The sequence below is a fragment of the Podarcis melisellensis genome (assembly GCF_964234715.1).
Source record: "Podarcis melisellensis genome assembly, chromosome: 5".
NCBI classification, from domain to species: Eukaryota; Metazoa; Chordata; class Lepidosauria; order Squamata; family Lacertidae; genus Podarcis; species Podarcis melisellensis.
The window spans coordinates 48560789-48704967 of NC_138537.1; the positions used below are offsets into that span (position 1 = coordinate 48560789).

Genomic DNA, 144179 nt, shown 5'->3' on the forward strand with positions numbered 1-144179 from the left:
TTTCATATGAGGTAGGAAAACCATGAAGCTTTCATGCTTGCTTTTATAAAGCCCTGAACTGTGCCTTTCTATTGCATTTTTCTGGGGAGAGGTGGTCAAGCTGCTCAGGCTACCTGAGGGTATCCCTCCCCTCCCATTCTACTAGACCACTGAGCTTCTTGGGCTTGCCGATCAGAAGGTTAGCAGTTTGAATCCATGCGACAGGGTGGGCTCCCGTTGCTGTCCCAGCTCCTGCCAACCTAGCAGTTCGAAAGCACACCAGTGAGAGTAGACAAATAGGTACTGGTGCGGCGGAAGGTAAACAGCATTTCGGTGCATTCTGGTTTCCGTCAAGGTGTTCTGTTGCACCAGAAGTGGTTTAGTCATGCTGGCCACATGACCCAGAAAACTGTCTGTGGACACACGCCAGCTTCCTTGGCCTGAAAGCAAAATAAGTGCCACAACCCCATAGTCCAGGGGTCCTTTACCTTTACCTACCTACTTGTCAAATGACCAAACAATTTAAATTCAGACCACATAAGCACTCTGGTACTTTATTTTCAAAAGGTCACCTGAAATGTTTTCAAAAGTGAGCACCATTTCATTTGTGCTGAAATTGGCACTTTCAAATTGATAGCATTTTTAAAGACATTTGAATCCTTTGCACGAGAGAGTCAGCAGCCGGGGTATCTTCACATTGCTGGTTACTCTGCATCCATTGTGGACACACTGCTAGTTTTTGAAACCCCGTTCCCAAGAGGTTAGCTGCAATCCATATTTATCTGTAGTCAGGCACATTCTTCCCACTAGAAAACTGGGTGTGAAGTTAACACCTCCATGAATAGGAGTTCTGGATGGTGAGACATTTCAGGGATGGGGAAACCCAAAAGGTCATGTGCCTCAGGTGAAGTCATCTCTATCCCCTTTCTGATGTGAACACCAGCTTGAAACACAGCGGAGGGAGATGGCCTCACTGCGGTTTAAGCTGCTCACATGAACATGCGCCTTATTTTGCTTTTTCCCATGGCTTCGCCCCTCAAATTGCCCCTGGGATGGTTCTGTATCAAAAGCAAGGATTGAACTGTCATTCTCTGTAGGGATGGAGGGGGAATTAAGAGGCAGTTTTGTTCAGAGATAAGGATATGTTCTTTTACACTGTTTCTGCACTTTAGATATTCTTATTCTCATTCTCCCCTCCCATATTTTTCAGGAGGTTGCTGTTATTAAATATGTATTATGTTTTATTGTTGCACTCAGGACAAGTAGGTAATAACTTATCTTACATTATGAGGGGTTGTGGAGTTTATTGCTGGGGTGATGGTGTGTACAATTTGACGCTGCTGCTTAAAATATGTTCATTATGTTTTCCTTGTGTATTATGTACTCTTATGTATTATTTATTACTATGCATCGCTTATTATTATGTATTGTATTTATATAACTGTTATTAACTTTTTGTATTGTATGGGCATTGCATTATGTATGGGCATATATTGTTTATTATGTTCTATGCTGTAAACTCCCCTGTGGTCTTTTGGTGAAGGGTGACATATAAATCGTAAAAGCAAACAAACAACAGCTCTGCTTACCCTCCAATTCCCCCCCCCCCGCTGCCACCCATGCAAATCACTCCTGCCTGTCCCAAATTAGAAAACAAGGGACTGTTTATATTTTACAGCTGTTTATTATTACGTATTAAATTTATTAGTCGCTCTTTTTTGCCACAAAGCAATTCAAAGCATGTTAAACAAACAAACAAACAAAACGACATTAAAACCAACTTTTTTAAAAATCAAAAAAGACAATTTTATTTTTAAAAGCTAAAATAAAACATCCCACCCATTCACAAATGCCACAGATAAGTAAAAACCAAAGGCAAAGTCAGAAAAGGTTATGGAACAATATCTTTACAGTTTTGAAACAAATCAGTTCTCAAATATTCTATGTATTTGAAAGGTCAGTTCAGGATTTATTCAACTGGCACTTTCTGCTTAAAATACCAAAGTCTTGTGCTGCCTATTACCCAAATAATAATAATGCAATGAAGCACAATTAAATAGCCAACTAAATTAACACGTGTTAATGGGGAATCAGTTGCTCTTCAGATGTTGTCAAATTCCAACTCTCATCAGCCTCAGCAGGCATGGCTAGTGGGCAATTGTGATGGAAGCTGTACCCCAACATCATCTAGGGAGACACAGGTTCCCCATCCATGCTATACAAATTTTCCTGGAAGTCAACTCCATTGAATGGAATGTGGTTTGCTTCTCAGTAGGCAAGCTTAAGATTGCCCTTTCAGTTTCACATGCTCAGTCTTGCACCAAGGGCAGCTCTCCAATCCACCCACTTTCCCCCTCATTGCTTATTTTATAGAACCCACAACTGGCCTACTCCCTCCAATATCATATCTCATGTCTAACAACTTGCACATGTCTACAACGTTTCTCGTCTTTCCCACTGCCTGCTACCCACTCCCTTGTCTTGTTTCCTTCTATCCCTTCTATCAAAGGTCCCTTAGGGAAAAGATAATTGTGCAGATCCTTTAAACAGACACAGTTGCCATTAAGCTTAATGAGAAGCGCAGAATTAAATCCTTTCCAAATGGCTTTGAAAAATCTCAGCCATTGCCCTTCCATATGTTCCACAACATTCTGTGTTCATTTGGTGGCCTCATTCATACAGCAAGGCACCAAATACCATTGGCCTGTTTCAGCAAAACTACCCTGCCTTCTACATAGATAAACCTTTAAAAGCATTTACTGATGTCAGTTGCTGGGCGTATTCTTTTACATGCTTATGTGTAACTTTATTTTTCAATGTACTAGACTTGAAAAGGTGGGCTGAGCTGGTGGATGTTGCAAATTCCTCTCTCTGCTGCTTCTGCTGCTGGAGGCTAGAGGTTTCCCTGTTGTAGTGAAAAGCTTCTCCACCATCATTCCCACCCCAGTGGTAGGGGATAAAACAGGCATCCCCAACCTCGGCCCTCCAGATGTTTTGGGACTACAACTCCCATCATCCCTAGCTAACAGGACCAGTGGTCAGGGATGATGGGAATTGTAGTCCCAAAACATCTGGAGGGCTGAGTTTGGGGATGCCTGGGATAAAACCAGACATTCTTGGGTGGGAAAGAGCACCATCAGCACATAGAAACTGTGGAGACACAGCATCTAAAGCCTTCAATAAAATGCAGAGGAAGAGAAGATGAAAGACCAAGTACAAAAAGAGAGGGAAAGGGTAAAGGCAGCCTACTCTGCTCAGGCCACTGTGAGCCCAGCAGAGCACTGATTTCTCTGCCATGGACTCTCCACCTCCTCCCAAACCCCACAGGATTGCTCTGCCTGGAAAAGCTTCTGTGTCTTTCATCTCACCTGTCTTGTTTGCTCTAAGACAGGGCTAGATAATCGCCTTCTCAATCCGGCCCACGGACGGTCTGGGAATCAGTGTGTTTTTACATGAGTAGAATGTGTCCTTTTATTTAAAATGCACCTCTGGGTTATTGTGGGGCATTGGAATTCATTCATCCCCCCCAAAAAAAAATATATAGTCCAGCCCACCACATGGTCTGAGGGATGGTGGACCAGCCCACAGCTGAAAAAAGTTGCTGACCCCTGCTCTAAGAAGAGCCCAGATGCTATTAGCACACCAAGAATCAGCACCAACATTTATTGTTCCCTGCTGCAATGGCTATAGTTTCCTTAGGAAGACCCATCTCACACTTTGAGAACCAGGACTCTACAACACAGGTGAATAAATGGCTCTAGCACATTTCAGTAGGCAGTGATACAAGTATCATTATTTATTTATTTTAAAGCTAAAAACAGTCTCTCAATCAGTGATTTCAGGGTTGCCAGGGAGGATGTCTTCTAGCCCTGAATTGCTTCGTAAACAGGAATGTTTTTAAATTCTGCCTGATAATAATGCTTTTAATAAGTGCTTTAAATCTATGCAAATTCCAACAGCATTCTACATGACGGCCACTATATTCACATCACTGCGGTCTTTGATAGAAGGCTCAGTATCATACCATTCGTCACACTTCCCAGAATAAGCATCATACCAACAACGGTACCCAAGAACGGCACCTTCTTCTGACTGATCTCAAACCCGTTTAATAAAATATCACTGAGAACAAAACTGAATTACACAAAGATTGAAAGATTAGAAGTTGCTTCATCTGACATCTTGCAGGCAAGCAGATTTAGAAAGTGCAAGCTGTTGACATAGAAGAGAATGTGTGCTCACTGTCAATTAAAAGAGGGAGGGGTTACGTAAGCCATTGGCAATAATAGAATCTTCATTCTGTACCCAAGCTTTCATTCCAGAATTATTGTGATGGATAGTGGATGGGCGCAGGCGTAGCCAAAGACTTCCAAAGCAAAACCAGTTGATAAAGAATAAGAAAATCACGAGTCATTCATGACCAATTTCTCTCTAGCCCATGGGCCTAATTATTCCCACCAAGTGTCCCCATTTGACCCGCAAGGCCGTTCTGGCCAAGCCACACCCACCTTCCCTCCTCCTGACATCAGGTAAAGGCATGGCAAGGCCAAAAGGGATTTGCAGACATCAATTATCAGCTGTTGTGCAGCATTTGCAAAGCCCTGTGCACAGGTGACAGATTTCCCCCTTTTAAGAACTTTTTCTCATGCGATGAGCTGAAACCAGCACCTCATTGTGAAGCATCGGGTTTCTTACAAAAGCCCTGTTATGAGCTGCAACCTTAAGCTACCCTCAAGTATGTAGGATTTTAGTTCCTACACGACAAATCAGATCAAGCTTTCATTGTTGGAAAAATACAACTGTCCTATGTTGAAGTAAAGAAAATAGTGTGTTTAGATGAGTATGGATTAAGTTAATTCTTCCTTGCAGCAGAGTAGCAATGAGTGGGGTCTACAAGCCACTGAACAGGGACTGATTTCCCCCCCCTAATAGACACAACTGGTGTGAGAATATGCAAACCTATGCTTTAGAGAGAACCTTCAGAGATTGAACAAGGAGTGCTCTTTATAATTTCTTAAGTGATATCACAACAACACAATTTCAAACTGTTTATTAAAATAAAATTACTTTGCAGCTCTGTGCTTCTTACAAGAGGTACAGAAGGAAATGTTAAAGAGAAAAAGAAATGTGTTAACATTCTTCAAGACAGTGCCTGGCTTCACAAAGCAAAATTATAGAGCAGCTACAGTATTTTACTCTTCTCCTCAAGACTTCTATGGCTGATAATGTCATGCAAATACTTTTTTTAAAAAAAAAATCTGTACAGGCAAGGCAATAGATTAAAAAAAATGAAAGTGTTGCACTTCAGAATGTAAAGCATTAGAATGCAATAGTTACTGTGGCAGGAAAGCTGTATATCCTTAAGAAATCATTCATATGGGATTATAAAAGGTTACCCTTTCCCTAGGGAGAACAAATTCTACATATTAGCCAACAAGCAAGAGTCCAGTGATGTAAGTTGGAATGTTGGTCTTTATACTAACTTGTCCAGCTACACTCCCCTAAGTACAAGTTGCAATTGTACTTGCGATGAAATGTAACTAGCTTTATTATAGATCCAGAATCAGATTATCTTACTTTTAAAAACATAAGTAATAACCTTGCCTTATACCTATCAGCAAGAAAGATTGTAGGATTAAACCCCAGAAAGGCAGAATTTTATTTAGTAGCATTATTGTAAAAGAGCTTTGTGCTTTACCTTTGCGGAAAAGCAAAACCAGCCCACATGCAAGTAGGTGCATAGCCACGTCCCCCTCCCAGCATAATATTCACAGCTTGACATTTCTGCACATGCAAAGTCTCTCTGCTGATGAAGCCTACGCTGAAAAACACCCTCTCACATCCAGCAATTACAATGTACTGCACATACCAACACAACTCAAATGCACACTGCTGTACCCCAGAAACATTTTAATAATGTAGTAAGTTATTATCATTAGTGACAACAAGCTATTTTACTTTCTAGTGTTCAAACTAATTCCCAGCCCCTCATTGCTTTAAAATTAGGCAGAACATTCTCGTTAAAATTAGCCAAGCATCATCTGCAATATATTGCTTGGTTGTATTTATTTAAATACATAATCTTCATTCTAGCATACACCAAAATGTTCACTGAAGCATGGTAAAACAAAGGAAAGTTATTTATTTACAAGCACCTACTTATCTGACCTTAAAATGGAAGCCATCAACAATCTGTAAAAATTGCTACTCGGAGAATACATTCAGTTTTAAACAAATAGTGCACATTAGCAAGGATGAGATGTAATTGCTCTAAGTAGCTAGTTGGCTTTATTAGAACAAATGGATTTCATTTCAGCTGCTATTCTACTGGAAATGGTAAAAGAACAAACTACTTTATTCACACTTGCTGCCTGCTGCTGTCACTGATATGATGCAACTTTGGTTCAGAAATTCATCTTTAAAAAAATTCAAAGCACCTATTTAGTGTTGGGAAACATGCATAGCAGTTCCTCTCACAGGAAATTGCATGGGAATACTGACAAAAACATTGTGATCCATTGATTGTTTTAATCCATAAACAGAGTTATAGAAAATATTACTTTTAACAAACATGGAGTAAACACGCAGTCTAAAACAGCACAGAAGTTCTGTGCTGGAGTTAATGTGCAGTGCTGTTATCACTTCGGCATGCTTTAATTTTTTTTAAAAAAAAGCTGGCAGCTAAAAGGTATTTTCATGATCAAGCTCCCAACTTTAAACAGAAAAGGAGAAAAGGAAAGGATTGTTGTGTTGTTAGTAATACAAGGAGAAATGGGGGAGATACTCAATTTCTCTTAATAAAAATGCCATGCTTATTGCTTATCAAAGGAGTAAATTTGGTGATAATCCACTCTGTGAAACATCATTGCTTTCTGTACTATTACCCAAGAGGATTGCAATATTAATCTATCATAACTTAGACCTCCATGCCCATGTTATGCATCTGCTTGAATAGCCTATGCTTGCAAGATTCTTATGTTCTAGATTCATTCTCCCACTCAAAATTAGTCAAGACTGGAATGAGCTAGTTAACTTATGAAACAACTTTAGTGCTATTTTTGAAATTTAGAGAGCTTAGGCTATAATGATTTTAGAGATCAATATGCTAGCAAGTAGCGAAATGACGCAAACCTTCTGGTTCAAAGTTAAAGTCAAGTGTTTTTGCAATTTGGGTGCAAAATGCTAGTGATTCAGATATTTAATATTCTAACGTGTAACTTCTCTATTAATATATCTTAATAATACTTGTTCATTCTGCCACTGTGTCATTGGTAGTTATTCAACTGATCCTTAATAAGATACTGGCAGTTAGTCTTATTTTATTTAGTGTGTTGCCATAGTAATCAACAACACACATCAAACACCTCCCCCCCCCCCACCAACAGGAAAAGACAACCTGCATTCAATTCTCCTAAAATTCTCACAGTTTGAAATAATGAGACCAATGGGTAGGTCTTGTTGACAAGGCTTTTGCAAAGTTCCCACATTACATGGAGTTTAAATGACATTCAGAACTGATGTATTAAAATGACAGATTGCTGGTATATATGTTTGTGCATTTGTCACAGTCATTAGTCTTGAAACAAATGTAACACTGGACACATGTAAAAACTAGTGTGTGTCTGTGTGTGTGTTTGCGTGTTTTTCCCATTAATGGCTCTTCTCTTGCATCCAAGATGTTGTGTTTGACTTGGTTACCAAATCTTGTATTTCAAGACATGCATATGTATGAAGGCACTTGTCTTCCAGTGGTTTGGGTCAGAGAAAGCCTTACCCACAAATGGCACTATACACATTATGGAAGCAGCAAAAGCCCCGAAGCTTTGTGTCACATTCTCCAAGTCTACCAGCTTCTTGCTGGCAGACAAAGTCAACCCGAAACGTTCTACAGTACAACAAATCCCAGAATGAATTCTAGTAGTTTTTGCCGATTACAATGAGGTAGAAAAGTGCTGCTCAACTCCAAAATAGAATCTCTCTTCTGCTTTGTCTCCTTAAATACCTAAAAGGGAAATGTAAAAGTGTGTTTCATCACTAACACCTTCCAGCAGCGCCACATATTTGCAAAGTTCACACCAAAGCTGTTCAGCAAAATTGTTCCTCCTACAGCCGTGTTATCTTGGGCTGCTTTTCCCATTCAGAAAAGTAATCCACTGCTGCAATAACAGTGTAACAACTGGCAGATATCAGCTGCAACAACTTTCCTGATCTGCAAGGCTATAAACATACCTCACCATTTGTAACAGCCCTTGCAACTGATTCTTGCAAATGAAAAAGCACCCACAATGAAAATGTGTGAATGAGCTTCGTCTGAATCTAGCCCATCTTCAACACATCTTTAAAACTAGTACTGTATGCAAGCTCTGTTAGTCATGCTCTTAGACATGAGTAATTCAACATCAAAAGTTGTGGAGTATTGGATATTTATGGCAGGGTGGAAAACTGTTCACCTTCCAACTGTTAACTGACTGCAGAGCCCATCAACACTGACCACCGGTAATGCTGGCTGCACCCCTGCCATAAATACCAATACTACAAACTTGAATTTATAGAATGGGTAGATAGGTTAACATCATTGAAAGAAGGAATATGCTGAGTGTCCATATGGGGAGAGAAAAAGGACAAGGACAAGGCCTATGACTGTGATTTATGTGATTTGTCTGGAACAAAATGTGGCACCAAAACTGCTTTTTGTTGGAGCGTTCTAAGTATTAGAGACTCCAGAACAGCACACTAGTCTACTCAACCACGTTGAAAACCAACAGCGTCCAAAGGAACTCAGAACATGTCTGCGTGTTTTCTTAAGTCCAGAGTGGCCCAGTCATTAAGATTTTCAGGACTGATTCACATCCTTCTCAGAACCCCTTCGCAGGTGGGTAGCAGGCTGGCACATGCCTCTAACAATGCATGTCACACTGACCTGGGACACATATGGACACCAACCTATAACATGACACATTCTCGCCATCTCCCCACCACAACCCACACATCCTTTTTGTGGGTTGGAGAGAGGATTGCAGGGGATGTATTTATGCAGGACTGCAATAATTGTATCCTCAAATGAGATACTTTACTCTTGTGCTGATGATATTAGAAAGTAGCTGCTCAGTTTTTATATTAATGTAGCAAGGTGTGTAGCAGGCAAGGGTACTCTTCCTGAGGCAGAGACAGTGGCTATCAACCGTCATCTAGACAGAATATCACTGGAGGATGTTATGGTATTTGGGTACTAGCAACAAGTGGGAAATGCAGGAAGAGGCTGTGAAGGTCAAACTTTCATTTTCAAATAGGTCCATAGCAGCATTTTTCTAAATGAGTAAAAGGGTAGCACTTCAAAAGTATGATTGATGTGGTAAAGGAAGAAGAAATTCAATGTTTGAAAGGTGTACAATGGGGGTGTGCACATCTGTAGAGATGTGTAGTTTGATTGTTGTAGGACTCAGTTGTAGATATTTAAAAAATAAAATATTTAATGAAAAAATAAAATATTATAGGGGTTCTCTTTTTACACATACCCTTTTGCATAGGGCACAGACTTTCCTCAAGCAAGGAAGTTAGTAGAACTCTTCATGTTCAGTTATGTTTAACATCATGCACCTTGCTTATACCACAGGGAACATTGGGATAATACAATTTGGATATAATGAGCTAATCTCTTGAGCCTTCGTGCAGCCCTTTAGCCTAAATAAATGTTAAATTACAATATCACATCACATTATCCATTTTTAAGGACTAAGAATATAACCCTCAATACACATATTGAAGGAAGTCTCATTAACAGGAATACGTAAGTTTAGTTGCGCTGTAAGGCGCCTGAAGCTAACGTAACACTTACCCCCATGTCCTTAAAGACTTTCACTGCGTTTTTTGCAAGGCAATAGGTGGCACTCTCAGCTGTAAACATGGAAAGGCAGGCAGATAAACACATATCAGGCTGAATACAGGAAACTTTGATAAGAATATATTGAAAGACAGGGAAGGCTGCTCCACAGAAAGCAGCTGTTTGACATACCATATACTGCGACATTCTTTTCTGTTCGTGTTATTAAGTATCTGTGTAATTTTTGAAGATATTCCGATTCCCTGACAGGACCGCTGAAGTTATGTATGAAGATGGCAGCAGAACTGTACGCCTCCAGTAACGGCCCCAGTAGCTTCTGAAGGAAGGTAATATACTGCTGGTGCTCCTGAGACTGGCTCACCTGTGCAAGGTAAGAAAGGAAAGGAAAAATAAATGTCACTCAAGCTACCAACATCCAGTCCCGTCTCTCGCACCAGCCCAGGCAGGAGGTGGCAAGAGAAGCAACGGCTTTTTGCTGCAGCCAAGAGGCCTGGATGAGGCCTGCGATAACAGCAGAGCCTGCTCAAGAGCCAGCAGGTCTTTGCCAGCCCTGCTCTGTTTCAGGGTTTTCCAGTGGTAGCTTCTGCCTGACTGGGGCATCTCTTGTAGGTGGGGCTTCCTTGCCAATAGAGCTGGGAGGAGGGACACCTTCAGTTCATCCAAACCCCCTCCACAGCAGGGCAGGTCATAGGTTTGGACTGCTCTGCCCATTTCTGAAAACATTAGAACTGAAGCATTATGCAATATTGCAGCAAAGCTGTAATGGATCTATTTCCCATTCCATAACCAATATAGCAAGGGTTGCACATTATCTATATCAGGCATCCCCAAACTCGGCCCTCCAGATGTTTTGGGACTACAACTCCCATCATCCCTAGCTAATAGGACCAGTAGTCAGGGATGATGGGAGAATTGTAGTCCCAAAACATCTGGAGGGCTGAGTTTGGGGATGCCTGATCTATATACATATTAGTGAACTGAGGTGCTTAATTATGATGGCTATGTAACAACAATAAAGCACTGAGAAACAAGACGGAGGGATGGTTAGAGGAACCCAAAGTAGGAAAAATTCCAAGAGGCCCAAAAGCTCAATGCGGCTCCAGAACAACCCAATGACGGGCTGTAGACCACAGAAACAGATGGCATAATAAATCCGCTAGGTCCTTTTCAAAGCCTGAGTTTCAAACTCCCTCATTCATTCTGTGCAGCGCAGCTATGCATATGAAGCACTTCAGAACAGTATGTGCTCTTACGGCCTATGCAGTACCTTCAAGTAGCAATCTCGTTGTTCTTCGCCAAAGTCACTGTCTTCATCCTCCCCGTCACTCCTCCAAGATAATGGCTCTGGGAGTTTCTTTTCCCAGTGCTGCTCTGCAAGGCTAGGACTAATATCCTCCTGCTCATCCTGCTTAATAGAGGAACGCAAAGCAGTAAGCATCAGGCACCCACTAAAACTACTGCATTTTTTCGCTTTGGTGGCCCTGGAGCAGCTACTCTGTGGATTTTTAGAGCCCATACAGTGGCAAAGGAGCAAAGGGAAGACAAGCCTTTATTTCCCCTATAAAGCGATCTCAATTTCCAAAAAAGATGCCCAAGGCGACAGTCTTCAGATTAATTCCCTTAACAATAGTTTTCACAAAAACAAGTCCACACAACTTTGAATATTGCAGCTCCCAGAGACCTCTGTATCAGACCCAGAGGAACTCTGGAGAATTTAACCACTGAGTAAGGACTAAAATACTATGAGCAATGATGTTCATAATATTGCCTGGGGGAGGAAGCATTCTCGTTTCCTTGCAACAAGCAAAGGGAGTGCTGTTTCAATGGCATTTAGGAGCCCTCAGAGTGTAGAAGAGATATCTCTCCTCTTGCTGCTTCTACTGGTTTTAGCTAAACCGCTTATTTGGTTTTTCTAGTTTGCTAAATTTAGCTGCCTTTGATGGACCTTTATTGCAGAATATTAATCATTTAGTAAAGAGGAACAGTACCACAAATATATAGAATGCATGAGCCCCAAAACCTGATATAAATTGTCATTTTCATGAATGTATGTTCAGACTTGTAGCACATACACAAAAAACAACACCTAAATGAATCTACCAGTAAGTTGATCTCTGAGCTCATTTTCTATTGTTTACATTGGGCAAAATAAATAAAAGTCTATCACAATGAAATGGCCATTCCCACATAACAGAAACACATGCAAGCATGAGTTGTATTCAATACAGTGGTACCTCAGTTGTCGAACGTAATCTATTCCAGAAGACTGTTCGACATTCGAAAAGTGTTTGAAAACTGAAACAATTACTTCTGCGTTTTCGGTGTTCGAAAACAGAAACGTTTGGCTTCTGAGACACTCGAAAACCGAGGCACCACTGTACTTTCTGTATGCCAGTGGAACAGAGCTCAGCTTGCACCATAGGATTTAATCTTCCCCTCTCTTGCACACTCTCAGAATTCACTGCAGAGGATTGGAGGTACTCTCTGGAGCAGATTTTAGGAGTGTACATGAGGCAAAGGAAAGTATAACCCCCTTTTCCCCCTTCATCTGTCTGATTTATTAAAGAAAAGGAAAAACAATTGAACACATTTATAAAATGAACAAGTTGCCCTCATATTTGAGAAGTCAAGACACCGGGAAGGTATAATTCTGTTGTGCAATTGTAAGTCTGTTCCATTCATACAATACTGGATTATTATGATTAAAATCAGACTCTTTTTTAATGGAGCAAAATGCAATAATCACCTCTTCCAAATCTAGTCAGCCAAATATGCTATATTTGGTAAGTTTTAAGATATACTGTATCACATTAAGGTACATTGTTTGGTGTTAGAAACAGCAGACATAGAAGACCTCAATGATCTTATAGCACTTTTAAAAGTCCAAAAGTAAATATATCATAACAAGTTCACTAATCACAACAAAAGAGAATATTATTTTCCCCACTAATCATAACAAATAACAGAACAAAATTTATTATAACACTTCCCCCATTTTTCTCAAGATTTCACACACACACACAGATACAGACATACAAACGTAGATAGTAAAACAGAAAGGGGAAAACTATGAACCAATACCAAAGGGAACAGTGCCTTCTAGAGGGCCAAATGTTAGATTACAAGACATTGATGACAACATTTGCAATGAAAATTAACAAAGCTACCATAATGAAAAAATAAGAATATTCTATAATAAGGCAATGCCACACAATAAGAGGAAAAGAATCAGTGTGAAACTTAAATGAAGCAAATCAGGCAAATGATTTGATAGGATTCTGACCCAAACCGAAAGGTAACAAGACACATTTAACAATTTTCTCGGGGGGGGGGGGACGACGACGACACACTAACAATGTGATCCTATGCATATCTGCTCAGAAAGAGGTCCCATTACATACAATGAGGCTTACTCTCAGGGAGCTGCAGCCTAATTTCATTGCTGACATATGTCAAGGTTGAGAAGAACATATTCTAATATTAGGATTAATGATTCTGACATTTGCTTTTAAAAAATAGTGAGAACCATTACTAGTACTTTTATAGAACTACTTCCCCAAAAGAGTTCTACATTGAGATGGAGGGAGGTGGGATATAAATTGTAATAAATGATGATCATGATGATGATGATGTTACAGTTTGTACTGTATTATATTGGTTAAAAAGCTTATTTCCCGTCCCCCTCTGATTAAGATCTGAAACTGAAGATTCACCCATCCCACTGAAGGATTGGAAAATTCACTTGACTTCCACCATTAGATTCCATTAATGGCTGCCTGGGACCTGAACTAAAAATAAATTTAAGTTAAAAAGCACTCTGTGCATACATGGGTGTGCAAAACCTTCCCCCTTTTTGTATTCCAAGTTGAAAAATCAATAAATACTCAGGAAGATGCGAAATTAGGATCTGTTTAACTGTGGCCTTGGTCCAGCAAGCTGCTTAGGATGCTAAAATTAGGTGTCCAGGAACACTAGGCGGACTCCTTCTGTGTTATCAGTCCTCAGAGACAAGAGGCAAGTTATTAACTATTAGAATAAAGTGAACCATCAGCAACTTACCTCCGCTACCAAAAGAATGCCATACTGTATGAACTGTTCAATTGCTTCATGACACACTTGGCATAACAGCTGGCAGGGCTAAGGAGAACAAGTCAGGTTAATCATTCACAGAAGCTCACCCATCCTATCTTCCCCCTCCCTGCCCCTGGCATTAACTGGCCTGTTCCAAATCGTCACTTGCTTGCCTGTGGAAAACAGGACTTGCTCCTGGGTGACCCTTCTATTTCTAGAAGAGTTCTCTCTTCCTCTTTTACCCCAAGCTCTCCCAGTACCCCAAATAATTAAGAGGTGAGGGGGCCGGGGGGGAAGGAGTTGTGGATATTTTTACAAGGACTGTCTTGCTTTTCTATTTTCTCTGGTATTTTCCTGTTTCATGGAATCAAAGCCACGACAACAATAAAATGCTGCTATGATATGATATCCATTCTAACCCAAACACAGTCTTTATTCTCAAGTCCTCATTCCTTGCCACTTTTTACCCTCAAACAAGTATATCGTTCATCAAATACCTATTTTTTTCCATACTGCACTTCTCAGTTTCTTCCATCCTATGCATTCAGCTTAACATTTCACATGCTGTATATACTCAGGGCTTTTTTTCAGAGGGTAGGGGGTACTCAAGGGCACACAGTACCAGCACCTCTTTTAGTTGTTGTTAAAAAGTGTGGCACTTTATGGTGAGTACCAGCCCCCAGCTTTCTAGAAAAAAAAGCAATGCATATATATTCCACCATATGCAGCTGTTTTCATAATTCTGCTTGCCTCCTTGTGCAACACCTGTCAAACTATCTTCATTTACTACCAGGAGCCTTAGATTTTTCCTGCTTTCATTTTTCCTTTCAGGTTTTCAAAGAGTTTTAAGAATTCAGATATACAGTGGTACCTTGGGTTACATACGCTTCAGGTTACATATGCTTCAGGTTACACACTCCGCTAACCCAGAAATAGTGCTTCAGGTTAAAAACTTTGCTTCAGGGTGAGAACAGAAATTGTGCCTCGGTGGTGCGGCAGCAGCAGGAGGCCCTATTAGCTAAAGTGGTGCTTCAGGTTAAGAACAGTTTCAGGTTAAGAACGGACCTCCGGAACGAATTAAGTACTTAACCCAAGGTACCACTGTACCTCTAATTGCCGTTAAACACCTTAACACAGTATAAACAATATGTGGCAGTAGCAGCAAAGCACTTGGTTTCTCTCTCTCTCTCTCTCACACACACACACACTCCTACACCCCAAACCTACCAGTGCAATAGTGCCTTCATTGGAAAGCAAGTAACACAAGCTGGCAGCTTTTCGGACCAGTTGTTCCTGACTGATCATGTTTGGTGGGATTCCATTGATGCCATTTCTGTGCCTTTTATTCTGTATAGCATGGAGACTACAAGCTGAAGTGAAAAGAAAAAACACATAAAAAGTTACCTTTAAAAACAAATCAACTCAAAATCGGCTTCAAACAATTAGTAAAATGGTAATTTTTCAATAAAAAAACCACACAATTCTTGCAAAGTAAGATCAAAATACAATAGATTTTCAAATCAGGACAATGTGCAGAAGAAGGAAGGAAACTAGGAAGAAAATATGCTGTTCACACCTTTAAAATTATTCACTGCCTTGAGAAGACAGTACACTGCCTTTCAAATGACAGACAGATCAATAATCCTTGCAGCAGCAATCACTACAGTATATGAAATGTTGGCATTGCTCTATCAAGTGCAGAACTCATAATTTCTTAGTTTGGCTTTGGAACATACCAACAATGGCCTCTTTGAAGAAGACATGCAGTACCCCGTTGCTGTAGAAGTTGAGTTCAAAGACAGTAGGAATGGATGTGCTGGGTGTGATGAAGAACTCATTGTTTCGGCTGGTGTTTGTGATAGTTATACAGTTCCCCAACAAATGGATGGCATGCATGACAACATCTTCAGAATTCCCGGAAAATCCCAAGTCATAATCCCGAGCCAGAACCTCCTCCTTCATGGAAAAAAAATCTTCTACCAGCTTGGAAAGATCAATTCCCTGCAGAAAATCAACCAAAAGATCCAAGACAGTACATCTTTTTATATAATACATTTTAAGAATATGGAAAACTTTATTATCTATACATCATGTTTTCAAAATCCGTGTGTTTTAATTACTAATTGGCTCCAACCTTCCAGGACTGAGTGTCCCCAACCTTTATGGACTTGGGAGCACATTTCAAATTTTGAGAGTGTGCTGGGGGATCCAGTCACAAAATAGTTGCTAGTGGGAGGTTGTGGCACCACACAAAATGCTTCCCATAGAAGGGCAGGTGTAACACATAGTTAGAAACACAATCTTCCCCAGAGAATCCTATGCTTACAATCAGAAGTCAGCTGTGTACTCCTGCTTCCGATTGTGGAGATCACACAATAATGATTTTGTGCATGCACACTCACTTACACACACACACACACACACACTTTTGCTGTGTAATAGCAGTAGAGAGCATTCCTCAGTGCCAGGAAAAATGTACACAAATTGGCAACACCACACTCACTCTCATTTTACAGAAATCTCTAAGGAGACACCTACTCTACAACTTTCTTTCAGGGAGGGCTAGAGTCTGGCACATCTGCCCAAAGGCCCAAGTGACAGCCTTTATGAGTGACAAGGTATCAGTGAGCCCTGGTCTAGGCCCTTTGAGATGTTTCCAAACCCTTTTCAGCTAATTTAGGCTAGTCTAGTCTATTCTACTATCAAATCCATATCATAAATATAAATAAAAGGTCAAAATAGTTCTCAGCTCAACATTATGTATGAACTGGACTCAATTCTAGCATATACTTCATGTCAGCATTTTTTATTTTTGGTCACATCTTTACTACAAGAAACTGAGTCTTACAGTCACACCCAGTCTGTGTCACCATGTTAAAGAAACATTTAAGGCTGCATAGAGCAGGAGTGGGGAACATTTGGCCTAGTGGTGACTGGAGCTGTAGCGCAGCAACATCTGGCAGGCCAAAGGTTCTTCACACCTGGCTTAAAGTAATTTCCAAGAAACACTGCAGCAACAATGCTTAATGAAGAAGTTACAGATAGATTCCACAGCACCAATGAATACACCTGCCCTGAACCAATATGGTGTGTTCCACCAAGGTCATGAGCAACTCATCATTTTTGTAACGGCCTCCACACAAGTAACATTCACTCCACAGAAGTAACATTCACTTGTTAGCCTTTGTGTGGAGCCATTGTTATAAATGCCAGCAAGCTGACTTTCTGCATAATCTTAAACTATTCAAATAGCATTTTCTCTTACGAGAATTGCTCCTTTCCACTGGATCACCTAAACACACAGTAATTGCCCTTGAATATGCATTGCATTCTCCCTCACAATGCCTTAAGGGAAAGGTAGGATGAGCAGATTACGTTATACTATGCAAGACAGGATAAGAAGTGAAAGAAATCAGAGTAGTACAAAATTTAACAGTAGGGTGGCGCTGTGGTCTAAACCACTGAGCTTAGGGCTTGCTGATTGGAAGGTTGGAGGTTTGAATCCCTGTGATGGGGTGAGCTCCCATTGCTCAGTCCCAGCTCCTGTCAACCTATAGGTTTGAAAGCACGTCAAAGTGCAAGTAGATAAATAGGTACCGCTCCGTTGGGAAGGTAAATGGCATTTCCGTGCGCTGCTCTGGTTTCGCCAGAAGTGGCTTAGACATACTGGCCACATGACCTGGAAAAACTGTCTGCGGACAAACATCGGCTCCCTCAGCCAGTAAAGCGAGATGAGCGCTGCAACCCCAGAGTTATTCGCAACTGGACTTAACTGTCAGGGGTCCTTTACCTTTACCTTTTTACAGGATACTTAAGCTCTGAGGGCTAAAGTTGTGGATTGGGGCAGGATGCACTTGAAAGCCTCTCCGTCATTGCATGTTTCTTGAAAAGGTTTACAGGGGAGTTCTAAACAAATTCTGTGGAAGACTTAGAAACTTCAGGTTCAGAAACCCCTGCAGACCTTTGCACTAAATGCACGAGGATCTAGAAAGGAACCTGTGCACATAGTGCTGCTGACATAATGCTGGCCTCCAGTAACTACTAACAAGTTTGATCTTCATGAGATGACTATGACCAATTCAGAACATTCAAACAACAACAACAGAATGGGATCCACAGCCTAACTAGCTGGCCAGTTTGCATGGGACTCGGGCGAATGTTTTGACACCTCCAACCCTAGAGGTGACCAGGATACAACGTGGATTACAAGGATACAGGATATGCTAAGCATCCCTGACATTTAAAAGCTGTCGTCAAGAGAGATGTTCAGAGATGCAGAAGCACAGCAGCCTTACCTGCCTGTGTCGGTAGAGCAGCAAACAGGCAACAATGTGTGTTGACATCACAGCACATGACTTGTTAGCAGCTAAAAGCAAACAAAACAAAATAAAGCTATGCAGGCACTTTTGTCATGCAACTGAAGTGCGTAGAAGGCAACTTGGAACAAAAATGATAGCCATCAATGAACCACGAACAGCAATCTTTTGTGATTTTATATTGAAAAACTTCACATATTCGACAGCACAGTGCACAAGACTGGTCAGAAAGAAAGCCAACTGAACTTCGACTGTGACTTAAATGTTTCAAAGCTAGGAACAGGCAGCATTTTCTTTGGGCTGCATTCCCTCAAAGCTAATCTGCTGGAGGTGGGCAGGGCCAGAAGAGATGGGACCACTCCCCCCCCTCGCTCTCTCTCATACTCTATGCCCCCCACCCTTCTGGTGGGGTGCCAGAAAAGAGACTTATTGCTCTTGCCAGGCCTGAACCAATCACTTGCAGAGGGCTTTTCTCAATTCCTCTTCCTCCAGTTCTCCCACCCCACACTCCATTTTTTCCCTTCTTACCAAATGAAACTAGGCAAAGGGCTATGTTACAGACTCCCCAACACTGCTATATACAATTGGCCCTCCTGACAGCTCCTTTCCACACTGGTATAAACTTCACTATGGACATTTGTAGAATTTTCTTTTTCCAACACTGATAGACATCAGGCAGAACTAAGGTGTTTGTTTTTTTAACAACTCTGGTTACCTAGGTTACAATCCTATACCCACTTACCTGGCAGTGAGCCCCACTTAACTGAATGGATCTGAGTATACCTGTACAGGGTTGCAATGCATGCATGCACTCAATTTCTTTTCTTTTTTAAGGTATCTGAAGTAGATAATTATCTTCAGGGTTACTCTATTTACACATTACCCATTCACAAGAAATTCAGGTGTGGTGTTCCCACAACATCTGGGTTGCTTCCTATATTAAAGTATTGCAGGTGCAAAAGACAAAAATAAACCACCATAGCAAAAGGAAGTCACTACTTGCCTCAGGACTAGCAGATGAAATAAAAACCTTACTAAGAGGCCCATTCAAAATAACCCTTCAAAACGAAGAAAAAGATAAAATGTAAAAAAAAAATTGATAACAAGGGCACAGGGTTCTGAAAGAGGAATGCCCTGCCATATTTAAAAGCATAATGGAAGCAGAGAGTCATATCTGAACTTTAACAGCTACTTACTGAACATTACGTGCTCTGCCAAGTTAGCGATTAACTGTCTTCTCAATGGTTCACAGGATAAATCCCTGGAATCAGGAAGTGAAGCTCCTGTACCTTCTTCTACCACATAATTAGGTCTAAAGAAAGTAAACATACAAAGATGATTTAGGATTACAGTTCTAAGATAAATTATTACATCTCATAGGCTCAAAGCACAAAAAAGTTTCAGTAATGATGTCTTGTGTATTTGAGTGTAGGCTACAATTCCTCATACCATTTGACCGCTTAAGATCATGTTTGTAAGATGCTTAGAAGGGAGGTAGCTGTAAGACTACCTGAAAGCTGCTTTAGGCTCCAAGAAGCATCAGTGTGTAAAAACAAACCACAGGATATGTCCACTACTGTCTGACACTAGTGATCTCCCAGTTCTTACACATACACAAAGGTGAATCTTTCTACAACTACTCGCATCTTCAAGCCGTTGCATGTTAGCCTAGAGACATTCTAGACTCCTACAGCAGCTCCAAGATTGTATCACAATTCAAAGGCACCATGATGCAACATTAAGGGTGGGATGACAGCTACGCACCAAAATTTATTTATACACATCTTTTCTCTCATATCAGCAAGTCTGCACAAGCTTGTCGTCTTTTAATACACGAGTGTATTTTTGCAACAGGTGCTGCAAAAAACCAAGAAAGAAGCTTTCAGTCCATCAACTTTGCCTATTATAATCCAGTACCTAACAGGCATGAATTACGGAAGATTAATAACTTGGAATTGCTTCCAACAAAATCATCTCATTAGTGCAAAGGCTTCCTCTTGTGCAACGGTACTTCTCCCTTTCCTCTCACGCTTCTCAAACTGCTCCAGGGGACTGGAGGAATCCCGGTACAGATTTTGGGCAGCATGCGGGACAGGAACTCAAGTTGCACAAGCTGAAGTCTAGTCACTAACGGGCCAACTTTGCTGGCTAAACCCCAAGCCTGCAATCCTATGCCCACTTATCTGGGGAAAAGCCCAACTGAACTCCACAGGACTTTCTTCTAAGTAGACATTCTAGGATTAACACTGCAAGGAGCATTCCAGTGATAGTGGGAGATTCCACATCCCAAACCCTGCTGACTAGCTAAGGCCAAAGCAGGCGATGATGGAGGCTTTCTATGCCTTTTTTCCTTGAAAAACATCCCTTCCATTGACTCTTAAGGGAGGGAATTTACTACACCAGCTCCAGTGTTGAGTATAGGAGGAGAAGAAACCTCTCTCAGCAGAACCGTGCACAGAAATGATTAAGGAGCTTTTCAACATCAACAGTTGGTGTTCCTTTAAGTAGGGGAAAGGAAGGGAAGCTGGTATGGCTCAGCTGCTGCTGAGATTTACCAAAGAGCTCTGAGATCTCCTGCTCTGTTTGTGCAGGCAGGCAATGGCAAAGGGATGCACTGATGACAGTACTAGTTCACAGAGGCACTCAAGAAAATGGGTAGGCTGGAAAGAAACTTCTTTAATGAAACAAGCCATTGTTTGATTGCCTGTGGGACAACTTGTGGTTTGCTTGCAGTAAGCCTTAGCATTTGCTAGGCCAGGCTTAGCAGGACATGTGAACCTGGCCACTATGATCTTGTGATAATATCTGTTTAAATTCAACCTGCTACAGTTCAACAAAGCCTACAAGAGAACATTTCAAAGACTCAGAATCATGGGCTGATATAAACTTGTCCAGTGCTGCTCAAACTCCGCAGCTCAGTCCTACCTTGAAGGGAGTACAGCTGGTAAGAGAGTTTGCTCCAGAGAAAGAGGGATAGGCACAGGCATAGGCTTCTGGCTTTGGCCATCCAAATATTCCTGCAAATACACAAGGTTATTCATGTATTTCTCCCGGGAAAATGTAGCACTCCAACAGCCATCTTACTACTGAAAGTAGCTTTGAAAAGTAGGATAAAGAAAACGTATTTAAGATTTCAAGTAAACAGATGCTGAAGCTGCAACATTTCTGCAATATACTTTGGTCCTCTGTGATGTCCTTAGCATTAACTAATCAATGCTATTCAGCTGTAAGCAGTAAGCAGAATTGAAATTGAGGGATGTAACAATTTTTGTGTGTACATGCTTACCTATGTTCTATCTATATTAATAAGCACAAGTAACTGACGGGACAGTTCACCTGAGTACACAATTTTTTGGAGGGGAAATAAATCTTTAAAAAATCAATGTCATTAGCACTAAACATTTAAGTACAATTATGAAATAAAGACTCCTTAAAGTAAAGTTTAAATATGATAGGAAGTGTTTGGGAGTAAATCTGTAGGTGGCTAAAAGGAGGAGGAGGAAGGTGCTAAAATGACAGCCATAAGAAAGGCAACCTATTTTTTAAAAAATATATTTAAAATTAGTGGTCTTTAAGTAATATTGCATGAATATTCTAAACAGTATGAGTAGCCCTGAGGCATTATTGTGCTGATTAAAATGTTGATGAGAAACAACATGGTGATATGATGAAGAACAACAACATGGTAATAAAAGGGCACCCACTGGAACGATAGTAATGAAGATACCCCAAATGATCATTATGTTTGTATTAAGTCACTGCACACATCAAAACCACACTTCTTTGAAAAGATGGAAGAGAAATGCTAGGGTGATCCACATATGTGGTAACAGAACTGTAGTTCTGTTCTCTATTAGTGGTTCTGTCACTATGTATGTAAACACAGTTTCTAACAACCAAAATGCCTCTCTTATTGCTGCCTTTACTAAATAGCTTATTTAGATTTGTTCTCACAACACTGCATGCACTGCACCATGAAGATACACATTCAAGACAATATAATCTTACTCCAGATAAGGCTCCATAGCTTCATCTAAGTCTTGGGCATTAGAGGTATTGGTGAAAACACTGTCAAATATTTCTAAAGCATTAACCTTTATTGCAAGTTTGCACACTTTAAACATCAACAGCTTTGATAGACATCCTAGTTTAATTTCACAATGATGATTAACTTTTAAAGATGTTAAGCAGTTTCAGAAGTTAAATAGTTTCCAGATCCGAGTCCAATCTGCCACAGGATCTTTGCAGAGCTGACGGGGCAAAGGGGCATTTCCTGGTTCCTGCAGCAAGCGAGACTGAGTTGTGAGCTGTCCAAGGCAAAGAGGTTTGCCACTAATGACTGCTAAAGTTCCCATTTCTGATCAGAGAAGCCTGTAGTTACAGCTGGTGGCTAGCTGGGAAAGCTTTGTCCCCAATCACTGCAATACAAGGGGGAACACTGCCCTCAGTCATGTCCCTCCTAACAAATGACAGTACAATTAAAAGTAGCGAAGCCACCCAGACTGTGGCATCTTTGGCTTCATGGAGAATCTGACCACAGTCAAATAACAGGCAGAAAGCTAACTGGTTAATTGACATTATTTAACAAGTCAGTCAATTGACTGCCATGCTAGCCAGAACCCTTCTGCAAAATATATTAAACCCACCCAGGATGAAAACAGAGATACAGAATTGGGAGTGGAACATATCTGGAAGTGATCAAAGGGAGAGTCTTAAGATTTGGGGTCTGGGACTGCTATAAGAAGAGGCTACCGTTTAAAATTTTACAGGTTACACTGAAAGGCAAGCAAACTGCAAAAAGACAAGAAAATCCGAGAAAAGTGGACACGGATGTGAAGCAATAGTTACAAAGCCTATCACCTGTACAACTAAGTATTTTCAAATGTAATATGTTACTGGGCAGTATCTTCATAAGTTTTGCTAGTGCAAGGACTTTTGGGCTTTGCAACAGAACTTCCCTTCCCTGTCCTTCCCCTGTGTCCCTCTGAATCTGTTCTGGGGTTTCAGCCAGTCCTCCAGAACAGATTTGGGGAGAGCACAAGGATGCACAGGTAGAGGGAAGGGAAGTTCTGTTGCATAAGAAGAAACCCTTGTGCTAGTGGAAGGACTTCATTGGATAACACCCATTATATCTAACTACACACAGGTTGAAACATATGTATAGCTTGCTGGGTGTGCTGATAAAGCCAATTTTAGGCTTGTAGGAGTTGTGATAGAATTAAGGCTTTCTAAAGTGAAGAAGTTATGAGGACACCTGTATATGAATAAAGAATAGAGAAGAATAAATATATGCCACTGGTAATTAATATTATAGGATATGAGACCTTGCTATCTCAGTGAAATTGACTTATTTATGAACTCATTAAGGAAATAAATCCTGAAGCTATCCCTGTGTAAATGATAGGAGGTACTGGAATTAAAGCAATATGCACTTATTTCGAATTTCTGAACACAGAAGGGGATTATGTTCTACTGGCTTGCTAAATTATGCATACAAAGCTACCTGTCAGGAACACCGCTGCAATAAAACTTAGAAGTTTCCATCAGCTGAAAAAGTGACAAGAAGGAGCTTTTTCCTTAGCTCATACCACATTCCTTGGTGAGCCAACATTTCTCAGGCAGCAAAAGTACATGATGGCCTGACTGGCATCCCACTGATTTCCTTTTACTTAAGAATTCTAATTTGTTTATTATTAGCCCCCTGGAAATCCAATCCGCCATTATATTTGTACAATTCAACAACGCACAAAAAATTGGTTTATGGCTGGAAGCGGATAAGTAAGACCAAGGCTTCTGTGGAATCTCTCTTTTGGAAACTAGTGTAAAGACTACAACACGAGATGAGCAGAACTGGTAATATTAGCACCCGTTTTTCACATCTTCTTCTGTACTATTAGAGTTGGTACATCTTAAGTGCTGTTATTCTTCAGCTGTAAGTGAATTATATTTTAACTGTAGAATCAAAGATTTATCTCTGCATTCTTCAGCAGCTGGTTTACTGCTATTAAAAACTTCTAAAAGTTACACGTATGGTGGAATTTGTGGTAGGGGTGTGACAAACACAACCAATCCAATCAGTTCAACATTTTTAGATCCTATGCATGCATTATTTTTTTCTGTGAAATTACAAACCTCTTTTTTAACTGCCTGCTATATATCCTGACCTCCTGCCAACCTAGCAGTTCGAAAGCACATCAAAGTGCAAGTAGATAAATAGGTACCGCTCTGGCGGGAAGGTAAACGGCGTTTCCGTGCGTTGCTCTGGTTCGCCAGAAGCAGCTTAGTCATGCTGGCCACATGACCTGGAAGCTGTACGCCGGCTCCCTTGGCCAGTAAAGCGAGATGAGCGCCGCAACCCCAGAGTCAGCCACGACTGGACCTATTGGTCAGGGGTCCCTTTACCTTTATATATCCTGACAAAATTTCAAGTATAAAATTGGACTGGTCACGAGTTTCCATTCTGTCCTAGTGATGGAGAGAAATGAGTTCTCCTGTGCTCATAGGTAAGAAGACTTAAGCTCTTCTGAAATCAGGAGGCAAGCAATCATTTCTCTTCCCCACATTGAGAGATAGCTTCAATCTGTGGGTCAGTAAAACTGCTCCATTGAAGCAACTTTATGGTCAGATACCAAAGCACAATGAAACAGTATGAGTAAGAAAGGGGTGATGTGGGAAAATACATCCACAGGTAGCTCTGGAAGAAGGAACCAACAAGGCATGCAAGAAAACGGGGCAGGTATCGCTGAATGGACTAGGATCCACAGCTGAACAGACTGCTGGGCCAGGCTGACTAAGACAGAACAGAAGTTCACATGAAGTCCAATTTTTCTTTCTTGCCTAGCGACATATAGTCTTAAGACTATTTTATCACCATAGGTGTAACCCTGCAATAAGAAATTATGTTCATATTATATGAACTTACTTTCAGAGAAAACGGTTGAGCAAAATCTACCCTAACACAGCCGTAATTCTTCCGCAGCATTCGGAAGACTCCTCTGGCCACGCTCCAAAGGCTTTCGTTCTTCTTGGGCTTCCCCTGTGAAACATCGGGAGAGCAAGGGAGTTCAACAATTGCATCTAAAAGCTACTTAATGTTAAACAAGTTCATAAATCCAAGCCACCTAAGTATGCTCAGAAATAAATCTGGGCAACAGCTCAAGCATCGTAAAAAGCATTGTGGTCACTTGGGCCATTTCCTCTAAGCCAGACATCTATTTGGATATTTCAAATGCTGTTTATGAAAATCATTATTCAGATGTCATTTTTCCTTGTATCTCAACTTGATACAAATAAGTATTTGCGAAGATCAGCATGCAATTTATGTTTCCAAGGCCCTGTTTTCTGACCAAAGGGGACACATTTTTATCACCAAGATGGTTACAACTGACAGTGATCTCAATATCTGCTGAGCGGACAACAGCATTCCAAACACTTTTACCAGCTGTTCACTGTTGTAGTGGCCTTCAATGATTCTATCATAGGATATTCCCACGGGTATGATTAGGATGTCTGGAGTAGCATTTGAATACAGAGCGTCCACCACTACTGATAAAAGCCCTGCCCTTCCACAGGATGTCTTTCCACTCCGGGACCGGGTGCCCTCCAGGAATATCTCTAAGAACTGCTGCTGGCGAAGCAACTCTTGGATATGCTAAATGAAGAATGAACAAAAAAAATCAGACACAAGTTATTTGCGTTCCTCTTTTATATCTGTACTGTAATAATATCCTCCCTTGCTGAATTTTTAAATTATTTCTTCCTGCTGACACCCTCGTTGTACTGTGGCTCAGTAGCCACTAGAATTCCACTAATCCTCCAATCCAATAAGTATTTGTAAAACAACTATATTGTTGTTTTGTACGTAATTGCAAACTATTATATTGCTGCATACCTAAAGAATCTCCCAAATATTCAGAAATCACTTCTTTTCTTAAAGGAAGGGGTGTGAGTGCTTTTTCACAGGAGCATCCAAACTCACTAGCAGTTCAACCCTCATTTTCTTTGAAAGTCACTTTTTCCAGGTAACAGAAGAATATACCCCCCCCCTTTTAAACCAGTTTCTGAGACTTGAGACACTGAAGAACCAACACAGGACTTCTAGCAAAGTAGATGGCACCAAGCCCAGCATTGCACAATATAATTCTAGTCCATGCGCAGTGATCCCATTAGTTTATTAGGATTACACAGTAACGTAGAAGAACAGTGAGTGCTGCAAGTTCATAGGTGTCCTTGACATCCGCTGAAAGGACTACCGATTAATAGTATTCAAATGTGCGACACTGCTTCGGTATCTGAGGTACAGGCATTTCTGCAGATGCTCCATACAGTACACAACACCACTAACAAGAGCATCACAAACTTGTGTAAAACAGGTTTGCTTTGTATTGTACAGTGGTACCTCAGGTTAAGAACTTAATTCATTCTGGAGGTCCGTTCTTAACCTGAGGTACCACTTTACCTAATGGGGCCTCCCACTGCTGCTGCGTGATTTCTGTTCTCATCCTGAAGCAAAGTTCTTAACTCAAGGTACTATTTCCGGGTTAGCGGAATCTGTAACCTGAAGCATCTGTAATCCGAGGTAGCACTGTATTGTTTTTAAAAAGGTTATTTGCTGTTATTTTCTGCTCTATTTTTAACTGGTTTTATTATATTTTGTACATTGCCTTAAGACATATATGTGGAAGGCAATTAATAAGCAATATGCAGAGTAATTCCCCATTCTTTTTCTTCAAAGGGGCATATCCCACCACCTACCTTCGATATAAAGAACACCCTCCAGATTATATTGGAACCTGCAGTCTTACAGATGCCCCTGGACCACAACTTCCATCCATCCTTGATGGGTGTTGGACTCCAATAACATATGGAAGTCCAGAGACTCCCCAACCCTGTTCAACTGTATCTTACACCACACACGTTTAGATGCAACTAATTCCTAATTATTAAGACGTTTAAAATGCTACCTCTTCTTCTTTTTTGCTATTTAACTGTTGAACCTTGCCGCAAACCAGCACACCCCACAATCAAGCCTGAGATGGTGGTCTGGCTCTTCAAATACTTTGCAGAGATAAGCCTTGAATTAAGAAAAAGATACATACCACATACAGCAAGGTTCTGTACAAAATATCTTTACGGCCATCGGGCCTCTCATCCAATTTTCTCCGTATAAAAAACCCTCCAAGCTTGTGGATCAAAGTGCTATGGGTAAAGAAATACCCCTTTTTATTAAAAGGCTAAGAATGTTAACATTAGCACAGGCTGTTGTGTCCACAGTGTGATATAACCATACAACTCAATGATTGATCTCTCTGCATGAGAAAGCTACACATTAAGTTCTGTAGTAAAAAGGTAAAGGTAAAGGGACCCCTGACCATTAGGTCCAGTCGTGACCAACTCTGGGGTTGCGGCACTCATCTCGCGTTATTGGCCGAGGGAGCCGGCGTACAGCTTCCGGGTCATGTGGCCAGCATGACTAAGCCACTTCTGGCGAACCAGAGCAGTGCGCGGAAACGCCGTTTACCTTCCTGCCAGAGCGGTACCTATTTATCTACTTGCACTTTGATGTGCTTTCAAACTGCTAGGTTGGCAGGAGCAGGGACCGATCAACGGGAGCTCACCTCATGGCGGGGATTCAAACTGCCGACCTTCTGATCGGCAAGTCCTAGGCTCTGTGGTTTAACCCACAGTGCCATCCACGTCCCTGAGTTCTGTGGTACCGCAGACAAATGTTGGTAGTCCATATATGAGCACAAGCTCTCCAGTACACAGAAATTAGGGACAACAGGCTTCGTAGAAATCCTTTTATGGTGACTACCAATATATACGTTTTTCAAAGCGGTATAATTTTGGCTCCAGCTGTTTTAAACAACTTTACTTTCAGAACACAATTTACTAATTATTTCCTATGTCACTTGTTCTTAAAGGCTAAATTAAGAAAAGTTTTGACACCACAATTTTGTTATTAAAATTGCCTTGTACTAGAGATCTTTACAGGTTCAACCAGACAAGATTTATTTGACCTGGCGAAGATTGCAATATTACATATATAGAAATAAAACAAGCCTGAAGTCCCTCCTATGCCTTAGAATATAAACAGGTGAAAATTTAAGGAAGTAACAAACAAAAATGTCAGTATGGTATACATTGGGATAACAGAAAATTAGCAAAGCGGCTCACAATTTTCACATAAAATTCTTACAGCGTTCGCAACTCTAACCAATTATTCTGGTCAGATCAATGAAAAATGGGGAAGAAAAAGATCAAGTCACACAACTATTTGTATAAAGGCCCTCCCATCTAGCCAAAAATTTGTGGCCTAACATTATGTGACTTAAAATTGTGGCTCTCTATTATTTATACCTAATAACAGCATATAACGCTGAATAAAAGGCTACTATAGAATTTAATAAAACTACAGTATAGAAGATTGTTCTGACTATATCGTCTACCATTTCAGAGATTAAAATCCTATTTACACTTACTTGGGTCCCTCAACTCACTGAAACTTATTTCCAAATAAGCATGCATAATATTAGACATAATATCACCGCCAGGACTCGCAATCATATTTAGAAGGTGCCACATACCTCATCTTGTGTTATATGAACATGAAGCAGACTGCAGCATATCTAAACATGACGTGTGCCTATCTGCTGATACACCTTTTATCAAGGAAGTTACATTTGCCTCACTTTCTATGGCTGAAAACATTCTGCTCCATTAACTGTGTTTTGTGATAAACATTCTTCCCATTAATAATGCTCGACACAGGGGTCTTCACATGCATCGCAGCATAGGAGCAGCTTGATCGTGATGCATTTGAACAATGCTAACCTCCCTCTTGAGGTGCCAATTTTACACAACTGGACTTAGGTTGCTGCAGCATGGACTCAGTGCCCCTGCAGCATGTGATCACACCATGCTGAAGCGTATGAACTGACACATACATACTGATCCCACAAGGACAAGTGGAGAAGTAATGCTTCCATAAGCACGGTCAAGAATTACACACCTTTGAAGCTCACTAATTCAACTGAATGCTTCTTTTGATGACCTTGGGACAATGTACCAGGCGCCACCAAGTGTTACATGCAACTACGGATTGGGGCCAAAGCCTTCACTGGTGTGAGTGCACTGTTTTTTGATATGCTAATAATGACATTAGAATGCAAGATTATGACTACAACTGGCATATTAATATTAATAAAATTATTTCACAATTGCAGGCCAAGTGTTAAAACAATCAAGACAGTTACTGGGGCACTGCAAGGTAAGCACAAAATTTATTTGCCAGCATATGAAGGTTCATTTAGCTAGGATTTTGATACAGTAATTCACATGGCTGAAATCAACACATGAAAGTATACATGAATAGAACATTACCTGAAAATGGGGATATTCAGATTATTCCCTGCAGCAATGTACGGTGCTTTGATGTTATGACAGAAAAGAATGAATGTGAGAAGCAAGTAGTCAATATGAGATTTGTGAACAGGTAGAAATATAAGCGGCAAATTCAGCTGTAAGAAGAAGAAAAGAAGCAATTATATAAATACCCAAACAATGTGGTTTTAAAACTGTATTTTTAAAAGTTAAAATGTGTTTTTGACAAGTAAAGCAGGCCAGGTAGGTACTCTTTCTACTCTTTATGCAAAACAACTGAATTGCCAGCATGGGGTGAGTAGAGGTGAGGAGCGGGGGGGCACTTGTATTATAAAAAGTTATTAAGTATCCCCCAAATAATTCTGATTATGTGCAAGCTTTTATTTTCACTGAATACAGTTGTATGCAAACACTACGTAACATTGCATAGTTGAGAAAACTGCTTTTAAGGATATTATCTATGGCTACAGAGTGGTTGGTTTTAGTAAATAATAAATGCACATATGTATTTCACAACTCCTGACAAATGGATTTCATTCCAAAATAAGCACAGTTAACTCCAGTAATTAGATCTAGGTGAATTTGGCCCATATTGACTCTTTTCAGATTGAATTCCAGTGTGCTAAGATTGATTTATTTTGCCAAATTGTTGTCATATTTTTCCTCTGAAGGGATTTTTTTTTTTTGCCTCAGGGATTTTATTACCTCTGCTGCTGCTTTCACCATCTCCAATTGGCCTTTGTGAATCTGGATATTCCAAAAAAAGCTGTTAAATAATTTCAGCAACACCCATCCCGTTAACCTAAAAGGGGCAATAAAAGTTGAGCCAACATTTAATAGTATTCGTGTTTTATATGCAATTTTAGTTTCAAGCAGAATGAAACAATATAAGAGAAGCATACACACAGAAACATGCTGCCTTTAAAACCGACACTACTGTAGAAACACAGAACAGAACCAACTAAATCAGCAGTCATGAAAAAAGTGTAACAGTTGCAAAAATTCTATATGAAACAAACAGGTTGTTTCTTAAAAAAAAACCCAAAACAGACAACAGTTGTTGCAGCATTAGTAAATGTAGCAAGAAGTTTACATCCAGTTTGAAAATAGAGAGTAACTTCGTGATGATAACATGAAATTCATTTATGACAAAATGTTATTTTGTTTCATGGAAAAGTCTGTATTAGACTATTGACGCAAGACACACACACTATATATTCTTCAGGAACAAATACCAGGGCTTTGAGTTCAGCTTACACCACAGATAAGAGAAGCAGAAATCTGAGGCAGCTAGAAACAGTTATCTCCATGTGAACACAGGTTGTATTTCAGCACCTCCTGACACCAGCAACCATGATCTAGTTTCATTACCTGATCAAAGCAGGCGAGACATTTGCTACCATTTCCTGCAGAATTTTTCTAGCTTGCTTCTTGACCTTGTTGACGTTTCTGGGGTCTGGCTGACCAGAGCCACTCACAGCAGACATTTCTGAAGCTTCCTGTGCAATAGCATTCTGCACTCTAGGTGTTACAAATAAAGTAAGATGATTCTTAAAATAAGCTCGATATTTCACCTGTTTTTGAGATGCATAGACAGACAGACAGAACGTATAGCTACAGAATGTAGGGGAACTTGTAGTGCAATTATATTTAGTCATAAGTACTTTTTAAATTAAGGTTCCAGTACAGTGACACTTTCCAAGTAGAAAAGCACACACATATACACATACCTCAAATGCACAAGGCAAAATATCTCAGTGTAAAGCCAGTATAAAGCCTATAAAGATTTTATAAGTCTTCAACATCTGGGGGGCAGTAACTAGTCACTGAAAAACAGCCTTCCTCAACCTGATACCTGTAGATGTTGTTGAACTATAACTCCTATTATCCTTGGAAATTTTTTTTTGACATCTTTAGAATCAGAAAGGTTTCAGAAAGAGACAGAGCTAAACGTGGTTAAAAAAGTAAAATACCTAGGGGTAAACATAACAGCGAAGAATATGAGTTTATTTAAGGATAACTATGAAAAATGTTGGTCTGAAATTAAAAGGGATTTAGAAGTTTGGTCAAGATTGAAACTTTCCTTGTCAGGACGTATTGCTGCTATAAAGATGAATGTATTGCCAAAAATGCTGTTTTTGTTTCAGACTTTACAGATTGTGGATAAAATGGAGTGCTTTGGGAGGTGGCAGAGAGATATCTCTAAATTTGTCTGGCAGGGCAAAAAGCCCAGAATTAAGTTCAAGATATTAACTGATGCTAAAGAAAGAGGGGGCTTTGCCCTGCCAGACTTAAAGTTGTACTATGAATCAGCAGCTTTCTGCTGGTTGAAGGACTGGCTGCTTCTTGAAAACACTGATGTTTTAGATTTGGAAGGATTTAACAATGCTTTTGGATGGCATGCATATTTGTGGTATGACAAGGTTAAAATTCATAAGGCTTTCAAGAACCATATTGTCAGGAAAGCAGTGTTCAATGTCTGGATAAAATATAAAGACTTACTGGAAAATAAGACCCCAAGGTGGTTATCACCAATGGAAGCTAAGGCCCCGAAAAGACTCAATATGGAGGCCAAATAGCCGAAATATTGGGAAATAATAGAAAAAGATGGAGATAACTGGAGGTTGCAGAGTTTGGAGAAACTAAAAGATAAACTGCGAGATTGGTTACATTACGCTCAGATTAAAGAAGTTTTTAAGTTGGACAAAAAGATAGGATTCCAGGTGGAAAAATCAAAGTTAGAAACAGAACTGTTAGAACCCAGTTCTAAGATACTTTCAAGAATGTATAACTAGCTGCTAAAATGGAACACACAAGATGAAACGGTCAAATCAGCTATGATAAAATGGGCACAGGACATAGGGTATAATATTATGTTTGCTGACTGGGAAAGGTTATGGACCACCGGCCTGAGATTCACGGCATGTAATGCCTTGAAAGAAAATATTATGAAAATGATATATAGGTGGTACATGACCCCAGTCAAGCTTGTAAAGATATACCATTTGTCAGATAATAAATGTTGGAAATGTAAAGAAACTGAAGGAACATTCTTTCACCTCTGGTGGACCTGCCCTAGAGTCAAGGCTTTCTGGGAAATGATATATAATGAGCTGAAAAAGGTATTTAAGTATACCTTTCCTAAGAAACCAGAGGCCTTTCTTTTAGGCATTGTCGGCCAGAGGGTGTTAAAGAAAGACCGAACTTTTTTTATGTATGCAACAACAGCAGCAAGGATACTCATCGCTAAATACTGGAAAACCTAAGATTTGCCCACACTGGAAGAATGGCAGATGCAACTGATGGACTATATGGAACTGGCGGAAATGACTGGCAGAATCCGAGACCTGGGAGAAGAAGTTGTGGAGGAGGATTGGAAGAAATTTAAGGACTATTTACAAAAACACTGTAAATTGTATGAATGTTAAGAAAGATGTAAGATTAGCAACAATACGGCACCAATAAGTTAGTTAAAAGGAATATGAAGATAAATGTAATCAAAAGAAAAGATAAATTTTGGATAAATACTACGTTAAAATTAAGTTTTTAAAGTCGGGATCTAAATTATCTAAAATTAGGGATATAATATTGGAAAATTATATTATAAGAATTGAAACAAGGTAATAAATTGCTGGGTAAAGTTTGAGAATTTGGAATGCAGGAACGAGAGTTGTGAGGAAGTCCAATGAGGTGAATGAAATGTGGATATTGAAAAATTATATGTTATTTCGTATGTTTTCTTACTGTTTAAACAAAATTTTTAATAAATATTATTATAAAAAAAACAAAATTGTGGAAACAAGTATCTAAGATATCAGGCACTGGGCATAAATAGTAGCAAACTCGGCTTCATTGATTTAAAAATGGGATTTCTCAAAAAGGACAGTTCTTTTTCAAAGAAACCCAATACATTGTATTGACAATGGAACTTTACAAAAAAAATGGTATTTTAATTTCTTACCTGTTGCTTTTCAGCACATTTTCTGTCACATTATTTGCAAACATACCCTTATGAACATCCCGTTCTTGCACGAAAAGAACATAACAGAGTCGCCTCGCAAGCCAACCTCTGTGCCTACAACAATAGAAAGCAACTTAGCAAAACACAACAATGAGAAATATTGCATTCAATATTGTCAATCGTGTCCCTATCAGAACTAACTTTAATTGGTAAATTCATTAAATAAGTAGGGGGTCAATCAGAAAGGGTAAATCTTAAATTGGTGAGGCTAAGGGTTAAGGCAAACACTTTTTTTGTTTTAAGGCTAGTTTGGTCAAAGTGTGTAAGTATTACACAGTATGAAAAAGAAAATATTAAAGCAATCTTCCTTCCAAGCTTTTGTTTATTAAGCTGTTATCCACAGATACTTATCACTGTGCCCTTTAGTTATTGACCCCAAAGCCACACATTCTATTAACCAATCCAAGCAAACACAAATTCTCACATCATTGCACTTCAATAAAAAATCATGTACACATATAAATGACGGCAGCATATCCCACTAACTGCTTGAGGATAAGGAAATCTTACAGAATTGTGGGCAATGATGAAGAGGGAGGGACTGCAGTGGTTGTGGGGGTGGAATGTAGGGAAGCTGCACTGCATGACCGGAAGTGCCTTTCCATTCATCCATAGGTACCACTAGAGCCAATCTTCTATCCTTTAATTCAGGAATGGGGCACTTGTGGCCCCTGACATGTCGCTCCTTTCATTCCTGACCCTTGGCTGTGTTGAAAGTTGGAGCCCACTAACATTTGGAGAGTCTCATGTCTGCCACCCTTGCTTTAATGCATGGTTAAGGTTCCTTTAAGAATGAAATGAAGACACTGTCTTCGAATCTAAATGGCCTTCAAAGCCGTTACAATGTGAAAATCATATTGATGGCTGCCTAGTACCAGAAAATATTGGTAAGTAGATGCTTGCAAACCTTAAAACATGATGGAATTCTGAGGATCAAATCCATTGCATTTGCAACCAACAAATGTTTTACAGCCCATTAATGTATTGATTTTGAATGTACTATTTTTAAACGTACTATTTAACAGACTCTCTCTGTGAATAGAGTCCCAAATACATAAATCCTTTTTTGATATGACTGTCTACTAAAGAGAACAAAAGAAAAATCTAAGTTGTGCTAACACTGAATTTTGCTGCTGCTGCTTAATAAAAGTCTGGAACTTTCAAAGCTATTTTAAATTAGGTATTCAGCAATTTATTCATTCAAAAGTATGTCTATATTCTTACCATAAGATTTGATTAGAAAGAAACTCACAAGTAGCTTTACTATGTCCTTTGGGGGATCAAGTTCCAGTAATTTAGCTTGAAAGAAAAATGCTATAGGCCATCCTTTGCTAACCTGGTGCTTGCTAAAACTTATAATTCTTTCCTCACTTCTGTTACATGTTTTCTTGGTCAGAGAATGAGATAAACATCTTACTGATCAAAATCTATTCTTTCCAACACTTCAGGTTTTGTACCAAAAAAATGCAATTTTCGTGCAGCATTTTAGGTTTTTTTTTTTTATAATCACCATATATTCAGAGATGAAAGTATTTAAAATGTGTGGGTGAAAGTCAAAAGCCACATAATGAAGATTTACTATCCGGATTTACTAATATGCAATTTCATCAAGTCTGATGAAACCAGTATCTGTTACAAAAACTGTACCCAATATTGTTGCAGTACCGTGGTAGGAGTGGACTTCACAACTGGCTAGTAGAAAATTTGGCTGACAAAAAATCCAGTTACATTTTGGGGATCCTGCTTTTTAGTTGACAGCAACATCTATTTATGTTAGTAGTGCAAGCTCAACCTGTACATTTGTGATTCGGCAATGAGTACCGCATGTGAGCTCATAGTTTCTCATTACTGTAAGCCAGAGCTTTCCAAACTTTTCATGTTGGTGACACACTTTTTAGACATGCATCATTTTGTGACATGGTAATTCAGCTTTATTATCAAACCAGCGGTTAAACTAACTCCTTTCCAGCCCTGGGAAGCATGCGGGGAGCGACACACCTACACACTGCAGTCAACACACTAATGTGTCGTGACACACAGTTCAGAAAGCTCTGCTCTAAGTCACACTGAAGTATGTATTTATGAGCTGCAAGCCAAAACGTAGCCTATTCTGGAAGTTAATTCAGTGAAAGAACAACATTAACACATCTTCTTGCTTATCCACAAAAATAATACAATACATATTGGCTTGGCTCACATATCATGTTTAAGGTAAAGGTAAAGGTACCCCTGCCTGTACGGGCCAGTCTTGACAGACTCTGGGGTTGTGCGCCCATCTCACTCAAGAGGCCAGGGGCCAGCGCTGTCCGAATACACTTCCGGGTCACGTGGCCAGCGTGACATCGCTGCTCTGGCGAGCCAGAGCCGCACACGGAAACGCCGTTTACCTTCCCGCTGGTAAGCGGTCCCTATTTATCTATTTGCACCCGGAGGTGCTTTCGAACTGCTAGGTTGGCAGGCGCTGGGACCGAGCAGCGGGAGCGCACTCCGCCGCAGGGATTCGAACCGCCGACCTTTCAATCGGCAAGTCCTAGGCGCTGAGGCTTTAACCCACAGCGCCACCCGCGTCCCTATATCATGTTTAACTACTGTTTAAAACAACCTATGGTGTAATTTAGGTGTGAGGAACAGAATCCAAGTTGCATACCATATTCACTTTTGAGAGGTGGGCGGAACTGCCCACCCGTCAGTACCAGATGCTACATGACATCAGGCAACTCAACTTCAAATGCAGAATCGGAAGCACATTTTTTCATTTAAAAATCTGGATTGAAGCAGGGATTCCTACTGAAAGCAGGGCTTGCAGCCTGCCAGGAATTTAAATTTAGAGCCAACTAATAAGACCCACTTTCTGCAGGGATCAGCTCAACTTCAGTGCCAATTTAAAAGGCACAAAATGCAGTCTGTGCTTGCCAAGAAACAACTGAAATTATGATTGCAATATGTCAGGTAAGCAGCACGTGAGCATGGCTGGGGAAGCAGAGAGAACAGCCTCACCGGCCATTTCAGGCCCCTTGATGGGTGTGATTTGGCTCATGAGTAGGAGGTTCGCCATCCTGGGCTTAATATGAATGAACAGTGATATGAACCAACGTAGTTTGTTTTATGCCATGGCTTAATGCCACATGCAAACTGGGCAACTGTGTTGTGAACAGGAACATTAAGTATACGAAAAGAAGAAGACTTACCTTGTGTGTGTTTCATTAATATAGATGACATTTCGAAGGCCCAAAGAAGGGATACTAGCATTAAAGAGCTTGTCCTGAAAGTTAACAGAGAAACATGTCTTCCATTTCCAGTCATGGCTTCATAAGGACCGCAGAGTTTATATATTATGGTGCCTTTCTTTAAAACAAGGACACGGAACACAAACCAACTGTGACAAGGCAGAATCTGAATTGAAACAATTAGATGCCAGCTACTGTGAATGTTATTACATGGAAAGTGTGTTTCAATTAGTTACCAATATAATCTAATTTACCCGGCTTTGAGGAGTGCATACGTAGCAACAGCGCCCCACAAAGGGCCGATTCCGGCCAAGTAGGGTCTCTTTCCATTTCAGAGTGGCTGATCGGAAGACAGTAGGCCTAGAATTGCACTCTCCCTAGAAAACAGTAAAATACAGTAAGCGAAGATAGCACGTTAAAGTCCATACACTCTTTCCTATATATGAAACAGAGAACGCAGAACCCTTTAAAAGACACACTGACTTCAACACAGATTCCTGTGCAAACATAATCCTCTTGCTGAAACAGATCAGACTCTAAGTCTTGACCTAGCCAAAGTTTATTACCCAATTACATGACTAAAGGTTAATCTTTTAATAACAAGATGTGATTCAAGGCCAAAACTTCCATGCCTATAAAATCCCAAAATTCCAACCACTGTGCAAGATGTATAGATACACTTGTAAAATGCCAAATGTCCTAACATGTTACAACCCTACTGCACATTAAATAAGCTCCATTTGCACAGCATTGCATGGTGACAAAATGGAAAGTATAAGATTAAAAGTGAATTATAAAAATCGAAGACTGCTGTTAATTTTATGCTTAAATATTCCATTTACTATCAATTTATCTTCCTGATACTTGCTTGGGTGTTTTTCTTGTTAAGATCGCATGTAGGATTTGCAGGGGAGAAGTTACCAAATATGGTAAGTTTTTTTAAACATATAGTATGATGGGGAAATGCATAAAAACAAACAAGTGCTGCAATCCTATGTACACTTGCTTGGGAATCCCATGACAATCCCATGGGCTTATTTCTGAGTACACATGCCCAGGGCTGGCCTCTAAATACAGCAAGAATTACAAGTAATAGAGGGACACAAAAATGACTAGATGTTAATTGAAGAGGTTAGAGCAGACAAAAGTCAGAAAGCCAAATAAAAGGTAAACCTTAACCAGAAAAAAGTAATCATTCCACACCTTCATTAGTAGCATTTGACTAATATTCACCCAGACTTATTAAAATAAACAAAGTGAAGACCCTCTTAACCATCCTAGTAGTTTCTTAGCTTTTCTTACTATGATGGACAGTTTGCAACACTAAACAAACTTTTAGCTCATCTTTCTAGCCTTCTCTTTTATTGCTCTGACCATCTCTCCAAATCTCTGAGTTTCAGGTTCAAGCTTCTTCTCACCCATCAATATTAGATAACAGGTATTTTTCCTACCCTACAATTCTCATCATCTCCATTTCATGAGTATCTTTATGCTCCACCCAGACATATCTATTCACTACTCCTCATGCCTATCTCAAGTCCAGAGTGTGCATTTTCAGATTTTTTTAAAATCTGCATTAGATCGCCCAGAAATCCTCCATATCTATTACAGTACATTTTTTTTAGACCACAAAGTCATTAGTCATGGTGTAAACCCATCTCTTTATACATTATTTTAAACTCTTGATTTTTCCCCTGTTTCATATTTAACAGTTACAAATAGAGAATCTTTTATGTCTCAAGCAGAGATTATCACCACAGCAGAGATTATCACCAGCAGAAAAACTTACTACCCTTCCTCATAAATGTACTGAGGTGCATTCCTAATTTTCTGAAATAAGCAGACGTGTAAGCTGATTTTCTTAACAGTGGGAGAATAATTCTACACTTAAGCAACAAGGTGCTTATGAAGAAACAGAAAGCTGCATCTTACATACCCATTCTTCACTGGAGTGTTTACATCTAGTCACAGTGCATTCTGCCAAGGAAGAAGAATAGGAAACATCTATTGCTCCAAGTGACAAAGCAGCGTCATCCATGACACAGAACTTATATTCAGTATCATGAGCTAGAAAAGAAAAGAGTCAGTGTTAAAGAAAACAACTATGTGGCATGCCTGAGAAATCTTTCTTATAAGTGACATCGTATGTTCCTCTTTCCAAAGACCACTTGCTTCTTCTCTTTGTTCCCTGAAGCTACAATCCCATGTACACACTCTGATATTCACTTCCAAGTAAACATGTTCACCATAAGGCTTTGTGGTCAAAATATAAACTTGTTCCCTTTCAGTAGCCCCATCTCATTTTGGAAGTCACATTTGGTCTTCACATCTGCTCCACTCACATATGAAGAATGGAGTGCAAATTACTACAAGGGAAGTGAACATGAGTGAGAAGAACTGAAAACCCACACCCTTCTCTAACCTGCATCCCCACTGCCATATCCCACACTTTGGAACCCCCTGCCTATTGGCATCAGGTGAGCGCCTTCACTTTTTGCCACTTGCAAAAAACATTTTTCTTTAGGCAAGTCTATCCAGATATGTGGGACACGGGTGGCGCTGTGGTCTAAACCACAGAGCCTAGGACTTGCCGATCAGAAGGTCGGCCGTTTGAATCCCCGCGGCGGGGGTGAGCTCCCGTTGTTTGGTTCCAGCTCCTGCCAACCTAGCAGTTCAAAAGCACGTCAAAGTCCAGTAGATAAATAGGTACCGCTCTGGAAGGAAGGTAAACGGCATTTCTGTGTGCTGCTCTGGTTATGCCAAAAGTGCCTTAGTCATGCTGGCCACATGACCCGGAAAAACTGTCTGCAGACAAACGCCATATCCCTCAGCCTGTAAAGTGAGATGAGCACTGCAACCCCAGAGTCATCTGTGACTGGACTTAACTGTCAGGGGTCCTTTAATTTTTATCCAGACATGTACAAACTGTCATGTGTTGTTAATATGATTTCAGCTTAATGCTGATTATAAATATTTTTAATGTTTTAAAAACCTGTTTTTAACAAGGGGGTTACTTATCATTTTGTTGTTTCATTCTTTTTTCAAACTGCTTTGATGTTTCATTACAAACAAGTGGTATATAAATGTTGATATAAAACTAAATAACAATTGCCATAGAAACTAGGATACGAAGAGGAAATCTCAAGACTTCAGTACTCAAGAAACATGCCATTTTAGTATGCCAACACTAACGCTGCATTTATATTCTTAAACATTCACAATGCAATATATTATTCTGCAAAAAGCAAACTAGTGAACATGTTGATTCCCGTGATCCAAGGGTGTATAATTTCAAACTGTTTATTTTCAATTTCTTTCCTAATGATCCCTAGCATCGAACTTGCCTTTTTCATAGCTACCGCACCCTGTTAATTAGTATGGAAAAAGGTATGCTGGAACTCACCAACAGCAATTATCATCAGCATTAGGAACATGATGCTCCATGGCCAATGAAAAAGAGATCTAAAGCCATTTCCAGGCTCACCTGGAACTAAGTCACACTGAACCCATTACGACTTATTCCCAAGTAAACAAGGATAGGGCACATTAATTTAGAAAGAGGAAATTCAGATGATCTCTAGAGAAACAAAAGGTTCCTCTTTCAGACCCTGCTCTTTCGGTAGCTTATAAATTATGGACAGTTAAAACCAGGTACTATAGCCTAATTTGAAGCAGCATCGTGTAAGCATACACAGCAGGGTCAAAAGCTCTGCTATAAATAAAGCACAACTGCGAGACGGTAGTATCAGGTGTTGAATATCTCTGAGTAGCAGGCGGCTACTGCCAAGGGATTTCACTCAAGCTATGTAATCACCAGGGGAACGGCACCCATCTAAGCCAAGTTGGCAAGATGGTTGAAAGGACTTTCACACAGGGTTAGTTAAGTACACCAGTGACGGACAACTGCAGGGTCAAAAGAAAAGGGGAGAAGGAGAAGCAGCCCATATTAAAAAGGAAATTGGCTTTCCTTCCAGCATCTACTCTGAACTAAAGTCCAAATGCACTAAGCTGGTTCTCACAGCTGAAAGAATGCTTTTCATCCACTTTTTGTTTCCGTCCACTTTTATGTTTGGGACAAAAGGCACCAACATAAAAACGCAGAGATGCATTGGCGCAAATGGGCCTCAAGCTGCCAGGCTTTTGCAAGAACCACTCTCCCCACCACGTCACCCCACACACGTTGCTCGTAACAAAAGCAACATACCGGTACATATTTTTGCTAGAAGCCCATCACTCATAACTTTTGAACATCCTAAAGAGCTCAGCTATGACTTACAGAGGACACATTTTACAATGGCACTACCATGCTCACTTCTAGTACTCTTGCTTCCTTCCTCCCACAGCTCTTAGGCTGGCCAGAAAGAGGTCCATCTCCATATTCCAACCCCCTCCTCCTGGTGCTGAATCACTGGGTGCAGCTCATCTGCACATGGGTCCATGCATGCACGTTGTAGTTGTTGCTGCTGCTGCTTCTGACCCTTGCCTCCTGCCCCTTATTTCAAGGCACTGTCCCTTCCTTGGACGCAGGGCTCCTTTCCTTCCAAGTTCATAAGCAATGCAATTCGTTACGTTCCTTGCTGTGCTGTCACCGCAGAACAGAGAGTGGCAGGAGGCGATGCCCTTCTTCTGCCCCGAGCCACAAGCCGCCAAAACCGCGACCTCGCCCCCCACACCCCCGGCCAGCATCCCCGGCGGAGGCAGCAATGCGTTGGTCCAAGCCTCCCGCGCGCGCCTCCCCTCTTCCTTCTCCTCCCGCAGCGCCAGGCTCGCCTTACCAGCAGCGCCCCTTCAACACGTTGCCTTCAACCGGCTGCTTCCAGGCTCAGCGCCGTCCGCCGGGGCACCTTGGGCAGCCGCGCCGTCTGCGGGGGGGGACCCGTCCTTGCCAGCGGCGGCGGCACCCAGGGCTGCCTAATCGGGCCGCGGGCGCAGGCTCGCCGGCACTCGCTCTGGCGGACTGCCCGGCTGCACTGGCTGCCTCGCTAAAGCGGCCCCGGCAGAGGAGGGCGGGATGCTGACGCGATTTCCGGAGCGCCCGTTGCCATGGCGCCGGGGACACGCCGACCCGCCTCTCCCGGGCCGGGCTCGCGGGGAGGCGGCAGAGGCGCCTGGCTGATCGTGGAGGCTTGGGGGGGAATCGTGACCTGCTATTTTTAGAAGGAGGGGCGGGATCAGCAGCTGCTGGTGGTGAGGAGATCAAGCAGGAAAGAGAGGATCGCAGAGCTGGAAGGATCCCATGGTTAATCTAGTCCAGTGTTTCTCAACCTTCCGACCTTGTTTCCTTCCTGTGCCCCCCATGGATGTAGGCAGGGGGGCAGCTGCCCCCCAAATAAGTAAAAATCAATACAAAGCTGAGGTTCTGCCCTCCTAACAAAAAATACCTCCCAACAAAAATCCTGCCAGCTGGTGGGCATCCCTCTTACTCGCTTGTGATTCGTCAAGCAGGTAGCCTGCCCATCAGGATTTTTTTAATTTAAAAAATGTTATTTTCCCCTTCGCTTCTTACTTTCCTCTGTTATTTCCTCATGTTATCCCCCCCCCACACACACACACACGATTTTCACCTGGGGAAAATGCTGATCTAGTCCAACCCCCTGCAATAGAGGAATAACAATCCTCCCTCCCAACCCCTTCCGTGCAAGAAACATGGGGATGTGAAATGGGGGCAAGTCTCTCCCCCCCCTCCCAGCTTTCAAGTCTGCAACTTCCCCTGCAGGCTCACTCCTCTGAGCTCTGCATCACAGGTGGGGTGTAGCACAGAGTGCTTTGCACAAGAACCTAAGGAGAGCCTGCTGGGTCATGCCATGGCCCCATGCTAGACTGCATTCAGTCATCTACGCTCTCCCTCTAGGTGGTAGGGATTTGGGAGGAGGAAGAGGCAGAAGCAGTGACTAACCCTTCAAGAAGCAGCACGCCCTCCTTGCTTGCTTCCTCACTCTGGATAGGCCTGTTGGCCCCAATGCTTCCTGCAGAATCAGCCAGAGCTGGAGGAAAGGCAAGCAGGCAGAGAGAAAGAGAGTGAGCAATAGGAGCCAGGAACTACGCTCCGCCTCAGCACCAGATTTAGGGTGGTGTGAGTGGTTCCCCCACACAGGGTGCCAAGCCAAAGAGAGACAAAATTCAGATGATCCATAACTGAGAAGATCCATTTGAGGGTGCACAGGGTGCCATATTCTGAAAGGTTACCAAAGTCCTCTCCTGTCTTCCTCCACAGTCAGAGGCAGCAATGCTTCTGAATACCAATTTCTGGAAGCCACAAAAGGGGAGAGTGCTCTTGCCCTCAAGTCCTACTCACATAGACATCTGGCTGGCCACTGTGAGAATGGGATCCTGGACTAGGAGAGCAATTGGCCTGATCCAGCAACCTGTTCTTGTGGACAGCTATCACTTTGCTCAGTCCCTTGCTGCTGAGAGAAAGAAATGCTGAGCAATTGTGTGGAAACAGCGGCTGCTCCAATGGTCTACTGACCACAGTCTGGGTCACCAATACCTACCAGGCCCCCACTGCGCTTGCCAGCATTGTTTCAGCTACTAGCCGCCACCACTATAAATCCCATGCATTACAACCACTTCATGTGTCTTGGCAGTTTTGTGATCAAGTCTCCCAGCATCTCTTATTTCTTCTAAAAGGAGCTATAGAATGAAGTGTCAGCCTACTTTACTCAAGGCACACTTTTCTACATGTCTAGCATATCCATGCAGGAAAACAACATGCAGACCACGGCTAACCAATGTTGTTGGACAACAGCTCCCATTGTCGTCCCTGACCATAGGGCATGATGGGTGGGACTGATGGGAATTGTAGTCCAACAACTTCTGGAGGGCACCGTGTGGGGTATCCCCAAGATGGCTCATCATCTCATGAGACATCATATACATTTTTCCATGCTTTTTTCATAAATAAAAGCAATGGTATCCAGAGGGAAATGATCATATACAAGATAGCCTTTACTGTGAGTGTCAGAGGAATGTTACTGCGGAGGATGCAATATGTGTTTGTGGAGATAAGCGTTGTTTCTTATAACAAATTCTACTGAGGAGTTACCCAAGCACAAATTGCACATTGAGTTAGCTACATTATCTTTTTCTTCATTTTTTCACACTCTTATCAACAAAGTTGCTGAGCAAACAACATAAAACTGTATGTGCCCTTGGAAAAAATATCAGGAGCAAAGTGATCCTAAAAATAATATGTGTGCCTAAAAATCATAGGACCAGTACTTAAATATTTGAGTATTTAATATTTAAGTAAGCTTGCTCAGGATATCCCCCCCCCCCCGATCTGCCTTGTTTTAAGAAATCAGCTTACACATTAAAAGTTATTAAGATGCAATATGAAGATAATGATAATATTTACAATTACATTTTACTGGCAGAATAATTGTAGTTTAATGGCTGAGCAAATTTCAACTCAATATATTCAGCTGCCAAATGCCTATACTATTTCAATTATGCTTTTCATCAGTTTCTAAATGAAACTTTGCCCAATGGCACCTGTACTGGGTATCCCAGACCCGGGGGTGTGTGTTTAATTTTTATAGAACTGTATGCACAAACAACAAGTAAACCATGCTGTGGTTTCCTCTTTACATAAATGCTGGGTTAATGCTGCACCCAAATCATCCAGTAATACATGCTTAGGACAAATCCACTAATGTACAAAGGCAAGGACAGTCATCCATTTGAAGAGATGTCAAAGGATCGCATTCTATTAGAAGGTGGCCTAGATTTGATTGAAGTCAGATTTAAAGATAAAGGACCATAGGAAGGGCAAGCAGTGACCTTGAAGTTGCCACCAACAGTGAACACCTGGACAATAGCAAAGTACAGTACATAGATCACTGGGCCACAGTCTATGAAATTCTATTGACATTTACTTGCATATTTGTATCTCCGCATATAAATTTGCACACAAACATTTTGGGCAAATCCGCACCCTCTTTTATCCTCTTTGAAACAACAATATATTCTCCCTGTTTACCACTGCCTGCTCTTCTGTCCCCTATTTCAAATTAAATTGTAAGCTACTTGGAGCAAGGATCTCTCTTCTGCTCTGTAAAGCACATTGGTGGCACTATATAAGTGACAAATAATTAAAGGCGGGGACACGATAAGTTATCCTGCCATCATTAAGAATCATTAATGTAAGTTAAAAATGATGCTTTTATTTCCCTGATGTGCCTGTGTGTGCACATGTGAACACACCCACCAACTATATTTTAACTGGCAGTAGCTTTTCATTTGGAGGATTAGATTAGATAGCAGATTTTGATAACAATGCCAGTTAAGGATATAAAAATGTTCTTTTCTGTATAATATTCTACATTCAGCAATGTTCTAGTCTGTGAATTAATTTTTAATGATTTCCTCTCTGGGGCGATGGTGTTCTTGTTATTGTTTTCCTTTTTGGCAGCTTTATTCATGGGAGAATAAATTTCCTTTGAAGTGAATGGTTGCCAGCAATGGTATACTTACAAAAGATGAAATCCATTAAAAGCTTTGGACAAGAAATCCCTCCATGTATATAAAAAGGTCTCCATTTTGTATTCAGAGTGTGTGTGTGTGTGTGTGTGTGTGTGTGTGTAATGTTGCTATGGAGTTGAGGAAATGAGAATAGTTTTAGAATGTGCCTAAAGGCATTGGCTTCTAGGACTGCATGATTTCTTTAGAAAAGAAGAATCAGACAACATAGTCTTTTGATGCCACTTAAAGCTGTATTCCGTTTTTATTGAAGTGATTTAGATTTTTGACATTAGCCTTGGTAGAAGCTATCTTAAAGAGTGTCATTTCCCCCTTCACCTGTCTTTTAAATTGAATATGTTTTCAGTGTTCAGTTGGTATACATGTATTTTGAGTTTTGTAGAAAAATTGCAATCTTTTTTGTGGTCATGTGGTGGCCATGTGTTTGTGTTGTGACAGGCTATATATAAGAGCTAATGTAAGCATAAAATTGCAGCTGATTTGTCTCTTGCAAATAAATGATTGCAGCTAATATCTGCCACCTACTCTGTTTCTAGCAATTTCCACGTAACTACTGTACGTTTGTTTGTTTGTTTTGTTTAAAAATGAAAGTTAAAAGAAATTTTTAAGCTAAGGCACTGTTCAGAAACCAAAAACGCTACAGAGAAGGCAAGTGAAGGAAGGAGCCAAATCCACAAAGGATCTTTTGTTTCCTTTGACCAAGTTTGCCTTCCCAAGAATACAAACAATCTGGTCTATTTGGAGGTAGAAAGCTCCAATAGCAATATTATTGCATTTTGTATATATTATATTAGGGACATTTGCAGATTTAGAGAGCTAGTCTATTGCCTGTTAAGGCTTCATGACAGTAGTTGTTCAGCTGTCTGTTGTAACCCCTTAGATAAATTATTTCCTTTCTACTTGAAAACAAATAGAACATGTATGAAGCCAATATTCATTTTGTCATGGTTTAGAGGTGGAAGAAGTCCAAACATTATCTCAGCTCAATAATGATGGGAACAGAGAGCTCATTCAGGTTATGTTCTAAATGCTTTTATTTGTTTCTTATTTTGCATTAGCACAAAAGGGATTCAATATTACTGGGTTTTTGGATTTATCAGCTATTCAAACTTGCAATCACAGCATTGTCTGCCTGTTAATTCATTACTACTAAAGCACATTTACAAAGTCCAGGATTGCAGACTTCTCCATAGTTACTGCTTGGAGGTGGTTGCTTGGAATATAGCAGGATTGGCAGGAGATGGGGACTGCACCCCCCACCCCCATTTGAGCTTTTCCAATATGCTGGTCTTCCTTTTTTAAAAAAATGATGTTTTCTGACTGAAACACTTGGAAAAAAACAAATATTTTTCAAGACAAGCCCAGAAGGGATCCACGCATCGTTAACTCCAAGTCAAACTCAGAAGTATGCAAGGCATTTTGGATTTCCACATACCCAAACTCAACTTTGTTGACAGATGAAACTTCATGGCATAGCCTACATAGATAGTTGGAACTGTGAAGAGCTCATTCCAAGCAACAGGGAAGTAATCAAACACACCTTCTAATTACTTCCTGGTTCCAGTCAATGATACAAAGACTGCAATTTCCCAGCTCTGGGTTGTGACCAAGACACAGTCATGGATTTGGCATCAGAGTATACACAGCCCTAAAGAAACTGAAGCCTTATCTGAGACAAGACCTTTCTTTTAATTTTTTGAAAATATAGTTCTACACTACTTTTCCAGGTAAATTGGGCAAATGGTGGGTCTCATTATTAAAGGGTACCCCACCCCAATTGAAGAAGAAGAAGAGTTTGGATTTGATATCCCGTTTATCACTACCCTAAGGAGTCTCAAAGCAGCTAACAATCTCCTTTCCCTTCCTCCCCCACAACAAACACTCTGTGAGGTGAGTGGGACTGAGAGACCTCAAAGAAGTGTGACTAGCCCAAGGTCACCCAGCAGCTGCATGTAGAGGAGCGGGGAAGCGAACCCGGTTCACCAGATTACGAGCCACTGTTGTTAACCACTACACCACACTGGCTCTCACTATTGAATAGTGAATCATCAGAACCTCAGACCATTCAATGACAAAATCGTACAGTGATCCATGCCATCACACCCAAGTTGGAAACAAGTCCATCAAGAGGAGATAGAATGCCATGATAATGCTAAATCCAAACTGAGCCAGGACTTGAGGTTGTTATGGTTACTGTCAAACTCATGAAGCTTTCCATTCTAGATACTAGATGTTGGAAGGGTTTTGGATGGGCTAGATACTGTAAGGCCTTCTGCCTATCCCTGCCCAGCTGTAATCATGGGGACAACCCAGAAACAGCCACCCAAATGGGAGATGAGCAGAAGCAACCAGTGGCAGCATCCCCAGCAGTTATCAGGAACTCTCAAAACAGGGCACTTCAGGGAAGGGCTGGGCTGGGCTCGGATAGGATGTGATTGCAAAGACCCTGATTTGGGTCTCTTTGCTGTGCCAGCATGGCAGCTAGCTCAGTAAAGAGACATTATTCCCTGTCCGACCTTCTGTCCTGGCTGGCACAAATGGCAGCATTGGAGCTTCCCAGAGTAGCTGGGGCAACCCAGTCAGATGGGTGTGGTACAAGTAATAAATTAGTAGTAGTAGTGGCTACAAGTCCTGCCACTACCAGCCATTCATCTGGATTGGTACTGATCAGCAAACCCTGCAGTCTCTTGCATAGATGATATATGAAATGTGTTGATGCACTTCATGTATTTGTTGTTTAGTCGTTTAGTCGTGTCCGACTCTTCGTGACCCCATGGACCAGAGTACGCCAGGCACTTCTGTCCTCCACTGCCTCCCGCAGTTTGATCAAACTCATGCTGGTAGATTCAAGAACACCATCCAACTATCTCATCCTCTGTCGTCCCCTTGTCCTTGTGCCCTCCATCTTTCCCAACATCAGGTTCTTTTCCAAGGAGTCTTCTCTTCTCATGAGGTGGCCAAAGTGTTGGAGCCTCAGCTTTACGATCTGTCCTTCCAGTGAGCACTCAGGGCTGATTTCCTTCAGAATGGAGAGATTTGATCTTCTTGCAGTCCATTGGACTCTCAAGAGTCTCCTCCAGCACCATAATTCAAAAGCATCAATTCTTCGGCGATCAACCTTCTTTATGGTCCAGCTCTCACTTCCATACATCACTACTGGGAAAACCATAGCTTTTACTATACGGACCTTTGTTGGCAAGGTGATGTATCTACTTTTTAAGATGCTGTCTAGGTTTGTCATTGCTTTTCTCTTTTTAATTAAAAAAAGTTAAAATGGCAACACAGAGGCCACCATTCAGGGAATGGGGACCATTGCATCGAGGCAAGGGAACTAACCACCACCGCCAGTCTGCCATGCCATGCCACAGAATTGCCACTTGCGAAACTTCTGTTCGCTTAGGAAATCTGAGTGAGGGCATCTGCTGTTGGCTGCCTTTCCAACTTTGTCTTCCTGCACAGCGCTTCTCACAGCTGCCACCTTGCTGTAGAAAATGAGAGGCACACATAAATGAGGAAGCAGGCAAAAGCAACAGTAATGTTGGGAAATACTCAGGTTTGTAACCACAGCGGTACAGCGAGAGCTGGACCTTGCGGCTGATGCCCAGGACCCAACAATCCAGGGGCTGCCTAGATGACCATTTGGAGAACAACAGATAATTGTGGAGGGGGGAGGATATAGCATGGCAAACAGGCCCTGCATCAGCCCCTGTGCTGGCATGCACACCCCAGGGCATTTGTCATTACAGCATCCTTATGATCCTTTTTTCAAAAACACATTTTATACTTCTGGATTAGTCTGCCAGACATGTACATGGTTACATATGTTCATTTTATTATTTTTATTTTGAGAATATATTATCCTCTTCCCAGTGCTACTGTTCCAGAAAAAGAGTTGCCAGAACTCACCATAAACACCTCCCTTGTTCTCTTATAATGACAATGGTACCCACCTGAAAGGTGCCAGAACTGAGTTCTAGCAGAAAAACGCCCTGCATACACATATAATATATATTGCTATTCTTTGTAACCACCTGAACTAACTAAAATTGCTTTTTACACCCTTCCCTTGCCACTGCTACATCCATAATATAACCTTATACAGCCAATGTTTTCACAGACAATATTGAGTTGAGCTTTATTTTCTATATATTTTCGCTTTTCTGTCACACACAACATTGATGGTGCTTCTCTAAACCAGGCAATAGAATGCATGTGATTATCTCCATGACACTTGGAATGCTTCTGGCACTGATTTCATAGCACTCAATTAATTGCTTTTAATGCTTGTTCAGGCACAGATTTAAATGACACTGGAGGGAACAATCAAATTGATTAATCCTCTGAATCTGCTAAGCTTCTTGAATACATTACTACAGTCATTTCAATTTAGCAAAGGGAAAAAAGAAAATATCTTGGCATTGTTTGGATCTTAACAGCACAAGCAGCTCAAATGTAGATATCTAATTATTAGCTCCACCTATTCATTTTTCTATCCCTTCAAATTTACTAAATTGCATTACCCCATGCTGTTTGTTTCACATTCACCCTGTTAGACTGGGTCCCAATTCAACCTTAAATTCAGATTCTCATTTTAGATACTGTTAAATTATGACTCTGAGACTTTGTTTACAAGAATATGACTTGTGTTTCATTTCAAGTTACAGAAACAAACCCTAAAACATTTTATATCTTGTGTCATATAGGAATTCTAATGGAAAGCATAATTCTTTGTAGCAAATTCATAACAAAAAGAAGGCAGATATAACATCATTAAATGTTGTGATTCAATCTGAAATCTATGGTTTTCCCAATCATGACTATCATTAAATACGTTTGGTGTATGTGTAGGTCAATTTCCTTGAATTTCAAAAGGATAAATTTATTTTAAATGACCATGTCTGTTAGAAAAAAGCTAAAGGGTACAATTAGGTTGGTAACATCTCTTTTAAAGCGTGTTTGAAATAAGCAGTAATTTAGTAAATAAATCTAAAGTTCTGTCCGAGAATGAAGAACCCATGAAATAAAGACTCTGACTAGTGCATTCCATGTCTACCCAAAAGAAAGCTGTGTTGCTTTCAATGGTACTTGTTCCCAGGTAGGCATATATAGCAGAATCAGGATCCTCAGGCCTGGAGGTCAAGTACAGTCTGCCAAGCCTCTCCATCTACTCTTCCCAGGTCTTACCCCAACCTCGGCCGCACGTTGCTGCTACTAAGTGGCCCTGCTCCATTATCTCCTTGAGTGCTTTTACATTTCTGGATTGTATCATTGAACTGTAGTAATGCCTCTTGTTTACTTGGATGGATGGCGGCTGGAAATATATTTGTATGTGGAAACCTCTGGCTTTTGTGTGGCTGGAATGTAGCCTCCTGTACAAAGGTAAGAATCACACCTCTTGCTCCACCCATGTCTGCCTCTGGCTCTGCTCATCACAGAAGGTTTCCCAGCCTTGGTGTATAGGTTCACAGTCTAAGTGCTTCCTCTCTCAGAAACAACAACAACAACATGAAAATATACCCCTTTCGAAAGGTAAGAGCTACTAAAAAGGGAGGGAAAAATGCAAAGCAAACAAAACAAACCCTACTTTGTGCAATTTCATGAAAGAAGGTGACCATACAATGAGGAACTGTCCCATTCTAACTGTTATCAACAAGCTGAAAAACACAAACACACACACACACACACACACACACAACCTGGGGCAAGAGAAGGATCATGATTCTAGTGTGCCAATGAAAGTAGAGAGAAATATTCAGTAGAATTTTGTGACTTGGGAAAACTAGACACCTTTTTTCTCTCTCATCTGTAGCCATTCTTGGAACGAGTGTGAATATTGATGTTCATATTTCATAGAAAAACTAACAGAAGATGGAAGTTTGTGGAGGCAGAGGAAATGTCATTTCCAAAGCACTGAATAACTATGATATTTAAAATGACTGAGGGAAGCATTATAATGTCTGCTGGATTCTTCTTTATTCTGAATTCCACTTGATATTTGGAATTTCGGGAAGTTTCTTGAAGACTCCAAGCTGTATTTTCCACCCCTTAAGGGCCGCTCTATCACTCTAGCACAGTGTGGAAAAGTACAGGAGATACACCATAAAGATGGGAAGAGGGGAACCTAACCCCCCCCCCCATGACACTCTCTTCAATTGCTGCTGGTGGTGTTCTCAGTACAGTTTCACACAAACCCCATCATTCTTCTGCCAGTCCTCAAATTCATTTTATTTTATTTTAAAATCTGTAATTGGAGTTTTATATATTTTACTCTAGGTATAGGCTGCTCACTATTCTACAGATCTCAAAGCAAGAAAAGGGGGGGAAACCAAAATACACATCTATGTAGATTGTTACCTGGAACTAGAAATGTGATTGTTTTCTTTGATTTGCTAAAAACCAAGCCAAGTCTCCTCCCATCTTCTAGAGTTAGTTAAGTGAAAGAGAGGGCTGTTAGATTACATCAGTTCTGTACCTATGTCAACAGCTCAGCTTAGTCCAGGGGGGTTACAGGCTGGGATTCAATCCTGCCTGAAAGATTACTGTTGACCTCCAGGAAGAGTATGGAAAAAGGAAGCCACACGCTACAGACTTCTAATGAACTTAAGCTCTTTGTTCTTCTTACTGCTTCTCCCTCAGCGAGCTCCTGAGCTGCTGCTGCCTCCCAGTGTTGAGCAGAAGGACCTTATAAAGACAACTAGGCTGCCCTTGTGAAAGAGTAACTTCCTTGGGATTTGTGCCCATTTTGCTGGCACAACCTGCTTTTCCAGGAAAGGCTAATCAATCTTGGGTGTGGTTTGGATGCACTACGGCTGTCGGATGGGGAGGAGGAGGAGACCTGTTTTTCACATAGTACTGTGTCCTGTTCTGATTCCCTAATAAATCTGACCTCTAATCTATTCCTGAGTCCAAAGCATACCCAGCTACATTGGTTGTCGTACCTCCTAACATGTGCTGATCTTATAAGTTTCTAATAAAAGTTATATTGTAACAGGAGCAGCAAGGGGATCTGGGAAAGCTGAAAAATCTCTTTTAATTATGTTGAGATAATCCCGATTTGCCTATTTAGAGCCCATTCTCACAGAGGGGGGTAACATTTCTTTTCCTATTATGGATTAGGGTTAGTTTTGTTTTGTTTTTTTAAGGTTGTTCCAGTTCCCTTGACATACGCTTGATCATCCCATATATCAGAAACAACTTTTTCCCAGAATGGCACTCCCAGCATGGGCTACCCAGTATATTCAAAGACTTTCTGGGTATTAGCGGCCGCTAGACTGGTGACTTTGAGCGACCGCCGAGACCACAAAACACCAGTCTTGAAAGACCTACATTGGCTCCCAGTACGTTTCCGAGCAAAATTCAAAGTGTTGGTGCTGACCTTTAAAGACCTAAATGGCCTCGGCCCAGTATACCTGAAGGAGCGTTTCTACCCCCATTGTTCTGCCTGGACCCTAAGGTCCAGCGCCGAGGCCCTTCTGGCGGTTATCTCACTGCAAGAAGCCAAGTTACAGGGAACCAGGCAGAGGGCCTTCTCGGTAGTGGCACCCACCCTGTGGAACACCCTCCCACCAGATGTCAAGGAAATAAACTAGTATCTGACGTTTAGAAGACATCTGAAGGCAGCCCTGTTTAGGGAAGTTTTTTATGACTGGTGTTTTAATGTACAGTATTGTTAATCTTTTGTTGGAAGCTGCCCAAAGTGGCTGGGGAAACCCAGCCAGATGGGCAGGGTGTAAATAAAAAGTTGTTGTTGTTGTTAGTGGGCAAGCAAGTGACCATCTTGAAATAGTTCTGCCCTAAACAGGATGACCTTGATGGCAGAAAGTGAGGAGCAATTAAAGAACCTTTTATTGAGGGTGAAAGAGGAGAGCGCAAAATATGGCCTGACGCTCGGCATAAAAAAAACTAAGATAATGGCCACTGGTCCCATCACCTCCTGGAAAATAGGGGGAAGAAATGGAGGCAGTGAGAGATTTTACTTTCTTGGGCTCCATGATCACTGCAGATGGTGACAGCAGTCACAAAATTAAAAGACACCTGCTTCTTGGGAGAAAAGCAATGACAATCCTAGACAGCATCTTTAAAGGCAGATACATCACCTTGCCAACAAAGGTCTGTATAATTAAAGCTATGGTTTTCCCAGTAGTGAAGTATGTAAGTGAGAGCTGGACCATAAAGGAGGCTGATCGCCGAAGAATTGATGCTTTTGAATTATGGCGCTGGAAGAGACTCTTGAGAGTCCAATGGACTGCAAGAAGATCAAACCTAGCCATTCTTAAGGAAATCAGCCCTGAGTGCTCACTGGAAGGACAGATTGTGAAGCTGAGGCTCCAATACTTTGGCCACCTCATGAGAAGAGAACACTCCCTGGAAAAGACCCTGATGTTGGGAAAGACGGAGGGCACAAGGAGAAGGGGACGGCAGAGGGCGAGATGGTTGGAAAGTGTTATTGAAGCTACCAACATGAGTTTGAGGCAGTGGAAGACAGAAGTGCCTGGCATGCTCTGGTCCATGGGGTCACAAAGAGTCGGACATGACTAAATGACTAAAAAATAACAACAATAAACAGGATGACATCAGGCTCAAGATACAGAATATATCTGTATCATGAAGTGGTATTTGTCAGGTATACCAAACATTGCCACCAGCTAGGTAAAGGGACCCCTGACTGTTAGGTCCAGTCGTGGCAGACTCTGGGGTTGTGGCACTCATCTCACTTTATTGGCCGAGGGAGCCGGCGTACAGCTTCCAGGTCATGTGGCCAGCATGACTAAGCCACTTCTGGTGAACCAGAGCAGCGCAAGGAAATGCCGTTTACCTTCCCACCAGAGGTGTACCTATTTATCTACTTGCACTTTGACATGCTTTCAAACTGCTAGGTGGACAGGAGCAGGGACTGAACAACGGGAGCTCACCCCGCTGTGGGGATTTGAACCGCCGACCTTCTGATCGGCAAGTCCTAGGCTCAATGATTTAGACCACAGCACCACCCGCGTCCTTGCCACCAGCTAGCTCCATCTTAATGCTCAGACACTTATGAGCGGTTTCATTCCTGCTATACTTTCTCTGCATTTTTCTCTTTCTTCCACCAGTGAAAAAGATTCCCCCCTCCTTTTTTTTAGTAAAGGAGAAAAGAAGGGAAAATGGGTCCTTTGTGCCATTCATTAGTCTGTCAGATTGCCTAAGATTGGCAGTCAGCCCTTGTATCAAAGCCATTGTTCTTGGTGTATTTCGTTGCTGGACATGGTCCCAGTAGCACTGGAAGGCTGCCACAGATATGGCAATGGCAGCAGCTTCATAACAGCCTCTCTTTATCCTGGCAACTCAAAGCCAGCCAAATTGTCCCTGTTCCATGGCTTTTAAGTAAAGAAATGCTGTGCCGTGTTCTATGGGAATGAGAATACAAGACCACAGTACAGAGCATAACTGAAAATACTAAGAGCCAGCCACTTGATTTGTGTAGATTTTGGGGGGTGGGACACAACAACAACAACAACAACTGCATTGCCAGGACAAAATTGGAATATGGCATCACCCTAGAAGATCAGATCTTTTCCCTGAGATATGAGAAGAAATAAATATAAGATGAAAGAGACACTGAGCATGTGCAAAGTACAAAGTGCATTTCCTCCTCACCTGTGAGTAACCAGAACCAGGCTTCATGTACATCTGGGATAAGTGGGAAAGACTCATGTGTTGACCCACTTCAGACAACCTTTCTCACCTGATCGCCATTCCGTGAATGAAATTACAAAATTCAGAATGGGTAGCAGACAAGGAACTGGTGAGCCGATTTGGCACAAAATTCATGACATGAGCAAAGTGGTAATCCTAAACCAGGCATGTCCAAAGTTTGTTTCAAAGGCCTAATCTGGCCCATTGGTTGGTTTAATCCGGCCCCTGTGGCAGTTTATTTCCTGGGATAAAAACCTTAAAAAATCCCTCAACAACTTAAATCCTAAAAAAACTCAACAACTTCAATCTTAAGGAAAGCTCAACAACTTTGGTTGTTCCTTTGGTCGGCCCTCACGGCCCTTCACTTCATCAAATCTGGCCCTCTTTGAAAAAAGTTTGGACACCACTGTGACATAAGCTGTCCTCTTCTGCTCTGCAAAGAGCCATGTATATTAATAAACAAGCTAAGCAATGATGCGGCCACCTAGTGGAAACTGCTTGAAACCATGTGCACACTGCAGTTCATATGGGGACTACAGTATTATAGGTAAACCCATATTGCAGCCCACTGCCCATTTAACTGGATCAGCAATCTACAACCCTGTCTTGGTTTCCACACAATATAAACAGAGCTTCAAAACAACTAGAAAAACATAGTGTCAAGTCATTAGAAGAACACTGTAAGATATTTTGTTGCTAGATTGCTCCAACACGAGTGTGTTTTCTGTAAGAAGAGCCGTTTTCTTGCTGTAAAACACTGATTATATTATCTCGCAAAGTGCCACTTTTTGCATGAACAGGTCTCCACCTTACAACAGGTGAACAGCAAACATTCTAAGTAACAGCCGAGACAACAAGGAGAAATTGAAAAGCTATTTCTTAAACAGCATTTTGAAGCGAAGATCACAAGAAGCCATTTATTCGCTTTTTGTAGATCATTCTAGAGATACTCAATAGTTAAGGTTTTTGCAATCTGCTTAATCTAAAGGGGGCTCTTGGGGCGGGTAATTAGCATCCACAGTATAATTTGCTATTTAGTGAATGCTCTTTTTTTTTATTTGCAACTACTCAGAGAAATACAAACCTCCCCTGAGTCCTCACCTTTTATCAGTGCAGATATCAAATGTTGTTTCACCTAAGTAAGTTTTGTGCAGTTCTTGTTTCTTATGCAAATAAAAACATCTACAGACAACTCTTCAGTGTAGCAGAAATTGCTCTGATTAGTGCCTTTTGCCTAAGAGGGGATTGTGTACTTAAAAACTACTTACTTGTAATGAAACTTTGGGAATTTTATTTCCTCTGACAATTATAAAATCAAAGTAGTTTATTATCTCAAAGAAAGTGGTGCATTTTGATTTAAAAACTGCTCTGTCAAGATTATCTCTTGGTGAGATTTCAGGCATCCCTTAAAAAAGAAAAACACTTAGACTTACCACAAACATTAGGGGCGATATCCAACTAAGATACTTAGAGTAGACCCATTTAAACCAATTGACTTAATTGGATTTCTGTGGGTTTACTCTGAAGACATAGTTGGACATGACTACAGAAGACTTTCAGATTGTTTTAAAGTCCTTTATAGGTCTGGATCAACCAGGTGCTTATAGTATAAAACGCACATGTTAATAGCTCAGTTGATAAAACTAGATCTGTGCTATTTGCAATTTTCTTTAAACACTGCCTGAAAAAATATACACATTTTTGTAAAACCATGTCAGTTGCAATAAACAGAGTTCTCTTTAGTCATTTAAAAATGAGTCATACTTTGGTAAAGAGTCCTGTATATGACACAACTTGACAGTAAAATACTGACTACTGAAAAACCTGGACTGCTTGTATTGGAAAAGAGAGTGATCTAACCTGTTATCCATCCAACCCTGTTTCCCCACAAGGGCTAATCAAGGCTGAATACGCAGGGGCTCCTTTTACAAGATGGCCTATATAAAGCAAAGATAATGCCAGCTGGTGCTGTTTGAAAGAACACCTTGGGAAAAGCAAATATACCCTCTTTCATTTTAAACAGAGATAATGAACAGCTTGATCTACAACCTTGTTCCAATGCTGTACGTATGATGCTCTAAACATTTTCCTGGACATAATTAGGTGATTGAAACAGAAAATTAATACTAGTACTAATACTAATACTAAAATGTGTGTCTGAAAATATTGTGTAATAGATTTTGAAATAAATTATGAGAGAGATTGAAAACATCAGATAGATGCCTAGATGGATTACAATGTTAAAAGATAAAATAGTAGTGCTAAAATGGCTTTCAGTGTCCAGGGTATGATTTGTGTAATATCAGTGACCTATTTTTTTAAATTTGAAATAAATAGCATTATGAGTAATGTATTATGGCTGGCTTTATAATAGGTGATCTCACAGAAATATTAAGCTTCAAAATACATTGTTTTAGATTATAGTTATAATTTGTGAGGTAGAAGAGCAGTAATTACACTCATGTGAAAGAATGTTTGGACACAAGGCACAAAATCTTCCAGTTAACAATAGAAATTACAACTGCCAAATCAATGAATGTGTAAAATATTTTTGTTACTTTGACTTTTCTCTTGCCTTCTAATGAGATATTTTCTTTTATCCAGTGTATGCTTTCTCTCCAGTCCCATTCACTGTCAGATTTAGTATTTCTCCTCCAGATCCCATTTTACATCTTTTTTTTAAAAGAAAAACAAATTTGTTTTAAAAAATAAAATGAAAGAAGGCATTAGTAATTAATTTTTTATTAGATAGAAGATAAAGGTTGCAATCCAGTACCCTCAAACTCATTGGTCTCAATATGATCTATCTATTGAGTTGATAGGGATAAGGTTGTACTGTAAGAACATGGAAGGGAAAAATTCAAAATCCAGTAGATTTTAATAGTTTGTGTTGGGAATTGCACTTAACTCATTTTGGATAGAAGAGTTTACATTTCTCACTTCTGGTAATTCATAGGCAATTCAAAGAAGTTTGATACATGTGAATCCTTCTCAGCATCCAGCAGCATTTCGGAAAATCAAGTCCTGGTTTTCTTAGTATTTACATATCTCTGGAAAGATGATGATGGTGGCTTTTCTCCTGTGGGTCATCCTGGCTCGAGGCATTGTGGCGCGTTGCAGTCCAAACAAAGCAGGTAAAATAGCTGCATACTATTCCAGCTATGTTAACCTCTTGCAATTAAATACACTTCAAACTGCTTAGTTTTATTTATCAAGAGATCCACAGATATTCATTACAACCTGTTTGTGACAATGTATATATGGGCTTGGATTGAATGTTCTCTGACTGCCAGTGCAAGGACTGTTGCCCTAGCATAATATTGTTTGTGCAGTATCAAATCCAGTACAAGAATCCTAGTGAAAAATTGCCATGCAACAGGTGGTACAACACAGAGGCGGCAAGCCTTGTTTCAACGCTTGAGGCAAGATGAGAATGTGCTGTGTGCTCCGTGATATCTCACGAGATTGTGATTAGATTGTTTGGACCATGTATCCTTTGGCTTTTCCATCGGCACTGGTCACCTCATCACTGAAACTCAGTACTGGAACACAAATTAAGGGCCTGTTGCTTTCATAAATGGTGGGTTAATGTGAGACAGTATCCCTGTTCTTGCTTTGAAAGTGTAATTTGGAGATTGCGGGGAAATAGCTGAAAGAGTCCAATATCTCTGCCGGCTTCTTGGGAGTGTGTCTCACACACACATAATAGGACCTGCAATAGTACTTTTGTCTAGATAAAGGAAAGAACTTATCTGAATCACTGCCCCTAGCCCCTGTTCAGGGTACCTGTAATTAAACTGAAATGTTAGCAGCTGATTATTCTCTCTCTCTCTTTAATTCAGTGGTTTTTTTTCTGGGGGGACACAGGGGGACACATACCCCTAAACATTATGTGAATCTAAGTTTGGCCTCATGGAGGGGCAGTATTTCATTATGAGTGGGGAAATGACAGTACCCCTAAACATCTTCTTAGAAGAAGAATAAAGCACTGCTTTAATTGCAAACTGATGTGTAAATGTGGAAAACTGAAGACGGGAAATGAGAAACTGAGAGAAACGGAAAGTGACAGATTCACCCATCTGAACATGATGTGGCATGGACATAGCCTGCAGGCATCCTAATGAACATGTGTACATTGGGGTTGCAGGCTGCTGCCTCCTACCACGTGCATTTATTGAATGTAGTTTGAACGTCTGGAGAAACAACTAGTTGCCAAGCTGAAAACTTGATTTGAGTCCAGGCTTACCAGAGCTAAGCCTTGGAACTTGTGTTTTCACTGATGAGGTCAGGCTGGCATTTGCAAAATAGTGATAGAGGCGCATTTTGTAATGACTTAACCATGCTCTAGTAGTGCTTCCCCCTTTTTTTTTTACTTCTAGATGCCATTTTGGTGTACTGTTATCCTAAAACCATAATCGCAAGAATCCCCGAATGTCCTTATGGGTGGGAAGTTAATCAACTGGCTCTTGGAGGAATTTGCTACAACGGGGTCCATGAGTCGGGGTATTACCAGTTTACAATCCCAGATTTGTCACCCAAAAATAAGTCATACTGTGGAACTCAATCTGATGTAAGTAGCCAAAGTACAAATGCTTCCCCGAGTTGGATGGTGACTGTGTTCAATAAATGTCTGAAGCTGTTCATGCCTTTCCCAGTTTTACAACAACTTTTTTATTTATAATTTGGAAAACAATAGATTCACAATATCTCTTATACCTTTTCAACATTGTTTTATATAGATCCATTGTTAAAATTTATATTTGATCCCTGATAGCTTCACCCTGATGGAACACACCCTGATGGAACACACACATCCATTCAATGTACAGGCATTTAAAATGGCATCTGTACAGCTCTGTGCACTAGGGAGATATTCACAGTTGCGGCACATGTGCAATCATAGGTACTATGCCACACACCCCTATGCAGACCCTGTACTAAATATGTGTATACCTAGGGCTAACACTGCAGATCAGCTCCTACTTCACACATTCCCTTGTACATGTGGGGAAGATTGAATGGAGATTTGGGTGTATGTTTATGTCTAATCCATCTAATAACTACAAGACATTTTAAAAAATAAAATAAAGCACTGCAAATTGCTGAGGGACTCTAGATTACAGAGATGTAATCTAAAAATATGAAGTTTGGAGCAAAAAAACAACAACCCACGGACTTTAATAACCAACTTATTTACAGGCCATGACTTTTTGCTGGCAAAAGTTTATTTCACCAGACCAGTCACAGTGTGCTTGCCGATGTTCTCTTTCGGAAATTTGAGATAATGTAGAAGTGAACTCTTGATGTGACCGTGTAAAACAAAAATGGCATATGCAGTGTCACTGTTTACCTCTTGATCTTTTCATGGTTGCAGTTCAAAAGCCCCATCTATCATTTCTATAACTCCATCGTCTCCAATGACACCTCTGTGATTGTGAAGAGTCAGCCTGTAAACTACTCATTTACATGCACATACCATGCAAACTATCTGGTGAACCACGCTGCCTTTGACCAAAGGTAACTCTGCCTCGATTCAATTGGCCTTCGTCTTCTAGCATATGCCTCACTCTGCATTCAACAGTGTATGATTCAGTCATGTGACATTTCCTGCCTCTTTTAGAGTGGCAACTATTCATGTGAAGAATGGCAGCTCCGGTTCATTTGAAAGCCAGCTGTCCCTCAACTTCTATACTGTAAGTACCCTCTGTGTCTGTCTGCTGATTTCCACTGTAAATTTTTCAATGGTGCAATGGTGAAGTGAAGAGGCCAAAAATATGCAAATGCATAGGAGACTGCCTCCATTTTACCAAATGTAAATGAAAAATTTGATTGTAGACATTCTGTTACTCTTTGGGGGTACCATAGGCTACACAAACTAGCGAGCCGTAATAGTGGTTTTTAGGTTTCAAACAACTGAGATTGCAGCAAAATTTTGACATCAATCCAGTCATGCATTCTTCCATTCCATTCCCCTTCCTCCCACATTTTCCTTTTTTTTTTTTACCCTCTCCAGCATTCCATGGCCTTAAACATGCTCATCCTCACTGGACTTCCCATCCCTTAGTTTCCCCCTAAACCATTATTATTATTTCTTGTGCTTCCTCCAAGCCTGTGGATACCTTCTCACTGGTGTGTGGTTAATGCTGTTTCGGCTATGTGGCATTCAAAAAATGTATTTTGCTATTAGTATGCATAAGGGTTTCCTATTAGTCTGTATAATAAGATATGTGCATGTGCAGTCATCACTTAAGCATTTCTTATTCAATATTATGAACAGCTTGCATTCAAAAATATTTGGGTTAAACCAAGAATTCAATGGAGTTCTGCTTGTGGAATGGCATGATTTCAGGCCTTGGCAGTTTGGAGTCCCTTTAGAATGCGTAAGAGATGGCCTGGGGGATGTAGGGAGAAATGGTGAAACTCACCTCTTCTCCACTTCCAGTCATTGGAGCTTCACCTAGATCCAAACTCATTCTGCAAATGGAAGAATTTCTCCCATTCACAGAATGGCAGCTCTGCATTGTGTTTCTGGTAGTGTGGTGTGGGCTCTGAACTATTCATTGTGTGACAAGAAGTTCCACTTATATAAATCATCGCTTGATGCTGTAGTCACTGGGTGATAATGGGCATGCATGTATCAACTCACTTAGTTTTTGCACCAGATGCCAGAGCCACAATTTGACTGTAACCATGTAGGTTTTAAGATTTTTAATTTATGGGCCCCTTGGCTGGCATGGTGAGCATATGTCTTGCAGCAGAACAATTCATTACTTATGTAAACATCTGCTGTATTATAGGCTGGTCTGGTACTACTCAATTATTCTATGGACTTGAATTATGTTAATTCAAATTTTGTAGCAAATGAACCCAGCATTGAGATTCTTCCCTACATTACACCAAACATGCCCTTAGGATCCGATTGTTTACTGAACTGATCATGTAACAATGTACTATGCAGACTGCTTTCTACATCATCTTTATATATATTTGCAGTTCCAAACTGCGGTCCAAGCACTGTACTCTCAGCATTCTGCACTAGTGCTGTAACTGACGCCATTAAACCCTCCCGAAAACCGCAAACAAAGGGCAATGACTATCTTGTCTTTTAGGTCTCACTACGCATAGAAGTTCCTTTCATTCCCCCTGAAATTTGCCTAGCTATCCTCTGAATCGAGAAGATGCTTATTGTTCTCTTGGGATCTTTATTCCGCTTTGTGTTTGGTTTCTCGTGTTTGTTCCAGCTTATAAGGCTTTTAACTGAAAGTTCTAACCCCCTTTCAGTATTTTGGTACAGTATGTGTGAGCACACTCAGTGCTTGAATAGAAATCAACTCCAAATCTCTTTCTGTCAAATTTCAGACAGAGGGTGGCCCAGATTTTGCCATGAATAACTGAAGAGGCCAGACCTCAAGATACTCTAGCAGAGATTCTCTCCATGGGGTCAGGTGACTGACGTTTTCCCATGACCCTAAAGTAATAGAATGTCACTGAAACTGCACTGTGTTGGTGTTTATATTCCTTGTTTCAGCACACCTAGAATAAAAGACTGTTGGAAAATTGTCTATAACAGTTACTTAACTAGCTGTGGCTTAGGGATGAAATGTGCTAAACAGGGAAGGAGAATGCTGTTGTATTTGTGGCTGGCCACTGTGGATGCTGGACTCGATGGGCCATTAGCCTGATTATCCAGGCTTACTTTGTGTTCTTATGTATTTATGTACATTTCACCACCTTATGTGGCTTGGTTATTTATCAACTTCTTTTTTTTCAGAATAAAATTTGTTGTGCCCGAGTTTTTACTACTCTTCTGTTATACTATTAAGAATAGGCTGGAATCTAACAAGTGGTTTGACACTGACCGAGTGAGCCTTTTTGAGCACTGAAATAACTAATGTAGCTCAGGGTCAGAACACATACTTTGCCTGCAAACTGTCCACAATACTGAGCTCCGTGGTCCGACTTGGTATAAGGCAGCTTCTTCTATTCCTAATTCAATCAATTATCATGAGAGAAAACCGGGAGGGAGGGGATTCACTTGCAAAGTCATTTCACTATCTTTCTTTCTGACAATTTTCCACATCACAAATATCTTGCATAGCATGCGCCAGCCAGGTTGGGTGTGTGTTTTGTGATATATATCCCTGAATCAATTTTGTACTTGAGTCATTTCACCCAGCAGTTTTAGCATTGGAATTTGAGAAGACATTGTGTGATTTGATGCTTCATGGACAATTAATCTTGTGCCTTGCTCACCAGAGAAATGTGTGGCTTTCCTCATTCAGCACTGCATGGCTGGCTATGGCAAACTGGTAGTTGGATGTTGCCTATAAATGGTCCCCCCCCCCCCGATACTGATAAGCTTGTTGCTGTCCTTTATATGTGGCTGTTCGGTGATTTGCATGGAATAGTTCCTTCTAAGCCACATTTCTTGAGCTTTCATTGAAGCATTACACACTCAACTTCAAGGCATCCTGTTGTTGAGCCAATTTAGGGCAAACATCATAAGAATGTTAAGAAAAACAAACGAAACACAGATACAAAAATGGCATAAGGGGAAACGAAGTGGAAATTGCTGGTGACAGAGTATCTTTGCTGACATTATATCTAATTGTTAAGCTTTTGCTGTTCCTCCTTTGCATTACTAACCCATTCCTCCATTTTCCCTCTCAGAATGCCAAGTTTACAGTCAAGAAGGAAGCCCCCTTCGTAGTTGAAACTTCAGAAATTGGTTCAGACATATTTGCTGGCGTAGAAGCAAAGGGCTTAAGTAGCAGGTGCAACTTTTCATCCATCAACACCAATGTGAAATTATCATTGAAATTTTCACTCGTCTGGTACTCACATCTCTTTGTCTCCTCAGATTTAAAGTAGTTCTGACTAACTGTTGGGCAACCCCCTCATCAGAATATTTCTTTCCAGTCCAGTGGCCTCTGATAACTAAGGGGTAGGTAAATTTGTGAGAAGGTCAACATAAACATTACTCACATGAAATGGAACTATTGTGGGTAAGCATATCTTAAGAAACCAATGCCATCCTGAAGTTAATAGAATAAAATTTAGGCTAGGCCTAGTGTCACATGAAGTACGTTTCTAGTAATATTATACAACTCAGGCCCCAAATATATGAAAGACCACCTCCTTCACTCTTGCGTGCTGAGATCGGAAGATCTCTTGGTAGTTTCTCAGAGGCTTGGGGGATGGCAGCCCGGGAGAGGGCATTGTCTGTGGTGGCCCCTAAGTTGTGGAACGTCTTCCCCACAGAAGCACAGCTGGCAGCTTTATTATCCAGTTTCTGGAGAATGCTGAAGACATACCTCTGACATTTGACATTTGAGGTGCATGTTTTTAGGACCCACCTTATTGTTATCATTGTAGGTTGTTTTAATAATAATAATAATAATAATAATAATAATAATAATAATAATATTGTGCTTTAATGTTGTAACCCACCCTTGGACCTTAGGGTGAAGGGCAGGTAATATATAATAGTACATGTGATATAGTGTTTGCCTGTGTGATCAGTATATGATGTGGTCTGAGCAAATCATTAGGGGTTTTGATCCAAGGTTTCACATCATGTAGTGGTGATTTTTTTACACCAAGTGGTGGCCAAGTTGATGCTCTCCAGATGTTGGACTACCATTCCCATCAGCTCCAGTCAACACAGACATTGTTCAAAGATGATGGGAGTTGCAGACCAACAACATTTATAGGACAAGGACACTATTTTGGCTACCCTGTTCTCTGCAACATTACTACTGTTTTCAATCGACCAGAAATATATAGGACAGACATTTCACTCTCTCATTTTTGTCCGATCACAGCTTCTTTTTACACAACTGAATCTAACATTCAGAGGTACTCAGTTTGTCACAGAAACCATGCTATGTTCTTGCAATAGCCGCAATAAATACAGTAATAGTATTAGAGATAAGAGAAGAAAAGGAGTGCCTTATTGTTCTTCTCATTCTAAGAGTGCCTGTTATCATGTGGCTCAGGTGCCCCACAGATGACACCATCATAGTGCATGAAAATGGGAAAGACAGCCGAGCGACCTTCCAGTTTAATGCATTTCGGTTCCGGAATATTCCCAAACTCTCCAAGGTGTGGCTGCACTGTGAGACGCATGTATGTGACAGTGAGAAGTTATCGTGCCCTGTGGTAAGTTTTCTGTGTGTAGCAATTAAGAATGAAGTCTAGCCTGCAAAAAACGAAACCCTGCATGTTCCCGAGGACCTATTAAAGCAGTGAGAAGGAATTTTGATTGAACCTTTTGAAAAAGAAAAAGAAGACATTTCTCATTTTGTTACGAGAAAAACTTAAGACTTTGCTGGATTGGGTAGACTGCAAATTTTGGCGCAATCCCATGCTTCCAACCCCTGCTCTGCCTTAAAGGTCCTTGGGCCAAACAGTCACTGTCTCTCAGCCTAGCCCACTTCACAGTGTTATTTGGAAAGGTAATATAGAGTAGACATCACCATGCTTCCCCGATCTCCTTAGGGCAGGGGTTTAGAACCTTTGGGAGGAATTCAACATTGCACTACTATGATCATTCTATTAGCACAAGCATTTTTGTTTGCCCAGTGCAATGCTCTTCTGGGGTTCTTCCCAAACAGAGGATTCATTGTCCTGCTAGCACATCAGTTTCGTTGAATCCAACCCTACGGTCATCCAGCTCCCGTCGGCTCCAGCCAGTATTGCTGGTACTCAGGGATTATGGGAATTACAGTCTAGCAATATCTGGACGTCCATAAGTTCTATATCTCTGCCTTAGAGGAAGACAACTGCAATAAATGGAAATTAGAAAACTATGGTTCTTCTCACTAGGAGGAGCTAGAGCAACACACGGGACAATGTTTGTTTGTGGATAAATTGTTTCTAGATTCCAAACCTACTCAGCGCTCCTTTCAGAGGTGGATTTAGGGGAGCACAACCAGTTCAGTAACACTGGGCACTGCAACTATGATGTAGAGTGGGAGGCAAAAGGCGGGAGGCGGCAAACACAGGTGTTGTGCGGGGGCACCGCTGATACCTGGCCATTACGATATCTGCATATGCGACTTCATTCCTCCATATACCCATGGATACATGTAGCTAAATAGCAGATAATCAGCACACACCTTTTTTATTTTGGGTAGCTGAAAGGAACTTCTGTAACTGCCAACAGTTTTCTTTGATTCTTGGTTTTGGGTCAACTTGAATCAAAGGCAGAACATCCAAATCTTGTCTGATTGCTATTGCTGCCATCTGGCAGCTGGCTAACCTGCTGGAAAAGTGATGGATGGAGGTATCATGTTGCAGCACATCTTTGGGAGAATTTAGAGCATGAAACATGTAGTAATAATAATAATAACTTATTATTTATACCCCGCCCATGTGGCTGGGTGATAAAACATCAAACATTAAAAACTTCCCTAAACAGGCCTGCCTTCAGTGTTAAACCACGTGACAGTAGAAACTGAATGAAGACACCACACATTGCCCAGAAATCACCAGTTTATCTCAGGCCAGAAAATATAATTGGATGCTATTTTCTTTGATTACAGTGAATTTGAATAAACCACGCAGGGAGAAATCCTTTGATGTTCCATTAAGTACCCTGCAGTGCTTTGTTCTTAGGAACTATTCACCCTCAACTTGAGTCATATGTCCCCCTCAGCGCTGCATGTTTAAACCCTGTTTTGACCAGTTACCCTTGATCTTTTTTGACAAAACTGAAATGAAATGAGGCAAAGGAGACTGCTGGTCTGGAGATCCCACCCTTAGCCCTGTGGTGACTCTTGCTTCTGGACAGGAACTCTGGGGGAACCTGACTGGGTGCTGGCTGAAACAGCTCTTCAACGACGTTGCTCCCGCAACCTGGGACCAGGCTGACTGGCCTTTATCTTCTCTGAGGCCAGGGGCGGTCCCGGCCCCCAGGAGACCCGCCTCTCCTGGCCTTAAGGCGAGCACTCCTCCTGGGAGAAACCAGTTCCCTCCGCCTCTCTGCCCTGAGCCTCTGCAGTTCAGGAGAGGCTGAAGGGTTACTGGACCCAGGGGGAGACTCACCTGTAGGCACTGAGTCCTCAACCACCTCCGGAGCCAGAGTGGATTCACCTGGTGCCTGCTCCTGAGGATCCGGCACAAGTGCAGGTGCTTCCGAATCAAGGCCCTGTCCCAGGGGACAGGACTCCTGGAGGCGGGGACTCCTGTGCAGGCTGGGATTCCTCCGGTTCAGCCTCTGAATCGGATTCCCAGGTGTTGGGTTGAAATAAACGACAGACGAATGACGAGTGTCATATGGGAGGCATCTCCCGAGCACGTCACGGGGAGTCCCTTTTATTGAATATTACAGCATTGCCACATATGTGCTTGTTGCTGATTGGTTAACACAAATACAATGCAAAGATTACATATAAACATTAATCATGAATAGATTAAAGGTTGGGAAAGGGAACACAGAATTGGACAGGCGTGAAAACCTCCTTGTTAAACCATTACTAGTGATTGATATAGCAAGACTTAAACTATTACTAGTGATTGATATAGCATTCATCCGTAGATGTGGTCAACCATGCTTTAAGAACAGGTCAGGGTACAATGTTTTCATGAACTCAATGTGAACTGAACATTCTAGGGTGAGGAAGGAATGTCTCAGCTTAGAACGGTTTTGCCAGAGTCATGTGCAGAAGCAAAACTTCCCATCACCCAGGCCATCACAAAACCTCTGTACATTTTCCTGGAAGTGAGCTCTATGGAACACCATGGGGCTTGGACCGCAATTCCAAACCCCTGATCTGCTGCACTAACAAGAGGCTGGTTGAGAGGTCTTCCTCCATCCTGCCCAAAACAACTCTACTGGCCTCAGCCCATGGTATGATGCCGACATCATGCTGGCATGGAACTCCCAGTTCCATCTACTGAAAGTATAGGCAGGTGGAAGTACCATCTGTGGGACTCCCATTGGCAATAGCCTACAAAAAGCTGCAAATAGGTTTGGGAGTGGAAAATAAACTGGCCCATGTTCCCTTGGACTCCAGGCCACCCTGCTGTTTTCATTTGAAGGCACTGGGCACAGTTCAGGCTGCATAACATGGAGCAATAGCACAGAGCTGGGTTTTGCAACTCTCTGCACTTTCCAGCCTTGCTGATATGGGCAGCAGGACTTCGGATGTAGCCCTGGCCATGCTGCTCCACTCCACCCCACTGCTGCCTCACTGGAGTTAGGATTGCTCTGTTACTTCTGAATAAAGAAGCCTAGCGTTACCGTTCCCCTATGCCTAGAAAGCCACAAAGATGCTAACACACTGATAAGGTTTATTAGGTTTAGAGGAAGAAAAAATGTTCCTTTGTTAAGTATGTGTTCAGTTCTATGGACATACACATTGTCTACCTTTTCTTCTTTGGGACTATCATATCTGGGTGTAGTCTGCTGCTGTATTTTGTAATGGTGGGTTTTATATTTTATTTTTATATTTTTATATTTTATATTTAAACTGAGTTTGAGGTTGTGATTTCAATGACTATTTTATTAGGATTGCATGCCCCAGGATCGATTTGATGAAAGGCAGGATATAAATGAAATATTTTAGAAATAAATATTGATCAAGCAAATTGTTTTCTTTGTTCCTTTTAAGTTATGTACAAATCGGAGACAACGAATGGAGCCAACAGGTGGTGTGTTAATGGCTGAACTCACTGTGAACAGTAAGTGCAGAAGGATATTTTGATTTATAATTAGGGTGCTACATTGTGAAACAGTTTTTTCTTTACCTGCAAAAGGGAGGATTAATGCTGCCCTTTGATGAAAAGGTAGGATAATTAATCAACCTCTTCAGTAGGAATGCAATAACTTACTGGGTTTGATTTCTGATGCAGGTGTTTCAGATTAACTGGTGTGGACTGGTTTCCAATATCCTCCTAATCTCTGATTACGGCACATCTATTACTAGCGATATTCTTCAAATATGGGGATGAAATATCAACACTTTTTAAGTTGGACTCAGGGGCGGAGCAAGGTGGGGGGCGGTCTACATCGCCCTGGGTGTCATCACTGAGGGGGGTGACATTCTACACGTTGCCCACCCGTGACTCCCGCCTACCGCGAGCTGTCGGGTACCATCTGACTTTGCTACGCCACTGGTTGGACCCAGAACTCTTAGGAGACCTGCTCCAAATGAAGTTTGTCCCCTTCCACTAAACATTACTCCCTTGCCAAGGCAAAAGCAAATATATATTAATCAGGGGTGGACTTTGGTTATCTTTGGTAGAATGGCACCCTGAGCAACGCCAAAATCTGGTGCCCCCAAATGAATCTTCTCCATGATGGTTCTTCTCAATTTTGGGCCCTCTCAGCTCAGCACCCTGTATAGGGGAGCTGCCTGAACCACCCTAAATCCGACACCATATTAAACTTGCAAAAGTGGGAGGAGAGGTGTTACTAAACACAGGCAATACCTTGCAGGTTTTATCCTTAGTTGGAAACGATACTTCTGGGCATGTTCTGGTATGTTATTTCCAACCAGGTATTATGCAAGAAACCAACCAGGTATTATGCGAGAAATTGTGGCCAAGGATAACTGGGATTTTGTAGCTTTCTTTGTCCAGAAGAAATTCAATAGAGTCATTTACAAAAAAGGGTGTTCCAAAGCAGCCATATGAGGTGCACGGAACATATAACGACATAGGTACAGTAGCTCCTTATACCTGTGTCAGAGCAGTGATTCATCTAACTCAGAACTGTCTACAGTAACTGACAGCAGGTCTCTGAGTTCTACGTGGAGATGCTGGGGATTGGATATTGGACCTTTGGCATTCAAAACAGCTGGTTTACCTCTGAGCTGCGGTCCTTTCAGCAACAGTAGGGGTGGAGGCTAACTCTGAGATTTCCGTGACTCCTGGTGTGCCTCAAGACTTTGTAGTCTCCAAGTTTTTAGGGAACCTGCACATGTTGCAGGGCACACTTTCTATTTATAGTTTTGCATTGCCCAGTGTTTTGTTGAGCTGAAATGGCCTTGCGTTTAGACCCTATTCCAGATCACTTTATTCTTTTAACATAGAAATAGGAGAACACGTCCACAGATAAGGGGCCTGTTTGGAGGGCCCACTTTCAGACACCGATAGATTAAAGGATAATGCAAGATATAAACATTTTAAAGGACATAAGGAAGTAATAAAATCAAGCTATTCCATCTTGCTGAATGGATCATTACTTTAGCATGTAGTTAGTGTCAGTGTAATGTTAATCACATTATTGCATTGATTTATCTTTTTACTTATAAGTCATTTCCTGTGAGCATTCTAACTTTTCTTATTTCTCACAGACAGAGGATTAACCAGGAATTACAACTTTTCAGGTAAAAATTACAAATATTAAACTATCTAGCATGTTAGTCAATGGAAATTTATCAGCACTAATGCAAATGCCGTATAATAAACTTTATTATAGTTGAAGGATGTCAGAACTATAATAGTATTAGATTAATTGCTTTCCTGGACAGAATTTGCTGCCATGTCCTTGTTTATGATAAACAAGGAAATCAATGTAAATCAATATCAGAAATTATGAGTGATACCATGGAGGGCTGGTGGGGAAGTAGAATGTGAAATGAATATGAATCGGGAAAGTATGTATCAATTTCTAAACTTTTTAAATTCAAAAATAAAATTATAAAAAGATAAATCAAGGTAGCTTATAAACACCATAAATGTAAACATCATAAATGTAGGAAAAGCTAATATAAAAACAATCAATTACAATAGTGGTGGGGGACCTTAGGTCTGGGGGCCAAATGCAGCCCCCCCGACCCATGAACTGGGGTCTCTTCATAGGCCCATTCCCCTCACCAGGCCACATATTTCACGGGCCACTACTCTGCAGCCACTAGGCAGCTTTATCTGGCCCTTAAAACTGTCCCAAGGCCACAAACCCCCGGCCCTGCTGCACATCCTTTCCAAGTGTTTTCCCCTAACTGGAATATGTCCTTGAACTGTGATAATGCACACCTCTCAACTGCCCCAATTAAACTGGGACATCCCATTTTTGGGTGCCATGCTCTCTCACAAAATCACAGAGTCCCAAAAAATGTGAGATCAGGACCTCACGTGAAAGCACGGAACCCCAAAGTGCCCAGGTTTTTTTGCCTCCACGCTCTCACACAGGTCACAAGACTCACACAGAAACATGCACACCCCAGTTTTCAGTCTCAACATGTTGGAGGGTATGGATAATGCCTATTTCTTGCTTGCCTGTCTGGAGGATGGAGGGAGGTGTCTAATTTTTGCATGACTGGAATGTAGCCTGCTAGACAATGATAAGAAGCTAAAAAAGCCAATGCAATTCTGGGCTGCATCAATAGGAGTATAGCACCTAGATCAAGGGAAGTAATAGTGCCACTGTATTCTGCTCTGGTCAGACCTCACCTGGAGTACTGTGTCCAGTTCTGGGCACCACAGTTCAAGAAGAACACTGACAAAATGCTACGTGTTCAGAGGAGGGCAACCAAAATGGTCAAAGGCCTGGAAACGATGCCTTATGAGGAACTGCTAAGGAAGCTGGGCATGTTTAGCCTGGAGAAGAGGAGGTTAAGGGGTGATATGATAGCCATGTTCAAATATATAAAAGGATGTCACATAGAGGAGGGAGAAAGGTTGTTTTCTGCTGCTCCAGAGAAGCGGACACGGAGCAATGGATCCAAACTACAAGAAAGAAGATTCCACCTAAACATTAGGAAGAACTTCCTGACAGTAAGAGCTGTTCGACAGTGGAATTTGCTGCCCAGGAGTGTGGTGGAGTCTCCTTCTTTGGAGGTCTTTAAGCAGAGGCTTGACAACCATATGTCAGGAGTGCTCTGATGGTGTTTCCTGCTTGGCAGGGGGTTGGACTCGATGGCCCTTGTGGTCTCTTCCAACTCTATGATTCTATGCTTCTAAGAATCACATCCATTGCTCTGCCTGCTTTTGCTTTTGGCCCCACTCATTACCGGCGCAAAGCCCCTGAAATGTGCTCCTCCCCTCCCCCATGGGACTGTGGCCCTTGGGGTAAAAAAAGGTGACAGCAAGAAAAATATGAAGTAATGAAAGTTCCAAATTCACCCAGAATCACTAACTTTTTGGCTTAATACATACAGGGCAGTATTCAACTGAGTTTTACACACAGCAAACCCATCGAAATTAATGGGCATCCACTTGTGGTCTTAGCGGCATTGTGTGGGTAATGGGCTATACAACTGCACAGCACAGCCTGCATCCTAACTAAAACATTCCTGATCATGGCAGATGGCCAACCCAGGCAGATTCCAGGATGTTCCTCATCTGGAACAGTTCCACCACAATGCATATATCCACCACAAGGCTCTGCATAAAACTGAACTCAGCATATAACTTAATCCCCGTGGAAAGATGGAATGATAAATATGGGTTGGGCCTTTTTAAATGGTGTCAAAACTGTGGCTGTATAAAATCTCAAACAGGACAATGTAACAGAAATTCACTGAGCGAGACTACCATTCTTGGGCAAGGTGATTGAGCGAGTGGTTGCTGAACAACTCCAGGCACGCCTGGAAGAAGCGGACCATTTGGATCCCTTCCAGTCAGGATTCAGGCCTCATCATGGGACTGAAACTGCCTTGGTTGCACTGGTTGATGATCTCCAGTGGGCTAGGGACAAAGGTGAGAGCTGTTTCCTAGTTCTGCTGGACCTCTCAGCGGCGTTTGATACCATCAACCATAACATCCTTCTGGACCGTCTTGAGGGGCTGGGAGCTGGGGGCACTGTCATACAGTGGTTCCGCTCCTTCCTCCTGGGCCGTGTTCAGAAAGTGGTGGTGGGGAGATGAGTGTTCAGACCCCTGGGCTCTCACTTGTGGGGTGCCTCAGGGTTCTGTCCTCTTCCCCATGCTTTTCAACATCTACATGCAGCCGCTGGGAGAGATCATCAGGAGGTTTGGGCTGGGTGTTCATCAGTATGCGGATGATACCCAGGTCTACCTCTCTTTCAAATCAGAACCAGTGAAGGAAGTGAAGGTCCTGTGTGAGTGCCTGGATGCGGTTGGAGGTTGGATGGTGGCTAACAGATTGAGGTTGAATCCTGACAAGACAGAAGTACCGTTTTTGGGGGACAGGAGGTGGGCAGGTGTGGAGGATTCCCTGGTCCTAAATGGGGTAACTGTGCCCCTGAAGGACCAGGTGCGCAGCCTGGGAGTCATTTTGGACTCACAGCTATCCATGGAGGCACAGGTCAAATCTGTGTCCAGGGCAGCTGTTTACCAGCTCCATCTGGTATGCAGGCTGAGACCCTATCTGCCTGCAGACTGCCTCACCAGAGTGGTGCATGCTCTGGTTATCTCCCGCTTGGATTACTGCAATGCGCTCTATGTGGGGCTACCTTTGAAGGTGACCCGGAAACTACAACTAATCCAGAACGCAGCAGCTAGACTGGTGACTGGGAGCGGCTGCAGAGACCACATAACACCGGTCTTGAAAGACCTACATTGGCTCCCAGTACGTTTCCGAGCACAGTTCAAAGTGTTGGTGCTGACCTTTAAAGCCCTAAACGGCCTCAATCCTGTATATCTGAAGGAGCACCTCCACCCCTATCGTTCAGCCTGGACACTGAGATCCAGCACCGAGGGCCTTCTGGTGGTTCCCTCATTGCGAGAAGCAAAGCTACAGGGAACCAGGCAGAGGACCTCCTCGGTAGTGGCGCCCGCCCTGTGGAACGCCCTCCCATCAGATGTCAAAGCGATAAACAACTACCTGACATTCAGAAGACATCTTAAGGCATCCCTGTTCAGGGAAGTTTTTAATGTGTGATATTTTAGTGTGTTTTTTTGGTTTCTATGGAAACCGCCCAGAGTGGCTGGGGAAATGCAGCCAGATGGGCGGGATACAAATAAATTATTATTATTATTATTATTACTCCTCACATTCTTCCTATTTCTCTCTTCTTTGCAGCTATCCTTTGCCATTTACTCCTCTTTCTTGGAATTCGCGCAGTTCTTTTATAATACTCAAGCCAACATCAGCTGCTGCTGATCACCCCCATGGTCCTTTACTGCTACGAAGAGATGCTTGCTTTGCCTGCTGCCTTGTTTTACATGACAAATAAATTTCACCTGGCTTACATTTGGTTTCTGTGGCAGCTGAGAATACCAATGGTGATTTTTACCAGCTGTGTGCACATTGTTCAAATAAGTGTACTGTATCTCAAACGAAGTTTGAGAGTGCTAGAAGGAAGTCCACTGTTTGCTTCAAAGTGTTAATCGAAAGACAAGGAAGTCCTCACTTCCTGGCTGTCTGCATTAAGGAGCTAAATCATTCTTGGGATTCTGGGAGCACTCTTAGCAGAAGACTGCTGGCTTCACTCTCATGGTGGTGATGTTTTTAAAAAGTACTATACTGTTACACACCACCCCAGGCTCTGAGTGGTGTGAATTCCAGGGGTTCCAGAGTTCGGTTTCCTTCAGAAGAAAGGCCAGTGGAGACTGTGGTGTCTTTATGATATATGGTTTATTTGCACATAAATACAACTTAAGCCTAGGAGGGGCTCACAGCATTAACATGCCAAGAAGGTCTTGTTTCGCCCATAGCCATAGGCTTGGATACTAGAAATAGTCAGGCATGGCTCTGTCTCTGCAGCCTTGCTTCAAGCTTCTACCTCGCACACCAACTCTCATCTCTGGCCTTTCTCTTTCTAACTACCAGCAACTTGAGGGGCTCCCACCCATTTGTCGTCAGGCACAGAGCCACTTCCTTTGTTACCTTAATGGCCTATGCTTAGAGGGCCATTACCTCACTGAGAAGCTAGCCTGGCTATTCCAGGAATTGAATTTGTGCTGGATCCAGGAATTAGAAGGGAGCTCAGGCATGCATTGTACCTCCACCAAACTCAAAAACAATACAGCACTATTTGGTCAATGGGCAGTTCTTTTCCCTAGAGCATAGCTGTTTCTACTTCTTTGATACCATAGCAATTCTAGCATGCAGTTTTCCATATGGTGGCTTAGCACAAGAATATGTTACATCGAGCATAAATGATGGAGAATTTGCTAGAATGAAAGTCACGTGAAATTAGGTCTCAGCATCTGTTAGCGGGAAGACTGTGTGTGCTGTTGCTTGCTGCTTAAGTGAGCAGCAGTGCTGATTCCATGTACTGGAACTGGATATCTATTTTTCAGAATCAAGGAACTCACAATGGCTAGCAAAGATTGCTGCAGGTGAATAAGCGCAACATCCACCCACATGATGAATGCCTGTACAGTGGTACCTCGGGTTACATACGCTTCAGGTTACATATGCTTCAGGTTACAGACTCCGCTAACCCAGAAATAGTACCTCGGGTTAAGAACTTTGCTTCAGGATGAGAACAGAAATTGTGCAGCGGCAGCAGGAGGCCCCATTAGCTAAAGTGGTGCTTCAGGTTAAGAACAGTTTCAGGTTAAGAACGGACCTCTGGAACAAATTAAGTACTTAACCCGAGGTACCACTGTATTGCATACAGTTTGGGGGCAGCTGCAGAATGCATCATGTTTAGTAAATGGACATGTGTGGGTGTTGCATGCCAAGCCATGGCTGTATTTCCTTGAAGGCTAAAAGTTATCAGCCTGTGAGAGCCACAACCCAAGAAAGTATTTGAATTACAGCTGACGTTTGTGTTGTGACATAGCATCAGAGGCTCCCTTAGCACCTGTTCTCCCTGTGTAACAGATGCCCCTTAGACTAACATCATCATCATAATTTGTATGCCACCTTTCCACAGTTAATACAATGCTCAAGGCGGCTTACAATATGAAAAGATTTACATCATTACAAACATAGCAAAGTAGTCATAAAAATAAATAAAACACATCGAAAACTACATAACCAAACTGAACAATTTCCACATACAAATAAATATACAAAAAATTAATCTCAATAACAGAAAAAACTCCCAACGAAAATTCCCCCAAAATACCCCAGTCCTTGCTGAGCAGCAGCAGTTCTTATGAAGCCTGTCAGGCCTTGCCCTGTGCCAGGTGGAGAGAGGCAGGAACCCTCAGGCTCCCAGAAGGCTGATAGAAGTAGAAAGGTGGGTAACCTGTGACACCCCAGATCTTGTTGAGCTATAGCTCCCACCACCCCTGACCATTGGCCATACTGATTGGGGTTGATGGGAGTTGGAGTCCAGTAATGTCTGGAAGGCCACAGATTAGGCACCTCGGATATAGTCAGACCACAGTAGTCAGACCACAGCCTGTCTTTATTGGATAGTATTGTTCATGGGAGAAAAAGCACATTTCAGGACATAGTAGAAGTAATTATATGTTTTAATGCAGGTTCCTCCTCACTTCAGAACTTGATTTTTCTACCTTGAACATACATGCTACACACACCTTTATGGAATATGGAGAAAATGAATAGGGGAAAGTTAAACTCTGTTATGCTGAAACTCTTTGATTCAACTGTTTTAACTAATTTTTACTCAGTTGTCTTAGGATTGAAGTTGCTGAGCTTTTTTTACAATTTTACACCGAAGTTGTTGATCTAGGCTATACATCTAGGCCAGGTTCATAAAACAAAGTATCTGATAACTTTGGGAAACATAATAGCCAACTAGCTACACCTTTGCAGACCCTCCAAGTGTCCCTGTTTTCCAGGGACAGCCCCGCTGTCCCAGTTTATGATTTGATACCGGAATGTCCCGCTTTTCCTTAGGACATCCTTATTTTCTTCTGAGAAGTGTTGGAGGATATGGAGTCACCCAACTCCTGAGCCATCTGAAGGCAGCCCTGTATAGTGGAAATAATTAATGGGATTTTTAATTTAATAAATAATATTGAAAGGGGGCTGTTTGAGAGTTTGTTCATTAATCCCATTTGTTATTCTCACTGTGGCTATCACTGTAGAGAAACAATATTCTTACAAACACTTGTCCCCAGGACTGAAATGCATTTGTCAGCTCCCACACTCCATTTGAAAGTGCAGAAGGCAGCCCATTAGTCATTCTAACAGCTCTGACATCGCGCTACACTACTCTGAATTAAGATCTTGTTGATGGTTGACTATGACCATAAATAAGTCCAATAAGATATAATTTGTATTTGGGCCTTGGGCTAGGTATCCTGAGGAACTATTTGGAAATAGTTTCTAAAATACTACAGTGCTATAACTGACACAACTAAGTACTTGCACAAACTGAGAATATGGGTTGTATCCAGTTCAGCACTCAGTTAGGGTCCCATTGGCACAAGCATTACTGCTTACTCAACAGGCCTTTCCCTCTCTCCTCCCTGCTCTGCACCCCCTGCACACACACAAACACACAATCTGTTCTTGACATGCTGCCTGGAGCTGATGGGACACAATATTGGCTAACCTAGCTTAAGGGATTTGATTCCCCCCCCCCCACACACACCTTTTCCATCTCCAGAACCAGGGAGGAGGGGAGGGGGGGGAGCAGGAGGAACTATGAAAGTTAAGGCTAAACTCACAGAGCATAAGGCCCCAGAAAAGCCAAGCTAAAGGATGGTTAGACTAAAGAAGATTTAGCAAACTCCAAAAGTTTGGGCCTACAGTTCTCATTGGCCCTAGCCAAAACACTCATGTTAACATGACTAATGGGAGTTGTAGCCCAAATCATCGGGTGTGGGGGCACCAAGCTGGCAAAGCCAGAACCAATGGAATACTTGCGTACCCACTGGCAGATGAGGATAAGAAGAGGACTTATTGTGACAGGATAAATTGTGAAGATTCCCAGCTGTTAAATCAATTAAAAATTACCAAAGCAATTTCAGTCTTTCGTATGGCTCTATTTCCCCCAATGGTAGATGTCAGGATTCCAAAAGGCGTGTGGAGGAGGCAAGGGAGCTGGAGGAGGATCTAAGAGAAGGGACCAGTGAGGTTCTGTGCTACCTGCAAGGCAGGAGTTGGGGCTGAGGGAAGAGGAAGCGATGGGGCTGTCCTAGGTGCAGGAGGAGTTGCAGGAAGGATTGGGAGGAAGAGACAGTCCTTAGAAGACTTGGGTCGTTAGGGTCTCTTCCATCCCCTCCTCCTCTGTCTCCAAGGACAAAGAGGGGCTTAAAGCACCAGGTTCAGGGAAAGTTGCAGGTTGCTTGCGCATGCCCTGTCAAGTGAGGGGATTTGCATTCAGGAAGAGACATGGTCATGTTGTTGCTCCAACATTCAAGGCACAAGGCTAGGGGAGTAAATGACTAGCTAGCTATGTAGCGGGAGCAGTGTACCCTGGGAGATTCTACAATGGAGTGCTTTACCAATAAGGAATTCAACTAGCACCCATTTGTGTCCCTTGGGGTGGGTGTGCTCAGCCTACACCCAAGCGCTAATCCTTCCCCATGCAAACGCTGCACTTATCACATATGAGTTATCTAATATTGTCCAATGTATGTTATTGCTTGCCAGGTCTAATAGCTACATGTCTACCTCAGCATTTCCCTTTGGGCGGCTTTCTCCATCACTGCCAAACTCTGGTAGGGGCAGATGGAATCCAACCTTTCCTTTCAGCCAAAACGTTCTTTGCTGTCCTTTGCCCTGGCAGCCAAGAGAAATAACATGAAAGCAAAGTTGCCTCACATAACCACAACAAAAACGAAAGATTTATACGATCTGAGGAGAAGCCAGAGTATGAGGAGAAGCCAGAGTATCAAAAACAACCCTCTAAATGTTTGCACACACCTTAGGAATAGTTGGTGCTTTGAAAAATAAAACGAATTTCCTTCAAGGTAAAAGGTAAAGGTGATGTGAAAAAAACAGGGAAGATGGATTGTTGGAATTTTTCATCCTTTCTCCCAGTATCCACATCAGGGAGATTGCTAGGTATTTAGAGTCAGGGCACAGGTCTATGACATAGATTTCCATTTCCTAATATATATGTATAGATGCACATTTAGACTGACATTTTTAGGGGGTGGGGAGCTCTGGCTCTTGCTGTCAAGACTTACTCAGAACCATGGGATGCAACAGGATTTTCTGGGCCCAGAACACTGTATGTATATTAGAACCCAACCCACAGGAATGGCTGCTTACGGACATATTAAAAATAAATAGTATTGTCCAACATCTTAAGATGACCCCCCCCCCAATAGTTCAGTGATTGACCTAAATTTGTTACTAGACAAAGTGCCTGACAATCCATCACCTAATTCTGAGGCCAAGACCCCATGACATTGAAAACTCAACATGCACAACTTCATACGATATTAAGCTATGGGCAGATGTCTTCACAAGGTATACCTTTCTCCAGTGCATCTGCTCCTTGCTTGTGGTGGAGGACTGTTGCCTGACTTTGAATTTTAAAAATTCATATGGCTAGAAGCTGGTGGCCTCATGTTTGTGCAGAAGCTTGGACTAGATCACCACTGGGTTCTTCCCAGCTCTAGGAGCCCCTATTTCCACGAGAACTATACCTTTATTCTTATGGTCCCTCTTTCCTGCAAATCATAACCTCCAATCATCTGGAGAACATTTGCTGTGATCATAGAGACATGGATTTGGAGAGCTAGAGAGAGAGAGAGAGAGAGAAATTTACCATATTGCATATTGATTGCTTATATTGGAAAGAAAAACTCTAAAAATGTTGTAGTAAAAAGAAATATGGACAGTTGCCTATATTTGTACCAACTAACACTTTCAGTGTTAGGACCTGGCTATGAGGTAAGAGAAATAGGTGGGCACAAGGAAACGGCATCTGATTTCAACTAACAACTCAAGTGGCCTTACAGCTGAGCATCGATTGGAAGCTGGTTGTTAAGGACCACCCACTATGGAACATAAGGGGCATGGTGCTTAAAAAGCAGTAGAACGGGGGCAGCAGATCCTAAGCTAAATCCAACTCCCAGTGTTGAGTACCACTGTCTCAGTTGCCAATTCAGAGGCAAGTGTGGTGTATGGGAATGATGACAGTTCTTGACATGAAATGTGCCCACCAACTTTTCATTTTTCTTCACTCTGTATTACTCTAAAAAAAGAAGAAGAAAATTCCTATTCAGTCTGAACAAAGGTCTGTATAGTCCATTAACCTATTGCCAATAGTGAGCAACCACCTGCCTCAGGGAAGCACACAAGGAGGGCATAATAGCTATGTAATTCTTTTGCTGCTTCCCAGCAACTGGACTGAAGACATCCCTTCTTGATTATACATTGCTGAAAGTTCTGCTTCTCTCCCTGCTCTAAGCTTTCATTCATTGGCTTTTGAAGCACAACATGTTCTCTCGCCTTTTGGAGCTTACACCAGCCTTTCTCATACCTTCATAACAAATACATGCAACGTACGTAAGCTGGTACTTTCCATCCTTGAAGCCACATTCACTGTGTCTCCAAACAAGCAGTAACGTGGCCTTGTGATCCCCACCACACCTGCAACAACAGGGCCTAGAACAAACACCAGGAAAGGCATCAGCCACAGAGAAAAGAAAGGCAGAATCTCATATGCAATGATGCTTTTGAGAGTTATGAATTAATGTTTGGATTTTACAGCAACGTGATCCCATTTACCAATTGTCTTTTCTGCTTCCCACAGAGCAGTCATGTTTTTTGGTTTTTTTGGGGGGGATATGTAGTCAAGTGGGGAAGCAGGTGGTGCTGTGGGTTAAACCACAGAGCCTAGGACTTGCCAATCAGAAGGTCGGTGGTTCAAATCCCCACAACGTTTCTCTGTCCCAGCTCCTGCCAGCCTAGCAGTTTGAAAGCACATCAAAGTGCAAGTAGATAAATAGGAACCGCTTCGGCGGGAAGGTAAACGGCGTTTCCGTGTGCTGCTCTGGTTCACCAGAAGCGGCTTAGTCATGCTGACCACATGACCTGGAAGCTGTACGCCGGCTCCCTCAGCCAAAAAAGCGAGATGAGCGCCGCAACCCCAAAGTCATCTGCGACTGGACCTAATGGTCGGGGTCCCTTTACCTTTACCTTTATGTAGTCAAGTAGACTGAGTTACTCTGAAGTACTAACGTCAGACATTTCTGCAGCCATTTTCTACATAGATACACACAAATGAGAATGTGACCAGACTTAAATCACCTCAAAAATACACTTGTGAATCAAATCTTAAATGATGCTGAGAAAATTTTACTCCTTGTGCCAGATTCCCTTCAAATTAATTATATCTCAGAACATATTGTCTAGATTTCATCATCACATGATAGGGAACCATCAGCCACATTCTTATTATTACTACATCTCCAAATCCTGGTAGCCCACATTTGGCAAGACTAAAGGCATTTCCAGGAAGCCTAATGGATCGATAACACACACACACACACACACACACACACACACACTTATGTTGCTTTATTGCTTTAACTTGGTATTAGAGCAAAGGACTATAATAGAAACTATCTCAGCATGTCCCTATTTTTATGGTTCATCAATCTGTGGCCATACTTGATATTTCAGCACCAAAGATATACACTTGTGTTTGCAATATCACGTGATAAGATGATTTATGTCTCAACGTGTTTGTATTTGCTTTTAAAACGTGTCACTACCTCCCCCAAAGTCCTTGGAAGAGAGCAAAGTCCTTGGAACAGAGCTGCACACAAACTGAAATTGAATATGAATAGTCCCTTCGTTATAGTATTTAATTGGCACAATCACAGGATTTGACCCTGTAATTTCACTGCAATCTTACTTGCAGCTACAAGTATCAATTCATTTTACTAGTTACTATCCCTCAGTCAAAATCTGGAACATAGTTGTGAGTGGCATTCTACTGAACTATACAATTAAAGTCATCTCAGTTGTGGCTTCCCCCAAAGAATCCTGCGACCTGCAGTTTGTTAAGGACAAGGAGACTTGTTAGAATATTCCTATTCTCCCACATTGCTGCAATTCCCAGAGTGGTTTAACAATCAATTCCTCTTTCCAAGGACCTGTAGTTCTCTGGGACTTGTAGTTCTCTGGGGGGGGGGGGACGGGTCTCATAACAATTCTCAGAACCCTTACTTAACAAACAATGTAGCAAAAGCTTTAAAATCATGCTTAGCTGAAACCACTGCCTTTCACCTGTATGAATACCAATACGCAGGCTCAGTTTCTCCTTCGGCATGTGCCTAATCTTGAAGGAAATGATTGCATTGAGAAAGTGCAAAGACATGGTAGCAATTTCCTCAACATGTTTCCTCCCGTTGCGAATGGGGAGGCCGCTAGCAACCATATAGGCGTCTCCAATAGTTTCAACCTGTAAGCAATCAAAGGAATCATTAGCGCTTTTTAAATTGAAACGTGAGAAATGGGAAAATGAAGGAAGCCTTAAGAGTTCCTTAGGAAAGTTATGCCCAATTCAGAACCCACATATGATACACACACAAACACACAAATAGTTACCAAGACGACTTTTTAACCCAAAAAAATCACCCCCAAAGTCATGGGTCGTCTTATACGCCGGGTATACGCAGAGCCACCTGTTGGGAAGGAGGAGAGGGAGCCGGTGAGCAAAGGCACCCCTTCTGCCATCGCTCCTCCTCCCTCCCCACAGAAGGCGACACAGCCTCCTGTGATGCAGCGCGAGGCCCCACCTCTTCCATACCGGCACAGCACGTGTTCGTTGGCCGCCGCTCTCTCCTCACCGCGGAAAGTCCTTCTGAGCGCGGTACTCACCTGCCCGCTTGTCTGCTGCTGCCGTCGTGGGAGCCGGATCCGGCCTCCATCGTGGCCATGTGGGGCTTCACTCGGCTTGCGGTTGCCATGAAGAGCCTGCCACGGCGAGGTGGTGCACGGCTTCGGCCAGGGCTCCAAGGAGCTGGGCATCCCCACAGGTGTGGGTGGTGGAGGCTGAGGCGGCCGCTTGCGGCCTTTTCCCAGAAGGAAGGAGGGAGCCGGGCTGGGCCTCCCTCCCTCCAGGTGGTGGGTTTCGGTTTTATTTCACCCACCAAATGCCTCGCCTTGGGCTGCTGCTGCTGTGATGGCAGAGGCAGCGGAGGGGTGCGTGCTCTGCCCCTGGCGGCACTTAGCGGACAGCCAAACGCTATAATTTTACAGCAAAAGTTGGGGGGTTGTCTTATAGGCCCAGTCACCTAATACGCTGGAACATACGGTAGATGAAAGGAACCCCTCATTCATTTCTTGTTATTATCTTCAGAGATATCTGCTGATGACAGGTGTCAAAACATGGTCCATTACTGATGGGCTCTCATTAGTACCAAGAGGAATGACTTGGCATGCCCTTCCCTGAGGGGAACTCCATTGTTTTATTTTAGAAATTTAAGTTTTGGAGTGAGCTCATCCCACTTTTAGTATCTCACAGGGATGTATCCATGCTAGCCTGGCTTCCTCCCAATGGGTAGTTCTTTCCTTTGGGTGAAAGGGAGCCAAGTAAGTGTATGTGGCCAGAACTAGTCAGAGATTAACATCAACAAAAATAGCAGAATGCCCTTTCAATCAACCCACTCAATTCCAGGGAATGCTGGCTGCCTACCTTGTAGACATCGTAGTTTTTAATGATGTTATCAAACAGACTGTACAGGTCATTGAGGAGATTCACAACCTGCAATGGAGAGCTGAGAGAGCATAGCTTGGTGAAGCCAACAATGTCTGAGAAGAAGATGGAGACTGAATCAAAGCTCTCGGGTTCCACTGATTTCCCAGCAACAAGTTGTTCTCCAATGAAACTGGAACAAGAATACGGGTAAAGGGCAGAGATGAAGGAATCCATTTGTTTCGGTTTCTCATTTTTCTGTTTTAAATTCAGTTCACATTTCTGCAGCAATCTGGGAATTATTTATTTTTTAAATCCCCATGAAAATTATTCAGGATTTTAGTGTTAATTTCTCCTAATACACACCTTTATACATAGTTTTGACTAATATACACGTTTCTGAAGCAATTCTTTGAAGCAACCTCCTCTAATATACTGCATGTTATACATATATCAACTAATATACGAATCTTTTGTATATATTGTTTGGTTTCCCACTGTGTGTGTGTGTGTGTGTTGGCCCAATTCAATTTAAGTAATCATATTTTAATATTTCCAAACCTATATCCATAACTATGTTCAATAGAGACTTGTTATTTCTTTTTTAAGCTAGATGAAATTTAAGAAAACTGGGGTTCAAGCAAAGGCCTAATGCACATAACTGCCAACTCATTCTTGGGCAGGACTTATTCCAAAGGTGAAAGTGTTTCAAGGCATCTTCTACTGGAGAATGGCTTAGAAGCAGTAAAGGGTTTCTGTTACCCAGGTAGCATAGCTGATAAAAGCTTTTCTGTCTTCTTCTTCTCTGCCATCAGCTGAGTTGTCCTTGACTCAACCACTTCCTCCAGATGATTTGCGTATTTTTCTAGTTTATTCACCATGTTGTCCAAGATACCGAAGTGACTTCTGGAAATGTTCAAAAAACAAAACACAAAAAAACATTTGAAGGAACTGGTGCGTATCCGTTTCTACCAAATTTCTTTCCATTGCTTGTAAGATAGTGCATTATTGTCTCTAGAACTGTTTTGATGCATGTGTGGAGAATCTTTTCACACTCCCGCATGGGCAGCCTTTCAGGGGCCACATGCCAGCAGTGAGCATGGTAAGAGGCAAAAAAAAAAAAAAAAAGGCAGAGCAACGGACGTGACCCTTACCTTGGTCCAGGAGGTTACATTCCAGCCATGCAAAAAACAGAGGTTTCTATACACACACCTTTCCAGGCAAGCAGGAAGCATGATCACAGTCGAAGGACACATTCCAGATAGTCAAAAATACTTGACAGAGTTGCAGAGTAGAGCTAGTGAAGAGTCATGGCCTAGGAGGAGTCCCAAGGGTCAGATAGAGGGGCGGGGGAGGGGGCTGCATTTGGCCTCACCTAGAGACTCTTCCTATCCCATTCACTGTTTTCTGGTTTAGCAAATGGAGGTAAAGAAGTGAGAATACTGAGATTTGGCAACCACACAATTGAGGAGTGGTTTATTTTTTTATCTTCAGGAACAGAACCCAACATGAAGGTTAGCTTTCCGTCCTGAATAATAACCACACATACTTGGTTTCACATGAAGGAAAATAATCACCCTTCTGGGCTGGCATCTTTCAGTGCTTTCTTGATGTTGAGGAATGTTGGCCTCCTCTCTGGATATTCATCCCAACATGCCTTCAAAAGTGCAACGATCCTTTCGTTACATTTCTGTGTTGAAATAGAAGGGCGCAGTGGAATGGGAGAATTAGGGTCCTGGATTCTTTTTATTATCTCTGGAACAAAAAACCAAACAAACAGTATGAGTCAGATTTCAGAATATTAATTCTTTTCTTTTGCTTTTGCTTTCAGTTCCTTTAATTTTATATGCTTTCAACATTTGAGGAAGAACCATAATTCAGTGTTAGAGAATCTGCTTCGCATGCAGAAAGTCTGAGGTTCAATCTCTGGCCTCTCCAGCAAGAGTTGGGAGAGAACCTTGTCTGATAACCTGGAGAGCTGCTGTTGGTGGTCAGTAGGAATGGACCATGGTCTGCCTCAGTATAAAGCAGCTTCCTAAATGTCCCATTAAGGTGGTGAACCCCATTCCTCAGATAATTCTTGGAACACCTGGTGTGCACAGCCACTCTCCCCAAGAGAAGGGGGGGAAGCCCAAAAGATATTTCTCCTGTCTCTGGAAGTCACTTCGCAACCTTGCTCAAAAGCAGAGATGAGGAGAAGGCCCATGGAGTCTTTGTGTGTGGACAACTTCATGGACAACTTCCCAAGCACTGTAGGGCTTCGAATTTTACCCAGAAATGGGCCAGCAAGCCATGTAGTTGTTAAAGAAATGGCAATATATGTTCTTTTCAGCCAGTTCCTTTCGAACATGAGCTAGACTGAGATATGTCATAGTAATCTAAATGCATATTGCTTGCAGCCATAACCAGTTGGAAATAGATCTGCAATATAATACAGTAATTTATTTGAATAAATATGGAGTATATTTGATTTACTAGGCATTAAGTATGGGAATATTGGTTTTGGGACTGTGCAACTTAATCTTGTAGACATTATTTAGGACCCTGAGTTAGCCAATTAACTTATGAAACTTGCTAAATATAGGATGAATTTCCATATCCTGTATTTGCAGTAAATAGTTATTTAAATTTGGATTCTGAGCAAAGCTCAGTAACTTTTTAGATATGCACCCTGTTTTGGAACACTTACACCTTGTTAATCACGAGCACTATATTAAACTTTGCAATTTCTATGAAAATATTAGTATTACTACCTGTCATTAATTGTTCATATGGTTGATGCTTTTACTGTGAAATGACTTTGAGATATTTCTTGAGAAACAATTTAAAAATGGAATTTAAAAAAATAGAAATAGAAATTGTATGGAATACAGTTTGCTATTGATAGAAAACATGTGTGACTCGTTAAGGAAAAAACTGAATCAGGCCCAGTCTTTCTACTAACAAGAGTTTGAGAATCATTTCTTAGATGAATTGCTTTTCAAAGGGAGTTGTATAATGCATATGTTTTCTTTAGTAGCAGTTTTAATTTCAGGGTTACAACTGTTTGAAGAAACAAACCACATTCACAGGCATAGAATTTCCCAATATGTTTTGATCTCATCTTCCTTTCTTTCCCTTGCTCTATAATTATAATTAAAGGGACGCGGGTGGCGCTGTGGGTAAAACCTCAGTGCCTAGGGCTTACCGATCGCATGGTTGGCGGTTCGAATCCCCGCGGCGGGGTGAGTTCCCGTCTTTCGGTCCCAGCTCCTGCCCACCTAGCAGTTCGAAAGCACCCTTAAGTAGATAAATAGGTACCGCTTTATAGCGGGAAGGTAAATGGCATTTCCGTGTGCTGCGCTGGTGCTGGCTCGCCAGAGCAGCTTCGTCACGCTGGCCACGTGACCCGGAAGTGTCTCCGGACAGCGTTGGCCCCCGGCCTCTTAAGTGAGATGGGCGCACAACCCTACAGTCGGACACGACTGGCCCGCAAGGGCAGGGGTACCTTTACCTTTATAATTATAATTGCTCCATAATTATATATTGTTTGTATTGTTTCCTCTGTTAATGGACTGCATAATTTTGAGGAGGAGGACATGTTAGATGTACAAACACACACAGAGGATTTTGTTGCTTTTCCTACACATCTGGAAGAAAAAAATAAAGCTCAAGGTCAGATCTCAAAGAAACAACCTTCTGCATTCTGGCTTAGGTCATGGAATGGACCATCTTCATGGTTGTATATCAGTTCTCTCATAATAATAGCAAAGCTGTACACATCCCCCTTCTGGGTGCCATGGAATGGAGATTCTGCCATTCTTAGCAATTCAGGTGCTGTCCAGTAAAGCTCTAAAACAAGAAGAGAGAAAATATTGGAATGATAAAACATTTATTTAAAAGGCTTTAAAAAGTCTGTTAAAATTGCTGCCATGAAGTAGTTTTACCCCAGGTGTAATTGGTGAGTAATTATGAGTTTTGCCCATTCCCAAAGGGGGACAAAGCTATCCATTTCTGGTCTGTGTCATTTTTGCACAAGTTAACCTATCGTTTCATTCTGTTCCACATTAATTTGTATTTTAAAAATAAATAAATAGCTATTCATTATGAATCTTTACTCGTTCAAAATGCCAACAAACTGTGTCGCTACAATCTTTACTCCAAGAAGTGCAGAACAGATAATTTCACACAGAAATTCACAAAGGCAGAAATCCTCAAGTATCCCTGTTTCCTTTTTGCATTCTCTACAGGTGCTTATTCGTCTCCGTTTAGGCCATAAAGGTAAAGGTAAAGGTACCCCTGCCCATACGGGCCAGTCTTGCCAGACTCTGGGGTTGTGCGCCCATCTCACTCAAGAGGCCAGGGGCCAGCGCTGTCCGAAGACACTTCCGAGTCACGTGGCCAGCGTGACATCGCTGCTCTGGCGAGCCAGAGCTGCACACGGAAACGCCGTTTACCTTCCCGCTGGTAAGCGGTCCCTATTTATCTACTTGCACCCGACGGTGCTTTCGAACTGCTAGGTTGGCAGGTGCTGGGACTGAGCAGCGGGAGCGCACCCCACCGCAGGGATTCGAACCGCCAACCTTTCGATCGGCAAGCCCTAGGTGCTGAGGCTTTTACCCACAGCACCACCCGCGTCCCACTGTTTAGGCCATAGCATATGCTAAATTACAGGGAAGTCCATGTAGATAGTTGTGCCCCAGACACATCCAGGTATGTTGCTGGCAGCAATGAATACCACAGCTTTGTTGGTAATAGTATACAGTGGTACCTTGGTTCTCAAAAGCACGGCTTCCAATTGGCTGGAGGAGCTTCCTGCACTCAAGCGGAAGCCACGTCAGACGTTCGGCTTTCGAAAAACATTCCCTAAGCGGAACACTTACTTCTGGGCTTGTGGCGTTCGGGAGCTGATTTGTTTGACAACTAAGCCGTTCAAGAACCAAGGTATGACTGTATATTAGAATTTGGGATGGCCAGGCCCTGCCCACCTGCTAATAGGTAGTTGCCAGCCTTGACCCCACCATTATGCAGACCGTTTCTTGTGGGCACTGCTAACAACTTGAGGACATGGAAAATTGCCCGGCACCCACTCCCCAGAGCCAGCACCAAGGCGTGAAGGTGCCATCTTTTATCATGTGCATGATGCAATGTTTGAAAACAAGCACCAGGAGGTTTCTGTATTTGTCAATCCTAGTTTCGCCCTCTGGGCTTTCCATGGAAGCTTGCTCTGTGAACCAGCAAACAACCACAATTAATTATTATTTCATAACCCATCTGTAATTAATAACGACTGCTTATGTTACCAACTGCTACACCCAGTGGCGTAGCGTGGGTTGTCAGCACCCGGGGCAAGGCAAGTAATTTGCGCCCCCTAACCCGTGGATTTTAGCACTCGAGTGCGAGCGCCCCCCCCCAGGTGTTGCGCCCGGTGCCGCCGGCCCCCCTGCACCCCCCACGCTACGCCACTGGCTACACCACCCCTCAAAATCTCACTAACTAACATCCTGCCCAATTTGCTTTCTTGCCAGGAGACTTTGCCAGTTGGAGACATACCATATTTTTCTGTGTATAACCCGCTCCTATAAAGAAGAAGAGTTTGAATTTGATATCCTGCTTTATCACTACCCTAAGGAGTCTCAAAGCAGCTAACAATCTTCTTTCCCTTCCCCCCTCCCACAACAAACACTCTGTGAGGTGAGTGAGGCTGAGAGACTTCAAGGAAGTGTGACTAGCCCAAAGTCAGCTTCATGTGGAGGAGCGGAGACGCGAACCCAGTTCACCAGATTACGAGACTACTGCTCTTAACCACTACACCACACTGGCTCTCCGTGTGTATGAGATGACCCCTATTTTGGGGGACACCAAATTAAGGAAACGGGGGAAATTTCCCACAGTTGTAAGCTTTTTTGGGGGGGTTGCCCAGAGTTGTTGAGCTTTTTTGGGGGGATTACCGACAATCGCTCACCCACCTGACCACTGCTAACAATCACACACCTCACTGAAGCCACCAATCATCAATCTGTTTGGCGCCAGCGGCCACCAATCACCCGCCAAATCGCCACTGAGAATCTCCTGTTCATGACTGACACCAATTGTCCTCCCCTCCTCTGCACTCTCCGTGTATAAGACGACCCCCAATTTTTGACACTTTTTATAATAAAAAAAACCTCATCGTATACACGGAAAAAAACGGTAATTGCAACATGGAAAGACACAACCTTGCTGTGGGAAAGTCATAAACTTCGTAATCACAGCATTCAGCATTCTCAGAGATATTCTCTTTGTACCCACCCCCTGATATTTCAGAATATCTGAACGCTATTCAAATCAGTTGCATTTTCAAATTGTTTTCTTTCCTGTTTTCCAGTCCTTCTAGCTTGAGTGGAGACTCTTGTATTACATACATTAAACAGCTGGGTAGAGAACCATGTAATGACAAGATTTTGTTTTTCCAGTATTCTGCAATGTGAAATGCAAGTATCTGCTGACTGGGTATTCTTATTAAATGTTGTTGTTATTTAGTCGTTTAGTCGTGTCCGACTCTTTGTGACCCCATGGACCAGAGTACGCCAGGCACTCCTGTCTTCCACTGCCTCCCGCAGTTTGTTCAGACTCATGTTTGTAGCTTCGAGAACACTGTCCAACCATCTCGTCCTCTGTCGTCCCCTTCTCCTTGTATTAAGCCACCTTGTACAACCCTTGTATTAAACCTCCTTGTACAACCCACCATTCAGCCCGAAGATAGGACCTTAGCACAATGAACATGCCTTTAAGCAATGTTAAACATTAGCTTACTGCAACACATTTTACGTGGGGCTGCCTCTGAAGATGGCTTGGAAACCTCAGCTGGAGCCGAATTCAGCATCCAGTTTACATACTGGGAGAAGAAGGTTTGAGCATACACCAATCCTGGCCTGCCTGCACTGGCTGCCAGCCAGTTTCTTGGCTCATTACAAAGTGCTGTTTTTGACCTATAAAGCCTTAAATGGCTCAGGACCACAAGAGCCATTTACGAACTGAACCCATACAAACTGAGCCCAACCCTGTGATCATCATCTGAGGCCCTTCTTCACATAGCTCCTCCATGAGAGGTCTGAATGTGGCAACACTAGAACGGGCATTTTCTACTGTGGCTCCCCATTTGTGGAATGCTTTCCCTAGGGAGATTCGCCTGGTGCCTTCATTACATATCTTTTGGCAGCAGGCAAAAACATTCCTCTATCACTAGGCTTTTGGCTAATTAAATAATCTACAGTCTTTTAAATGTGTTTGTGCGAGGGGAGTTATTGGTTTGTTTGTTTTTGTATTTTGTGTTTTCTTTTTGTATCTTTATTCTGTGAACCACCCGGTGACCTTTGGACAAAGGGTGGTATATAAATTTAATAAATAAAAATAAAGATAAACCTCTACTAAAACATTTGCATGCAAAATGCTCTGGTGGGTGGTGCTTTTCTTCTTGGAAAGGAAAGTACTTAATGTTCTTACCTGCATAATTGCTTTCTTCTGCCATTACCTGAGATTTCCTTCCATATTTAAATTCCCACAACCCAAAGCCACACAGCTTCACCTGCATGCGACTGTCTACCAGGCAGTTGGTGGGCTTTAAGTTTCCATGAGAATTCAGGGGGCTGTTGTGAATGAACACCATACCCTAAAATTCAAACACACAGTGTAGACAAAAACATGAAATACATGTACCAAACAAAGCAAGTTAGCATGGGATTCTGCAGTTTCCACAAACAAGAACTTTTTAGATTTGGATTGTATTTCATTCATTGCATAGATTTAGAAGAGTTTGGATTTGATATCCTGCTTTATCACTACCCAAAGGAGTCTCAAAGCGGCTAACATTCTCCTTTCTCTTCCTCCCCCACAACAAACACTTTGTGAGGTGAGTGGGGCTGAGAGACTTCAGAGAAGTGTGACTAGCCCAAGGTCACCCAGCAGCTGCATGTGGAGGAGCGGGGAAGCGAACCCAGTTCACCAGATTACGAGCCTATCACTCTTAACCACTACACCACACTGATTTATTTTAGCAGGTTACATAGGTAACACTTTTAAATTTTTACTTCAATGTTCTGGATTGAGGCTTTTCAGAGTTTCCTATTTGTTGCCACCTGTGCCTTTTCTGGAGGTCATAAACTCATCTTATATGTTCTACTTTGGGAGAGGTCACAGTTAAAAAATACACACACACATACGTCCAAATAAAAATAAGAAAAACAGAACACTTCATCTACTGAAAGCCTAGCACAAAATGCAAGAGGGAGTATACAAGGCATAGGAGCCAACTCCAGGGAGCTGTGGCTTCTTGGGAACCCACAATAATATAATTATGGGAGGCTGGGCACCCACAAAGTCAATGAGAAAAGCTGGCAGGCAGCAGTGCTGCCTCTGAGAGAGAAGCAGTTCAGCTCCACCCTCCTCATTCAGTGAGCGAGGCACCCTTTATCAGTAGGGGGGAGCTCGGACATGGAAAAGGGTGCCTCACTGGCATTGGAAAGGAGGAGCGTGTGCGTGTTCACACGTCTGCATTGCAGTGGCAGGCACCCACAATACTGAGGGCGAGTTGGCAGCCCTGGTACAAGGGAAGTGAATTCCACAACTGATGCTAACCATCAGTGGCGTAGCGTGGGTTGTCAGCACCAGGGGCAAGGCAAGTAATTTGCGCCCCCCCTAACCCGTGGATTTGCGCACCCTAACCCTAACCCCCAGATGTTGCGCCCGGTGCAGCCGGCCCCCCCTGCACCCCCCACGCTACGCCACTGCTAACCATGGAAAAGACTATTCATTTGCCACTGGTGTATAAACACGGTACAGAAATGGAATAATCAAAAGTGTGTGGCTATTAGATCATGTAACATGCAAAGACTAAAAACAACACTTTTCAAAGTGCCGCTTCTGATATTGAAACACTGGTGTGATACACTCCAAACAACCCACTTCATCAGATAATTTTTCGGCACCATCTGAAGATCCCAGTGCTCTTAGAAGTGGGTTGCAAAACTTCATGCAGTTTACACACACACACTCTCTGATAAACACCAATGCTTTAGCTACAAAAACAACAGATGCTTGTGATGGATATGGATCTTTCTGGCTTCTTTTCAGCTGTCAGTCACTACAATAACAGCATTTTTAATGACTTTCCTAGTAGCCGACAGCAATTCCATTACTCCATACTTACGTTGACTATGTCATAGGCAAAGGAGATTTTGAATATCCAGTCCAGTTCGATATCAGAATGCATCAAAATATCCTAGAAAATGCACATGTAGAAATATTTCTTTTGAGATACAATTGCACTTGCTGCCTGACTCCACTCAAAGTAGGCATGTAAATATATATCAGCTGCCTGGGGCCATGCTTAGCTCATACTGATGGGAAAAAGACAAAACTCTTTGAAATGACTGAAAAGGCAAAACTTTAAGTATTGTGGAAACATTACTGAGGTACACATGACTTTCATGGGGCAAACCACACATTCAACTGGGGTGGTATTCAACTACTGCATCACATTAGAGCAAGTATTGCCACTTCTGCAAGAGGACTCCCCCCTCCTCCCCCCATGTGCCTTCCAGATCTGCTGGACCACATCCCATTATTCCTGAACATTAACCATGTTGGCTACCACTGATCAGGAGCATATCTGGAGGGCACCTCCATTGGCTGTCTTGTGAGATGATAGAGATAGATGATAGATAGATGATAGATAGAGATATAATACTGAAGAGAGCAAAAAATAGCATATATGACTTGGCAACACACTGCATTAGTAATCCTTTCTAGGGCAATTAAGTATGATCTACTTTCATGTAATAACTGTTCTAAACTTTGATGTACAGAACTCCATACTCACGGAGGGATGCGGGTGGCGCTGTGGGTAAAACCTCAGCGCCTAGGACTTGCCGATCGCATGGTCGGCGGTTCGAATCCCCGCGGGGGGGGGGGAGCTCCCATCATTCAGTCGCAGCTCCTGCCCACCTAGCAGTTCAAAAGCACCCTTAAAGTGCAAGTAGATAAATAGGTACCGCTTTATAGCAGGAAGGTAAACGGCGTTTCCGTGTGCTGCGCTGGTGCAGGATCGGCAGAGCAGCTTCGTCATGCTGGCCACGTGACCCAGAAGTGTTCTCGGACAGCGCTGGCCCCCAGCCTCTTAAGTGAGATGGGTGCACAACCCTAGAGTCGGACACGACTGGCCCGTACGAGCAGGGGTACCTTTACCTTTACCTTCTACTCACCTTTAGGCTACCTTTCTTACAGTAATGCATCACAATGCACATGTTTGGAGCTTCAGGACATATCCCATAGAAGGCCACCAGATTCTCATGTCTCAATTCTCTCATCTAAAGCAAAGGAATGTTGGGAAGTGTGGTATCCAGATTTGACACCATACAGCAAAGCAAATACAATCTTTTTCAGACTACTCTGCTCCTTCTTACTGGCATTGCAGAAGAAATAAGCTATGGGACCACACTGAGATATCTGGTCAAAGCAAGACAATGCCCTGTGTTGGAGACCTTGCTAATTAAATCTGTTTTCCAAAGCATATTGACCTATAGCCTCATTTAGAAATTTCAGTCAGTTCATGTTTTTTTCTGCATTACTCGATAAACTTCCATACTTCAGTTGTGAATTTTAGATCACCTGCCTGTTTCAGTTAGCTTACTGTTCAAATGGAAATTTGCAATCCAGAATGTTAAACTATTTAAGAGTGAAACATACCACCCGAACCTCCTGGAGAACTGATGGTTTCCGGATCCAGGCATCTGTTTGATTATCAATGAATTTGAGAGCAACAACAATTCCCTGAAACAGAAATTGTAAGAGGCACAATACATTAACATGGAAACTGTTGGGGAGAAATGAATGTAGTCTGGTAGGCATCTTCAGGGATACATTGAGGATCTTTCTGTGTGACTGCATCAACTATGCCACTCTAGGAATTTACAGAGGACTTAGTTAGCTACACTGGGTACATATTGGTAGAAATAATGGGCAGACAAATAAGAGGAATATATTACATAATAGTAATGATACATAGGCCTGGTTCATATGTAATGTTAAGCACAACTATGGCTTGCATGGTGTGGGCTGCTAGAGAGGAAACTGTGGCCGCTTTGCTCCTCTTCCACTTCTGCTGCTGGTGTGTCACTGTGAATTAAACATGATTTGTCTTAGTCTGCTGCCCAAACCTGTGCTCATGACAAACCATGAGTGGTAAACTGTAGAACAATCATTACAGCTGATGGCTTTTGTCTGAGGCAAGAGAAATCCTGAGCTCAGATTCATAAACGTCTTAATACGTTCCATCTTTTGCAAGCTCAAGAATTATAAAACAATAATAAGTCCGCTAGATGGTAAGATGGATGTGCTGAATCCAATGCAGTTATCTTACAGGTGGAATAACCTCTGCCCATGCAGCAGAACTTTGCATCTATCTCCTGCCTCAGTGTGCATCCCGCCCCCCCCCCCCCCGGGGATAACTGTTCTCCGTTCTAGCACAGCTGTAAAGCACAATTTCAATTTTTTTATATAAAAAAGATAAGTTTTAAAATAAAACAAAATGGTGAGTGGCGCAAGTGGGTGTTTTGTGAATCATAACTTATAGCAACACAAATAATACCCAGTAAGGTCCTATGGTGTTCATACGGTATGTTCATTTTCCAGACAACAGTAGCAAATGCAATAATTGAGAAAATTCCGTTTCCCCACAATTAAATACTGGCCTTAGTGGGTGACTCTGTGCCATTTACAGGAAACAAATGTACATTTCTTGATCAATAAAAGTTAAAATATTAATGTGGAACTGATCAACATTACAACCTACATCTTAATTAGAAATGTGCTGTATATAAATTGAAAAAAGTGTCAACAGTACAAGTACAGCTTGGTGATTGTGGCAAAAGCCTAAGCTGATTTGTAACAGTGGTAAGTCAAGTGTAATATAATGATTATGGTAATACTTTCAAAAATATTACTTGCAGATAATTATACTGCCTACTTTGCTGTACTACACTATGTGATGTTACTGATAGGAAGCAATGGGTCTGGTTTAGCACCTGAACATTCACACCTTTGGAAAACCATCACAATCTATTACTTTACGCCATGCCTACATGATTCTAAGAACTTTATCAAGACAGGTACTGTCCATTGTACAATGCTAGAGCATATTATGAAAGACCTGGAGAAAATTAACACTGTCACACTTTACAATCCTACCTGTGAATCCTGTGACTTATTCTGGCTTTTATTCTGTTGGGCAGTTTGTGCCCTGTTCTCCTGTACATAATAGAAATAACACGAAGTTTTATGTACAGTGGTACCTCGGGTTAAGTACTTAATTCATTCCGGAGGTCCGTTCTTAACCTGAAACTGTGCTTAACCTGAAGCACCACTTTAGCTAATGGGGCCTCCTGCTGCCGCTGCACGATTTCTGTTCTCATCCTGAAGCAAAGTTCTTAACCCGAGGTACTATTTCTGGGTTAGTGGAGTGTGTAACCTGAAGCGTATGTAACCCGAGGTACCACTGTACTAAGCTTGGATCCTAGAACAATAGGCAAGTAGGATCCTAGAATTGATTGGCTTGCAGGAAAAGACCAATCAGGCTCCAGGAGGAAGTTAATCATCCTATTAGGCTGGTAGGATCGTAGAATGCAACAACTGATTGGCCTGCAGGAAAAGACCACTCAGGCTCCAAGAGGGAAGCACAATCAGCCAATTAGATGGGACTCATTGTGTAAATAATGTATATAACAGCCTTAGGTTTGGGGGGCAATTCAATCACTGTTTTACATGCTGCAATAAAGAGCATGAAATCACTACAGGACTCTGAGTATATTTCAAGAAGTGAATGGAACACAATTCCATTTGGCACAATATATTCTGGGTGTTTACATATGCACCTGATAAAGTCCTACAGTGGTGTAAAATACTTCTTTCCCTCGCTTGCTCTTCGGTCCAGAATCATCATTATTAGAAATAAACAAATGGGAGCCCAAGCTCTCTGTTCCTTTGGACACTGGTGTGCTTGCTTGAGACAGACAGAAGTTTCCCTTTGAAAGACAATATAAGGTGCAATGTTACAAGCTGAATGAAAACAACACTGGCATTAGTAGTGAAAGCAAAATTTGGGTTAACTGTGTTTACTAGATTCAGATTTCAAAACACAGATTGAAGCGTTATTGCCATTGTCATGAGAAAAACTTACTGTAAATAAGCAGCTTGGGATTTTTGATATGCTATTTGTTTGTTTACGAGATTTGCTATGAGATTTTTGATTATATGGTTCTTTTTGGAGACCTTTACAAGGGACAAACAACTATTGAATGTGCTACAGTGCTCAACTCAGCAACTTTGTATTTCAGTTTTGATTTAATTATGATTTAAAAATGATTATTTAATTATTTGATTTTAAAATGCCGAAATGCAAAAGTTTATTCCAAATGGCCACGTTAATTTTCGCTCCATTACTGAAATATTCAAAACCTGTCATTGTTATTACCATTATTTGCAATAGTGGTGGCAAGTAGTTAACATGAAGTTGCAACAAAGCAAGTACCTACAGTAAGTATGAAACACAGACATAGTTCTTGTACAAAGAGTACAAGAGGAATTATGTCTCAACTGCACCGCTTCACATCATAGGAGGGGAAAATACTCTTATATACAGGAAACTAGCACGTTAGGGAGAAGGCTGGGCTAGAACCTTCCACCCTGACATCTGCTTTTCTTGTTGCTGATACTAATGAATTATGAAATAACGTATTGTAGTCATACAGGATATATAGACCTTGTTCATCTTGTCAGAAAAAGATCTTTGGTTTTGATCTTATTGTTAACCCCCCAGGAAACCTTTATTACTGAGTGATATTGTAAATGAAATAAAATTATAAAGCTAACAGGGCAAACGAGAGATGTTTCTACTGTCAACCCTCCTTAAGCTGAAGGACGACTATGGCAAGTGAGGGTTTCTAAAAAGTGCAGTAAAATTGCACCAGTATGAGAGATTTTCTGCTTCATGCAGTCATCTACCAACCTGTGAAGGGTGCTGAGAAAGAGGAACAAGGGGGTAGAGTGTCTAATGAAGAGTATGGCTATTGAAAAGACTTGGCTTCAGAACTGTATTATATCATTATGGTTCCACATCCACCAACAAGTGCTACATGAATGCAACTGATCCGCTCAAATAAGCCCCTGGAGAACTGTATCCTTGGGATAAAGAACTTGAGTTTCAGTACACAACAGCTCATCCTTTACCTTATTATCATTTAAAATGATAATATCCTCATAATTAATTCTCCACCATGTATCATTTCGAAGGTTTCCCTTGTGGTTTTTCATATACATTGCCACACCAATGGCCCCCGATACCGATATTATCAGCAGAATTATCATAACAATCAGGGCTGAACCTTTTAACAACAAAAGAACAGTTCATTAAAGAACGTATAAATGAAGCTGAATCTTGGGAACACATCCAAAAACAAAACAAAACAAAAAAGGCCAAATTCAAGGCAGCAAAGCCATCGCACCACTGCGAAAATAATATAAAGGAGCAAGAAATCACACAAGCATGGCTATTAATTATAATACAATCATACCATGGAACATGTGATCACAGCCCCCGCCACAACTGTAACTTAAAAACAAACAAATAAATCAGTTTTCTTTGCAACAAGAACATCCAGGTTTGACTTGGTGGAATGAAAATGGTCAGAACTGCACAGCTGTAGTTGCATAGTTGTGTCAGACAAGAACAGAGCAGTTTTGATACAGCAAAAGGCATACAAGACACATGATCTGCAGTATGTCCTACTTGCATGCTAGTAGTAGTAATGAATTTATAACCCACATTTTACCGGCAGGCATTACATAATCACACTTACTGGTAACTGGAGTTTTGCAGTGTTCATTGTGAAACCCACACAGTGGTTTGTCCTTAGGTATTTCTCCATCTGCCCAACTGATATAGTCAATCTCTCTGGTTGGGCTATGGACAGAGACAATAAGTATGTCAGCATCTTGCATTAATTATAAAGCTGAAGGCTCTTTATTTCCAAAACTCATTAACACACATACTTTGTGATAAATGTACCCATACAACGAAAGAGGAATGTACAAATAGCCATAATTCTCCACATGAAAATGAAGCAGAAATTGGTTTTAAGTCCAGATCTGAAACTAAAAGTGCATTGTTATTTCAGAGTTAGCCATAAACTACAAACCTATGAATGAAAGTATATAAATAGAGGGATTTCAGGTTCAGGTGCAGACACTAGAGCAGTGTCTCCCAAACTTGTGTCTCTAGCTGCTGTTGAACTACAAATCCCATCATCCCTAGCTACCAGGTCCAGTGGTAAGGAATGATGGGAGTTGTGGTCCAAAAACTGCGGGAGACCCAAGTTTGGAAAACCCTTCGTTAGAGTTTCCCTGGCTCTTAGGTCAGGAAAGCTCTTCACATTATCTTGGCTTCCATTTTCCTCCCAGTTTTAAGGGTGAGTTGATTGGCTTGCATTCTGCCATCTTAACTAGAAACTGGGGACAGTAGGTTCTGCGGCTTATAATTACAAAATGTGTGGATCCAGAATTGGCCTCCACAGTCACTTACAGACTCACTGTTAAAACCGTGTTCATGGAAAACAATCTTACTCTGCTAAGAGTGATTGTCAAAGAAGAAGAATTGCAAAATGGTTCAACAAACTGATCTGATATATTTCAGGATGGCCTATGCCGAATTTGGGGTGTAAAGGTTAAGAATGGCTTGTTTTGAAGAAGTCCAGCAAGTGACTTATTGAAGTTGACTGTTGGTGTGTGTTTTTCTTCCATGGACTTCACTCAGCCTTTGCTATCTTTTGAGAAATGGGTTGTTGTGTTAGGTCAAGGTATGCATTTTTACCCATGAGTTGTGTGTAACATATTTGTATTTATTAAAAATGGTATGCTCGGAAAATATTTGTTGATTTGGCAGCATATGGACATGCTCTGGTATCCTACATTGTGGTTAGCTCAGGCTTCAGCACTACCTTGGACCTGGATGGCTGTCAATAACAGAGGGGCACACCTAAGTCCAAGATTTGTCTGTTCACTGGAATAGATACATGGAGCCTATGCAACTGAAGCTATCATGCAACTGCTCTGAGGCCAGTCTCACTGTTCCAGTCCCAAGTGCCAGCATCCTTTCTGTGATCCTCCATTTTCTTAGCTGTGGTTTCTTAGCTGTGGTTTCCCCCAATGCAGGCATATCCAAAGTCTGTTTCAGGGGCCTTACTTGGCCCGCTGTTCGGTTTAATCTGGCCCCTGTGGCAGTTTACTTCCTGGGATAAAATCCCCAAAAAGCTCAACAACTTCAATCCTAAAAAAAGGTCAGCAATTTTGGTCAGCCCTCAGGCATGTTGACTTCATCAAATCTGGCCCCCTTTGAAAAAAGTTTGGGCAAACCGGCCTAATGTCAACCAGGTCATTGTTGATATCACTGATAGATTTATTGTAAAGTATGTTTAATATGATGAAATGTTTTTGTAATATGTTAAAGAGGAAGATTTGATCAGTTGTTCTTTAGAAGCCTGCCAAAAAAATAATGATGGGCGGCATTCAACTTAAAATTTGCCCTAGGACAAGGATTAGTACTGGCACAGTGGGATTTCCTCCACTCTTATCTCACCACATGTGCCATCCCAAAATCAGCCTGGAGGGTTGTCGGGAAACCTAGAATAGATTTAGTGAGGGGTCACAAAGAAGCAGAGTCAGAGAACATTCCATTGCACGTGAAGAAATCCTTGCGCTGACAGAACTGTCTCCTCAATGCTCTGATTTATACAACCCATAATCAGAATACCATTCATCTTTAGTGTGTGATTATCCATTTCAGAAATCTGTGCAAGATTCAAATTAGTTCAAATTAGTTCAAAGGAAGCCATGCAATGCTTATGCGAACAATGACAGAGCGATCATGATAACAGAATGATCAGCGCATCTCCTTTGAATTTAACATTGACAATGGACTTTCTAGTCCTGCCACCATTTTGTTCCCGAGTAGCATCAAAGGCAAGAAGCCTTGTAGTTTTAAATCCACACTTTTCATTTGAGAGATAGTCAATGAAAATAAAATTTCAAGATTTTCATAAAGAAGGAGGCATTGAATTGATTTAAGAAGGAGGAAGATGGCAGCTTTCTACACAGCTAGCATATCCCTCTTTGCATGTAAGTAGGCATCTTGTCCCTCTTAACCTGGTGCTGCCCATTTATGCTGACTGGGGCTATAGGAAATTGTAGACCAAAATATCTGGAGGACACCAGGGTGACTTGCTAACCAGAACAAGAACACAGGATGTTGCAGTCAAAATACACTTCCTGCTTAACAAATAATAGTAAGGTTGCAGTCCTGTAACCACTTGGTCCCATTGAACTCAATGGGACTAATAGATCACATGCAATGTGGTTATCTTTGCAAGGAACCAGGTGAATTAAAAATGATTTTGTAAAGCTGAATTCAGTTTGTTGTTACAATATAGAATTTAAAGTTGCAGGTGGAGGCATCAAAGGAGCACTAGGGAACAGGGCTGCCCCACAAAGTCTAGGCATGAGCAGATGCTGGAGAGTAGACTTCCATGGGATCAGGACATCAGAGTAAGTGGGTGTCTGAATTACATGGAGGTCTATGTGTGAGCAGCTGCTTGCTCTCTTTTTTTCAGACAACCACAATAATGCATGGATACATGGCAGCTGAACATGGGTTCTGGATTCAAATATCGCCATACTGTAGAATTCACTGAAATGGCTTTGGGCGAGTCACTGACTCTTGGTCTCAGCTCTTCCCTTTATAAAATGGGCAAAAAGGAAAAGATACTCCTTCAAAGAATGAATACAAAGAATATTATATAGTACTTTACAAGGTAAATCTCCTGTACAAAAGATTAAATTGCAAAGTGCCCATGAACCACACACACAAATAATACCTGATTGTTTTCCTGACACTGTCAAAGTTAAGAACTGGAATGAAATGAACTGAGTTGCCAAATTCCTGGAGATCATACACAGAGTAATCCATGTTCCTCTCACCTAATTCATCAATGTTGACTGGGCCAGTAATGCCTAAACAAAAAAGATATTAAAAATAAGAGCTTTAGCACATTCCCCACACTTCAGCGCACCTGTCCCATTTTGACTGATGTTATTTTTCTGCCTCTTCCTCAGCATAGGAAGACACAATGTACAACATATTTATGTATCCTGTCCATTTTGCAGTAGTCAAAAGTCCACTGGCTAACTTGCAAAGATTTCCAGGATAGTCAGAACACAAGAGCCCTGTTGCATCAGGCCAGAGGCTCATCAAACCTAGCCTGTTCTCACAGTGGCTAATCAAATGCCTACAAAAGGAACATGACTGAGCCCTTGTCTGCTGTTGTTCTCTGTAGTCCGCTGTAGTGACTGGTATTCAGAGAGTACTGCCTTTGATCCTGGAAGTAGGACATAGGCATCATGATTAATGGCTGTTGGAGAAACTCCATAGCTCAGCTATAAGGTGGCCTTTTAATCAGGGAGGAGTTTCTGTGAATGCCAAAGTTGAACAAATTGTTTATTCTATCCATCAATGCTGTTTTGACTGAACATGCAACCGTGGAGAGACAATACTTTTAAGGGCGGGCAACAGGCAATCACAGAGTTGCACCCAAGCATTCTCTGTTGGCATCACATGAGATCCTAAGAGTCACGTGGGAAAAGTTCCTAAGGCTCACTTGGCAATAGTTAAAGTAGCTTCCTTTGCACATTTACTTAGAAGATCAATGGATCTACTCCAAATATGTGCTGCTTCATGAAGTAAGCCTGGTGGTCCTTCTGACTTGGTACTAGCAGATGCTCTGTATTCTTCACCAACCTGATATCTTGGACTTTAACAACCATTAGCCTCAGCCAGAATGTCCATGGAGGCTGGGACAAATGAGAGTTGTAGTCCAAAACATTTGGATAGTACCAAGTGAATGAAAGCTTCTCTGTTGTCTCAGCCCTGCTCCTTGAGATGCTTTACCTGAAGATACATGGGAGGGGCATCAATGTTCAGAGTATCAGCTCAGCTACAGAGGTGCAGCTTCCCTCCCTCTCTCAAGTGACTGTGTTTGCAGTCTGAATCCACAAACTTACCATACATTGGAGTTTTGTTGTAACCTTTCAAACTGTTGACAAGGGCCCTTCCATCACGGAAGTCCTTTTTCCCTTCTAACATTTCTTTTATGGATAACGCATAAAGCAAAACAGCATCATGTAGGTAGGCAGCATAAGAACTTACCTGGAAAAGAGTCAATATAGAACAGTAAGAGTTTGGGCTTCTGAGGGAAGAAGTTTCTTAAACTATTCTTTCAGTTGTCTGACTGCATATATTTAGCAGTGGACTCATTTATTCCAAACTCAAAATCCAGTTGCAATCGAAATTATTCAACCCCCATTACAAATCAGGTTTATTATCAAAATTTACAGATTTTCCGCTGTTTGCAATGAGAAAATCAAACAAAAACAATTGAAATAGCTCAACGCAAGGGAGGCTTCAAGTGGTTCCCCCAAATACAGTGATACCTCGGTTTGAGAACAGTCTGGTTTAAGAACGATTTGGTTTACAAACTCTGCAAAACCGGAAATAGTGTCTTGGTTTGAGAACTTTACCTCAGTCTAAGAATGGAATCCGAACGGTGGAGGGACACTGGCGGTGGGAGACCTCATTAGGGAAAGCGCGCCTCGGTTTAACAACAGTTTTGGTTTAAGAACGGACTTCCGGAACTGATTAAGTTCATAACCCAAGGTACCACTATACAGTTGAAATTGCAACTTATACAGGGCTGGGCAGTGGCAGCCTCTTCTCCTCGCCCACACTCCAGCAGTCACTGTGAGCTGCCCAAGGGAGGAGGCTGGCTGTGGCGGCCATAGAGAGGCCACAGAGGGGCAATGGGATATCCGCTCGCAGTCACAACTGTCACTGCCGACTCTGCTCAGAACAAGTGGTGGCTCATCCTCCTCCCTGAGCTCAGTGGTGCTGGCACTGGCAGAGAAAATAGGAACATTCTGGGATCAAATCAAAAGCCGGGATAGCTTTCATCATTCCAGGACTGTCCCTGGAAAATCAGGACACTTGGAAGGTATGTGTTATCTGATATGGTAGCAGGCAGGCCCATGGAGAGTGTGGCAGGGGGCAGCTGGGTACACTTGCCCCAGGCCTTGGAGGGCTAAGCTGCCGGGGGGGGGGGGACGACTGCAAGGGATTGGTTACTTTCTTGTGTGAGTTTATAATTTTATTCTACCAAGACTCCTGCCTTGCACCTCAGACAAGCTCTGCACGGGTCTGGTTGCAGGTCAAATGAGACTACACGTTAGTAAATGAGTTGAAAGCCTCAGCTCCTAAAACTAATCAGCATGGCTTTAGAGTGAAGAAAATCTCTCAAGAAATGTTTTGATGTCTGCCTTTAGAAAATTTGAGATATTTAGCCCTTTTTTGTGTGGCATCACAGTGCCCTTTCTAGGTTAGGGGAAATGAGGGCATTCAGCCTGGTTTCCTCTTGGTTTTTTGTTATGCCTCCTTGGAACAAGTACAGTGGTACCTCAGGTTAAGTACTTAATTCGTTCCGGAGGTCCGTTCTTAACCTGAAACTGTTCTTAACCTGAAGTACCACTTTAGCTAATGGGGCCTCCTGCTGCTTCCGATCCGCCAGAGCACGATTTCTGTTCTCATCCTGAAGCAAAGTTTTTAACCTGAAGCACTATTTCTTGGTTAGTGGAGTCTGTAACCTGAAGCTTATGAAACCTGAGGTACTACTGTATCTAAGTTGTGGCTGTGGATATGACCTCTCCGTGTGAAGAAAAGAAACTGTCTGAAAGCTGCTTCTCCTTCAGCTTGCTGTGGACCTCCTTCACAAAATCAGAATAGGTCTTGTATTCTCTGTAAGATCTGAGAGCTATGAGCAGCACAGGCTGATAGGCATCTGGGACACTGCTGTTCCCATTACTCCAAGTCTCTTTCAAAAAATTGTCCTAGAAGACAAAAGAGTGATTGACAGCATTGTTTGTAATAAATAGACAGTTTACCCCATTCCCATAATGCTTAGTAATATGAATACAACAAACACTTTGTGAGGTGAGTGGGGCTGAGAGACTTCAGAGAAGTGTGACTGGCCCAAGGTCACCCAGCAGCTGCATGTGAAGGAGCGGAGACACAAACCCAGTTCACCAGATTACGAGTCTACCACTCTTAACCACTACACCACATTGGTATAGAGCACAATAGATGCTTGATTTTATCTTCACGAAGTGTGCAAGGTAGGTTAGATGAGAGATAGTGTCTAAGGCGATAGATATTCCAAAATTTGAATCCAACTCTTCCCACCCATAGCCCAGAATTCTAAATACTACAGCATGCTAGATTTGGAGATACCCATTGCTTTTCTGACCTACCATCCATACAACTTGTAACTGAGAACTTAAACCTGAGTTTGCTCCCCCCCCTTGCCTCACAATCCATTTTCCTGTTGTGTTGTGTCTTTTTAGATTGCAAGTCTGAGGACAGTAATCTTTACAACCATGCCTTTAGCAAGGTAATGAAGAAATACTCACCACATTGCAGCTATTTACTGACCTCAAACTGCTGCAGCACAAAGAACACGTATGGTCCATTTGTCATACCTAGTTTCTTGGCCTCTAACAAAATAGATCTTGCATCCAAAGAACTGCAGATTAAAACAATAACTGCAAAAGAAATAGTACATATCAGTTCCCAGCGCATCTAAAAAGTCAAGTATACCCACCAACTCAGCCAGTAGCAGCAACTAAATTAGAGCTGCCATATGTCTGGATTTTTCCTTACATTACCAGGATTTCAAAGGCAGAAATGACGTCTGGGGAAATTTCCAAAATGTAGCGCTTTGTCCTGGATCTTAGGCAAGTCAATCGAAAATCAAGATTTTTTTGGCGGTTTTGGAGTTGTTGGGTTGTTTTTTTTTTAAAAAAAGCAAGTTTAGGGTTTGTCCTGGTTTTTACTTTTTGAAATATGGCAACCCTAACTAAATAGTTGGTACAACAGAAAACTCAGTGGTATAAAACTCAAAAGGGAAAGAAAGCCAAAACAATGTCTTGATAAATGCACATTGGATACTGTCATGTGGTGAACAAAGTTGTTGGTATTGATAAATTACTGATTGATTGTGTGTAATTCGGGGTGCATCACTATGAAGCAATACAAAATATCTTGGGTAATTAAAACCAATGCAACTTTAGATCATGCTTTGTGTAACTTTAGATCATTTCCTAATCACCCAAATCATTTAATAAACCCCCAGGCCCTCAGGTACACAAATGACTATCCCATTGAAATCAGCGCACAGAACAAAAGATTGAAGTGTTGCAGTCCAGAGAAGTGTATCATATTTCAGAGAGAGAGAGAAAAGTCACTTATTTGGTCTCTGGAAGTCCCTGTGCATTAAGTGCATGACAAGAGCTCCTGAATGTAACCAGAAGCTGTGCATATGAATACGCCTTAAGCAAAGAAGTATTCCCAACTTCAGTTGTTATTGGTACTTAAAAAAAGAAAAAAGTATGAGAATGCTGCCTCCGTTTATACTAAGTATTGTATAAATAGTTCTTGTTACAAGTGGGCATTAAGTAGAGCTCTTTGCCTTGTGTAGCCATGTGACTTACACACCCAGACTTAGACACCTCCACTCCTTTCTTGCCTGTGAAACAGAATGTTATGGAAAGGTGAGAGTTGTGAACATTCCAAAGGTTTAGCAATATATAATCTAGTAATATATAATTGTGAAATGTTCTCCTCAGGGAAACTTGTCTGGTGGCTTCATTACGTATCTTGAGGCATGAGGCAAAAACATTTCTCTATAATCAGGCCTCTGGCTGATTAAACCAGTGTTTCCCAACCGGTGTTCCGCGGCACACTAGTGTGCCGCGAGACGTTGCCTGGTGTGCCGTGGGAGGGAGGCGGGCGAGGCGGGCGGCGAGAGGCGGGGCGGCGGTGGCGAGCACACGCGGGGCAGCGTGCGAGCTCCCTCCCACATCCCATCGCCGCTCGCTTCGGCCGGCCTACTGGGCTGTCGCAGGCAGAAGGCCTGCGCATGCGTGAGGTTTTCGCGCCTTCGGGATTCCCTTCACGTCTTCCTCTTCCCGGGTCCTTGAGAGTGCGGGAAGCGGCAGCGCGAGACCGGCGTTGAGACAAAAACGCAAAGTTCCATTCAGGGCTCCCCTTTTGCCACGTCGTCTCACAGTTTGGAAGATAGCAGCTCTCCAAATTAATAGTCCTCTTTGAATAGGCGGGGCCTGAGCGTTCCACCAATTTAGGCCTCCTGCCGGGATGTGATATGGCTCCACCTTCCTCAAGGTGGTTCTGCTTTTAAACATTTTCCACCCTGTCACCATGAGGACTAGCGACTTCTTTTCGTAAAATATAAAATCGCTGCTCCTTGCTCTCGTGAGACTGTGTGTTTTAATTCGAAAAGGGTGTTCCGTGTACATTTGTGCGAGCTGTGCTGTAAAAAAAAGGGGTCTGTATCCGTTTGTCAGTGGCAATTGGATGGCCGGATACTGCAGTGATGGAAAAGTTTTTGAAAAGAAAAGAACTGGACTCTGAACAAAATTTGGAGCCAGATGAGAGCCCAAGTATGAGTGGGCATGAAAAGAAAGCAAAGATGGTTAGCTCAAGCAAATTCTCTGGCACAAGGCAATATAGCGAAAGCTATATTTCATTTGGATTTACTTTCACCGGAGATGCAAACCAACCAACTCCACTGTGCGTGGTGTGTGGTGAAAAGCTAGCTAACAGTGCTATGGTCCCAAGCAAACTTAAACGCCATCTCCAAACGAAACACCCTTCGCTTCAAAACAAAAATGCGGACTATTTTGTTCGCCTGCGTGAAAACACGGTGAGTTGAGCTTTTCAAGCATGATTGCTATAAAAACTAAATACAGAGAGAGACTGAGAGCTGTTGACGAAGAGCTACGTGTGTGTCTTTCTTCGATTCCAGCCAGAATATCAGCTTTGTGTTCAGCCAAACAGGCCCAGGTTGCGCACTGAATAAAGTATTTTATAATTTTTCATATTTCTGTTTACTTACTATTTCATAATAAAGTAATTATAAAATACTATCTTTGTGTTTATTTGATTCCTATTAAAGAGAGTTACTTTATATATACAGTAGTCAATATAGGCACAGAGTTAATTTTTTAAACATTTTCTAATGGTGGTGTGCCTCGAGATTTTTTTCATGAAACAAGTGTGCCTTTGCCCAAAAAAGGTTGAGAAACACTGGATTAAACGACCTGTGGCCTTTTAAATGTGTTTGGGTATGGTTTGTTTTTCATTATGTATTTTGTGTTCTCATTTTTGATCTTCAGATGAAGGGTGGTATACCAATTTTAATAAATAAATAACCTCGGGGAAATCTTTCATCATGCCCTTAGTTCTGCTCATTTAAAGAGTTTTTTAATTGAAATAATTTTACACAGAGAATCCCATAAGAATTTTCACATAGGATAAAAAATTCCTGCTGGTTCAGACCATAAAAAACCCACCACAATCTGGTTAGTAATATCTACCTTTTCCCTATATGTGATAGAATATCTTGCCTTTCTGCTCTGCCTACCAGGCATGCGTCCTGGGCTTCCATGTATGCATGCAACATTTCCTCACAGCATATCTGGGCAATATGTATAATATGAGTCAATAGGCATAAACCCAAATAATGAGGCCAAATTGCCTCTCAATTCGGATCTTCCATCAGCTCAAATCCTGCAAGTGGTGGCATGACTTTTTTAAAAAATTTTTTTATTAGTTTTATAGGAAATAGATATACAGAAGAAAGAATAAAGAATAAAGAATAAAGGTAAAACAAATAAGATAAACAAATTCCAGAATCTTTTTTCCATCACTTTTAAGAAGCTTCCCCACATCATCCAAATCCTGCGTTCTCTGTAATGTCAATCATCAGCAATTTGTTAAATTAACAAGTGGTGGCATGACTTAAACCTATGTGGCATAAGAACATAAGAGCCTGCGGGATCAGGCCACTGAGCCATCTAGTCTGACACCCTGTTCTCACAGTGGCCAGCCAATTGGAAAACCCGTAGGAGGGACCTGAACACAAGAGCACTCTTCCTTCCTGTGTTTACTAGCAACTGAACAAGGAGGCACAGCAAACCCATCATGGTGAGTAGCCTATAGTAGACTTATCTTCTATTAATTTGTTCAGTTCCTTCTCTAAAGCCATCCAAATTGGTGGCCATCACTGCATCCTGTGGAATTTTATAAACTTCTACCATTCCACCTCTTCCTTGCTTTTTGTCTATGGTAAGAATTCCCAAACACTGCAACCATATTTAAACAGGACTACATCTTCAGGCTTAATGCAATGTGAGCATCTTCAAGCGAATGTAGGGTTGCCATACATCCAGAATTCCCTGGACATATCCGGACATATCCAGTGACTGGGTGGAAATTGGTGAAATGTCTGGGAAAAGCTGGATGTATGGCACCCCATGTCGACAGTATTGTTTTTGCCAATTTTCCTCAGAAGTAGCTCAAAAACGCAATTCTTTTTGTTCCAGATTTTCACTTTTCGAAGTATGGCAACCCTAGGAATGCAATGTCAATTCCCAGAAGAAGTTGAACCTTATTGAACACAAGAGCCAGGAGCACCAGAGAGATAAGGGACGGGTAATCACACAGGTTTAATACAGTTTTCTCTACACTGATGCCCACAGTACCAGTGGACAGCACATATGGCAGCAAGGTATCGTTGGTTGGACAGCACCCTGGAGAGCATATCTACTGGGAAGGCACCACTAGTTGGATCTGCTCAAAGGTACACAAAGGCAGCATATAGGGAGAAGAAAGAACTGCAATGAGCTTCAATTTCTGATACGTTGAGTGGCAGTGTGTCATGTTTTGCAGAGAACACTCTTCTATTTGAAGACGGTCTTTAAGTAAGAGGTGGGTAACCAGTGGATCATGGGCCAGATACAGTTCACTAAGCCATGGGAAATGGATTGGGAAGTAAAATCCCTTTTGTAAAGCCAGTCCATGTTTTATGTGTGTTTCAGTTCACTAGTCTGGCACTTTAAGTACCAGGCCCTGAGGCAGCTGAGGACATAGATTTCTGGGCTTTTCTCATGTCCAATGTTGGTTTGAGTTTGTTCCAAATAAAGTGTTTTGGTCACCATCCTTCATGTACAGAGTTCATCTTACAATGGTGCTGAGAGACTTATGAACTCACATGGAGAATTATCTCTTTACCTCCAGAGCTCATAAACCTGTCATGAAAAACGAAACAAAAAACTTACTTCTGGCAACTGATGCTATATAGTTGAGCTTGTCTTGATGGAGGCTTTGATCTTTTGTGTTGTATCTCACCTTAGCAGTGATGGTGATGTTGCTTTTGAGTTGATTTTCTACAGAAGCCCACAACTCCTCTGTTTCAGCCCAAGTGAAAACATCACTTGAGCTTCCGAAGAGACCAACATACCTCCATCCAAAATACTGGAGAGTTTTGTAAAGGACTTCCCCGATCATTTGCAGAGGGGTGACAAGATTGATATAGGTGTCATAAACAAAGGAATCTTCCAGCTTGGCTGTATGGCCAACAAACCCAAACATGGGGATGTTCCACTGAGAAGCTAGCAAACCAGTTACCTAGGTGGAGAATAATAAAAAGAACTGCATTTAATAGTAACATTCAAGAGGCAATAAGTAAAGTTGGTTGACTGTCACTCATAGCATTTTGTTCAAATAAAGATCTTTTAGGTGCTGTATAGGTTTCAGATTGCATCAGGGCCTTTGGGGGATGTGAAACTGAAACACATAATGTCTGATTTCCCATTTCTGGAAATAAAAAAACCAGCTGTTAATCATTTTTCTCTATTTCACTGCCTGCAATAATGGTGCCCATAAGTAATGACAATAGGGTTTCAGTGTATAGGATTTCAATGCAATAGGATTTCAGTGTATTTATTTACTGAACAGAACTTATATACCACTTGATTGTAAAAACAAAACAAAACAGCAACCTCTGGTTTACAAGAAATATTAAAATTATCAATAAAAAGGTAATTTAAAACATTTAAATACAAAGTCAGTGGCAAACGAAAAAGAGATTCAAACATGTCCACATCCACATGTCTGGATAAACTTGTCTGAACAAAGGAGCTTTAAGTAGATACAGAAAAGAAGAGAATAACACAACATAACATAATTAGGTGTGAAGTTGATATATATTAATGCATAAATAAACACGAGCTAAACTCAGCATATGGGACGCAGGTGGCGCTGTGGGTTAAAGCCTCAGCGCCTAGGACTTGCCGATCGAAAGGTCGGCGGTTCGAATCCCTGCGGCGGGGTGCGCTCCTGCTGCTCGGTCCCAGCGCCTGCCAACCTAGCAGTTCGAAAGCACCTCCGGGTGCAAGTAGATAAATAGGGACCGCTTACCAGCGGGAAGGTAAACGGCGTTTCCGTGTGCGGCTCTGGCTCGCCAGAGCAGCAATGTCACGCCGGCCACGTGACCCGGAAGTGTCTCCAGACAGCGCTGGCCCCTGGCCTCTTAAGTGAGATGGGCGCACAACCCCAGAGTCTGTCAAGACTGGCCCGTACGGGCAGGGGTACCTTTACCTTTACCTTAAACTCAGCATTGGGTTTGCTTGGGTGGTGAGATACTAACACCAATATTTCTCCCAAATCAATTGTGAGACCAGTTATCAAGACCACTGTGAACCATTTACTAGAATATATGCATGGATATTTAAATCACGATTGAGTTGTGCTGTCTTTATTCATGCATATCCATCATGCCCCAAAGCACTCTATGTTTTGTTTGCTTCCAAGCCCATCTGAAATGAATGCAGGCTGTGCCTTTTGTCATAGGCAGGCTCTAATTTAAAGATCTCCATGAGCTCTAATAATATGTACAAATGGTTGCACATTTAACACAGACCCTCCAAGTGTCTCTGTTTTTCAGGGACAGTCCCAGATTTACAGAAGCAGTCCCAGTTTCTGATTTGATATGTCCTGCTTTTCCTTAAAGGTAAAGAAAGGTAAAGGTCCCCCTGCCCGTACGGGCCAGTCTTGACAGACTCTGGGGTTGTGCGCCCATCTCACTTAAGAGGCCAGGGGCCAGCGCTGTCCAGAGACACTTCCGGGTCACGTGGCCAGCGTGACATCGCTGCTCTGGCGAGCCAGAGCCGCACACAGAAACGCCGTTTACCTTCCCGCTGGTAAGCAGTCCCTATTTATCTACTTGTACCCGGAGGTGCTTTCGAACTGCTAGGTTGGCAGGCGCTGGGACCGAGCAGCGGGAGCGCACCCCGCCGCAGGGATTCGAACCGCCGACCTTTCGATCGGCAAGTCCTAGGCGCTGAGGCTTTAACCCACAGCGCCACCTGCGTCCCCACCTGCTTTTCCTTAGGACATCCCTATTTTCATCAGAGAAATATTGGAGCGTATGGAGTTATCTGACCCACCCACCCCCCAAGCCATCTGGAGGCAGCCCTGTATAGGGAAGGTTTTTTTAAAATGCTTAATGTTTTATTATGCTTTTATATATGTTGGAAGCCTCCCGGAGTGGCTGAGGCAATCCAGGCCAATGGGTGGGATATAAATAGTAAAATTATTATTATTGATTAGGACACCCCTATTTTCATTGGAGGAATGTTGGTGGGTATGAGCTGGAGCATAGTAAAACAGACTAAGGTTGCATAGAAAAGCTTTGCTGTCCCAGCTGCAGCATCTCCCCTCCCCAGCCTAATACTAGGGCTCTTTTTTTCTCTTGGAACTCCCCATCTACTCTCATCAGCTCCAGTCAGCATGGCTAGGAGTTGGGGATGTTGAAAGCTGTGATCTGGTTATGTATGGAGAACCACAGTTTCTCCACCTCTGCTGTAGAGAATTCAAGCAAGCCCATTCCTCCTCCTCCTCCAGGATTCCAGTTTCTTTTCCAGCTGTTAGCTTGTTTGTGCACCACCTGGTGGAAAGATGGGATACAGGCCCGAGAGCTCAGGGCCAAAAACGGAGCATCCCTATTTCAGTGCCAGAAATGTCGGAGGATATGCTCATGGTGAAGTCCAGACTGGGATTTTCCTTAGCTGGGGACAAAAATAGATCAAAAGCCCACAACCACTTTGTGTGGCAGCACCCACACTTTGCAAGTACCCTCCTATAATCATCACTTTTGCTGCACTCATTTTGGAAGCCACATAAAACTTTTATGTTCAGGCAAGCCTATCCAGACAAATAGAAATTACATGTTTTTAGTTAATTGTTCATTCTAATTCATTGTGAATATTTTTAAATGCCGATTTTAATTGTCTTTTATTGAGAAGCTTAATGTTTTGGGGTTTTTGTTGAGGTTTTATGATTGCTTAAGTGGCACATAATGTTTGTTAATTTCCTTTTTAAGTTGCCAAGGTTAGGTTCCCATCAAAATCAAGATTGCAGAAACCACTGCTTGCATAACAACCAGGTGCCATGACAGATTTAATCCATCCGTGTGTAGAGCCAACGATATTTCAAAGAGACAGGCAAGCAATTATTATAGCGATATTATCAGTCACCTTGCTTTTTAAAAACAACAACAAATGTTTTGTGTTTTTTTTGCAGACACACAGAGTGCAGAGCCCCATTTTAATTGTTTACAGGCATTAAGTATGTAGAACTAATGGAATGACTAGAAATTAAGCTAGGTCTGAGATATAATCAAACTGTGTCCTAAAATACAGTAGAGGCACACAGCCTCCCACCCACAATATCTTGGCTGTGGTCTCAGCAGTTTCACAACTGCATAGGAGAGCACCTCTTTTAGATAAAATAGATTAGTGAACTCCAATCTTTAAATACAACCTACAGGCTATTCTAGAAGGGTGAGAGAAGTTTGTAAACAGGACTATGCACAAGTAGAATAAATATCTGCTCACACAACAGGAAATCACTTTCTTTTCTTCCCTGCCCCCACACCTCACAGCTCTGTATACATCCTCAAAATCTGCCCTGAAAGGTTGGGAGACACTCCAGTGAAGATTTTAGGGGTGCAGCGAGATCTGCAGGGGAGAAGAGAGGAGCGTAAAGCCTGATTGGATGCATTTAAAGTACATTTAACACACATATAACACACATGGCTTTCCCCCAAGGAACCCTGGAGCTATAGCTTACTCATCACAGAGCTACAATTCCAAGAACTGTTAACAAATTACAGTTCCCAGGATGCTCTGGGGGAAGCCTTGCACTTTAAATGAGCATTGAATGTGCTTTAAATGCATGGTGTGGGTGTGGATGTGTCCTGGTTGGCTGCACACGATAACAAATATCATCTATTACAATTAACAAATGAGAAAAAGCAGGATGAATTCATACTCAACCTCTGCTGCCTCTGAGCAAACTGGTCCAAACAAGGCAGAAATGTGTTCTTTTTGAAACTGGTTGATGAAAGCATGCAGAGACTTCTTTGCTTCACACCCAGAGTCGGCATAAATAAACTCCAAGCTGTAATTGCCTAGGTAAGATGGATCTGCATTGACCTTATCGATGGCAATCTCGACAGCAGAGCTTAACCTTTGGCCACTCAGGGGATGTGAGATATTCCAAGGAGCCTGAAAGGCTATTACAAGCTTGGGCATTCCAAGACCACTTGCAGTGTTAGTGGAATAGACTGCAGTAGCAAATGAGATCACTGAACCATAGTAAATGTGGAAGAAATTCTGTGGGCGTTTGCTCATGTGCCACTGCATCACTGAACCAAATACTAAGCTGCTCTCCAATTTGCAAACCTTATGTCATCCTTTTTTCTGTGTTACTTATACCACCGCTTGAAATGATTATATCAACACCTCTGCCTGTAGCATGACATGTCATCAACAGTTCTAATTAACAGAATCCTTGATCACCAAAACAGCTTCCTCGCAGCACTACCTCCAATCTTGATGTGTCAAAAGGTCAGTTTAAAACTTTGGAAGAGGTATTTTTGTCGTTGCTGCTGACTTTGCTAAACTCTGCTTAAATTAACTGAGCCAACAGGAAACAGCCAAGGGAAATGTTGGTGTGTGTACTCCTTTCTGTAAAATGAGTGTTTACGGAACACCTTGTTTACAAAATTTCAGGATCTGGCGAAGTGTCAGGTATTATTTGTACTCTGTTGTTACGGCAAGTACAATCTAGAAGGATGCAATTATGTGCTTGCAAATAATAATGTCCCTTGTGGCTTAAAGAAGAGTTGAGTGCAAACTTCTATGAGGTGCCCGTCATGAGTGATCCAGATAATGGAAAACAGTACCCTACAGCTTACTGGATGTTCATAGAATCATAAAATCATAGAGTTGCAAGGGATCCTAAGGATCATCTAGTCCAACCCCCTGCAATGCAGGAATATGCAGTTGTCCCTTATGGGGACTGAACCTGCAACCTTGGTGTTAACAGAACAATTGGGGTTTAAATAAGTGCCAAAGCTCTGCCAATCCATTTATTGCACTCTTCACATGGTTGAACCTGATCCCATGGTCATGGTTGACCAAGAGTGGTTTTCACACTGTGACAAAGTGATTTGGTAGAAAGTTTTCAAAACTGAGATGTCAAAGCAGTGCCCTCCATTTCAAAAATATATTGATGTGGAATCTTCTCACAAATGACCCTTCTGCACTGCAGCTTAGTCTGAACTCAGTGCAGCTCGTGAATGTGTTGTAGCATCCATAGAATATTGTTCTCATTGCTACGGTCCCTGAATGGTGATCTTGGTGGTAGTTCTATGGAGGCTTTGAGAACCCACTTAAAAAAAAAACTGCTGCTGCTGCTATTTTGCAATTGGTGGCCTTCTCAAGTGTGTAAATTTTATATATGTAAGCTCATTTTGAAATACGTGTGATTAGTAACATTTAATTATCCACAGAAAGGTTCGGTATTTGGTGGGCACTTGTGGCAAAGTTTCTAAGCAGCTGTGCTGGAGGGGGGAGGAGGAATGCTACATTTTTATTGCCTTTTACTGGTGATAACAATATGCTGACTTAGAAGCCTTCCGAATGATCTTTAAACTTTTTGTGTCTGACTGTTACATGTCCGATATTTCTTCCCTTTGATCCAGTTTTTTTTTTTAAATCAATGAATAGTCCTAAAGTCCAAGTCCACTAAAGCAGATGCTTGGATTCCACTTTAATGTCCCTACTGAGTCTCTGATATTTAAAATCTCTTAGGGAACACTTGTCACTTCCTGTTGCTGGCACTACCTTACACATGTTTTCCAAGCATAGGTAGGGACATGTTTTTAGACTGAGGGCCACATGCCCTGACTGCCACCAAAGGGCTACCTGAGGACCACTTTGTCCTGAGGGGACAAGAAAGATAAGCCAGAGCAACTCATGAGCTTCTCAGCACATAGCTCCTGGTGAGGTGGCCTTTCTTCTCCAAACTGCCACCACAGGGCTACTCAAGAGCCACCCTGTTCTGAGGGCTGGAGTGTTAAGAACGTAAAAATGCAGGGAAAGCCCTGATTGATCTGACCAGAAACCCACCCAGTGGCCAACCAGTTGCCTCTGGGGGCAATAGTGATTGGTAGTGCAGACAGGGACGCATTGCTGACCTGACTTCCCAGTGCTGCATGTTGCAGATGGTTTCTGAAAGGGGTGGGAGGAGCTGAGCTTGGTGTGGTGCAAGTATGGCGTCAGATTGTCTCTGCCACTGCACCAGCAGCAAGCTCTGCCCTGCCCCTTCCTCCTGGGTAAGCAGCAGTAGTATGAAACACTGGGAAATTACAGTCTGAGAAGCCAACAAGCAGGGCATGAACATACTAGCACAGGCTTCCGCAACCTCGGCCCTCCAGATTTTTTTGGCCTACAACTCCCTAGCTAGCAGGATCAGTGCTCAGGGATGATGGGAATTGTGGTCTCAAAACATCTGGAGGGCCGAGGTTGAGGAAGTCCACACTAACACTTTCCTGATTATTTTTCCTAGCAACAGATATTTTTTTGCTTCCAGACTGAGGGAGGGTGTGTATTAATATTGCAAACAGGTTGTTGAGATATCACAATTTGGACATTGGCAACAGGTATTTTATTTTTAATTATGGGATTTTTCTTCAAAAGTGTAAATCTGGACTAAATAGCAAAAATGTGTGGGTGCTGGAAAAATCTTGTATGCAGCCACAGTAAATGTTCCGGAAGCAGCTTCTGATACGGATCATGAATAATAGCCAATGCTAAACTTGAATTTGGTGATCTAGATCTACCTTTCGAAAAAGGTTCTGGGTCTTTGCTGTTGCTCGTAGCTTATCTATGGAGCTTTATTGTATATATATATATGTATATTAGTGGAAGCTTATTAATTTAATTCTTTTATGTAAACTGCTTTGCAAAATTCTGATGGAAGGCATTATATAAATAGCTTAGATCAAACTAATAGGAGCATAATGATTATAAGGTAACAGCTAGGAAATCCCAGCTAAAATCTTGCCCCGGCAGTTGATTAATGAAGGAACCTTTATCCCACCCCTCAACCATAACACACATAGACACTCCAACTGAAATAATATTGACCTACTTTCAAGGGAATATTTAAAGATTGCTGAGATAACTTATGTGGGGCACATTGTGTGTACGCATACACACAAATGTTCAGTAGTAACATATCTGGTGAATTCTGTAATATACTGTATCAGCAATGAACTGTCTCACAAGGCTCAGTGACTCCTTCCCCTGGTATTGTACTGCTATCAATGAATGAAACAGAACCAGGCGGAAAGGGGCCATCCTTGTGTGACTCACTTAAGTTCTGCCATTGTGTTGGTAGAATTCTGTATGCTCAGCATCTGTTTGCTGCCCTTTATGGTGGGACTGAACAGATAACAGGGTGACTGAACAGACTTGCTCAACCTGTCTACATGTTAATGAGAAACTAATACTAATAAGAGGGCTGTCAGTAAATATGCTTAGGATTGCTCTATGCTGCAGGAAAAGACCATTTTCATACGTACGTCATACAATTGTAGAGTTGGAAGGGACGACGAAAGTCATCTAAGTCCAACCCCCCTGCAATTCAGGAATCTTTTGGCCTACATGGGGCTAGAACTCTCAACCCTGAGATTAAGAATCTCATGCTCTACTGATTGAACTATCCCAGTTACATAATTAAAATATGGTGGGCATCTATAAGGAGCTGGACATTTTTGGTTGTTGTAGCAACATTGGCGAATCCCTGCCACCCGCAAAAGGCCCACCTAAACCCAACACTGAATGATTATTATTTTAGACAATTTGGTTTGTCAAAGAGGTTTTTTTGTGTATGAGATGATTTCAGTTATAGAATTATCCTCTTGCTGTTACATTGAGGTCCCTTTTAACCTGTTCGTTGTTCTATGGCCTTAAATCAGGATTGGGCAGTCTTCTGCCTTGCAGAATAGACTTTTTTGTTCACCAGACCCTTATGGTCCACCAGCCAGAACTAGTCACAGAATGGTGCCTTGAGAGTGAAACCAGCTGCAAGTACCTACTGCCTAGGATTGCCATATTTCAAAAAGTTCATCTTCATGTGCAATTACATCTTTCACTCACATCACCATGGCACTCATCCTTCCCCAGAATATTGGAGGTACGATCAATATACATTGATCGGAGCATATTGCAACAGCGTACAACCATTGCTACATATTTTGGGTGAGGCTCTCCTCACACAACTTTCCCTGCTTTCTGATGAGAAAGATTCAAAATTCACCAGTAAAAGCATGCTGGGTTACGTACTTCTGCTTTAGGTATTCTGATAAGCAGCTGGCGAAAGCTAATGCTGGTTTTTCAACTTTAGACACCCTACAAATTTGTAGAGCTATTGTGTAAACATTAACTGCTTAGCCTTTTGCTAAACAGGCATTTTTCACCAGCTCAAATTATTCCATCTGTTTGATCACGTCAAGCCCCACCCTTGAACCTGCTACAAGGTATGTTCAAAGATTGCAGAGTGCAATGCTGTTGCTTTATTAGAGCCCTCTGAGCATGGAGGACTGAAGCAGATCAGCTCCAGGAACTACTTGTGAGAGGAGCATGTGCTAAACCTCAGTGTGGGACAAGCTTTCACTCACTTTTGTGGTTGATCAACAGGAAGAAGGTAAGCATTGAAATTAACTCTCTCCCAGTCAACACCCAGTGATGCTAAATAGCTTGTTTTTGCTGTTTAAAGATTATGGGGAAACAAAATAGCCGATAGCTGTTAAACACTGGTAGCGGATTAAGAATTGGTATATCTAAATAATAATAAAAATACTGTTAGTGTCGGGTGAATACAAAGCAATCGGATGACGAGCAGGTGATCTAACAAATAAGTCTGCAATCATAAATGAAAAACCTGATTCTAGACTGCACTGAACCCAAAATTTCATTTCTGTATCATGACATAAGTTTTTTAAAGACTTCTCAGAGGGTACAACAACTCTATCAGTTTTGAAGATGCCATGAGAATGCCTCTCATTTCCTGTATGAATCCCCCTGGAATTATTCATTTGAATGATCAATGGCTTATATCTGCTTTGGGAGCCAATCTCATCAGTAATTAATTCCTTTTTTGAAACCTCACTGTGTCCTTTTCTTGAAAGCGAGAGGAAGAGTTGTTCCACTTGTACCATTCAGTGACTGTTTATTATTATTATTATTATTATTATTATTATTATTATTATTATTATTATTACTGAAGCTACATATGGCAATTAGAGATATAGATCAATACAGATCATACACAGCTTTCTCTTTGTACAGCGATAAATGGTACCAGTGAACAATGTTATACAAATTGAAGGTCATACATACAATTGGTTAAACTGGAATATTTCGTCATATATCACTTTACCAACTCTTTGATTCTCCTCTCATGTGCTGCGCTGATGTTGTAAGCTTCAGGTAACATTGGACATGGTGCATTCTTCACTTTTTGCACTATCCTTCTGAATCTCTTGCACAGCATTATTGACATAAAGGTAGTGATGCATACAAGTGTCAGTCTGGAAAAGCTGTGAGGATCAAAGACAACGAATTTAATTATGGAAGTACAACTGCTTATTGTTGTTTTAGTGGGAAAGTTGGGGGTTTTTTAAAGTACTTTTGTGCAATTTCAAATCCTGCCTTGCCCGGAGGAACCTTGTGCCTTCACACTAGGAAGTATTGTAATGAAAACTCATTGCAGCCATGCTTACTGCCAGCAAGAAACAAAGAGTAGTTCCCACAACTGTTTGCAAAAGCACATGCCGTATGATGTCACGACTAGATAAAAAAGGATATTGAACAAAATGCTTAGAATTATGGGAAGCAGAACTACCGTATTTTTTGCTCTATAGGACGCACCTAGTTTTCAGGGGGGAAATCAAGAAAAAAAATCTTATTTCTCCCCTCCCCAGCCCCAAAGAGCAAAGAAGCCAAGACAGCGAGCGGGATGGATCCTGCTCGCTGTCTTGGCTTCGTTTTTAGCCGCGCTTCCCCTGGGGGCGGGGAGCTGCAGTCCCTTCTCCCTCCTGGGAAAAAGCCCGCAAGAGCCGCGTGAAGCTTGCATACTGCTCTTGGGGGCTTTTCCTGCCTGCCTCCCCCCTGCACTCACTCCATAGGACGCACAGACTTTCCCCCTTAGTTTTTAAGAGGGAAAAAGTGTGTCCTATGGAGCGAAAAATACGGTACTTTTCTGCTCTGATTTTGATGTGTTAGCCTGAGTCAATGTACTAGTGCTAGGGAAATGATGGAGCGCCAACAGAATTTTCAGGGCTCATTATGTCGACTGGACCCTCCATTTAACATGCAAAAGAGAATATCAATTGGCATATATTTGGTGTTGTGCACAAAATTGTATACCATTTTAGTGGGTTGGGTGGAGGGCCCAAAAATATCTATCAGAGACCACACAACAAGCTATTAGATGTTTGACAGACAGATTGTCAACAGGTGAAGCATTTCCCATAATGGAAATTGAATTTCTGCCTGCCACACAGCTGTGAAAAGCACAAGATGCCTGCCTTCCCCAGTGCCAACCCTGAACAATGCAAAGAATTCAAGTTTCATGAGCTGTAAACCAGTTACATTACTGTAATGTCTTTCATTAGTTTGCCTCTGGCTGGCAATACTGTATTCAGTGCAAAACCAGGCATGGCGTTTCAGGTGGCAGGTGTGTATGCATGCTTCAAAATAGATTTAAGATTATCAGTATCCCAAGTTCAGGTGCCCATATGTGGATCAGTTCAATATTAAACCGTTAAAGAACATTTATTGTGCTTCTTTACGATTTAGACTTCATAGTAACTACAGCAATGCTATCAACACAGGTCAGTCACCCTTTTATTTTACTTTGAGAAAAAAGGGGTTTGAGCCTTTGACATGAAGATACCCATAATTTTAGAGTTTATACCAACAGCAAGTTCTTCAACCATTATCCTATTCCACCCTCATGGTTGGGAAAGCAATTATTTCCCCTGCTCCCCATGTTGCTGCTAAAATCAATTCGACAGATCTCCTCCTGTTTATGTTTCCCTAGAGCTGTATAACAACACTGAATAATGTAAAGGTAAAGGGAGCCCTGACCATTAGGTCCAGTCGTGACCGACTTTGGGGTTGCGGCGCTCATCTCGCTTTACTGGCCGAGGGAGCCAGCGTACAGCTTCCGGGTCATGTGGCCAGCATGACTAAGCCGCTTCTGGCGAACCAGAGCAGCGCACGGAAACACCATTTACCTTCCCGCTGGAGTGGTACCTATTTATCTACTTGCACTTTGACGTGCTTTCAAACTGCTAGGTTGGCAGGAGCTGGGACCGAGCAACGGGAGCTCACCCCGTAGCGGGGATTCGAACCGCTGACCTTCTGATCAGCAAGTCCTAGGCTCAGTGGTTCAACCAAGAGCACCACCCGCGTCCCTTAACAATACTGAATACAGAGTGGTAATTCACTACCCTCTCTCAGCACCCCTGTTCTATAACATTAGTACAATAATACTGCACCACTTTGTAGGGCTGATTTAACCTATCCTTTCTCAACCAGAATACCAACCTCCCTACAATATGGATATACTAATGATCGATTTTTGTTGTAGCTGCATTTGCAGAGTGTTTAAAACTAGAACAAAAAAAAAATGCATGCACAAAAAGGAGGGGGAAACACATTGGGCTGATAGTGCATCAAGGAAGACCCAAAATCTGACTAGAAAGAAATAGGAAGCCCTTCCTTCTCCGTTCAGAACCCCTTTTCAAGTATTCTTTTGGGAAGCCTCTGCATTTCATTCTAGCACTCACAGATCTGACTTCATTGGCTAAAAGCACTGAAAGGCAGGGGCAGGTTCATAGCTAGCAAAGCAGTTTCTTTAAATGGTACTTGCATGTTTTGCTTCACAACTTTTATTTTAAAGGAGCCAGAGACGCTGTGCAGTAACTAAAGTTTATGGACTGAACAAGGGAAGCCCTTCATAGAGTTCAGTGCATTCATCCAGCCTTGAAGTTACCAGTGACTGAACTACTATGATCAAACTATCTTGCTCCAGGAATAATCGTAGCTGCTGTATCAGCCAAAGCTGATAAAAAGAACCTATGTCATTAACAGCCTGATAGGCTATAATTAAGCAGGTGTTTCCAGATATGGAGATAACAGGGATAGAAAAGTTTCACCTGCTACATTGTAGGTTACTCTTAAAGTAGCAGAGGCAACAAAAGAGCCGGCCACTTGGAACACAAGTTCCAATGATAAGAAAGAAATGACATTAACAACAGACAGGCAAGTTTCGACACTTACACCAGAGTTTAGGGTTACATGCATGTGTCTCTGTTTTGGGTATTCCTCCTTTCCTGTCTTCTGCCACTATGCCTGCAGGGAAGAGATCAAAAGCCTTTGCTTTCAGGTAATTGCAGCTTATTATACCAACTTACAATTATAAGTGGTAAATCTTAGATATGATTTAAAGAAACAAGCCAACTTAATAAACCATGGTTGGCCTGTTTCCCTAAACCCTAAAACTAATTGGAGTTTGACCAGGTTCAGATAGAACAACAGTCCACAGTTAATGAAAAATCGCCGAGCTCGAAGCTTGCAGTCTCGTCGCTGCTGCCCGAGGCTCCTTCACATAATAGTAAATCAACCTTTCCCAACCTGATGCCCTTCCAGCATTGCTGGACTAGAGCTCCCATCAGCCCCAGCCACCAAGACTAATGGTCAAGGGTGGTAAATTTACAGTCCGAAACAACTGGAGGGCATCAGGTTGGGGAAGGCAGCGCTCAGTCATTGTTTAGCATCATATTCAAACCATAACATAGCTGGGACAAAGAGGGCAAGGAGCAGAAGCAGATGAAGATGACGGGGGTTGAATTATACGATTCATGAACCATCCCATGCACCTGGGATTAAGCTCCATTGAGCTCAGTAGAATGTCTGAATAAATAGGCATAGGCTTGGGGGTGAACCGCTTGGACTTCATCGACTTTCACATACAAACCCCATCCATTTTGCAGTGAAATTAAAAATTATATGTAAGTGAGTTCAGAATAGTTCTTTATCCTGTGCGGGAACTCTGTATTCCCTTGTCACAATTCTAGCCAATTATGTTTGTTTGTTTTTAAATGGAGATGAAGGTCTTAAGCTGGAAATAAAAGCGACCTGTGGACAACTTAGCTTATTTTCTGGTGCTTTTAACCTAAATGCGGTTGCCCACTTCCCTTCCTGTTGCAGCTATCTGGAGCTACGTAAAGCACATGCAAGCAAGTCCCCCCTGAGTGCAGAGCGATTTCCTTCTAAGCGAATGTGCATAGCATTAAAAAGCCTGAGAAAAATGAGTCACTTCCTGCCTGAGAGGCCTCCCTCTCGTGTGAGCTGTTCCCAGCACTTCCTGGAAGTGGCTGCTATTTAAGGCCGTGAGTCTGAGTTTGTTGCAAGCGTGTGGTAGGAGGCTGCTAGCTGGTAAGTGGAAGAAGCATGGTCAGATTTAGTATGTTACAGATCAATTCTAAAGCGTGCCTGGCTTTTGTCCTCCTCCTCTTGTGCGTACTATTGATAACTTTAGAGGTTAGCAAAAGGCACACCGGATGTCTGAATATGGTTCTTTTCGTTGGCGGTTGCTATTGTTTTTACTCAGTCAGTTGTATTTGTATCTTGAGAGGATGTTAAAAGGGTAGAAGGTGGTAATATTGCAACTCTGTGGTAGTGGGTTAGCAACAGTAATTTGCTTAAGACCCCTTTATGCTTCGAAACGTGGCCTTTGTTGCATAGATTTATGTATCTAGATGAGAACTGAACTCAAAGGTATGGTATTTATACCAACACCGTTCAACAGCTGACTTGCTTTTCTACTTGGGTCTTCTAGCAGCAGTTGCTTATCCAGTTTCTATGACAGAGATTCAAAGGTCAAGGCTTGAGTTATCCCTTTATGCAGCACAGACATGCTTATATAAATAGTAATGTAGCTCTGGAGTTTTGGTTTGGTTTTGACTGACTAAAAACACAATTGAAGCTGAGTGAAAGCTTCCACTGTTTTTTATGTTTTGTTCTGGGGAATAAGAATGCTCTGATTGCTGCCGTACATAATTGATGAATAACTTCTAGGAGTTTGCTTGAAATCTTTATAGTTTAGTTTTAACCTTGCTTTGCTGAGGAACATGAAAAATGTCTCATGTCAAGTTGGAACACATGTCCATCTAGCTCCCTATTATCTGCTACACGGCCTGAAAGTAGCTCTCTAGCATTTCAGATGGGAGTTGTCCCTGAAGATGGCAGGAACTGAGGCTGGAAATTTCTGCATGTTCTCTGCCATTGAACTATGGCTTGTCTAGTTAAATAAAAACTGAGTAAAGTTACTGAATCTTGGACAATCTTGGTCCTTATCAGACTTCTGATAAGTGGCCTTTCTAGTTAGCAATGAGTACACTTGTAATATACAAGTACTATGTGAGAGAAATGCTCTATCAAAAGGAGGCTTGAATACCTTTGAGAAGTCTTATATAATGGAGGCATGCTGAATACATGTTCATGAGAACAGAACTGGGAAAGAAAGCATACTACGTGCAATGTCTATGGAATACGAAGTGGGTTGCAATGAGAGCCAGTGTGGTGTAGTGGTTAAGAGCAGTAGTCTTGTAATCTGGGGAACCGGGTTCGAGTCTCCGCTCCTCCACATGCAGCTGCTGGGTGACCTTGGGCTAGTCACACTTCTTAAGTCTCTCAGCCCCACACACCTCACAGAGTGTTTGTTGTGGGGGAGGAAGGGAAAGGAGAATGTTAGCCGCTTTGAGACTCCTGAAGGGGAGTGAAAGGCGGGATATCAAATCCAAACTCTTCTTCTTCTTAAACAACAGGTCATCAACGTTTTTGGACCCATGAGCATGTTTGGAAACTTGAAAATGTTTTGTGGGGGAGCACACCCACAACCACGCATATCCCCTGCTCTTCACTGCAATTCCTACTCCACACCTCACAAGCCTATTCTCGCACACACCAGGAGTGTTATTCTTGCCCCGCTGAATCGGAGACGATCCCCATCTCTTTGTTTAGCCCAACCTACTAGATACTGATGTAAGCAAGAAAGAGGCATGGGTCAATTTGCAGGATGATTTCTCTGGCAACACAGCAGTGTTCAGATGCTGCGTAAGGCAATACTGGACCAGGACAACGTGGGGCAACTTTGCTCATCCCAAATACCGTATTTTTTGCTCTATAAGACGCACCAGACCACAAGACGCACCTAGTTTTTGGAGGAGGAAAACAAGAAAAAAAATATTCTGAATCTCAGAAGCCAGAACAGCAAGAGGGATTGCTGCACAGTGAAAGCAGCGATCCCTCTTGCTGTTCAGCTTCTGTGATAGCTGTGCAGCCTGCATTCGCTCCATGAGACGCACACACATTTCCCCTTACTTTTTAGGAGGGAAAAAGTGAGTCTTATAGAGCAAAAAATACAGTAATTCATACCTCCCATCAGGATTTGTGCCAGAAAGATCAAGGAAAAGTGTGGGTGCATGTTGCAAGCAAGCATAATTTGTGCTGCTGCAAAATGTCATGACATACTTGTTAAGGCATAATCTTTGGCATCTAATTTCTTGGCTTTGTAGTGTTTGAGCCATCACGAGAGAACCTTAACTCAATTTTAAACAGACAGGGTTTTTTCATTAAATAATAGTTTACTAAAGAGAGCATTTCAATCCATACAAGACTGTTCTCCATATAGGTGGGGACAGGAAGCATGGGAAGAATAGCAATAGCTGGATTAATAGATTACTGAATATTGTTTTTGATATCCATCTGTCTTGAGACAATGGACTGTGCCTCCTGGGCTGAAGAATCTCAGTGCCTGTGTTGCTTTTTGCTGTGTTAGCAGCACTGAAGTGACCTCTGTGGGGTGCACTTTTGGACAGTGTGTATGGAGGGTCTGGGCTGCCCAGACAACAAGTCCCCCCTCTCAGCCTCACTAATGTGGTGCAAAGGAAAACAGAGGAATACACTTGGCACCAGCTTGGCTGCAGGAGTTACCGGATGTAGATTGAATAGTATACTTGTCTATTTATTTACATATTTAGGCTGTGTTTATAGGACAAGGTCCTTGCTAGGCAACATACAAACACGCAAGAATGTGTTCAGCCCGGTATAAAAATGACCAGAACTGAATAATTGGCCAGCTAAGCAATGCTCTAATAACCAGCAACAACTTTAATAAGATCCTCTTCATTAAACACCAACTGGAATAGTAATGTATGAGATACTTTTTGCATAATACACGGGTGTTATGGGATTTGGGAGGCAAGAGTCAGAGACCTGTCTGCTTAGATCATCAGGGGTCAACAGACTTTTTCAGCAGGGGGCTGGTCCACTGTCCCTCAGACCTTGTGGGCGGGCTGGGCTATATTTTGAAAAATGAATGAATGAATTCCTATGCCCCACAAATAACCCAGAGATGCATTTTAAATAAAAGGACATTCTACTCATGTAAAAACACACTGATTCCTGGACCATCCGTGGGCCAGATTTAGAAAGTGATTGGGCCGGATTTGGCCCCCGGGACTTAGTTTGCCTACCCATGGACTAGAGTTTTATTAAGGTTTATCCTTCACATAGTCCAAAACATTTGGAGAGCACCAGGTTTGAGGATCATGCTCTACTGCAACACACACACACACACACACACACACACACACACACACACCTACCCTACCCTACCTTGCTCTCCACAGCCCCACCCATCATAGTTGTTCTGGCTGGGCTTGATTGGAGTTCTAGTCTAAAGCACTTGGAGGGTACCAGGCTGTCAAAGGCTGCTTTAATCAGGGTGTGTTGAGTGTGAACAAGATTTATCATATCATTCTGCCTGATAACAGCTAAGGCAGCCTCCAAAACGAAAATTAACACACAAGGTTTTGGTTGTGTTTTTTAAAAAAGGTAGCACTTCTTTTCTTTAAAAAGCAATATATTTCAGCCATCTTTTCTCCTTTTTAAAGTGTTCCCATTTTATTGTTTATTAAATTTCAAAACTGCCCTCCGCCTGAAGCTCACAGAGCGCTTTACATTATTAAAGCACAACAACGCAATACCAGAATAACAAACCAAAACAATACCCCCCTCACAGTTTAAAAGGCCATAGATTGTTTAACAAGATAAAGGTACGTGGAAGAGAACAAGTCCCCCTGGGTGTAGAGCAGTTCATTTGGAGTAGCTGGATAGGCTGTCGCTCCCGCCTCCTCCCAGCATCCTTGGAAGATGATGCGTTAACTGTCCACTCTAGGCTGCAGATGTTACTGTTGGCTGCTCCAACTGCTGGTCTTCTAAGGTTCCGCAATGGCGACAGGGGAAAGTAGCCCCTCTGCTATTGTGCCCAACTTGGCAACCCATTTCAGATAGCAGCCAAATGTGTCTTCTTCTTGGGCAGCTGGGTAATAATCTGTCTCCTGACTTTTCCCAGCAGCAGCGGTGGTGGCTGAAGCAGTGTTGGGGGACAGTGATAACTGCCTGCTTCCCTGGCCTTCCCAGGGATGGATGCAGTTTGTAGCATAGGAAATGGGATGGAGGGATGTTATGGTAGACCCTCCTATCTTTAAAGGACTCTTGGGCGGGAATCTCTTAACAAATACTTAAAGGCCCTTCTCTGTATATGGCTCCCCCTGCCCCAATGTCCTCTGATAATCAAGAGAGGCTCTGCTCCAAATCCCTTGCCCTGACAAAGCTGCTGTTAGCCAGGATGAGGGTGATATCTGCCATGGCAGACACTTCGTAGAATGAATTGTAAACTGCCTTGTGAACTTTGGATGAAGGCGGGCATGGGCATTGAATAAAGAATCATAAATAATGCCAAATTGTTGAGTCAAGTGCCTCAGAGCCCTTTTGTTGTATTGCTACAGGTCGTTGGTAAAGACCTGACTACTGTATAGGGAAGTTTTTAATACTTGATGTTTTACTGTGCTTAATGTTTTAATTTGTTGGAAGCTGCCCAGAGTGGCAACCCGGTCAGATGGGCAGTATATAGATAATAAATGTTCATTCACTGAAATATCATTTGCTGACATAGTCAAGTATGTTGATGGCCATCCTGCAGTTCTGAACACTGTGGTATTTGTTGTAGTTTTCATACTTGTATTTTGATTTTATGATGGGCTTTAATCGGAGGTAGTTACTTGTGTTTTATCCTTTATCCCATTTGTTAGCCACCCTGGATACTTCTGGAAAATTAGGCAGGGTAGATTTTGTTTTAAAACATTAGTAATACAGGTAACTCTCAACTTATGCACATTTAACTTGTGTGCATTCAGCTTTACAAGCTAGGATTTTCAAAAAAATAAAAAGAGAGCAGAAAGAGGGGGTGGGCATTGGGGGGGGGAAGACTTTGGCAATCCCACCTGCCATGGTATCCAATGTGTTTTGACTATATACAATTTTTATTTTATGTGCCATCCCTGGAATGTATCCCTCACGTAAGTTGAGAGTCACCTGTATGTAGCCCATTGTCTCTATACATCTCCTAGTTCTAAAACCTGTCTCGTTCAGTTCAGATAAAAAATGAAAGCTCTGATTATATGGATGTTCCTGAACTCAAAAGATAAAGTCCTTTTGATCTAGGACTATTCTGTAAACAAAGCAAACTTCTAATTTATCTTCATAGCTGATCTAAATCTAGAATGGCCAGATTCACATTTGCAAAATGCACCCGGCAGACCTGGTGCAAATGACACATACACTCAATTAGATTTAGACCCTCTATGCAAGAAAAATCAGGAACAAATGAGTTCCATAAAATCATTATGTTGTTATGGTGATTTGGAGGTTTAATTTGAAATAAAGTTGGGTTTAAGCTTGTTGGTGTTTGGTATTTTCTCTCACACACATCATGGGTGTTGCCTTATATTATGGATGGATATTCTGTTTTATCAATACTATTTTTACAAATTTGTTAAATTTGTTATGGCCTTTGGTTAGAAAAATAAACTTATAAACTAGAACTAGAACTTAGATTTAAATAATTCTGAGCCCAGGAATTTGTTTTCAGTACCACAAATGAACGGAGACAACAGTCCTTCTACATACAACCCCTTTCCTGTTTTCTCCAAGCTTTCTTCATTTCAGTAATGTAATTTAGAGCAGGAAGGGAGTTGTTTTTTTTGCTGTTGCTGAATAGTCCTTGACAATCAACTGCCAATCATCCATAGATCTACCAACAAATCCCGATCTATTGCCCCCAGTCGATATCAATGATATATCAAAGTATGGGGTAGTCATTTGTCTAGCAGCAGTTACTTTGTAAATCTGCTTTTGTGTTGGTGGGGGAGATATAGTGTGAGCTTAGAGGTGCATTGGTATTTGGTTAGCTACAAGGAATGGAATTGTACTTGGGTCAGATGCGAAACTTCAGTGATAAACAGATGTAGTCAGCTCACTTCATCGTTGTGTAAACTTGAACATACTTTGTAGTATAATGACCTCTCTTGATAAATGGGTGAAAAGGGCTTCCTGTATGAGCAACTCTTGAATACACTTAGAAGTCAGCAAACCACACATCCAAGGGCAAAAGTCAGTAGCTGTAGTATGTTACGCAATTTGTGAAAGTGCAGAGTCTCCTTCCATATCTCTTGAAAATGCCAGCAAAGTCCTTGTCAGTGTTTGATGGAGTTGTCTTGGAGCTGGACTCTTTAAACTAATTTTCTTGGTAAGCTTTCCAGTAGTGTATGTGCCCAGAATGACAACTGCCCGTCTTTGGGGCAGGGGCTGTGGAAGTGGGGAACAAAACCATACATGGAAACATAAGTTACATGAACATATGAAGTTGCCTTGTAGGCAAGACCATTGTTCCCTCTAGACAAGTACTGCATGCTCTGACAGACAGTGGATCTCCAGGGTAGGAGACTTTTGCATCATCTAATTCTTTGAACTGCCAATGGTAGGATTAAATATTCAAAGCAGGTGCTGCACCACTGAGCTACTTATGTGTACTTGGAAATGAGCTCTGTAGACTCTGTAGGAGGATATGGAGATAAGAATGGATAGCATATCCTTGGGACTAGAAACATGACTAGAAAGTAGAATAAGTTGCTGCTCTTGGAGATTTTGCAGAATCTACCACAACCAAAGTTAGTTATCTGTACCATGGTACTTACAGCACATCATGATCAGATGCTAACCTAGATGGTGGATTGGTTGCCTTCAGTTTAAATTAAGCCTTGGATAATAATAACTATCTTGGGAACATTTCGTTGTCATGCTACTGGATAACACCTTTATTAAGCTATGTATGAAAAGTTAATTGTGTTCTAATTGCTTTGTGCCTCTTGCTTTAGGCTTCACCACTTTGTCTGCACTGATCCAACAGGATGATTTGGATACTTCAGATCTTGTTTTCACCACTCCCGACTCCTGCTTTGATTGGTCTTGTTACTTTCGGAACTACAGTCTTCCTATGGCTGATAACCAAACCAAAACCAATTGCGGCTCCCGTTGACTTGAAGAAGCAGTCGGTTGGCACTGAGGTAAAAGAAAAGAAAAGAAATTAGCCGCTTTTGGCAGATGAATGGGCTAGATGAAATGTATGAATTGCTTAGCTTACCCTTCATTGGATGCAGTTGTGTGAAATGTACTTGACTTGCTTTGGAAACTACTTGAGATTTATGACCTTTCTCAGTGAGTATTGGGTGGTAGATAGGGGATGGTGGGAATCTACATTCTCCAACAGCCGATATTGTTCGCACGTATGCTGATGGTGCTGTGCACATCTGCATTCTTATATTGTTCTGGGATTCTACTTGAGTTCTAGCCATGAACATTACAGGGAAAACTGACACACTTACCCCCAGAAACATACCTGGGATCAAGAAGAGTTTAGATCTAAACAGAGAGCAGCAGCTGCACAATTTCCTTTGATGCCTGTAAATGTTAAATGCCAAGGCACCCAAGTAACAAAGTTTCCAGGAGAAGAGGCAAGGAAGAGGGAGCCGGCCGGCCATGCCAAATTGAAATGGCCCAGGCCATACCCAACCTGGCCACAGATTGGCTGGGGCTGTCCCTGGCACAGATAACACGGGGGGGGGGGAAGGCAGCATACCTCCCCCTGTGCCAGAAAACTGTTGAGGCTTGGCCAACTGGCTGCAATGCTGTACACCAGATAAAAGGTGAAAAGACTTGTTAGGTTAATTGTTCTCCCCAAAGGCTGCTTGGTTGGGGCAGTATTGTCACACGGCTGACCAGTCAACCGGATTCTGCTACAGTCATTGGTTAACCATCAGTACAACAGCTTCTGTATGTGTGCCTACAAAGCATCTTTGTGGGTCATGTACCATCTCACTTAACATGGAGTCAACTAACAAACTCTTGAGGAAATGGTGCTCAATTCATGAGGACAGCCAAATGAAATGGCTACAGATCTTGTTGACATCTAATTACTACTGTCTTAGAAACAGATGGCCTCTGAAGGAGATCTGATGGCCTGAGATGGATGAAGAGGAAGTACATTGGCGCTTCCATACTTACTTCCATACTTCAATGCTATAACAGTGGCTCTTAAATCATTTGCTGGGCACTATGAAAAAGGAAGGGACGTGGGTGGCGCTGTGGGTTAAACCACAGAGCCTAGGACTTGCCAATCAGAAGGTCAGCGATTTGAATCCCCGTGACGGGGTGAGCTCCCATTGCTCGGTCCCTGCTCCTGCCAACCTAGCAATTCGAAAGCACCTCAAAGTGCAAATACAGTAGATAAATAGGCACTGCTCCGGCAGGAAGATAAACAGTGTTTCCGTACACTGCTATGGTTCGCCAGAAGCGGCTTAGTCATGCTGGCCACATGACCCGGAAGCTGTACACTGGCTCCCTCGGCCAATAAAGCGAGATGAGCGCCGCAACCCCAGAGTCGGTCAAGACTGGACCTAATGGTCAGAGGTCCCTTTACCTTTACCTTATGCAAAGTGCTATAGGGATAGTATCAATTCCACAATGGGAGGAGGAGAGTTGGAAACCCATGGTCTAGGAAGCCCATGCCAGTTAATAAGGCGAGTTTACTCTCCCCCTGCCTCTGAAACTGAACTTGCTTCACTGCTGCTGGTTTCCCCAAGTTTACTTTAAGGTGGTGGGAGGCAGGAAACATCTAGAAGCGAAAAGGGAGATCTAGGAGAGGACTATTGCAGGTGGAGACTTCTCTAGGGCTTAAGGCATGGCTCAGATCAAGGGAACATGCAAAGTCTGTGTCAATTATTATTACTTGTGGTGGTGGTTTAGGTGCATTGTTGCCCCCCCCCAACTGGTGTAGCCATTTATCCTATGTACAGATTGTGAGGAGAAGAACCTTGGGTAGTCTTAATCTGAGTTAAGTCTAATGTGGGGAGTGGGGCCTTGTGGTGCATCATCCACATTGCCAACTAACCTGAATAATTTCTGAATGCAGGGAGGAGCTAGAAGAAGTGCTCTTATGCCTGATGGCAAGCTTCTTTCTTATTACCACGAGGATGCACGGACCTTATATGAAAGTTTCAGAAGAGGACGCTACGTCTCAGGTGAGTAGGGAATTCACTGGGACAACTTGGATGGCCTGTTTTAGCATTGCTTGTTCAAACCACAGTTTTGGATGGAGAGGGTGTTGCCATAATACTTCTCACCTGATGAAGCTAATGAAGCTGAGTAGGGAAAAGCTAACAGAATGATTCTTTGCAGAGGCTTTTCCAGGTGGAACTTTCAGGAACTCAGTTCTGGTACCACTCACGTGAGTGCTATTGCCATTATAAGAGAACAAGGGAGACGGTGGTGGTGAGTTCCACCACTTCTTTTTCTAGAAAAATAACACTGGGAATATGGATTCATGGCAGTCTTTCTGTGTGTTTCTGGTCCTTGATATGAGCATCCTTTTCTACCCACAGTGATTGCCTACTGAGGATATTCTTCAGAAATGGCTGGCTTGCTTTAGAGATGACTTGAATATAAAAACAAATCCTCTAACACCACAAATGTTGCAGGGCTTCTTATAATTGGTGTGGAAATGAATGGTGTGAAATAGAAAGTCTGACTTTCATTTTCATGAGGTTGGAGCATAATGCTTGAGGCCAAACCATATAATGTGGTAGATCAATGACTTGATATCCTGAATTAAGAAGAGAACACTTCTTTAAAAAGAAGCCAGTGTAAGGCATCCAGACTTACACTGATCCAGTCTGAATCTCTTGCATCACATGTGCTTTGGTCCTCAGCCAGCTTCTGATGCTGTTTTGATGAGGGGGATCTACATATCACAGTAATATGTGAATGCTGTATAAGAAAATTATTTCAAACTTTCCCATAAGAAGGCATTCTAATGTTTCTTGAAATTTGCTTGATTTTCTGTTCAAGTATTATTATTTTTAAACTGTAAACCACATCTAATATTAAAGGAAGGTAAATACAATGAATGGGAATCCATCTCTGCACAAAGCCGTCTAATGTCCTCTGATGCAGAAGAGTGTTCAGTTGTTGAAGATATTGCAAACTAAAGACATAATTTAGCATCTAGGCAGCAAATCCAGCTGACGATGTCAGCAAATCAGGGATGCCTAAAAGCTGTGGATTCTTGTTCGGTATCCTTCAGTTCACTTGAATACCCTTCTACTATGCTGGCATATTCATAATCTCATTTTTTTTCCTTGCAGAAAATGGCCCTTGCTTAGGATACAGAAAACCAAAGAAACCTTTTCAGTGGCTGTCTTACCAACAGGTTGGTTAAAACACCAACTGGAAAATTGACCTAAATCCCTTGCCAATAATGTCAAGTTAACTATCCTTGATATTTCTAGGTGCTGGACAGAGCTGAACACCTGGGATCAGGTCTTCTACACAAAGGATGTAAACCCTCAGGAGATCAGTTCATTGGCATCTTTGCTCAGAATAGACCAGAGGTAACTTGTGAGAATCCTAGTTGGCTGTAGTATTCTGGTAAAACCATTCCTAAATTTGTACACTGTTTTGATATTAATGTTTGGATGCAGCAGAAGAAGTGAATGGACCTGCTGCCTGTTCATGTTGTATCCATGTTCTGGTCTGGTGCTGGGAGCAACTTTGGCATGTTGCCTGTCTTGCTGGAATTAATGTGATGGGTTCACAATTTCCTGATGAGTATCCCCCCCCTCCAATTTGCACAATGGCTTGCATATCTACCACAATTGCTTCTGCAGTTTGGCTGATAAAATCAAGCTTCCTTGACTAATCGTGCTCATTGGAATAGATGTGTCATATATAGTTCCTGCCAGGTGCAAGCCTGCAAGTTCACAAGCTCAACACAATTAACACCTGAAGCTCTAATGGGAGGATTACTAGAATATACCTGATTCTTAAACATGCTATTTTATATATTGCCACACAATGCTTATGTGTTTTTCCATTCTTTTCTCCTGTAGTGGGTGATCTCTGAGCTTGCATGCTACACTTACTCAATGGTTGCAGTTCCCCTTTATGACACTCTGGGATCTGATGCAATTGTGTACGTTATTAACAAAGGTAAGCTGTTCTCTCTGGCCATGAAATACCTTGTTCTACTCTTTCTTCATATTGGGGGCGTGCGTGTTATTTTCTTGACAAGTGACTACTATAAAGTGAAATTGGGTCCTTCCTCAAATAGAGGGACAAAAGTTCCAAGAATTCCCCTCCTATTTGAGTTAATATGACCCAAATTCTTCTTAAAAGGTGGAAATAACTCAGAAAAATTATCCCCTGCTTCGTTAGTCTAGAGAGGAGTAAGTAAAAGACAGGTGTAAAATCTGAGGATGGGGGAGCAGGTAACCCTGTGTGTCATTAATGGAACTGACCTCTCCTCCTCCTCCTCTGTAATTCTAGTCCTGTTCAATGTGACATAACAATGTTGCTTTGAATAGAGCCAAATAAAAGAGCTTTAGCAACTGAACCTCTGTTCTGTCAGTACAGCTGTCAGTATGCTGGATCTTTGACTTCAAAAAGCCCCGGAATCCCCATGAGACAAAGACCTTGCTTAAGTGGAGGAGCAAAGCATTTCTCAACCAACTTTAAGTCCCTGATCAGATTTTTGGTCCTGCTCCTTCCTGAGGTGGGGTTTTCTGAGCCTGCCTTTGGAGAACTTCTTCAGGCTGTTTGGCAAATAGTCAGAGTTTGCCTCTTAGCAAGATACTTGTGACAGTATACTTGAACATAATCTGTCTTCAGAAGACTACACAGGGGTGGTAACAGGGTATTTAATTTTGTAAAGAATGAAACAATGCAATTGCTTGCAGCTAGTCTCATCTTGGCTTCAAAATGCTTAAATAGAAGACACCCCCCTTCTATAGTTACGCTTATGCTATCCTAGATGAAAAAAGGCATTATTGAAATGAAAATAGTGGCCATTAAACTCAATTTGCAGATGCACACACAAAAATACAGGTGAGGATAATACACTCCATTGCTGGTATTTCAGTTACTAAGCTTTGAACTTCCTCAAAGTTTATTTTGCTCACTTCTTTGAAACCAACTTTTTGAATGCAAAGGGTTGCAGCTTCTTTGAATGAAACTCTTGGCAATGTCTGGAGATAAAATCTCTGTCAGTGTTAAAATCACAAATGGAATGAAATACAGCTAGCCAGTGTTTTTACTGCAATTGTTATAAAGCACCCAATGCTTTTCACAAGAGAGAAAGCCACAAGTTTAAAATCCTAACAGGAAACCTTGTTGAGATTAATTCTCCAAGAAGTTATGTCTCTTGGGTAGCGGAATAGTAGTGGACTTTTTGTACTAGTCTGGACAAGTTGGGTGCTCATTTAATTGTACTCCATTAGTATAGCATGACTTCCAATTATAGCAGCTATGATCCAAGCTACACAAACCGTGCAATGGTAGCCTTACTTACCGGTAATTAATTTGCTTGACCTCAGTCGGAAACAACAGTGGAAGATGTTCTCCTTTACTTTCCCCCCACAACAGCTCTTTCCTTTCAGTGAAATGCATGATGTTGTAGATCATGAAACCTGTAGACAAAAGCTTGCTTTCAAACATACATGATGGATAAAGGAGTAAATGCCCTCAATTCTCCTAGAATCCCAAATGCTCCCTCCCAAAGCAACTGTTTGGGTTAAAGAGACATTTGGCATTTGCATGCAACATGCTTGCTCAAAGTGTTTTTACAAGCTGGTACGAGCGGCGGGAATAATTGTGTGGTATACTTAACAGGCTCTAAAGCCCAATTAAGAGGCCTATACTCCTCACAGCAAATTTAAGTGTCTGTGTCTTGATAGCTGTGCCTGTCAGGTGTGGCTTGCAATTAGGCTATCATTTCTTGCAGCTCCTAGAAGCTTCTGGCACACAGAGTGCTTGCGCTCAATGCATTGTTTCCGCTTTCCACTTCTTAAATGATTGCCACATGAAATGGGTATGTGGAGATGTCTGCTTCAGCAAGCTGGTGCTGCTTGTGTGTTCTGTGTAACTTGAGTCCAATGATGGAGGTTGTCAAGTATTATGTGTGTTCCTTTAGCTGACATTGCTACAGTGATATGTGACAAACCCGAGAAAGCACAAGTGATACTTGAGAACTGTGAACAAAAGAAGACACCAGGACTGAAGATGATAATTCTGATGGATCCTTTTGATGGCACATTAAAGGAAAAAGGAGCTTCCCTGGGAGTTGAAATCTTTTCATTACAAGAAATTGAGGTACAGGGTCCCTTTTGCTTGACAAGTCTACTCTTGAGAGAGGTTAAAGCAGGCTTCCTCAACCTCGGCCCTCCAGATGTTTTTGGCCTACAACTCCTATGAACCCTAGCTAGCAGGACCAGTGGTCAGGGATGATGGGAACTGTAGTCTCAAAACATCTGGAGGGCCGAGGTTGAGGAAGCCTGGGTTAAACCTTCTAGAAACTGCAAGTATGTATGTTCATCATTGTGACATCTTTTGGGATTTGGTTTTGAGTATATGCTTAAATAGTATCCCTTTGAGTAAATTTACTCAATCTCCATTCCATGTGGGAACTGAATCTTCTGAAAAGTGTTGAGCAACTTCACTGGGTGGATATTAAAGCATGGCCATAGTATTTCTCCCAAAGCTGCAGATTCTAATCAAATTACTTGGTATCTTTCCCTTCTGTTTCCACATGTGGCTTGTTTGGAGAGGAACAAACCATGAGTGCTGGTAGGCAAATAACATGAAATGAACCTTTGGTTGGTTTGTTCCCCAGCATGCCAAAGGATAAAGGGGGAGAAGCACACCAGGGACTTTGAGTAGTGCGCACCAACGTGCTGCTTGTTTATATTAAACAATAGTACAAAATAAACTATGGTTCAATGCAGTGATGGGAAACCTCAGGCACAGGGGCCAGATATGGCCATCCAGACCTTTCCAACTAGTCCTCAGGACTCTTCTTAGAACTGTCCTTAGCCACACCCTATAACAGTCTTGCTTTGCATTCTCCTTGAATATTTTTGCCTGGATTGAATGTGTCCTTTAACTCCAACAACACTTCCTGCTTGCTTGGGTTGAGAGGTGTGTGTGTGAGTGAATAAACTAGGTGAGATTCCACATTTCATATGCTACCTACGTTTGTCTGTGGTCCTTGGGATGCAAAAGGCTCCCCATCCTTGGTTAAATGTGCCATGCGAACTTGGTCATTGACAATTGTTGGGACTGTGGTTTGGCTGGACAGCAGTGTATGTGTGGGGAAGGTTATCTTTGCCACAATATTCATATTTCAGTTTCACCAGTGATTCTGGCCTTGCACAACTTCCAAAGTGGTCTCCAGTCCTCTTTCAATTTTTTATCCTTAATACTCATGCTGATCCTTCTATTCTTGGCCTTTTCTGTGCCATTTTTTTAAAAACTGCTATAAGGGTGTATCAGTAGATAGCAGTGCCTATAATCTATTATGCCCATACATTGCACAGCATTCCAGAGTAGAATTCTTTTTTCTTTCTCTAAATACATTTTTGTAAACCTTGAAAAACCAGTCACCAAACTTAAACAGAATAAAACAGTGGAATTATTCATAACATAAATTGATTGTTCTGTGTCCTGGGGTCTTAGGACAGACAAAAGGTGGGAGGTGTGTGTGTGTGTGTGTGTGTGTGTGTGTGTGTGCAGATTTGTGTTTTTTTAACACACACACACACCTGCATCTTGAGGGAATTAAAAGATGAATTTTCAGCTAAATACATGCTCTCTCTCCCTCTGCCCATTCTCAAGCCTTGTCTTAATATGTAAAGTGCTATAGCTGCATAGCTGTTGTTGGGATTTCTTTATGCAATCATAAATGCTACAAATGGCTCTTGTCTATCTAGATTAATCTCAATTTACATCCAGACCATCACTTCATACTCCCCCCCCAAACCACTTCAGAACATCTACTTCTTGAACTACCCTGTAATAGTTGTCCACCACAACTGCCCCATTCTTAGTGACACTGCTTAATTGCTCTTGCTTGTTTTCCTACAGATGCTAGGAAAACACAACTTCAGCAGACCAGTTGTAAGTACTCATCCTCTATTCTACTCAACCAATGAGGTGTATTTACTACCATGTGTGATTTTAAAAGCTTGAACCCATTTTGGACTCAATTGTTATCTTATTTCAGCTTCCCAAGCCAGAGGATCTTGCCATAGTCTGTTTCACCAGTGGAACAACAGGTAAATAACTTGGTAGAACATCAATAGGCAGCATCTTTTGTGACAAAAGGGACAAACGCTAATCTTGTTTTTAGATTTTAAGACTCTCCTCAAATGTTGGAGATGATGGAGCCCATCCAATTACTGAAACAAACAAAAAAAGGTGCAGCCATAACCACTTATGCCAGGAGCATTAGAGGGGTTTTCATATAAATCCTTGTATTTATGTCATGTAATATGTTCCTGATGTGTTTTAGTATGCAAAGAGCTCCTGTTGGGTTTTCTTTTTATTGCTTCATGCTGCCTGAATGGGAACTTCAGTTTCACAGGGTGAAATTTGGACTCTTCTCAAGGAATGTGGAGAGGGGGCAACGATCAATTTCTGTGTCCCTTGATACTTTTATAGGGAGGAAGAGACACAAATCCTATTGAAACTGATGATATTGAGGTAAAACTGTTGACAGCTCTTCATAGAATAAGACTGCCACAGAATTTGGGAGGGAAGCAGGGAAAGAAAAGTAGCAGTTAACATCATTTTGAAGATTTCCCACTGAGCCTTCAAAAATGGTTATTTGATGCAGAAATTCAGGGGGCACTTGACTCTATACCTCTTATTCTGACAGAGAGATTGCATGCTATCTGTAATAGCTAAAACTGGCCTGGCTAGCAGTATAGCATGCCTGCCTCAAAACGAAGTCTATAGGGGTAGATTTTTATTCTGCATTTTATGATTTTTAAACCATGAAGTTGTGTTTTTTTAAAGCTGCTTTGAGTTCACACTTAGTCCATACTTTAAAATAATAATAATAATAATAATAATAATAATAATAATAATAATAATAATAAAAGGAGTGTTCTTGTTTCATGGTGTTCAGGTTGCCTGAAACAGTGTGTAGTTCAGCTCTTAAATTCCTGGTTTGAGCTACAAATTTGTTTGTTTTTATGTGTGTAGGTAACCCTAAAGGAGCCATGCTAACACATGAAAGTATTGTTGCCAATGCTGCTGCGTTCATGAAGACTATAGAAGTAAGTGACCATATGCATAGGCCAAGCTGACTATTTAGGTTGGTCAGGCCGCCGCCAATCAAACTCTACATTTTTGCATGTTTGTAGAGCTGAAGCATCATTGTGACACTGCCTGCTTCTTTTCTTACAGATGACAAGTCCTTGTGTGCCATCGGATGTATCACTGTCATACCTTCCTCTAGCTCACATGTTTGAGAGAGTAGTGCAGGTAAAACCCCTTTCTAAGTTCTTCTTGCCACTGGGAGCAACTGTGTGGTGCTTCTTGGGTCTCTTCAAAAGGTTAAACAGTGGCACATGAGTGGCTTAGCCACTGGCTGGCTCTGTAAGCAACCTGTCTGGTAAAAGGATTGTGGTCCTTGCTGCTTAATGTGACAAGGTGTGCTTGTATATCATGATAAATGTTGCAAGCAAGATCTTGAGATGTGGAGTGTGTGTGAGTACACACATGGAAACACCTCTCAAACTTAGCTTGAGGAACACAGTTTACAGCAATCCGTTTTTATATTCTGAAAAAGTTTTTATTTTATTAAGCTTTTAATTAAATAAATGCCCAGTGTTCACAAAGATCAATGAATGGAGGCTACTGACATCTAGATGTTTTAATGGGCAGAGGTTCAACTGGCAGATTGGGAGTGGGGTCTCCATCCTAGTACCTTTTGCAGTATATTCAGGGTCTTCCATGGTTACTTTTTAGACCGTAATGTACAGCAATGGAGCAAAAGTGGGGTTCTTCCAAGGAGATATTAGATTTCTAACTGATGACATGAAAACTTTGAAGCCAACTATCTTCCCAGTGGTGCCAAGACTGCTCAACAGGATCTATGACAAGGTAAACATTGTACCTAATATAAAGCTGCCTCCACTTGAATCCTGTTAAGTCATTGCAACTGGGTATATTATGCTTCTATTTAACTTTTCCATAGAATAGTTCGATTAGACCTTGTACCTTCCCAAGTTCCCACGCCACCAAATCCTGAAACCAGAAATGGTAAGCTCACCCCAAAATGCCACAGGGCTTTCTCCTAAACTCTCCCATGTCCCATCATGGCTTTAAAATCCATCTTAAGGTTAGGGGGCAGAATGGCTGGATGTTTGGGAAGGGCAGAGAAATGGGGTCACCAGAAATCATAGAATCATAGAGTTGGAAGAGACCGCAAGGGCCATTGAGTCCAACCCCCTGCCAAGCAGGAAACACCATCAGAGCACTCCTGACATATGGTTGTCAAGCCTCTGCTTAAAGACCTCCAAAGAAGGAGACTCCACCACACTCCTGGGCAGCAAATTCCACTGTCGAACAGCTCTTACTGTCAGGAAGTTCTTCCTAATGTTTAGGTGGGATCTTCTTTCTTGTAGTTTGGATCCATTGCTCCGTGTCCGCTTCTCTGGAGCAGCAGAAAACAACCTTTCTCCCTCCTCTATGTGACATGAAGAGGTTAGCTCTGGAGTCACTGGATGCCCACATCCCCTTTAGTATTACAGTGCCTTGATTTCTTGCAGATTCAAAGTGGTGCCCAAACAAACCTCAAGCAGTTATTGCTCAAAGTTGCTGTAGCCAGGAAGCATGCTGAAGTGAAGCAAGGCATTATCCGAAACACCAGCATCTGGGACAAGCTAGTCTTCAATAAAGTTCAGGTATGTGCTCCCCTTTTTAGACTTCAGAACCAATGCCACAATAACTTTTACCGGGGTGCCTGTGCTTACATTCTTCTATTCCCTTCTCCACAGGAAATCTTGGGTGGGAAGGTGCGAATCGTAGTCACTGGGGCTGCCCCAATATCTTCACCTGTCCTAACGTTCCTCCGAGCAGCCTTTGGGTGTCAGGTAAGGGCAAAGCCCCCATGGCTTTCTCCACCCCACCCCAAGGAAGCAAATGAGTTAGTTTGAAGGTTCTGTTAGTGGCATTGCTGTGGCAACTGATAAATGAAAACTCCTGCTGTTGGTTGGGCGATGAACCGATATTGGAAGCTCAGCCATGAATGTAGTTGTGGACTGAGCAAATTTTGTGGTAACCTGCTCTTTATTAAATATTTCAGTGCCACAGAAGGGCAACCATGGAATAAAAATAACAAAGAAGGCAATATACAGAAAATTAGAGAATACATGAAAACAAGTCGAAAAATAACAAGCACATTAATACTTCAAAATGGAACAATTTGTTTGCCTACAAATTATGCACTCACTATTAAAATCAAAATTATGGAAACTCTTCCATAATTTCCATAATTTTGATTTTAATAGTGAGTGTATATTTTGTAGGCAAAATTATGGAAGCACTTTGGAAAAAGTTCCAGCCTTATCAGATTGGTAGTGCAAATTACTGGAATATGTGGAAATGGTGCAATTGACTAACAGACTAAGAGGTAATACAAGACAATCATTGATTCAAAAATGGGATATGAAAGAGATCTATAAAATAAGAAACAAGCAAAAAGGTACTACGTAATTGTTGTAAGAAAGTATTAAAGTACAGAAAGGGTAAGGTAATAAGTACATTCATCACCAGAAAGGTTATATGCATCGGGAAATGATAGGGAGTCGCAGGTGGCACTGTGGTTTAAACCACTGTGCCGCTTGGACTTGCCAATCGGAAGGTTGGCAGTTCAAGGCCCCGCAGCGGGGTGAGCTCCTGCTGTTCGGTCCCAGCTCCTGCCAACATAGCAGTTTGAAAGCACGCAGAGCAAGTAGATAAATAGGTATCCCTCCAGCAGGAAGGTAAACGGCATTTCCGTACACTGCTCTGGTTTCAGTGTTCTGTTGCACCAGAAGCGGCTTAGTCATGCTGGCCACATGACCCAGAAAAACTGTCTGCGGACAAACGCCGGCTCCCTCGGCCTGTAAAGCGCAACCCCAGAGTCGTTTGCGACTGGACTTAACTGTCAGGGGTCCCTTTACCTTTATTTTTACCTTTACCTTTACCCTCATCACCAGAAAGGTTATATGCATCGGGAAATGATAGGAAGTATATTCTATGTCAGCAAAAAGATAGGAAAAAAGAGATTGCATAAATTTAATTTAAATTTAATTTTTGTAAACATATATAAGATTATTAGTACATGATTGTTTTCATCTTTGTATATTGTGTATGTTATCTATGAATTTCATTTAAGTATTTAAACGGGGGGGGGGGGAGGAATTATGGAAACACTTCACAAATAATCCAGTCCTATAGGCTCCACTTCTGAGCAACGCCCCTAGGAAGTACAACCGACCTCAGTGGATCTCTGTCATGACAGAACTTGCCTTGTTCATTGAATTGTTCATGTAGACTCCACGTTTTCACAAAACAAACCCATCAAAACTGCGACTGGGTGCCATCTAATTAAACATTTGTCTTCCAAAACAGATCTTTGAAGCATATGGCCAAACAGAGTGCACAGGTGGATGCACATTTTCATTGCCGGGAGACTGGACGACTGGTATGCTTTCTTAAAATTCCGAGTGTGGCTGAAGACTATGACTTGGGCTTCAGTTGGGGAGGGCAACAGGTTTTTTGCTTCTCCTGCATTTAAATATGACATCCTTCCATTTACTAGCAGAATGGGCTATACTGGCAAGATGATTTAGACTTAAGACAACTTCTAATCTGATTATTCAGAGCTTGCTTTTGTGCTGTGGAGGTGGGAGAGACTTTTATAACTTTTTAGGCTAAAAAAGGCGATTATGGAGGTTAACAGTTACTTCAATATGTAAGTGGTAGCAATGAGGAATGGGTTGATACAACAACAGCCACTTTTTGCCCTTCTTCGTATGCACCTCCGTGGAATTTTGGTGATTTTAAACAGCTGCCAAGACAGGTAAAGAAAGGAGGATTGTACCGAGAAAAAAACCTAAATTTTCTGCCTGGGTGTTCTTCTTTAGGTCACGTTGGACCCCCCCTAGCTTGCAACATTGTAAAACTTGACGATGTTGCTGAAATGAACTACTTTGCAGCTAATGGTGAAGGGGAGGTAAGCTCCTTTTTGTGATGTAGCATACTGTGAGCTGAAGTTTAAAATAGATGGGGTCTAACACCTATTTTTGTGTGCCTTCTATAGATTTGCATTAAGGGGCCAAATGTATTCAAGGGTTACTTGAAGGATCCTGAGAAAACTGATGAAGCTATTGACCGAGATGGGTGGCTTCATACTGGGGACATTGGGAAATGGATGCCGGTAAGTTGGTGGTCACTGAGGCAGCTTGCTGACTACTTTGCACAGAACAGTATGCTGGCTAATTCCAGGTTGCACCATTTGGAATTCTGATGCAACTAACCCACTTCCAACAAAATGAAATTGTGGACTAAAATATGCTTGAATGTGAGATAACAATTGCTTGACATGACATCCTATAACCTCCCCACAAACATACAGTGGTACCTTGGGTTACAGATGCTTCAAGTTACAGACGCTTCAGGTTACAGACTCCACTAACCCAGAAATAGTACCGCGGGTTAAGAACTTTGCTTCAGGATGAGAACAGAAATTGCGTGGCGGTGGCGCAGCAGGCCCCATTAGCTAAAGTGGTATCTCAGGTTAAGAACGGACCTCCAGAATGAATTAAGTTATTAACCCGAGGTACCACTGTACATGGATGAATTCTCAATAAAACAGATTATCTAGAAGTGGCCTCCATTTTGGTCTCCAAGCTTTTCTGCATCTGGCTGTAGAAAATGACTCCTAGAAAGGATACTTGAAAGTGTTTAAAATGAGATTTGCAGTAATTATTCCCCTGCAAAGATAAGGAAGCTATTCCTGCAAAGCTTGGCACCCAAACACAAATCGGAAGTATAATATAAAATAAACTTC

General features: G+C 41.9%; 4 protein-coding genes across 12 annotated transcripts in view; 2 read left to right on the plus strand and 2 right to left on the minus strand.

Moving 5' to 3' along the window:
* Positions 1–5014: 5014 nt before the first annotated feature.
* Positions 5015–41705, minus strand: GPAM (glycerol-3-phosphate acyltransferase, mitochondrial). Of its 3 annotated transcripts, none has more exons than XM_081912051.1 (21): positions 41613–41705; positions 38774–38904; positions 37092–37214; positions 36799–36872; positions 33551–33664; positions 30961–31110; positions 30295–30391; positions 29590–29726; positions 27306–27405; positions 25646–25858; positions 25130–25243; positions 21133–21224; positions 19404–19519; positions 18187–18257; positions 15628–15892; positions 15119–15261; positions 13880–13957; positions 11088–11228; positions 9992–10181; positions 9815–9873; positions 5015–7981 (listed from the first exon to the last, which is right to left on the minus strand). In XM_081912051.1, exons 2-21 carry the CDS (start codon positions 38873–38875, stop codon positions 7865–7867), a joined length of 2496 nt encoding a protein of 831 aa, XP_081768177.1. In that variant the 5' UTR covers positions 38876–38904; positions 41613–41705; the 3' UTR covers positions 5015–7864. The 3 variants fall into 3 exon arrangements, with proteins under 3 accessions (XP_081768177.1, XP_081768178.1, XP_081768176.1); XM_081912052.1 differs by lacking the exon at positions 41613–41705 and adding an exon at positions 41114–41423; XM_081912050.1 differs by lacking the exon at positions 41613–41705 and having other exon boundaries at positions 11088–11225.
* Positions 38915–74092, plus strand: TECTB (tectorin beta). Of its 2 annotated transcripts, none has more exons than XM_081912124.1 (12): positions 38915–39314; positions 56883–57053; positions 57947–58124; positions 59370–59560; positions 60365–60507; positions 60611–60683; positions 63661–63764; positions 63851–63934; positions 64989–65151; positions 68607–68680; positions 70297–70325; positions 73924–74092. In XM_081912124.1, the coding sequence occupies exons 3-12, from the start codon at positions 58049–58051 to the stop codon at positions 73974–73976; spliced, it is 990 nt and encodes a 329-aa protein (XP_081768250.1). In that variant the 5' UTR covers positions 38915–39314; positions 56883–57053; positions 57947–58048; the 3' UTR covers positions 73977–74092. The 2 variants fall into 2 exon arrangements, with proteins under 2 accessions (XP_081768250.1, XP_081768251.1); XM_081912125.1 differs by having other exon boundaries at positions 68607–68676; positions 70293–70325.
* Positions 74093–75460: 1368 nt separating this feature from the next.
* On the minus strand, positions 75461–114007 carry LOC309370380 (guanylate cyclase 2G-like). Of its 4 annotated transcripts, none has more exons than XM_081912046.1 (23): positions 113738–114007; positions 109679–110027; positions 104973–105082; positions 104186–104371; positions 102497–102641; positions 101314–101449; positions 98245–98348; positions 97616–97770; positions 96262–96411; positions 95579–95638; positions 94079–94162; positions 93595–93699; positions 92541–92612; positions 90839–91004; positions 87050–87205; positions 84952–85129; positions 84137–84280; positions 83375–83567; positions 81964–82138; positions 80236–80334; positions 79371–79462; positions 78388–78495; positions 75461–76205 (listed from the first exon to the last, which is right to left on the minus strand). In XM_081912046.1, exons 1-23 carry the CDS (start codon positions 113993–113995, stop codon positions 76176–76178), a joined length of 3255 nt encoding a protein of 1084 aa, XP_081768172.1. In that variant the 5' UTR covers positions 113996–114007; the 3' UTR covers positions 75461–76175. The 4 variants fall into 4 exon arrangements, with proteins under 4 accessions (XP_081768172.1, XP_081768171.1, XP_081768173.1 ...); XM_081912045.1 differs by having other exon boundaries at positions 75461–76736; XM_081912047.1 differs by lacking the exon at positions 104186–104371 and having other exon boundaries at positions 75461–76736.
* Positions 114008–118323: 4316 nt separating this feature from the next.
* ACSL5 (acyl-CoA synthetase long chain family member 5) overlaps positions 118324–144179 on the plus strand; it is a 30108-nt gene continuing 4252 nt past the window's right edge. Inside the window, exons 1-17 of one of the 3 annotated variants that reach the window (XM_081912063.1) lie at positions 118324–118457; positions 130105–130293; positions 132198–132306; positions 133429–133493; positions 133573–133674; positions 134173–134272; positions 136251–136429; positions 138200–138232; positions 138339–138390; positions 139322–139395; positions 139526–139603; positions 140090–140224; positions 140893–141027; positions 141121–141216; positions 142739–142811; positions 143254–143342; positions 143430–143546. In XM_081912063.1, the coding sequence (XP_081768189.1) occupies positions 130138–130293; positions 132198–132306; positions 133429–133493; positions 133573–133674; positions 134173–134272; positions 136251–136429; positions 138200–138232; positions 138339–138390; positions 139322–139395; positions 139526–139603; positions 140090–140224; positions 140893–141027; positions 141121–141216; positions 142739–142811; positions 143254–143342; positions 143430–143546 (1593 nt within the window). In that variant the 5' untranslated portion in view covers positions 118324–118457; positions 130105–130137. Of the gene's footprint in view, positions 118458–123163; positions 123260–127054; positions 127213–130104; positions 130294–132197; positions 132307–133428; positions 133494–133572; positions 133675–134172; positions 134273–136250; positions 136430–138199; positions 138233–138338; positions 138391–139321; positions 139396–139525; positions 139604–140089; positions 140225–140892; positions 141028–141120; positions 141217–142738; positions 142812–143253; positions 143343–143429; positions 143547–144179 lie in introns of those variants that run through there. The other 2 variants (XM_081912064.1, XM_081912062.1) reach the window with 2 other exon arrangements.

What these genes read in the sequence shown, in the direction of transcription:
- GPAM (XM_081912051.1), bottom strand. Translation starts at nt 38,875, where the DNA reads ATGGATGACGCTGCTTTGTCACTTGGAGCAATAGATGTTTCCTATTCT. An exon ending in TATGCACTCCTCAAAGCCGG is followed by an intron (nt 36,873 to 37,091) that starts GTAAATTAGATT and finishes GTTAACTTTCAG; the next exon opens with GACAAGCTCTTTAATGCTAG. An exon ending in CTGAATATCCCCATTTTCAG is followed by an intron (nt 27,406 to 29,589) that starts GTAATGTTCTAT and finishes CTTTACCCATAG; the next exon opens with CACTTTGATCCACAAGCTTG.
- TECTB (XM_081912124.1), top strand. Translation starts at nt 58,049, where the DNA reads ATGATGATGGTGGCTTTTCTCCTGTGGGTCATCCTGGCTCGAGGCATT. An exon ending in TTGCAGTCCAAACAAAGCAG is followed by an intron (nt 58,125 to 59,369) that starts GTAAAATAGCTG and finishes TTTTACTTCTAG; the next exon opens with ATGCCATTTTGGTGTACTGT. An exon ending in GAACTCACTGTGAACAGTAA is followed by an intron (nt 68,681 to 70,296) that starts GTGCAGAAGGAT and finishes TCTCACAGACAG; the next exon opens with AGGATTAACCAGGAATTACA.
- LOC309370380 (XM_081912045.1), bottom strand. Translation starts at nt 113,995, where the DNA reads ATGCCCAAGCTTGTAATAGCCTTTCAGGCTCCTTGGAATATCTCACAT. An exon ending in AGTGTCAGGAAAACAATCAG is followed by an intron (nt 98,349 to 101,313) that starts GTATTATTTGTG and finishes CTCTGTCCATAG; the next exon opens with CCCAACCAGAGAGATTGACT. An exon ending in AGAAGAAAGCAATTATGCAG is followed by an intron (nt 87,206 to 90,838) that starts GTAAGAACATTA and finishes TTCTTGTTTTAG; the next exon opens with AGCTTTACTGGACAGCACCT.